General features: G+C 39.9%; 6 protein-coding genes, 1 long non-coding RNA gene and 2 pseudogenes across 10 annotated transcripts; 5 read left to right on the forward strand and 4 right to left on the reverse strand.

Annotated features, from left to right (window-relative positions):
- Nucleotides 1-645: 645 nt before the first annotated feature.
- Nucleotides 646-43,152, reverse strand: LOC146664994 (mucin-5B-like; annotated as a pseudogene).
- Nucleotides 21,434-22,753, reverse strand: LOC146664995 (general transcription factor II-I repeat domain-containing protein 2A-like; annotated as a pseudogene).
- An 8,522-nt stretch (nucleotides 43,153-51,674) lies between the features above and the next one.
- LOC146664996 (uncharacterized) lies at nucleotides 51,675-70,092 on the reverse strand. The gene is made up of 43 exons (XM_085412599.1): nucleotides 70,017-70,092; nucleotides 69,620-69,875; nucleotides 69,024-69,138; nucleotides 68,561-68,651; nucleotides 68,340-68,473; nucleotides 68,024-68,240; nucleotides 67,668-67,793; nucleotides 67,458-67,572; nucleotides 67,216-67,366; nucleotides 66,980-67,093; nucleotides 66,830-66,899; nucleotides 66,573-66,710; nucleotides 65,972-66,136; nucleotides 65,463-65,557; nucleotides 65,253-65,379; nucleotides 64,890-65,145; nucleotides 64,702-64,754; nucleotides 64,504-64,607; nucleotides 64,219-64,370; nucleotides 63,944-64,082; nucleotides 63,379-63,489; nucleotides 63,083-63,262; nucleotides 62,591-62,830; nucleotides 62,346-62,502; nucleotides 61,338-61,466; nucleotides 56,208-61,237; nucleotides 55,856-56,030; nucleotides 55,528-55,775; nucleotides 55,232-55,415; nucleotides 54,934-55,144; nucleotides 54,658-54,833; nucleotides 54,467-54,536; nucleotides 54,205-54,305; nucleotides 54,087-54,118; nucleotides 53,802-53,982; nucleotides 53,610-53,714; nucleotides 53,381-53,421; nucleotides 53,168-53,290; nucleotides 52,942-53,040; nucleotides 52,684-52,812; nucleotides 52,546-52,585; nucleotides 51,983-52,106; nucleotides 51,675-51,882 (listed from the first exon to the last, which is right to left on the reverse strand). Exons 1-43 carry the CDS (start codon nucleotides 70,090-70,092, stop codon nucleotides 51,675-51,677), a joined length of 10,788 nt encoding a protein of 3,595 aa, XP_085268725.1.
- An 8,312-nt stretch (nucleotides 70,093-78,404) lies between these two features.
- Nucleotides 78,405-86,595, forward strand: saal1 (serum amyloid A-like 1). Its single transcript, XM_085412411.1, has 13 exons — nucleotides 78,405-78,536; nucleotides 80,469-80,668; nucleotides 80,815-80,916; nucleotides 81,539-81,622; nucleotides 81,738-81,817; nucleotides 82,105-82,164; nucleotides 82,245-82,360; nucleotides 82,527-82,692; nucleotides 82,857-82,939; nucleotides 83,054-83,239; nucleotides 85,202-85,359; nucleotides 85,468-85,560; nucleotides 86,227-86,595. The coding sequence occupies exons 1-13, from the start codon at nucleotides 78,533-78,535 to the stop codon at nucleotides 86,302-86,304; spliced, it is 1,410 nt and encodes a 469-aa protein (XP_085268537.1). The 5' UTR covers nucleotides 78,405-78,532; the 3' UTR covers nucleotides 86,305-86,595.
- Nucleotides 83,250-85,191, forward strand: LOC146664998 (uncharacterized). The gene is made up of 3 exons (XR_014912550.1): nucleotides 83,250-84,109; nucleotides 84,160-84,227; nucleotides 84,305-85,191. It is a non-coding gene; the product is annotated as an uncharacterized LOC146664998 (long non-coding RNA).
- A 6,753-nt stretch (nucleotides 86,596-93,348) lies between the features above and the next one.
- Nucleotides 93,349-98,264, forward strand: tph1a (tryptophan hydroxylase 1 (tryptophan 5-monooxygenase) a). Its single transcript, XM_085412410.1, has 11 exons — nucleotides 93,349-93,947; nucleotides 95,721-95,855; nucleotides 95,956-96,139; nucleotides 96,226-96,326; nucleotides 96,419-96,486; nucleotides 96,568-96,764; nucleotides 96,868-97,003; nucleotides 97,088-97,214; nucleotides 97,325-97,420; nucleotides 97,642-97,775; nucleotides 97,925-98,264. Exons 1-11 carry the CDS (start codon nucleotides 93,858-93,860, stop codon nucleotides 98,097-98,099), a joined length of 1,443 nt encoding a protein of 480 aa, XP_085268536.1. The 5' UTR covers nucleotides 93,349-93,857; the 3' UTR covers nucleotides 98,100-98,264.
- A 3,167-nt stretch (nucleotides 98,265-101,431) lies between these two features.
- Nucleotides 101,432-112,173, forward strand: sergef (secretion regulating guanine nucleotide exchange factor). The gene is made up of 11 exons (XM_085412417.1): nucleotides 101,432-101,564; nucleotides 101,841-101,979; nucleotides 102,301-102,453; nucleotides 104,747-104,841; nucleotides 105,013-105,073; nucleotides 105,522-105,635; nucleotides 105,728-105,790; nucleotides 106,022-106,180; nucleotides 106,269-106,435; nucleotides 108,609-108,645; nucleotides 111,040-112,173. The coding sequence occupies exons 1-11, from the start codon at nucleotides 101,523-101,525 to the stop codon at nucleotides 111,225-111,227; spliced, it is 1,218 nt and encodes a 405-aa protein (XP_085268543.1). The 5' UTR covers nucleotides 101,432-101,522; the 3' UTR covers nucleotides 111,228-112,173.
- Nucleotides 112,171-124,533, reverse strand: kcnc1b (potassium voltage-gated channel, Shaw-related subfamily, member 1b). 4 transcript variants are annotated; one of them, XM_085412402.1, is made up of 5 exons: nucleotides 124,056-124,531; nucleotides 122,652-123,961; nucleotides 118,562-119,477; nucleotides 117,742-117,918; nucleotides 114,342-116,625 (listed from the first exon to the last, which is right to left on the reverse strand). In XM_085412402.1, the coding sequence occupies exons 2-5, from the start codon at nucleotides 123,213-123,215 to the stop codon at nucleotides 116,486-116,488; spliced, it is 1,797 nt and encodes a 598-aa protein (XP_085268528.1). In that variant the 5' UTR covers nucleotides 123,216-123,961; nucleotides 124,056-124,531; the 3' UTR covers nucleotides 114,342-116,485. The 4 variants fall into 4 exon arrangements, with proteins under 4 accessions (XP_085268529.1, XP_085268528.1, XP_085268526.1 ...); XM_085412400.1 differs by having other exon boundaries at nucleotides 122,652-123,964; XM_085412403.1 differs by lacking the exon at nucleotides 114,342-116,625 and adding an exon at nucleotides 112,171-113,822 and having other exon boundaries at nucleotides 122,652-124,533.
- A 456-nt stretch (nucleotides 124,534-124,989) lies between these two features.
- Nucleotides 124,990-135,394, forward strand: LOC146665002 (CD81 antigen-like). The gene is made up of 8 exons (XM_085412428.1): nucleotides 124,990-125,178; nucleotides 126,823-126,937; nucleotides 131,828-131,925; nucleotides 132,027-132,101; nucleotides 132,242-132,355; nucleotides 132,482-132,583; nucleotides 134,512-134,595; nucleotides 134,712-135,394. Exons 1-8 carry the CDS (start codon nucleotides 125,113-125,115, stop codon nucleotides 134,775-134,777), a joined length of 720 nt encoding a protein of 239 aa, XP_085268554.1. The 5' UTR covers nucleotides 124,990-125,112; the 3' UTR covers nucleotides 134,778-135,394.
- The last annotated feature ends 7,654 nt before the right edge of the window (nucleotides 135,395-143,048 follow it).

Consider the following 143,048-nt stretch of genomic DNA (forward strand, 5'->3'; position numbering starts at 1 on the left):
TATATACACACACACACACACAATACACAATACACATGCAAACGACTGTGTAACAAGATTAAGAGAATACTTGAATAACCTTAACTTTTTGATGCGGTTTATCCTGTATGTGTGTATATATATATATATATATATATATATATATATATATATATATATATATATATATATATACACACACACACACAATACACAATACACATGCAAACGACTGTGTAACAAAATTAAGAGAATACTTGAATAACCTTAACTTTTTGATACCGTAAATATTTGAATATTGAATTTTTTTTTTTGGTTTGCTTTTTGTAATACAAAGCAATATACTTCTCCATGTTGAAAATATTACAGGGTAATTTGTTCTCTTTGCAGTAGCATATTTAAAGGAAACCATGCAAAACTGGGAGATAGATAAATAAAGGACTGTTTTATCATTAAACTTGGCAAAAACAATTCCAATTTCTGTCATACATGGTTAAGTGGCATATACAAGACACTGAAAACAATGACACATGAACTGAGTTGCATCCTTTTTATTGAATCAATGTTCATAAATGCTCTCCTTATATTGGCATTTATTTTGTAGACATTTAATGATTGCTTTAATAATATGGGAGGAAACGTGTTCCTCATACACAGACTGGCTTATCACAGCAGTGTGAAGCTTCGCTTCCTGCGAATATGTTGTCCAGCAGCTGCGGTGCATTCTGTGTTGGTACAACCACACTCCTCCACATACATGTATGTGTAGGGGACCGTGTCTCCATTTGGGCAGACCAGGTCTACAGTGCGATTGCTGAAGCATGTCTCCTTACAGCAGGAACAAGAATGCTGCATGACTGCTGCTTCTTTAGAGTACCTGAATACAGAAGAGGATGGGTTTAATCAATACTGAAACTATATAATAGTATTTTTTAAAACGTTTCAGAGGAAATTATTTTTAAGATTATCCTTACATGGTATAAGTGTTGCAGGATCCTTCGCAATATGGCATATCTACCTCCTGGGCAGACGTACAGTTGTTGTGTGTAATATTGGTTTTCATGGACATGAACTTGCATGCCTTCTCCTTCTCTGCGCCTTTTCAAAAAAGATGCACAGTTAGCCTATTTTAATTTAAGTATCTTAACCTAAAACAAACTCAAATGTTATACTCACAAATTTTACAACAGCCGTTTGCTGCAGTTTGAATTGTCCCCTAAGAAGGAAAATATACAACAACGACTAAATACAAGAAAATATACAGCAACAAAAGTTGTTCAACTTCTGTTCACACAGATGAATGCAAACAAGATGAATAATGAGAAAATGGATACTTACAGGCTGACAGCTGCTCTCATTGAATACTGGGCAGACTGTGTGTGAAGTGCTTGTTGTTAAAATCTCACCATTCTTAACACAGGTATACTCATCACACCTATTCTCAGTTGGTGACCAGGTTTCTCCTTGCTGAAGATAATTGAGAGAGATATATATGTACACACACATATTTATTTAAACATAAATAAACATAAGCATGTGGCCTTGCAGCCAACTTACAGACAAGAGTTGCTTGGATCCGTTAATATTGACAACACAGTGTGTCTGCACACACTTCCCGCAGCACTCATCTGAATCAGTTTTTACATATTTATATCCCTGAAAGACAAAGAGAGGGGGCACATTTTGGTTGCCAAGTGCAATATAACAAAGCTACATCTACACTACACTGATATTGTTTAAACTGGGTGTTTCTTACCATGTCACACGTTTTGTTACATTCCTGATCCTTACAGCTTATTACAGTAGAATTTTGTTCAGCCTCACAGGTACACTCCTGACATACAGACCCAGGAACTGAAGAACCAGGCTAGCAGATAAACAGAAAATAGCCGTACAGAATTATGTGCAGTAGAAATCCTTAAAGGTAAAAAAGGTGGCCAATCATTTGCTTCTTATTTACCTGGTATTCAGTCTCATTCCGAACACAAACCTTTTTAGGTTCTAGGAAAAAGTAAAAAATGACTAAAGATAAGTGAAAGTGCTAATTTTGTCATTAGGTTATGCATCAATTTAAACTGCAGTCTTTAGTTTACCGCATCTAAGTTCTGGACAGCATTTTCCCTTAGGAATACTGACAACTGGCTTTTTTCCAATTGAACAGGTCACATCTATGTCTGGGCAACCGCCAGGTTTACACTCTGTGGAGATGATAAAACATTTATTCAGAGTCAAGAATTAACATGAGCTAACAGTCATCTAAACACATTAAACACACGATTGCCTTGATGCTACAAGTCTTACGGCAAACAGGGGTAGAACAGCAGGGATCTGATGGATCAGTTTGGTTGATGAGGACAAATCCATCATCAGAGCATTCTGTTATGTTTGGTTTTGGGCACTCCTTAGGCTTGCAAGTCACAGTCTTTGTGGATTCTTCACAGGTGCACTTCTGGCATTTGAGCTCAAATCTTTCATTGAACTGAAAGTCATATAGAAAGTAATATATAATACTGTGGTTTCATTTGATATGTCACATTTGTCTCTTGCAGCTAAGTAAAGGTTAGGATTTTAACTGAACATGAAATTAAGACTTTGCTCACCTCACGAGAATTACCCTCAGGATCAAGACATCCTGTTGAAACAAAATTATTTAATCTTAATTGTAATTAATTCCAAACATAATCATTCATTCACTGCTTGCAGTAAAGCGATTTCTTATATTACAAGTCACTTAGAATTTCCTCCACACGTATACATCCACACATATAGATCACAAGCATCACAATGTGTATTCACTGAAATGATTCAACTCGGGCAATTATACCAAACTTACCACATGTTTTCACACATATGTTGGACTGTCTGCTGAAAAGTTTCATTCCATCAGGACAAAAACAGCCCTCAGCAGTAAAGTTCATGGTAGGTTCGTAAGAACTAAAATATTCAGACAGTGAGAAAAAGCATTAGCCCTTTTGACTATAATGGATTTTCAAGGCAAATAACACAAACTGTTTCCCATTGCTGGGAGGACCAAAACAAAAAACAAAAAAAAAAACACATGGCAGGGCTCCAGTTTGATCTATTAGTTGCACCAGAAAAAATGTGACCAACAATCAGGCATTTCTAAATCTGGTAAATCTTAACACTAGAATTTCACCAGCTTAAAAAAAATAGAATAAATAACTCATACTGTGACCCCTCCCAGTTGTACCGGAACTGAACATGTGCAAGTGGCATCTGCATGTTTGATATTTATGTGTTTCAACATCCCAAGTTTATTTCTTACATTTGTTCTTGTTGGTCATTAGCTGATATTTTACATTTCTGTGTAATGTCTTTAAAGTTGTCCGATCCTTCATGATAGTTAACAGGTCTGACAGCAGTTTAGGATAGCCTATCGGGTGTTTTTCTCTCTGCATTTGTTTTTCACTGCAAGTGTAAAGTATTTACTAAAATATTTATACACTAAATTGCAACACTGTTTGTGAAACCTCACTGTCACAGCAACTATGGAATTTGTACACCTTTGAAAATCTATAAATACAATATAGAGGCATGAGCAGTTTTACTGGTTGATTTGAGCCCCACATAATAAAGATTCTTCTTTTTGTTTATTGTCCTTCAGTCATGTTAACCATCTCTAGACCCAACAGTCTTAGCTAATTATAGGCCAATCTCCAACCTTTCTTTCATATCAAAAAACCTTGAGAGAGTAGTTGTCAAACAGCTAACAGATCATTTGCAGAGGAATGGCTTATTTGAAGAGTTTCAGTCAGGTTTCAGAGCTCATCACAGCACAGAAACAGCTTTAGTGAAGGTTACAAATGATCTTCTTATGGCCTCTGACAGTGGACTCATCTCTGTGCTTGTCCTGCTAGCTTAGTGCAGCGTTTGATACTGTTGACCATAATATCCTATTAGAGCGATTAGAACATGCTGTAGGTATTACAGGTACTGCGCTGCAGTGGTTTGTATCATATCTATCTAATAGATTCCAATTTGTACATTTAAATGGAGAGTCCTCTTCACACACTAAGGTCAATTATGGTGTTCCACAGGGCTCAGTGCTAGGACCAATTCGGTTAACATTATACATGCTTCCCTTAGGCAGTAACATTAGAAAACACAGCATACATTTTCACTGCTATGCAGATGACACCCAACTCTGTCCATGAAGCCAGATAACACACACCAATTAGTTAAACTGCAGGAATGTCTTAAAGACATAAAGACCTGGATGGCCGCTAACTTTCTGCTTCTTAATTCGGATAAAACTGAGGTTATTTTACTCGGAGCTGAAAATCTTAGAAATATGGTATCTAACCAGATTCTTACTCTGGGCGGCATTACCTTGGTCTCCAGTAACGCTGTGAGGAACCTTGGAGTCATTTTTGACCAGGACATGTCCTTCAACGCACATATTAAACAGATATGTAAGACTGCTTTCTTCCATTTGCGCAAAATCTCTAAAGTTAGAAATAACCCGTCTCAGATTGACGCTGAAAAACTAGTTCAAGCATTTATTACTTCCAGGCTGGACTACTGCAAAAAGTAGAATGGGAGGGAGAGCCTTCAGTATTCAGTCCCCTCTTCTGTGGAACCAGCTTCCAGTTTGGATTCAGGAGACAGACACTATCTCTACTTTCAAGATTAGGCTTAAAAGTTTCCTTTTTGCTAAAGCATATAGTTAGGGCTGGACCAGGTGACCCTGAATCCTCCCTTAGTTGTGCTGCAATAGACGTAGGCTGCCGGGGATTCCCATGATGCATTGAGTTTTTTCTTTCCAGTCACCTTTCTCACTCAGTATGTGTTAATAGACCTCTCTGCGTTGAACTATATCTGTTATTAACCTCTGTCTCTCTTCCACAGCATGTCTATTATCCTGTCTTCCTTCTCTCACCCCAACCGGTCGCAGCAGATGGCCGCCCCTCCCTGAGCCTGGTTATGCTGGAGGTTTCTTCCTGTTAAAAGGGAGTTTTTCCTTCCCACTGTCGCCAAAGTGCTTGCTCATAGGGGGTCATATGATTGTTGGGTTTTTCTCTGTACCTATGAAGCGCCTTGAGGCAACTTTTGTTGTGATTTGGCGCTATATAAATAAAATTGAACTGAATTGAATTGAATGTTGTAATACAAATATGTTTACATCTGCATCTTACATTCATGTAACCTCACTGTGTGTAGCATAACATTATTTGAAATGGCATCACAGTGTTTATTATCCTCTGATTAAGAGCAGCGTTGCTCAAAATGTGACATACCTTTTTGCTTCCTTTTGCTAGCTTCTGCCCATTTTTGTGTGGATCTGCCTGTAGTTTCTTAGTTAGTTTAGGTAATATAAAAAGGCAAAAAAAAAAGGTCTGACGACTCAGTGAATAATAAATGTCATGTTGAAGACCATGACACAAGAAAAAAAAGGAATCAGTGATAGCAGTAACCTAAAAGCGTTGCATCATTCAAACACATTAGTGTGTCAATCCCACTATGAGAAGACTAAATTCAACCTGGAAAGCTGTTCCCAATCTAATGTACCCTGTATTTTTAAACTAAGGGGTCTTTAACAAATGTATAAAATGCATAAATAAATACATATATTTAGTGGCAGAGTGTTGTTTCTGCTTAACTGCAAGAGGAGACGTGAAGCAGAGTGATTTAGGGAGCAGTGTCAGGTCGGATTTGACTGGCACAAATTTACTAATCATGCCAGTCTTTGTAGTTGACTTATGAGGAAATAACTTGTTAGGTGGCTGCTAGGAAGCACGATGATATACGATGATGACATATCATGCATAATTAATGCCTTCATTTAATATCTATAAATTAAATTTTACTTTTTGTCCCTTCCACAATTTCCTACTTACTGTGTCAAATGTTTAACTGCTCCTCAACCTCCTTTAATAATGACAATACTTGTAATAAGTGTAGCTAGACAGGCCCCTGAAAGTAGTTTAACCACTATTAGCTTTCCCCCAACAGATTGTCCAGAGCAGTTGAGAAAACAGGACAACCCATTTACGTTTCAAATCGTTTTACCTCACTTGGAAACAAACCTTTTGACAAACAGAAGACAGAGATACCTTGAAACCATAGTCTATTGTCTTCCAGGGGCCAAACTGAAGAAACGCTGAAACTACGGATAAACACTGATTTTGTAAAATGATAATTCATGGCAACATTCATGTTTACATTTACAATTATGGATCATATAGCAGTGGGAATATATTTCATTATTGCAGATGTATTTCTGAAGGAGTTGTAAAGCATATAGCATATAATTCCTCCACTTCTTCAGTGCCATGTGCCAACCCAGTGCAAAGCAGCTACCTAAATTCCTCTCACAGAGGCCCATTATCTTGTTAGTGATGTTATGTCTTCACTGTATATGATAGCTTTGGGAGAATTTCGTTCTCCACGAGCTTCACCTACACCCCCCCGCCGCTACTGCTCGCCTGCTCACTTCAACGGAGGACGTGCCGTCCGAACCGCCGGACGAGGGATTACCCGGCCTGTCGGAGCCGTCTCCAAGAAAGAAGCGACGTTTGCGCCGTCGGCGTGGCACCCCACAGCCGGATGTCGAGACATGTAAACAATCGGCTGTGGTGAGTGAAAGGGACACTTTTTCTGCTGCGTCAGACTCTGTGACTGTGTTTTCTGGAGCTATTGTTTGTGTGTCTTCTGAAGATAACAATAATTTTTCTGTCTCACCCATGGCCACTGCTTCAAAGACTGTTTCTCTTGAGCCTACGCTCTGTGTTAATGACTGTTTCCATTCTGTTTCCAAGCCTGGTATTATGAATTTAGACAATGAAAATGTTTGGGACCCTTTTTCACCTGCACTGATTCATTCAGGGGAAGTTGTAAACCTCACCAAAACAGTTTTTCCTGATCATGTTCTCCCATCCACACTTTCACCACAGTTTAACGTTGGGTCTGCAATTCAGTTAACGGTTCAATCAGCAGCTGCGCTGCCCTCCGTTCAGTCAGCAGCCGCGCTGCCCTCCGTTCAGTCAGCCACTCCACCACTCATTATGACTCCACTACAATCGTCTCCGCTACCTGTAGGTCAGTCTGTAGCCGCTTCGCTGCCTATTGCTCTGTCGCCACCAGTTCAGCTGCCCGCTCATTTACTCAGCCACCATCCTCACTGTCTCATTCAAAGCAGGGAACACACTTCACCACAATATCTGCTGGTTCTCTTAAGCTGGCCATGTCAGAGACAGTTGCTCCCTCTAGGGCCTCCCCAGAGACTGGGTGTCAGTCACCAGCTAACTCTGGACCCCTAGAGGTCAAGACGCCAGCGCCAGCAGCCTCACCGGAGAACTCACCAGAACAGTCTCAGCTCTCAGCACCCCCTGAGAGTTCAAGTGAGTTCACCCGTCTGCCTCCGTCCTCTGCTGAGTGTATTGGGGAACACTTTCAGCCCTCTGAGGACTGCATCCCACTGTTGCTGCCTGAGTCTAGCCACTGTGCTGCTCAGTCCCAGCCAGTGTCCACACTGGCGGAGGTCTCCGTACCTGCTGCTTCAGTGTCTGTTTCCACCGGAGGGCCAGAGGAGCCCGTCCAGTCTCAAGCCATGTTAGCTGGGGTTTCGGGAGAACCCAGCCAGCCTCAAGTGTCGTCAGCTGGGGGTTCGGGAGAACCCAGCCAGCCTCAAGTGTCGTCTGCTGGAGGGCCCGAGTCGCTCGTCCAGCCTCAAGTGTCGTCTGCTGGAGGGCCCGAGTCACCCGTCCAGCCTCAAGTGTCGTCTGCTGGTGGGTCCGAGTCACCCGTCAAGCCTCAAGTGTCGTCTGCTGGTGGGTCCGAGTCGCCCGTCCAGCTTCAAGCCAAGTCAGCTGGTGGGTCCGAGGAGCCCGTCCAGCACCACGCCTCATTTGCTGGGGGTCCTGGAGTACCCAGCAAGCACATCCTCACGTCTGCTGACGGTCCGGGGAAGTTTGTTCAGCCACCACCTGCTGAATCATCCCCTGTGACTTCTACACCGTTGCCTGCATCCACATCACCTCCTGCAGCATCACTGCCTGCAGGTGTCCGGCTGCCTTCAGGTTCCGCAGCCGTCCCGCTGCCGTCAGGTTCCGCAGCCGTCCCGCTGCCGTCAGGTCCAGCTTCGCCTTCGTCTTCGTCTGGTCCAGCTCCGCCTCCGCCTGATCCAGCTTCAGCTCCGCCTTCGTCTGGTCCAGCTTCAGCTCCGCCTTCGTCTGGTCCTGCCTCGTCTGGTCCTGCCTCGTCTGGTCCTGCCTCGTCTGGTCCTGCGGTTGCAACACCGCCGTCAGAGCCCGCTTGGCCTATTCTGCCTCACCTCTGGCGATTTTTTTTCCAGGCCTCTAAGTTGGCTTCATGGCCATTGTGGACGGCCTCCGGAAAGAGTTCGTCGCCGCCGCTGGCATCGCAGCCGACCTCCAGACCTGCTCAGTGGCCACCACTGCCTTCCAAGTGGTCGGCCTCCAGAACTGTTTGCCCGTCGCCGCCGTTGCCATGTGCACGGTCGGCCCCCTGAACTTTTCATGGACTCTTGTTGAGCTCTGATTTGGTTTTGTTTTTGATCTGTTTTCCTGTGTTCTTGGACTGTTTTCTTGTGTGTTTGGACTCTTGTGCTCCTTGTTTTTTGTTTCGGACCCTCCTTCCTGGACCCCCTCCGCCCGCCTTGGTCTGGTGCTCTTTTTTTTTTGTTTTGGGCTGTCGGGACACAGCCCTTGGAGGGTCGGTACTGTCACGGTTCTGGGTCAGTTTGACCCAGTATTTTGAGTTGTCATGTTTTTGCAGGTTTAGTTTAGTTCCATGTGTCATTTTCTGTCTGTCTCTCTATGTCGAGTCTGCGTCTTAGTGTGATGGTTTCTTGTTCCTGTTTTATTGTGAAGGTCTGCTTCTCATGTGAGTGTGTTCAGTTTTACCTCTGTCTCGTCTTGTTGATTATTCCCAGCTGTGTCCACCACCTGTGTGTAATTCCCCTGTGTTTCTCTGTGTATTTAAGTCGTGTCCTCTGTCATTGTAGTTGCTGGTCCGTCTGTGTATTCACCATGTTTCATCCGTGTGTTCCCTGCTGTCTACCATCGTCTGCCTCTGCTCGCCCTCCATGTTCATGTTCTGGTTTCTGCACTGTAGTTCAGTTGTTTTCCAGTATAGTTTCATTTGTCTTCGTTTGCCATTTTTCCTTTGCCATTTATTCAATAAACCACCTTCACACCTTCACGACTGCCTGCGCTTGGATCCTCCTTCATTTCTTCCACACGGCTCTTCTCACTCGCCGTGACACATACATCCATCTCTGCATCATCTATCGTATTGCAAATAACCCTCTGTTGCGGCTTACCTCTTGAGCCACAACCACCCTCAAGTACTTGATGTAATCCCTGGTTGCTCCAATCTCTATGCCAAATTATCCTTAATCAAAATACTTAACTGAAGTTGCCTATGGTGTGTTTATCAGAGTGTGTGTGAATGTTAGAAAAGAAAACACTTAGATGCAGAAAAGGAATGTGTGTTTGAATGAGTCATATTTACTTGAGTACTGAGTGCAAGTGTTTTTGATTATTTTATCTGAGCTGAGGACTAAATCTGTTTAAAAAGTCAGAATTCTGATAGGAACTCTGAGTAAGGCCCAAGTTGATGATGGGTTTTAATCTGTAACACTGTAAGGAAACTTGGAGTCACTTTGACCAGGAAATGTGTAGAACTACTTTATTGTCCTCGAACCATTCTTTAGATTTGCTGCAGCAGGAATAGTCTGCTTGTTGGCTTTGCATTATACCACAAGTGTCTCTTGCTTACTGAACTGTTTTCACTCTCTCTGTGTTTATATACCACTCTGCATTTAATCATAGTTTTTATTAATCTCTGACTCTCGTCCACAGCACATCTTTTGTCCTGTCTCCCTCTCTTCACCCCCTAGCTGAATGAGGCAAATGTTGTTTTGCCATAAGCCAGCAAAACTACAGAGGGTCTTCTCTGTATAATATTAGGGTCGTTACCTTAAAATTTAAAGTGCCTTGAGGCAAATATTTTTTTTAGATTTTGTGCTATGTAAATTGAATTGACTATGACCCTACGAGCCATTGGAAACTAATACAAATGCTTACATAAACTTTATAAGAATTATTTTAGAGCTGTGCATTTTCCAAAGTCTTAGATGTTTTATTTATTTTTAAAGCATTTCCTCTAATAAAAACATTCAGGAGTCACTCTGAAATTTGTTTCAGTTTTCAAGATTAAGGATATTTTTCTAATTTGTTGCTTGACACTTTACACACATGCCTTTTCCATTACAACTTACTTGTCTTCACAGGTTGGCTGATCTGCAGGACCACAAGGCTGATAAACTTGGTGTGATGGGCAGTGACTGGCTGTTTGTGAAATATAAAAACAAATCTTTTTTAAATATACATCCTGTTAAACCAATTTGTTAAATAACATGTACTGTAGACTGTTTTATCTCCTAAATACTATAGGATAACAAAAAAATTCCTCAAACAAGCCAATGAAATTACAATTAAATATCGCAAGCTTTCTTACCACACCACTTTTCTGTTTTAGTGTGGTTCCTCCAGTAAACACAAACTCCAGCACGAGCACAGGCTGCTGCATAAGTTTGCAAACTTGTGCACAGCACTTCTGTTTTGTTAACATTGCTGCTATCAAAAATGCAACCCTTGTAGAAATTATATGGCGATATAATAGGATGGCACTTTGCAAAGAGACTGTAAAAAAGAAAAGAAAAATATTGTGTTTTAAATGCAAACGGAATGGAGATAATCTGGCAGAATAGATTGGATAATGTCTACCTGCTATTAAGCAGCTCACAAACGCCTGTTTTGTATAGAGGTGGTGGTTCTTGTGCACTTGTAGATTTTGTAGGCGGTACAGTGCAATTGCCTTGGCCAATATCTTTTGCAGTCCAGTTGTCAGCCATCGCTGCAAAACTTTCAGCAAGCTGACCTCCAGGCAATATGCAGTCATCACTCGGGTTATTGTTACATGTTCCTGACAGTAATTATAATACAATTAATATAGAGGTTTACCTCAAACCAAGGGCTACTCGAGAGAGAGAGAGTTCTTACCACAATGACCCTTGGTATTATTGCCGAAGTTTTTATATGGAAGATTAACACTGAAGCCAGTTCCTCCAAATGTAATGACCACTTCTAGTGAAGGGATCTCCAAAACCAAGTCAAATCCTGAATTCATGACTGTAACACCATTTTGTGAATAGGGCAGCTTCAGACGTACTCCATTTTTCAGTGCCTATATCAGAAACCAGTGCCATGAAAAAAAAGGTTGAATACTCAAAATTAACAATGAGTGCTTCTATTTGTTGTTCTCTTATCTTTGAATGACTTTAGGCAAATATGAATACTGTATACAAATACTGTATAACTGCCGGTGCAAGAAAGATCAAAGCAACAATAGAGAATCACTGGTCCTTGCTTTACCTCCAAATTTGATCTTCCAGTAAGGTTATGATTTGTCAAATTGAAAATTTGCGATCCATTTAAAATAATTATAGATCGAAGACGGGAAACATCTTCAGTGGAATCAAACACATTATCAATGTAAATCCTTAAGTGATGCCTTGGATTAATTTCTTGCATTAAAACATAAGTGCAGTTTCCTTGATAATTGTAATAGAAGCCATCAAATGTAATGTAATGATGATTGCCCCATCCTTTGCATTCACCTGGAAAAAGAGGGCAAAAAATTAAAATATGAAATTGATTAAAAAAACAAAACAAACATATGTCATTAAAAAAACAAAAAAACAAAACAAAAGCACTAACCAAATTTACAAAAAAAGACTCACAATCACAAGCGTAATGTTGACAGCACTGGAACTTGTCATATAGAAGAACTGGTTTCTTTCCATTGCTGCAAGTTATGTTTTCAATGGGTGAACAGTGATGAGGAAGTATTTGAAATGTGTTGTTGTCAAGGGATATGGCCTTAGTGCAGTTGCAAAAAGGATGAAACTCTTGTCCCTGGTACAAATTGGGGGGGGGGGGGGGGGGGGGGGTATGTTGAGAAAACACGATTGCAAAACCAGAGAAAGTACATGGCTGTAAAATTATAAAATAAGGTTCAATCATACCTTTGTAACATGAGTGGTAGAATGCATGGTGGATTTTGGTGTTCCAGTTATAATCCTAGTATGATTTGTTGGAGAAGTTGAAATTGTAGTTGGTGTTTCAGTTGTGTTTGTAGAATGAATTGGTGTTGTTGATGTAGGAGTAGTAGTTGGTGTTTCAGTTGTAGTTATAGAATAGGGTGGTGTTGTTGTAGTAAAACCTGTTGTTGTAGTAGGTGTTCCAGGTGTAGTTGTAGAATGAGTCGGTGTTGTTGTAGTAGAACCTGTTGTTGTAGTCTGAGTTGTAGTTGTAGAATGAGTTGGTGTTGTAGTCGGTGTTCCACTTGTAGTTGTAGAATGAGTTGGTGTTGTAGTCGGTGTTCCAGTTGTGGTTGTAGAATGAGTTGGTGTTGTAGTCGGTGTTCCAGTTGTGGTTGTAGAATGAGTTGGTGTTGTTGTAGTCGGGGTTATAGTTGTAGAATGAGTTGGTGTTGTAGTCGGTGTTCCACTTGTAGTTGTAGAATGATTTGGTGTTGTAGTCTGTGTTCCAGTTATGGTTGTAGAATGAGTTGGTGTTATTGTAGTCGTTGTTGTAGTTGTAGAATGAGTTGGTGTTGTAGTCGGTGTTCCACTTGTAGTTGTAGAATGAGTTGGTGTTGTAGTCGGTGTTCCAGTTGTGGTTGTAGAATGAGTTGGTGTTGTAGTTGGTGTTCCAGTTGTGGTTGTAGAATGAGTTGGTGTTGTAGTCGGTGTTCCAGTTGTGGTTGTAGAATGAGTTGGTGTTGTAGTTGGTGTTCCAGTTGTGGTTGTAGAATGAGTTGGTGTTGTTGTAGTAAAACCTGTTGTTGTAGTCGGTGTTCCACTTGTAGTTATAGAATGAGTTGGTGTTGTAGTCGGTATTCCAGTTGTGGTTGTAGAATGAGTTGGTGTTGTAGTCGGTGTTCCAGTTGTGGCTGTAGAATGAGTTGGTGTTGTTGTAGTAAAACCTGTTGTTGTAGCTGTTGTTGTAGTTGTAGAATGAGTTGGTGTTGTAGTCGGTGTTCCACTTGTAGTTGTAGAATGTGTTGGTGTTGTAGTCGGTGTTCCACTTGTAGTTGTAGAATGAGTTGGTGTTGTAGTTGGTGTTCCAGTTGTGGTTGTAGAATGAGTTGGTGTTGTTGTAGTAAAACCTGTTGTTGTAGTCGTTGTTGTAGTTGTAGAATGAGTTGGTGTTGTAGTCGGTGTTCCAGTTGTGGTTGTAGAATGAGTTGGTGTTGTAGTTGGTGTTCCAGTTGTGGTTGTAGAATGAGTTGGTGTTGTTGTAGTAAAACCTGTTGTTGTAGTCCAGCTTGTAGTTGTAGAATGAGTTGGTGTAGTAGTCGGTGTTCCAGTTGTGGTTGTAGAATGAGTTGGTGTTGTAGTCGGTGTTCCACTTGTAGTTGTAGAATGAGTTGGTGTTGTAGTTGGTGTTCCAGTTGTGGTTGTAGAATGAGTTGGTGTTGTAGTTGGTGTTCCAGTTGTGGTTGTAGAATGAGTTGGTGTTGTTGTAGTAAAACCTGTTGTTGTAGTCGGTGTTCCACTTGTAGTTGTAGAATGAGTTGGTGTTGTAGTAAAACCTGTTGTTGTAGTCCAGCTTGTAGTTGTAGAATGAGTTGGTGTAGTAGTCGGTGTTCCAGTTGTGGTTGTAGAATGAGTTGGTGTTGTAGTCGGTGTTCCAGTTGTGGTTGTAGAATGAGTTGGTGTTGTTGTAGTAAAACCTGTTGTTGTAGTTGTAGAATGAGTTGGTGTTGTAGTCGGTGTTCCACTTGTAGTTGTAGAATGAGTTGGTGTTGTTGTAGTAAAACCTGTTGTTGTAGTCCAGCTTGTAGTTGTAGAATGAGTTGGTGTTGTAGTTGGTGTTCCAGTTGTTGTTGTAGAATGAGTTGGTGTTGTTGTAGTCGTTGTTGTAGTTGTAGAATGAGTTGGTGTTGTAGTCGGTCTTCCACTTGTAGTTGTAGAATGAGTTGGTGTTGTAGTCAGTGTTCCAGTTGTAGTTGTAGAATGAGTTGGTGTTGTTGTAGTAAAACCTGTTGTTGTAGTCGTTGTTGTAGTTGTAGAATGAGTTGGTGTTGTAGTCGGTGTTCCAGTTGTTGTTGTAGAATGAGTTGGTGTTGTAGTCGGTGTTCCAGTTGTGGTTGTAGAATGAGTTGGTGTTGTAGTCGGTGTTCCAGTTGTGGTTGTAGAATGAGTTGGTGTTGTTGTAGTCCAGCTTGTAGTTGTAGAATGAGTTGGTGTTGTTGTAGTAAAACCTGTTCTTGTAGTCCAGCTTGTAGTTGTAGAATGAGTTGGTGTTGTAGTCGGTGTTCCACTTGTTCTTGTAGAATGAGTTGTTGTTGTTGTAGTCGTTGTTGTAGTTGTAGAATGAGTTGGTGTTGTAGTCGGTGTTCCAGTTGTGGTTGTAGAATGAGTTGGTGTTGTAGTCGGTGTTCCAGTTGTGGTTGTAGAATGAGTTGGTGTTGTAGTCGGTGTTCCAGTTGTGGTTGTAGAATGAGTTGGTGTTGTTGTAGTATAACCTGTTGTTGTAGCTGTTGTTGTAGTTATAGAATGAGTTGGTGTTGTAGTCGGTGTTCCACTTGTAGTTGTAGAATGAGTTGGTGTTGTAGTCGGTGTTCCAGTTGTAGTTGTAGAATGAGTTGGTGTTGTTGTAGTAAAACCTGTTGTTGTAGTCGTTGTTGTAGTTGTAGAATGAGTTGGTGTTGTAGTCGGTGTTCCACTTGTAGTTGTAGAATGAGTTGGTGTTGTAGTCGGTGTTCCAGTTGTAGTTGTAGAATGAGTTGGTGTTGTTGTAGTAAAACCTGTTGTTGTAGTCGTTGTTGTAGTTGTAGAATGAGTTGGTGTTGTAGTCGGTGTTCCACTTGTAGTTGTAGAATGAGTTGGTGTTGTAGTCGGTGTTCTACTTGTAGTTGTAGAATGAGTTGGTGTTGTTGTAGTAAAACCTGTTGTTGTAGTCCAGCTTTTAGTTGTAGAATGAGTTGGTGTTGTAGTCGGTGTTCCACTTGTTCTTGTAGAATGAGTTGTTGTTGTTGTAGTCGTTGTTGTAGTTGTAGAATGAGTTGGTGTTGTAGTCGGTGTTCCAGTTGTGGTTGTAGAATGAGTTGGTGTTGTAGTTGGTGTTCCAGTTGTGGTTGTAGAATGAGTTGGTGTTGTTGTAGTAAAACCTGTTGTTGTAGTCGTTGTTGTAGTTGTAGAATGAGTTGGTGTTGTAGTCGGTGTTCCACTTGTAGTTGTAGAATGAGTTGGTGTTGTAGTCGGTGTTCCACTTGTAGTTGTAGAATGAGTTGGTGTTGTTGTAGTAAAACCTGTTGTTGTAGTCCAGCTTGTAGTTGTAGATTGAGTTGGTGTTGTAGTCGGTGTTCCAGTTGTTGTTGTAGAATGAGTTGGTGTTGTTGTAGTCATTGTTGTAGTTGTAGAATGAGTTGGTGTTGTAGTCGGTGTTCCACTTGTAGTTGTAGAATGAGTTGGTGTTGTAGTCGGTGTTCCACTTGTAGTTGTAGAATGAGTTGGTGTTGTAGTCGGTGTTCCAGTTGTGGTTGTAGAATGAGTTGGTGTTGTTGTAGTAAAACCTGTTGTTGTAATCGTTGTTGTAGTTGTAGAATGAGTTGGTGTTGTAGTCGGTGTTCCACTTGTAGTTGTAGAATGAGTTGGTGTTGTAGTCGGTGTTCCGCTTGTAGTTGTAGAATGAGTTGGTGTTGTAGTCGGTGTTCCAGTTGTGGTTGTAGAATGAGTTGGTGTTGTTGTAGTAAAAGCTGTTGTTGTAGTTGTTGTTGTAGTTGTAGAATGAGTTGGTGTTGTAGTCGGTGTTCCACTTGTAGTTGTAGAATGAGTTGGTGTTGTAGTCGGTGTTCCACTTGTAGTTGTAGAATGAGTTGGTGTTGTTGTAGTATAACCTGTTGTTGTAGTCCAGCTTGTAGTTGTAGAATGAGTTGGTGTTGTAGTCGGTGTTCCAGTTGTGGTTGTAGAATGAGTTGGTGTTGTAGTTGGTGTTCCAGTTGTGGTTGTAGAATGAGTTGGTGTTGTTGTAGTAAAACCTGTTGTTGTAGTCGTTGTTGTAGTTGTAGAATGAGTTGGTGTTGTAGTCGGTGTTCCACTTGTAGTTGTAGAATGAGTTGGTGTTGTTGTAGTAAAACCTGTTGTTGTAGTCCAGCTTGTAGTTGTAGATTGAGTTGGTGTTGTAGTCGGTGTTCCAGTTGTTGTTGTAGAATGAGTTGGTGTTGTTGTAGTCATTGTTGTAGTTGTAGAATGAGTTGGTGTTGTAGTCGGTGTTCCACTTGTAGTTGTAGAATGAGTTGGTGTTGTAGTCGGTGTTCCAGTTGTGGTTGTAGAATGAGTTGGTGTTGTAGTCGGTGTTCCACTTGTAGTTGTAGAATGAGTTGGTGTTGTTGTAGTAAAACCTGTTGTTGTAGTCCAGCTTGTAGTTGTAGATTGAGTTGGTGTTGTAGTCGGTGTTCCAGTTGTTGTTGTAGAATGAGTTGGTGTTGTTGTAGTCATTGTTGTAGTTGTAGAATGAGTTGGTGTTGTAGTCGGTGTTCCACTTGTAGTTGTAGAATGAGTTGGTGTTGTAGTCGGTGTTCCAGTTGTGGTTGTAGAATGAGTTGGTGTTGTAGTTGGTGTTCCAGTTGTGGTTGTAGAATGAGTTGGTGTTGTTGTAGTAAAACCTGTTGTTGTAGTCGTTGTTGTAGTTGTAGAATGAGTTGGTGTTGTAGTCGGTGTTCCACTTGTAGTTGTAGAATGAGTTGGTGTTGTAGTCGGTGTTCCAGTTGTGGTTGTAGAATGAGTTGGTGTTGTAGTCGGTGTTCCAGTTGTGGTTGTAGAATGAGTTGGTGTTGTTGTAGTATAACCTGTTGTTGTAGCTGTTGTTGTAGTTATAGAATGAGTTGGTGTTGTAGTCGGTGTTCCACTTGTAGTTGTAGAATGAGTTGGTGTTGTAGTCGGTGTTCCACTTGTAGTTGTAGAATGAGTTGGTGTTGTTGTAGTAAAACCTGTTGTTGTAGTCCAGCTTTTAGTTGTAGAATGAGTTGGTGTTGTTGTAGTCATTGTTGTAGTTGTAGAATGAGTTGGTGTTGTAGTCGGTGTTCCACTTGTAGTTGTAGAATGAGTTGGTGTTGTAGTCGGTGTTCCACTTGTAGTTGTAGAATGAGTTGGTGTTGTAGTCGGTGTTCCAGTTGTGGTTGTAGAATGAGTTGGTGTTGTTGTAGTAAAACCTGTTGTTGTAATCGTTGTTGTAGTTGTAGAATGAGTTGGTGTTGTAGTCGGTGTTCCACTTGTAGTTGTAGAATGAGTTGGTGTTGTAGTCGGTGTTCCGCTTGTAGTTGTAGAATGAGTTGGTGTTGTAGTCGGTGTTCCAGTTGTGGTTGTAGAATGAGTTGGTGTTGTAGTCGGTGTTCCAGTTGTGGTTGTAGAATGAGTTGGTGTTGTTGTAGTTAAACCTGTTGTTGTAGTTGTTGTTGTAGTTGTAGAATGAGTTGGTGTTGTAGACGGTGTTCCACTTGTAGTTGTAGAATGAGTTGGTGTTGTAGTCGGTGTTCCAGTTGTGGTTGTAGAATGAGTTGGTGTTGTTGTAGTAAAAGCTGTTGTTGTAGTTGTTGTTGTAGTTGTAGAATGAGTTGGTGTTGTAGTCGGTGTTCCACTTGTAGTTGTAGAATGAGTTGGTGTTGTAGTCGGTGTTCCACTTGTAGTTGTAGAATGAGTTGGTGTTGTTGTAGTATAACCTGTTGTTGTAGTCCAGCTTGTAGTTGTAGAATGAGTTGGTGTTGTAGTCGGTGTTCCAGTTGTGGTTGTAGAATGAGTTGGTGTTGTAGTTGGTGTTCCCGTTGTGGTTGTAGAATGAGTTGGTGTTGTTGTAGTAAAACCTGTTGTTGTAGTCGTTGTTGTAGTTGTAGAATGAGTTGGTGTTGTAGTCGGTGTTCCACTTGTAGTTGTAGAATGAGTTGGTGTTGTTGTAGTAAAACCTGTTGTTGTAGTCCAGCTTGTAGTTGTAGATTGAGTTGGTGTTGTAGTCGGTGTTCCAGTTGTTGTTGTAGAATGAGTTGGTGTTGTTGTAGTCATTGTTGTAGTTGTAGAATGAGTTGGTGTTGTAGTCGGTGTTCCACTTGTAGTTGTAGAATGAGTTGGTGTTGTAGTCGGTGTTCCAGTTGTGGTTGTAGAATGAGTTGGTGTTGTAGTCGGTGTTCCACTTGTAGTTGTAGAATGAGTTGGTGTTGTTGTAGTAAAACCTGTTGTTGTAGTCCAGCTTGTAGTTGTAGATTGAGTTGGTGTTGTAGTCGGTGTTCCAGTTGTTGTTGTAGAATGAGTTGGTGTTGTTGTAGTCGTTGTTGTAGTTGTAGAATGAGTTGGTGTTGTAGTCGGTGTTCCAGTTGTGGTTGTAGAATGAGTTGGTGTTGTAGTTGGTGTTCCAGTTGCGGTTGTAGAATGAGTTGGTGTTGTTGTAGTAAAACCTGTTGTTGTAGTTGTAGAATGAGTTGGTGTTGTAGTCAGTGTTCCACTTGTAGTTGTAGAATGAGTTGGTGTTGTAGTCGGTGTTCCACTTGTAGTTGTAGAATGAGTTGGTGTTGTTGTAGTTAAACCTGTTGTTGTAGTCCAGCTTGTAGTTGTAGAATGAGTTGGTGTTGTAGTCGGTGTTCCACTTGTTGTTGTAGAATGAGTTGGTGTTGTAGTCGGTGTTCCACTTGTAGTTGTAGAATGAGTTGGTGTTGTTGTAGTAAAACCTGTTGTTGTAGTCCAGCTTGTAGTTGTAGAATGAGTTGGTGTTGTAGTCGGTATTCTAGTTGTAGTTGTTGAGGTTGTTTCACAATGAGTTACACATCTTTGTATGTCCTCATTAAAATACGGCGTGTCTTCTCCACACTCAGGGTAACAACCTGCATTAATGAAAAACAAAAACATTGTGAAGTTACAGCAATTTCATATACTGATTTCGTTTCCTTGTTTTAATTAAAAAGTTCTTGAAATGTAGGACAGTGGTCCAACTAGTGTCACGGTTTCTTAAATAAATGAGTGAAGTGGGGATTGTCTACCTTTTATGTCTTCAGTTCTCACCTTTAACACATTGGAATATATACATATATGCTTACCTTCAAGTTGGTGTATATGAAGGGAGTTCATATCATTAGGACAAATTCCTTCTGGATTGTCACAGGTCTTGAGGCAGTGATTGGAGTTGTTATGAGTGTTGATGGGACACATTTTATAGTGCCATGTGCATTCACCTGGTTTATTGTAGTAATCACAAAATACAGCTAGAAAGAAAAAAAACCAACAGAAATGTGTGTAAATGAAAAATCAAGCTTAAGCCTATTTACTAGATGCTAGTTTTCAATAAATCAAATTAAAATAGAAGACCTGATGTACATTTTTAAAAAATGTTAATTAAGTATGAATCTTATGACCTTATCACCTCTTAAAAATTGTCAGTGTCATATTTTACAAAAAACCACATACACACAGACACACGCCTTTGGAACTTCAGGTCAGAGGTTCCACTCCTGACCAGGGTATATGAATCTGGTAAGGGTCCCTAGCCCTTCCTGTCGTATTCAGGTCGAATCTGACCAATTTAGAAATTTAAAAACTCATAAATATTGTGTTTTATATCTGATTGTCTCAAGGTCTTATAACATCCTCCGCGCTATGCACTTGAACATTTAAAAGTGATGAGGACCTGTTTTGTTGAATTTTGAGTGTTTTAGTCAACTATGTTACATCTATGGTGTTCCATAGAAAATGAATGGCACAGTATGTACCACCGGCAGATAGAGGAACTGGCTGACATCCAGAAATCCTTCCAGTAACAGGACAAAGCTGGACTGAAAAACATGGGAACAAACTCTAAGTATAAGATCCAGAGAGGGAGGGGTCAACCGCACCAGGCAAGACTCCAGGTGCAGGCTGTGTAAAGATGTCGCTGACACAATCTGGCACTTAACAGGAGGATGCTAGCAGGCAGGGGATACATAGAATGTTATAACCAAGTGGCTGGCATAGTATACAGGAACATCTGTGCAGAGTATGGAAGTCCCAAGTTTAAAATGCAGATACAGACAGAAACTGGTGATGGTTAACCAACCCAATGTTGTAATGTGCTAGTGGTTAATCGGAGCACTCAGTGCAGTGATCAGCAAGCTAGGCAAATGGCTCCAGCAGATCCCAGGAACAACATCTGAGATGTCTGTCCAGAAGAGCGCAGTGCTAGGAACAGCTAATATATATACACAGGACCCTAGAGCACCACCTGCAAGACTTTGGGTGCAATGTGTGTTAGGCAGGGCTCAACTCAATGGATGGCTTGGGCACTGGAACCAGTCTCCTGGAGAGGGGCTGGACTCAGTCTGGTGTTGCCCTGAGTGTTAGAGGCGGAGGTGGCTTGCTGAAAGTACGTTGGGGTTTCTCCCGGTGGACGAGAGGGTTTGTTTCCTGTGCCTTCAGGTCGGAGAATGGGTCCTGACTGTTGTCTGTGCTTTTGACTGACGGTTCAGAGTACCCAGTCTTCTTGGAGTCTCTGGGCAGGGTGCTTGAGGGTGCTCCACCTTGGGACTTTGTTGTCCTACTGTGAGACTTCAGTGCTCATGTGGGCAATGCAAGTGAGACCTGGAGGGGCTTGATTGGGAGGAACGACCTCCTGGATCTGATCCCGAGCGGTGTTTTGTTGTTGGACTTCTGTGGAAATCACAATTTGTCCATAACACACATGTTCGAACATAAGAGTGTCCATAAGTGCACGCGGCACCAGGACACCCTAGGCCAGGGGTGGGCAAACTTTTTGATTCGTGGGCCACATTGAGTTCTAACATTTGACAAAGGGGCCGGAACCGGAGCAGATAGATGGCATGCTTTGAAAACATCACCTCATTGGGGGAAAAATACACATCTTGGGATATGGAGAAAACATGTGCTTTAATTTCCAATGAAAATGAAGAAAAGCATTACAATAAAATCTCTGACTTCGAAATGAGTCTTTAAAGACTGAAAATCAAATAAATGAACATTTTATTTTAAAGCACTGAAAGTTCTGTTATCCTTCAGGATATCACATCACTCTCCTCCTGACTCTTTTTTTTTTTCCCCCCAAAAACGGTAGGAGATGCAGATGTACTTGTCCTGTTCCTTTTATTCAATTTGTTTACCCGGTGCCAAAAGTCAACAACGACCAGTGCAAGAACAAAACAGTTGCAGCAAGTCAGTCTGTGAAGCGTTATATTTGATCTGCGCTCACTGTTCATTTTAACAACGTGCGTATCACGGAGACACACACATTTTAATGGGAGCAGTGTTGTTGGTCTCCTTTTTTAGCCAGCGCATCAAAGTCTGGAGTTAGTTTTGTTGTGGCGATTCTCAGGATGGATCTGAGGTGTAGGTCTGTTAACTTGGATCTGTGGCTGGCTTTGTTGATGTTCATGACGCTGAATGTAAAGCCAACATCATCTGCGCTTTTCGCCTTAGATTTGGAAACGCGGCATCATTGAGTGAAGCATAGAAGTCATTTAGTTTCAGAGAGCTGAACTTCTCTTTTAAGGCAGGGTCGATGAGTTCGAGCTGAAGCTCCTCTGGAGCTGTTTCGGGGTCTTGTAACAGAGGAAAGGCCAGTGACTTGTCAATTTTATCGAAATCCAAAAACCGACGGCAGAATTCTCCGTGCAGTGCATCCAGTGACTCACTGTATTTCTTTACTTTTGCTCCGGCCTCTTTCAGCATGGCTAGTGTAGGAAAATGAGTGAATGACTTGTTCAAAATCTGCCTGGAGAATAAAGCCAGCTTGGATTTGAAGGCTTTCACGTTTGTGTGCATGTCATGCACAAACTGCTCCTTCCCCTGCAGTTTCACGTTGAGCTCATTCAAGTGTGAAAATACGTCCGTAGCAAACGCAAAGTCACACATCCAGCTCTTGTTGCTCAGCTCAGGAAATTCCTCAGTCTTCCCCTGCTGCTCCAAAAACCACGCCAATCTCCTCTTTGAGCTCCCACATTCGTTGAAACACTTTGCCCAAACTCAACCAGCGGACACGGGAGTGATAAAGCAGGTCCTGGTGATCCGCATCAGTTTCCTCCAGGAATGCAATGAACTGACGGTGCTGAAGTCCCCCTGCGCGTATGAAGTTGACAAGTTTCACCACAGGATTCACAACATGATTCAGCTGTAACACCGATTTACATAGAGATTCCTGGTGGAGGATGCAGTGGAGGAAAATGACATCCTGGTCAGGGTTTTCATCTTTGACTTTATTCTGGATTCTCCTCAGCAGGCCAACGTTTTTTCCCGTTAAATTCGGAGATCCATCTGTGGTGACGTTAACAAGCTTACTCCAGGGAAGCTTCATATTTTCGATGGCTGCAGACACCCGTTCAAACAAGTCCTCTCCCCGTGTTTGTCCTTTCAGAGACTCCATTGTCAAAAACTCCTCCGTTATTTCAAAGGTTTCGTTGATTCCTCGGATAAAAATAAGGAGCTGAGTAGTGTCTTTGACATCGTTGCTTTCATCCAGTGCTAAAGAATAAAAAGTGAATGACTTTTTGTTTAATATGCTGGTGATATCTTCATCTATTAGTTTGGCAAGTCACTGTCCACCGTGATAAACTGATTTTCTCAAATTTGTCTTTGGTCTCCGGGCACAAAATACCTCCTGTCTCTACCATACATTCTTTTAAAAACTCGCCCTCTGACAGTGGTTTGCTGGCCTTTGCTATTTTGAATGAAAGCATAAAACTGGCCTTGGTACTTGACTCTTGAATGGCAGTTTGACGGTGAAAAAAACTTTGCTGAGCCTTCAAATTAGCTGCCAACTTCTCAGCAGCAGCTTCCCGTTCTTTTGTTGAGAGCTTGCTAGCATAATTAGCGTGCTTTGTGGCAAAGTGACGGCTAATATTATACTCTTTAAAAACCGCCACAGTTTCTTGGCATATCAAGCAAACAGCAGATGATCGATATTCAGTGAAAAAATATTTAGCTGTCCACTCCTTTTTGAACACTCGACATTCTCTGTCCACTTTCATTTTCTTGGGTCCGCTCATCTTCATAGAGGGGCGGTGGGTCACAGGGTAAAGTGCAAACGTGGAGTAATAGGCCTACGCTTCACCTCAAAAAAGGCAATATATCTAGAGTGCGCCATCTAGTGAGGAAACATCAGAATTGCAGGGGAAATAAAACATTAACAAGGTTAATTTATTAATTTTTTTTCAAGTTTGGCGGGCCGGATCAAAATGTTTAACGGGCCGCATGTGGCCCCCGGGCCGTAGTTTGCCCATGCCTGCCCTAGGCCGTAGGTCGATGATCAACTTTGTAATTGTATCACCAGGCCTGTGGCCATATGTTCTGGACACTCAGGTAAAGAGAGGGGCTGAGCTGTCAACTGATCACCACCTGGTGGTGAGTTGGATCAGGTGGTCGGGGAGGATGCTGGACAAAACTGGTGCACCTAAACAGATATAGTAAGGGTGTGCTGGGAACACCTGGCAGAGGCCCCGGACCACAAGATCTTCAACGCACACCTCCGGCAGAGCTTCGACAGCATTGCGAGGGAGACTGGGGACATTGAGTGTAAATGGACCGTGTTCAGCACCTCCATTGCCAAAGCCACTGGACCGAGCTGCAGCTACAAGGTGGTTGGTGCCTGCTGTGGTGATAACTTCCGAACCAAATGGTGAACACCAGAGGTGAAGGGAGCCACCAGACTGAAGTCCTATTGGGCTTGGTTAACCTTGTGGGACTTTGGAGGCAGCTGATAGGTACCATCAGGCTAAGTGGATGTGGCTCAGGCAGTGGATGAAGCAAAAACTCAGGTGTGTTGGAAGATTTTGGAGAGGCCATGGAAAAAGACTTTTGGACTGCTTCGAAGAGGTTCCACATCAAAAGTGGCCAGTTGAGGTAGTTTGGACATCTGATAAGGATGCCTCCTTGGTGAGGTGTTCTGGACATGCCTCACTGGGAGGAGGATCCAGGACAGACCAAGGACACGCTGGGGAGATGTTATCTCTCTGCTGGCCTGGGAACACCTTGATGTCCCTCCTGACAAGCTGGAAGAGGTGGCTGGGGAGAGGGAGGCCTGTGCTTCTGTGCTTAGGCTGCTGCGCCTGTGACACGGCCTCAGATAAGTGGAAGATGATGGATGGATGGCTGGCTGGCTGGCTGGCTGGATGGTTTGTGTGTGTGTTTTCCCATAGTCTATTGCAGGGGTGCCCAATCCCAGTCCTCGAGAGCAACTGTCCTGCAGCTTTTAGATGCATCCTTGTTCCGACACAGCTGAATCAAATGAATGGCTTGTTATCAGACCTTTTCCAAACTTGATGGCATGCTGAAGAGGTAATCAAACATTTGATTCAGCTGTGTTGGAGTAGGGATGCATCTAAAAGCTGCAGGACAGTAGCTCTCGAGGACTGTGATCTTGTGTTATATAAATAAATTGAATTGAATTGGAACTGAGAATGAGACAGTATATCAAGTAATTAACAAGTGTGAAAATAATCAAGATAATTTAACAAACAGGAAGTCAAGGCAAGACACCAGCAAAAACTATTAAAATAACAGAAAAATAATAAAAGACACCTACTAAGCACAGAGACAAGAAAACTCATGCTCAACATAGATAAGGACACGGGGGAGGCAGGAATAATACATTTAGCCACAAATCAAAAATACAATAATTATAAAACTGAAATGTGTCACAAGAATAATTAACCCAAAGCAAGAATCTCAGATTTTAAGTTTAAGATTAAAAAATAGACAAAAAGCAAAACTTTGTACTCTAAAGCAGCAATACAGTCTAAATAGGAACATTCAGCAGGTAGTGCTGTCAGCGTTAATCTTGTTAAAATGATGTTAAAGCCATGACCGCATTAACGCTGCAAGCAATGTTCCCTCTAAGCTGTGCGCGTGCGCAATTGCGCACTGCTGGCACGGTCTCTGCGCACCAAAAATCTGCGTTGCGCACAAAAACAATCAAACCTGAAATGAAATGAAAATTAAAACTTTAACAATTCTGTTTTACAATTTTAGTCGGTAAGCGACTGGCTGCTCCCGAATGGGATTAGAACGATGCCACTTTATCCCAAAGCGGCGTGGCTGACCAGGAGTGAAGCCACGTTAATGACAACGTGTACAACCATTGGAGAATTGAGCAGGACAGACGGAATAATTGACTGAAAAAGTGTGGACTATACCACAGGCCACGTAAAACTAGAGTTATGATAAAAAAAATATGCAATGCTTTCTTTTTTTCCTGAATACTATCGTTGTCTATATTTACTGTGGGAAGAAATGGTGCAAACTGTGTTTTATAAGGAAAACGCTCAAAAACACTCTCCGCCTGTGAGGAAAAACAACACCCCCCCCCCCCCCCCCCCCCGTCCCCCGCCCTTTCCCATGTCGACCAATCAAAACATGGCATTTAGTTGTTAAGAAACGGGAGGAAGTTTTAGGAGTGACGGTGGTGTTTTGAGATGTGAGAGATTTGCGAAGTTTAGCGCAAATCTTGTGTAGTTAGTGTGTAATGTAGTCAGTAGTTTTGTTGTGTGTCAGAACAATGAGGCATCTACTGAATGTTACAGGTGTTATAGGAGTGATACATCTTCTTTTGTCAGGCCTGCAGGTATCAGGCTGTTGTTCTCCTTTATCTCATAGTGGACAGAAATTATTTTTTGTAGTGGCACAAATAATTTTTGTGGCATCAGATTTGATGCGGAACAGCTGATTGTTCTGTAAATAGTTTGAAATGTTTATTTAAAAAAACGCCTTGGCTGCATTTTTAGGTAAAACTCAGTAACATTTTTGAATAAGTAACTATGTAATTAATTGCCCAACATTGGTCATCATATACTGTATTTTGCAGACAGAGTTACAGGACTCTCTCCCAGACCACAGACTCATACTCATAATACAAGTCAGAGCTTTATTTAAGAAAATAGAAGAAGAAAGTTTTTACTTCCAATAGTGTTAACGTGCTACACAGGTCATGAACAAGATTTTTTTTTAATTTTCATTGTAAGTGGGCTAAAGCAGTTAAATAAAAGTAGTCTAACATAAATGTAAATGCTGTGATTTGATAATTTTAATAAACCATGTAACGTGGATGGATTAGATGCTGGCGTGACCACAGTCCACACATCTACTGTTTCTCACAGTGGTCCAAGGGATCACTCAGGGAACTAACTTAACGAGCTAACTGAGCTAACACGGTGACGCTGTGCAGCCCCATGCATGTTAGCATTAACGGAGTACTTGCCGTGTTAATGCAGTTATGGCGTTAATGTCAATTTAACAACATTAACGCTGACAGCACTATCAGCAATATTAAACAAGAAGCCAAACCTGAAGAACATACCTATGGCATGACGACAACAGTGCCTTTGTTCTATTTTTTTTCCTTTTATATCTAACGTATAACCGATGACTTAACATTTTTTTAAATTTAAATTTACACATGTAAAGAGCTCAGCTCAGTTCTACTGTATATTAGAACCTGCTTGATTCCCAGTAATAAAACAAGTAGTAAATACTTGTTTTTTTTTATATACAATTTTTATTCGTTTATCAAGAATAGCATAAAACAACACAACCAAACAGAGAAGAAGAAAGAAAAAAAAAACACCACCCCAAAAAATCCCACATCCACACAGACACAAAAAAACATATTTTCACTCAATTACCCACAGATATAGAAAGAGAAAAAGATAAACTCCAAAAATGAATTGTCCTTTACACTTGCTTCCTATTTAACTGAGAACATCTTAATCGCAACCACCCCCCCTCAACAGTTGGGACAAATCATTTGGCAAATAAGAAGGCAAAGGGGACCAAACATTGAGAAAGAGACCCTCATTTCCTCCTAAAATAGCAGCAGTTCTTTCGTGAGGAATAACTTTAAATAATTCTCTGTACCACAACGTCACAGAGGGAGGTTTATCCTTAACCCAATTAATGAGAATACATTTCCTAGCTACCAGCAATAGTTTGTGACATAATTTGCGCTGCAAGTGATTCAATGTTAATTCTTTTGAGGGTAGGCCAAGAAGAAAGTACCCGGGGTCCCTTTGAATCAGGTTGTTAAAAATATTACTTAGTTCTTGAGATATGAAGCTCCAAAATCTTTTGATTAATTTACATTCCCAAAAGTAATGAAAAAAAGTGCCAGTTTCTTTTTGACATTTACTACAAAGATGGGAAATATGAGGTGCAATCTTATGCAAGACATTAGGAGCTATATAAAGGCGATGTATGATTTTGTATTGGGTTCTGTCTTTTCGCTTAATAAGAAATGTCTCAATATCATCATATATAACTATTTCTGAAGACTGTGGAATTCTAGAATGAACGAAGTTACGAACCTGGAGAAAGCCAAAAAAGTGGTCTCTAGGAATATTAAAATTTGACTGCAATTGCTCAAAGTTCATCAGTGTGTTGTTTTGATACAAATCGCCAATTACCCTTAATCCCTTTTTGTGCCACTTATCGAACATGCTACAAGACATTCCTGGAACAAAATCTTTGTTTCTCAGTAAAGGAGTCAAGAATGAAGTGCAATCTTCTCTACCCAACCTTTTACGCATTTCCCCCCAGACCCTTATTGTATTATAAATGATTGGGTTATTCTTAATCCCCATTTTTAATATTGTTTTTTTTGTCACAGACAGCTAAGCTCCAAAGGGAATAAGGTAAAGTGGACCAAGAGTCTAGGTGAGAGTGAGAATTTAGATAAGCATGTAGCCACTCCCATAAGATACAGCTATGACATGCCCAATTATAAAAAATTTAATTTGGTAAGCCTAAGCCTCCCCTATCTATAGGCAATTGTAGAGTTCCAATCCTTAATTTAGGTTTCTTGCCACACCAGATAAATTTTGAAAAGGCTTTTTCTATATCACAAGAAACTTTCTGAGTGATCAATAAAGGTAGCATTTGTAGGGGATATAATAAATACTCATTTTGATTAAGTTCACACGCCCCATAAGAGAAAGCGGCAGTTTTTGCCATCTATCTAAATCTTTTTTAATTTTTATTATAACGGGTGATAAGTTCAGTTTCCATAAATCTTTAAGAACTGGTGGAATGTTTAGCCCAAGGTATGTAAAGCCGCTGGGGGACCATTGAAAGGGATTAGAGATATCTGGCAAAGAGTTAATCTGATCACCCAGCGGCATAACTTCTGATTTCCCAAAATTAATTCTGTAACCAGAGAATGAGCTGAACTCATGTATGGTAGACATAATAGCTGGTATTGATTGTTCTGGTTTTGATAAGAACAGAAGAATATCGTCAGCGTACAATGCTATCTTATGATTTGTTCCACCCACTGTTATACCATGCACATCTTGGTGCTGGCGAATAGCCTCAGCTAGAGGTTCAAGTGCTAATGCAAAGAGGAGAGGGGACAGGGGACAGCCTTGCCTCGTACCTCTTTGCAATGGAAACGCTGATGATTGTACACCATTAGTTATGACACAAGCTTCTGGAAATTTGTAGATAGTTTTAATCCATGCAATAAAACCCTCAACTAAGCCAAATCTCTCTAATACATTAAATAGATATGTCCACTCGATTCTGTCAAATGCCTTTTTGGCATCTAAAGATATAACATAGGCTTTATGATTTGTCTGATTCGAGTATTGTATAATATTTAATAGTCGTCTAATATTTGTAGATGAGAAACGATTTTGGATAAAGCCTGTTTGATCAGGGTTTATGAGCAGTGGGAGAATGCCCTCAAGCCTCCTTACTAATAGCTTGGAGAGTAATTTAGCATCGACATTGATGAGACTGATTGGTCTGTATGATTCACACCTATCTGGAGATTTATTTTTCTTTAGAATTAACAAAATATTAGCCTGTCTGAGTGTTGGGGGCAATTGGTCATTCTTAAAAACATATCAGTCAATGGTCCTACAAGAAGGTGACTTAGTTTTTTATAAAACTCTGGGCAGAAACCATCAGGCCCTGGTGCTTTTCCTCCTTTAAGGGAGTTAATAGCAAGGCACACTTCCTCCTCTGTCACAGGGTTATTTAACTCTTTTCTGTGACTTTCTGATAACGATACAACAGGCACCTTCTCTAGAAATTCCCGCATCTTCCCATCTGTATTACTACACTCTGATGAGTATAAGTGTATATAAAACTGCTTCATAATTCGATTAATATCCATTGTTTTATAATGCTTAACATGTTTATTATCAAACAGTGATTGTATAACGTTTGTATCTGTCCTGCCTTTTGCTATTTTTGCTAAGAGACGGCCAGGTTTATTCCCAGATTCATATAATTTATGCTTAGCAAAGAAAATTGCTGCCTTTGCTCTTTTAGTCAGTAATTGATTTAAAGCTGAGCGGGCTGCTTCTAACTTCTTAAGTATAGTTTTGGACCTGGAGATTTTAAACTGCACTTCTAGTTTTTGTATTATGTGCTCTAAATCGAGTTGTTCTTTTGACGCCTTTTTCTGCGCTATAGTGTATGAGATAATACTACCCCTAAGATAGGCTTTAGCAGTTTCCCACAATAAAGATGGGCTTACATCTTCCGTTTTATTAGTGGTCATAAAAACATTCCACTCTTTAGTGATATATTCAATAAATAAGGGGTTACTCAATAAATGAGGATTCATCCTCCATCGGCGGGAATTTGGCTCAAAATAAGGTGGGTGAATATTTATACTTACTACTGAATGATCAGATAATGGACAAGACCTTATTGAACACTCTTCCATCCTATCCAACACCGTCTTGGATTACAGGAGCAACTCTATTCTTGAGAAGCTCTGATGGGGGCAAGAAAAAAAAGTAAAGTCCCTATCTGTGGGTACTCGCCAGGAATCAAAAATTTCTAGATCAGAACAGAACTCTTTCAATCTAATGCTTCTTAGCGACAATTCACTCCCTGGTGGAGATTTATCAACCCTAGGATCAGGAACACAATTAAAATCACCTCCCAACACCAAATATGGGGAAGCTATGGCTGAAACATGGGTTAAGAGATTGGGAAAAAAAGAGACATCTTCTGAATTTGGACCATAAACACATCCTATAGAAACAGATTCTCTAAATAAGAAACTAGATATAAGAATGTAGCGTCCTTCCTTATCTTTTATGACTTTTTCTATGGTTAGTGGCAACTTGCTATGGATAAGGATGGCTACTCCTCTGCTTTTTGTGTTATATGATGAGTAAAAAACTTGGCCAACCCAATTTCTTTTTAGTTTTGAGTGTTCCAAATCATTTAAATGAGTTTCTGAAAGTACGGCAATTTGTGTTTTTTCCTTTTTCAAGAATGAAAGAAGTTTTTGTCTTTTAACAACATTATTCAGCCCTTTAACATTTAAAGAAATTATTTTAAGGTCAGTCATATCAGCTCAATCTCTTTTGTTATAGTTTCTTTTCCCCCTCTATTATAACATGATGTGTGGGAAACCATTTCTCGGAGTGCGCTACTGCAATTAAGCAAACGGATGTTTCCATAGAAGGAAATGCGGGTAATTTTAGATACATTATATAGACAAAAACATGAAAAAAATAAAATAAAAATAAATAAACAACAGAAACAATAACCACGCATATTAATGATAAAAAAAAGGAAAAAAAACAACCCCTAAAATCCCCCTTTCCTCCCCCCACAAAAACGATCCTACGATCCATCAAAAAAGAAAACTTGGTCTCGTGAAACCGAGCAAAAGTCACTGACAGAGAGGCAAAAAGGAAAAGAAAAAGACACAAAACTTCCTCTCCAAACTCCCGCATGCCACCGAGAGAACCAGCCAACCTCATTTATATTTCTGAGTTAAACATGTTTTACTTTATAAAGTTTGTAAGAAAAAACAAATAAGAAGGGACGGGACAGTTAAATCATTCCTTAATAAGTGTACAACTTCCAGTTCCAATATACCTTAACATGGACTGGGTATCCTTAAATTAAGAGTATGTCTAATATTTAAGTGCCGTAATAGAACTAATCATATTCAATCAATTGCTGTCGGTGTTCAATTTAACTCAAATTGTTCAAAAAAGCAAGAGCATCTTCAGATTTACGGAAGGAGTAATTGTTCCCTCCGTGAGAAAAGTTAAGTGTAGCAGGATAGCGCATATAAAAGCGCATATTTTTCTGGATAAGTTTTTGGCACACTCCGTTAAACGCACGTCGCATCTCTTTTACTCCTGTTGCCAAATCTTGTCGAATATGAATGATCTGTCCATCATAAGTCAGGGGGCCATTATCTTTAGCTGCAGTGAGGATCCTAATCTTGTCTACCGGATTATGCACCTTAATAATCATTGCACGAGGGTGATTAGGTCTTGATAATCCAATGGACCGATGGGCTCTGTCGATTTTGATTTTCCCCTGTGTAGTTTGAATATTCAACAATTTGAATACTCAACAAAAATACTTGTTAATTAAAATTTAATCAAGTATATAAAAAGCTGAAATGTCATTTTATTTTGTGAGTGAAGAATAACTACTTACGACAGATCTCTGGAGTTCTCCATGCAACACAAACACCGGCCTCAGCACAAGCCTGAGCATAAGCTGCAACCGCTGTGCAGAAACATTCACAGTCTCCTCCTTTGTCACAGGTACACGCATCTTTCACACAGTTTTCATAAAATGGAAGGTGGTCTACCTATTTAATCACGAAAAATGTATTAAAAATATGTGACAATATGTATGATAAAATTAGCCATAGAACTCATTTGGACAAATTACAAACATATTACCTTATAGTGGCATTCGTTAAATGTCTCTTTTATGATATGACACATAATTTTTGCCCAGTTTTCTCTGGGTGCTGATGTACAAGCTTCAAGATCAGCTGTCTGATCTGGGAAATTGCTGTACAGTTTCCAGCTGTTTGCAAACTCTAGTGGTTTGCTCACTACCAGCTGACCCTGGGTAGTGAAGTCATTCTTCGCATTACCATCAAAATTTCCACACAGGCCACACACCTCCCCCTGGAGAAACAAGAGAAGTTCATTGCTTTTTTTTTATAACACATGACATGTGTTCCATAAAGTACGGTGGCCCCTAGAGACAAAGCATGTACAAACTCCAAAACACTTGCAAACTCCAAAACACATGCAAACTCCAAAACACTTGCAAACTCCAAAACACTTGCAAACTCCAAAACACATGCAAACTCCAAAACACTTGCAAACTCCAAAACACTTGCAAACTCCAAAACACTTGCAAAATCCAAAACACATGCAAACTCCAAAACACAACAGAAGTGCTCCAGGACGCTAGGGGCAGTGTTGAGCTTTTGTTACCTAGTAACTACACAAGCCAGGAAGTACCAATGACCGGATTTGGGCTGTATCCCAATTCAGGGTCTGCAGCCTTAAAGGCCGCATTTTAAGGCAGATTACGTCACAGCGACACGACGAAGGCTGTCCCAATTCAAAGGCTGCTCGAAATGCGGCCCTCAAATGCGTCCCTGAATTTTAAGGATGGGTCGGTGTCCCCTTCATGGCCCAACATATCCCAGATTTCATAGAGCGGCGGTTGTGTGGATAATTTTGCCGAAAAAAAACGACGGAAGCGGAGCCGCCGAAGAGTAAACTTTCAGAAGTAAGTACTGAATATTATGTCACTTATTTATGCACAAATGTTTTTATAATGAAGAACATTAAAACATTACTGTTGGCCACATGTCGGGAAAGTTATGTGACATTAGCGATGGTTTTAAAGCCTTTACTTCAAAATATACGCCGTTCAATAGTTGACTTTAATCTTACAGAGAATGTGATGATTTTATGGATAATTAAAGTCAGTCATATATCCACAAACACGACAAGCTGAAAGTCAGTGATACTGCTCGGTTTGCAGTCCTGAATATCACAGCACAAGCAGGATTCACTGCACTGTTAATGTTAGCTATGTTATATTGCTGCCTCTGTTTGGTGGTGTCGAGCCAAACGGACTTTAACGTGTGTTTGAACGAGCTGACGGTTCACTCGTTAAGCTGAAAGAAAGATGCTTTAATCACAGGAGTCACACATGTGTTCACTGTACCATCTGGGAACTCTCCTTGTTTCGTAATAACACAAACACTAAATCCTCCTTCTTTTGTGCTGTTTTGTAGCAGTGTATACACCTGAGACTGTCACCTGTCTGTCTGTCCTGCACTCTCTCTCTTTTTCTTTCTCTCTGATTGTGTAATAAAAGTATGAACATTAATTTATAAGTTACACTTGTGTTTGAATCCTGCAGCTTATCACACATTTGATTTCCATGTGTGACAACTGCAAGTGTCCAGAGTGAGGACAGACTGAGGGACCCACTTGCAGTAACAAGTTTAATATTCAGAAACCTAAAGTATGTATCAGCAGCAGAATGGACCTAAAAATAAATGTTTGTTCCAGTTCTATGAAGCTTTGAGTATTTTGGATTAGTAGTACTGCTGTGTTTGTTGCATCATATTACTGTAATTGTTTATATGCTTTATATATTTTGAGGTAAGTTGATCTATAGTGTTACATCATATTCTATAAGGATGTTATGTGTTTGTATACTTTCTGCCCAGTTTGACCCATTTAGCAGAAGTCAGCCTGTTTAAGGCTCTGATATCTATTCTGTATGACTTAAAGCAGTTATGACATGGTCTGATTTTCTCACCCAATAAAGGAATGATTCATATATCAGTCTACTCTTCATTTTATCAGAAACAGTTATCACAGCTTGTACATTTTCTTTTTATAAATATATGTAAGCAATGAGCCAAATTTAGTAATGCCAACATACTGAAGGAACAACATCCATCCATCCATCTTCATCCGCTTTATCCGGGGCCGGGTCGCGGGGGCAGCAGCCTAAGCAAAGAGGCCCAGACCTCCCTCTCCCCAGCCACCTCCTCCAGCTTATCCGGGGGAATACCAAGGCGTTCCCAGGCCAGCCGAGAGATATAATCTCTCCAGCGTGTCCTGGGTCTGCCCCGGGGCCTCCTCCCGGTGGGACATGCCTGGAACACCTCACCCAGGAGGCGCCCAGGGGGCATCCTTGTCAGATGCCCGAACCACCTCAGCTGGCTCCTTTCGATGTGGAGCAGCAGCTGCTCTACTCTGAGCCCCTCCCGGATGGCCGAACTTCTCACCCTATCTCTAAGGGAGAGGCCAGCCACCCTTCGGAGGAAGCTCATTTCTGCCGCTTGTATCCGCGATCTCGTTCTTTCGGTCACTACCCACAGCTCGTGGCCATAGGTGAGGGTAGGGACGTAGATCGACCGGTAAATTGAGAGCTTCGCTTTTACACTCAGCTCCCTCTTCACCACAACGGACCGGTGCAGCGTCCGCATTACTGCAGCTGCAGCCCCAATCCGTCTGTCGATCTCCAGCTCCCTTCTCCCATCACTCGAGAACAAGACCCCGAGATACTTGAACTCCTCCACTTGGGGCAGGAACTCATCCCCGACCCGGAGTGGGCACTCCACCCTTTTCCAGCTGAGAACCATGGCCTCAGATTTGGAGGTGCTGATCCTCATTCCCGCTGCTTCACACTCGGCTGCGAACCGTTCCAGTGCGAGCTGGAGGCCCTCACCCGATGAAGGAACAACATTTGTCTCTTATATATGATACACCTATATATACACTGTCAAAGATACTTGTCTTTGAGTGAAGATTTAAGGTGATAAGACATATAAATAACTGCAACTTGAATCTGTACTGAGGCTCAGTATTTGACACAGAGTTCATGTTCACTGCTGTAATAGCTAATAATGATTAATATAATAACTATAATATTGGCCATATTATATTTACATTACCAAAGTGATATGACTTTAGTCTCATGAACAACATTAGCTAATTGTTATTTACTAACTAATCTTAAATGACTGTTCAGTACGGAAATGAAGCCCAAAAACCATGTTTTACTCTCCTGTGGTCTCAGCCTCAGATACTTCTCAAATCACACAAAGCTCTTGTAGAAACAAACAAACAAATGAACAAAATATGTTCTCCTTCATTTCTGTCGAACAAAGTTGTATGACACGTTTCCAGCGGTTAGTATCATGGTTGCTAGGCAACCTGGGAAGCAACAGAGACTAGACCGTCCCATACAGACAAACTTGCTGTTTATTTTGCAAATCGAGCTCAACACTGCCCCTAGCGTCCTGGAGTTTGCAAGTGTTTTGGAGTTTGCAAGTGTTTTGGAGTTTGCAAGTGTTTTGGAGTTTGCAAGTGTTTTGGAGTTTGCATGTGTTTTGGAGTTTGCATGTGTTTTGGAGTTTGCAAGTGTTTTGGAGTTTGTACATGTTTTGGAGTTTGCATGTGTTTTGGAGTTTGCAAGTGTTTTGGAGTTTGTACATGTTTTGGAGTTTGCAAGTGTTTTGGAGTTTGCAAGTGTTTTGGAGTTTGCAAGTGTTTTGGAGTTTGCATGTGCTTTGGAGTTTGCAAGTGTTTTGGAGTTTGTACGTGCTTTGTCTCTAGGGGCCACCGTAATAAAGTATGTGTTCTGACTTTCACATAAAAAACAAGATGTGTATTTAAAGATAAAGGTTTATTTGACTCTTTCAGGAAGGGCCTGACAAAACGGGAAAAGGGATTTCATTCTCACAAATATGCACTTGTAAATTGTGGCTGGGGTGTGGTCTTTGGCCTGCTGCAGCGGAGAAAGCAGACACACAGTCAATTTATGTACCTGTGCACCTATTCTCCTTGCCTCCGCGCAGCCCCAAGAGCTCACTGTGACGCTTTCTCCGCTGCAGCAGGCCAAAGAACTCCTGCTGCCATAGAAATGTTTTCAAATATTACATTACATACATAGAATAATTCATTTTTAAACTGTCACTTACAGAGTACTGTGGTTCCAGTCGGATTTTAACTGTTGCTTTATGATCCGATATAACTGTTAGACCAATGTCAAATTCAACGACCAGATAGAAACCAAGCTTCCTTTTGGTGTACTGAATCTCAGTACCATTTGGAGAAATGACGTCCCCTTCATTTTCAGAATCAAAATCAGAATAAGAATACTTTCTTAATCCCTAAATAAAATATGTGGTTACAGTTGCTCCAAGAAAGTAAGTGCAGCAACAGACTAAACTATATTAAATAATTCATTATATTACAAAGTAACAAAATATAAGAAATAGCTCCAACATATAAAAATAGCAATTATAAACATCCAGAAATCAAACAGATTCAATATATAGGGTTGACACTGTTTAACTTTAACTGTTTAACTGTTTGCTGTTTTCACTGTAAAAATGTGCAAAAGGGTGTATTTTTTGCATTTTGTTTTTTTTTACTGTGCAATTTGAGTTGTACAGGTAGATAGTCACAGGTAGGAATGATTTACCTTTTAAAAGTGTGATTTCCTTTTCCTATAATGGAAAGTAAAGGGAGATTTCTTTCAATGTAATGTAAGATTGCAGTTAAAAATATTTTCCTCTACTTGCCGGTAGCTACATGGCCTTACCCCCAGGTGGATCCTGATCTTTCTGAAGCATATGGGGTTTGGAAGTTCACAAATCTCACTTTCTATGATAACAGTGAAGTTGTTCTCCTGTGTTTTATTACCACATGTGTTCTTAAAAGAGACAAGCATTAGCATGTTTATTTTATACAAACAGAGACTGCTGATCAAATCAAAATTCAGGTTGTCCTGTACTATTCAAAATCAAGTGTTAAATCTCTTTAAATATTGTAAAGTTAATTGCTTATTTGACAGCTGATGTTACTAAAAAAATATATTACTTATGCAAATGCACCTTGTGAACAAATAGAACAAATATGATAAGACTCTGTTACCACTAAAGAACTCTGAGTAATCACAATAAAATGAGCATACAATTATTTTTGATAAAAAGGCATGTATTACCTTGACTACAGTGTAAGACATCTGTCCATGAAAGCCATATGAGTTCTCATCAAATGTAATATAGTGACCACTTCCATAAATAATACATGTTCCTGGACATTTCTTGTCTGTGCAATCCCATTTTCCACTTTTGCAGGTGCTAAATGTTTCAGAAAGGATTGAAATTAAATATATTTTTGTAATAAGACTAAAACTAATATAATATATTATCAGTTTCAGTGATGCTATGTCAATCAATCAATCAATCAATCAATCAATCAATCAATCAATCAATCAATCATACCAGGTGTTGCATTTCTTAGAGATTTTTTCTCCACTGGAATAAAGTTTCTTTCCATGCTGACATGGGCATTGGTTTTCTTTTACACAGGAACCTTTACCATCATCGACGAGGCCTCTGGGACAGAGACAGCCAGATTTACACTCAGTGGCATCCTGGAAGGATAGAAAGAAAAATACAAAAAATAGAAAAATAGATGATTGGTAAAACCAACATGACATTGATAACACAAAGGCAGACTTTGTATCTACATTTTGAAAAAGTTAGTAGACCTAAAATGTAGGTCTTGATCAGCAAAAACAGCTTACGCATTCATTGTCCGGATTTGAACAGGTTCGAGCACACTGCACTCCAACATCTCTTTTGTCTGCAGTGGAGCAGTTGAAGTATTCTTTTGGAGAAGTGCATGCTGTAACAGAAGCAGGAACTACTTTAATATTCTGTAAATTAACTACAAATCAGTTTTATAGTAGAAAAAGAATATCATTAATAACTGACTTGAAGAGCCAGCTGCCAAAGGATCACAATGAAGAACTCCATCAGTGCATACGCTAGAAAAACACAATGCAACACAAAAGGACTTTAAATTATAGTTTGTACCAATATTGCTTGCATTACATTGCTTGCATTATAGTCATGGTTAATCATTAGTTTAATTTGTAGTCCTTAAATAACTCACCAGTAGTCATTGTTGATGTTAATGGTCTTTCCTGGTTCAATGGTTTCATCATTATGATAACAGGGACACTTTGCTTTGGGGACACAGATGTCATTGTCATCTAGGTAGTGATTTTCAGCACAGGAACAGCCGCCCACAGGCAAGAAGTCAGAGGTGCAGCTCTGCATCTTTGAGCTCAGCGATCTGCAAGTCAGCTGACATCTCTGATGTATGTAAGAGAAGGTCTGAGATGCTGGGCAGTTCTTGGTGTATTTTTCTGTTTTATAGAAAATATGATAGTCATTACATCATAGTTTTGGACTAACTAATGAAAGAGAAAATGTCCATAAAACGTCATTACTGAGCTGTTTCACTTACTGCACACATCCTTTCTCCAGCCTATCAAGAACACTCCCTTTGATGCACAAGCTCTTGCAAAGGAGGAGAAGACAGCACACAGGCAGTCCTCGCTCTTCTCACAGTTACAGCTAGCATAAATACATCGCTGCAGAACACAGTGAATATTTTTATGGTATTACAGTCCTATTGAATTTAGTTAAAGACAAACAGAGAGGTTTTTTTGTACCTTGTAGTAAGTCTCAGCATCCACCACGGAATGGCACTGTGCAAAGGTACTATTTGGCTGTCGTAGCAAGGGGCACCAGTTCTTGGCAAACTTTTCTACAAGTAGATTATCAGTTTTGAAGATTTTTGAATTTATTGTATTTCTTGTGTGATTAGATACATATATCACAGAAAATCTGTCTTGAGCAGTAAAAAAATCAAAGGAATAATGCTTGATGATAATAGTTAACAACTTACCATTTTCCGTCCTAAGAGAACAAGGGTCATCAAGTCGTCCATGTCCATCTTTGCATGAATAGTCAGTTTTCCAAGAATTACTAAAAGTTCCTTCTTCTCCCTCCACCATCCCCTGACGAGTCCTCATGTCATCAGACTGCATCATGTTGTAATTCCCACATAAACCTAAAGATTGCAGGAAGTCGAGTACGTACAAAGGCTCTAAAAATATTGCCTCGAACAGTTTTGAGCATATTGAAAGTATTTGTAATTCTTCTTTTTTATTTTTAACCAAAATTTTTAATTACACTATGATGGCTGATGATGGTGAGAAAAAAATACAACACAGAAATAATCACAATTACTGTTACCTTCAAGACCAGTGGTATATTGATATTTTAATATATACATATTAACTGATAGTTGTACTTCTGATTATGGTTAATGGCTAATATAAAACCCACCACGCGTCTTTTCTCTGTAGCTCTGCTCCAGACTGACATAGACTTGCATCAGAGGCACATGCTGGATCTGAATTTGTAAACCAAAACTTGTCTGGAGCATGATGTGAAAGGATGAAGCATGGAATATACTGATATCTCCTGTGAGTCAACAGAAAAATAAAAATCAGAAGATCATATTTGGGATAAAATGATCAACTACAATCTTAGTTTCTGATATACCTGAGTTATAAGGCAAAGTGACCTTCTGTCCATTCTTCTGCACTCTGCCTTCAGAGGTGAAAATTATGGCCTGAATAAAAAAAAAAATGCTATTAGAGTGTGGCTCAGTGTAAATTATTATAATTACTGTAGTTTACACTCACGTTGTTTTTGTCTCTGTTCAAATGAATTTTCAAGGTCTTGAGACAAGAGTCGTATTGTTGACGTGAACATTGTGTCAAATGGACCAGAATGGTAAAATTTGGACTCACATAATCCTGAAATACACATAGAGCATTTTGAGTACAGCCTATATAAAATGCCACCTTAATATCAGAAGATTGCATATCTTTAACAGTTGGAGGCGTTGACTCATTCACCTTGCTGTTCACTTTAGCCAGAGTGTAGTCACAGTCTCCATGGAAGGTGAAGTCTTTACCATCAAAGGTGGTTATGTATGAACCCTGTTCAACTGAACATGTAGCATGCATTTGAAGGCTCTCACAAGACCATTTACCTGCAATGCATGTACTGAAAACACAAAGACTTTAAGGAAAAAGCACACACTAATGAATTGAAAATAATACTTTTTGAAAAACATGAAATGTGAAACATACCAATTTTCTCCCCGCTCCTGGTAAACCTCATTGGACTTGTAGACTTTGTCATGTTTGCATGGACACTCAGAAAGAGGAATACAACTTCCCGTGGAAATATCATCAAGCACAGTTTCTAATAAAGACGTGACATGATTTTAGACCGTATATATTACTGGTACTTAAACATTTAGGCATGATGAGTACAAAGAAACAGCACCAACCAGGAGGACAGAAGCAGCCGTCTATATTGTGATCTTCACAAACTATACTCGTGTCTGGGAATCTGCAGGTATTGATGCAAGGAGACCCATACTCATCATATACCATCGTGGGTGGACAATGTTTAGCTGCGAAGATTAGAATATATAGACAAACAGATGGGAATTACAAGAGGGACCTGTTTGTATCATGTCAGAAACGGATGGACTATATAATAACACTCAGACCAGATTTTTATTTCGCTAATCTTATCTAATCTTTTCTTCTTCTTTCTTTCATATTTATGTTCTTTCTGTTAAAAATAGAAGAAAAATAGATATGTAGGCAGATATCTTTAACAAATTATTGAAGTTAATGCACATTATACTGTACAGTGATTGCTGAATGTCAATAAAAACGAAATTAAAAAAAGAATACGTAGAATACATGGATGAGATTTATTACTATTTATTGTACCACTGAATTAATAATATTTTTTCTTCTTAATTCACTTTACATGTAAGTAATTAATTTTAAGAAAAAGTGTCCGAACATCAAACCACATGAACAACACTGGCCAACATTACCAACAATCTTTTCAGAATCTCAGACTATGAACTGCAAGATATTTGTAGTGCATCTGACACTAATAAAGAGTGGAGTATGTCAGTGTTACTAAGGGAATGCCAGATTTCTTTTAGATTATTACCAGCTAGATTTCAGTTTCCTGATGAGTTCAATCACTCTTCTGTGCATAAAATACTCAGTATTGTTACAGACACATTTCAGTCTACGTATGCGTCCTACATTGCCATTGTTAAATTTGGTAGTAAGAAAACCAATTGCTCTCAAAATGCAAGTTTAATAATTTAATTTTGCAGGGAAATGTAACTCTTTATGTCCAAGAGTCAACCTCATGAGAAAGAAATAAAAATGACAACATAAAACCTTACCACACAACTTCGGAGTCCTCCAGTTGGGAGGTTGTCCTCCAGCATGAGAGCACTGTCGAGAGAACTCAGAGAGTGTGCTGCAGACACAGGAGCCATTTAAATTGCTACAGTGACACATATCCTTCACACAAGCCTGAATGTAAGGCTCAGGGTGAATCAGAGGAATGCAGGAGCTCCAGGATTCATTTTTAAAGAGGTCTTTGCAGAAGATTTCCTTAAAGGGACAAAAAAGAGGCATTGTTAATATGTGTAAAAGGATTTATGCAAATACACATCACCACATATCTATTTTTAAAGCTAGCTGGATAACAAAAACTCACAAACTCCTTGCATGAATCCATCATATTCTCAGTCTTCCCTGATGTCTGTACCGCTTCAGTGAGGTCCTCACAATTAATTGGACTAGCGGTTTTCCATCCATTGCCAAACGTAATGGGGCTGATTTGTTGACCTGTATCTGATGACATTAATCGTTACATTCTAACTCTTGCATACTACCGATGAAACACATTAATATGAAATGAGTATACACCTCTATCGCGGAGGTCTGAATTGCCATTGAAATCTCCACAAAGTCCACAAATGCGATTAGCATATTCATCATCAATTTCCACCTGAAAAATGCAGAAATAGGTTTATTTATTGTTGTTCATTAAACAGTGAGATGATTGAACCACTGATTAATCAAAGGAAAAACCTTATTGTTACTTCTTGGTAAATGGTAAATGGCCTGTATTTGTATAGCGCTTTACTTAGTCCCTAAGGACCCCAAAACGCTTTACGCGTTCAGTCATCCACCCATTCACACACACATACTTCTTCTTAAAAAAACCCCAAAACAAGACCCTCCCCCCAACACACACGCACACATGCTAGCACGCACATAGGCGCGCACACACAAACAAAGTTACATTTGATACTGTCATAATGTCACCTACAGCTGGAATCTTATACTGAAAGTGATGAGATAGTGTACACCAAAGAGCATTTTATCTTACAGTCTACACAATACTTGTGGCGTTTACTCTTGCTTCACCCACATCCACTGCTTTCTTAGTACTTACAGTTGTGTTTGTACTCATTTCTCCATTCAAATATTCTGCTTATTCAGCCCTTCAGTATGCTTTTATCCCCTTTGTAGTTATTGTAAATCTACTTCCAGCACAATACAATGTAGACTTTGTGTTTCTCAAAGATCTTTTAAAAGTTACTCTGTAACCAATGCCTGGCATTTCTCAAGTGTAAAGCAATTCCGATCGACTTAAGACTTTTTGCAACAACCATCAGAAATATGGTTGTGACCTGGAAAAAAACTGTCTTGAGTTACTCTAAGTTTCAGCAGTGTTCATAAACAAATGATGTCTAAGTTATTACCATGACTGCATCATCATTGTACCACATGACAGTGATGCCAACTTGGGAGTAAAGCTTTAAGTAAAACTCAGTTTTTTCCAACCGTACCCCGGCCTGGAAGTATGGAAGTTGAATACTTGGGAGAAAAACAAAAACAATATGACACAAAGTATAGTACAGTTGTTTTCATTTCAAATTTTGAGGACCAAAAGAAATGTTGTTTGACTTGGCATTGTTTTGTTTTGTTTTGCTTTTTACCTCTGCTCATCCAGAGTGACCAAATCCTTGCTGATGTTGTATAAATAACTATTAATTTTCACAACCACAAAACGTATTGTAGCGTTTCCAGGATTCTCCTTCCTCTTTATGTCCATTGAGAACGTCTGGGAATTCTGAGACTCATCGCACGTTTTGACCAGCTTGTACTCACACATACCGGGAAACTGGTACACATCACCATCAAACGTCTTGAAGTGCTCACGGCCCCATGTGCTACATGTTCTCTTGTAAACTGGGGAGCCAAAAAAAAAAGAAAGAAGACATTTACCAAAATTTATTTCCATGCCCATAAATAAACACAACAGAAAATTACAGTTACTGGTCTATCTTATTACAGACACTTTTCCAGTGTCCTGACCTTTGCATAAAGCTATAACAATTAACCGTTAATGAACATTAAAAGATTCCTGTACATTATGCACATTACACGAATATCTGTACAAGCAGTTGTACCCTTATGAATCTGATCTTACCCAACTCGGCTTGGATATCAATAACAATGGAAACAGAACAAGCAAGGAAACACAACCACACAACTTTCCACTTCATTGTCGCCGCTGTGGGCTCGCAGTTAAAAAGGAAGCTGACAGTGAGACAGTGGCCAGTGGCCCTTTATATAGAGATTGCTTATTTGTTTTGCTCCAACCCTCTATGAGCACTTAAATAGTTTTTTTCCTGATGGGGAAAACATGGTTAGACTCATTTGCTATTGTCCGTATCTCTGAGCAAACATGCAGTGGTATGAGGCCTTTCCAGAGAATTTGGCTGCTTTCATGTATGATAATATATCTGTTTACACTGTGTCCATCATCTTTATGCTTTCTTTCCAACAGTAATTGCTTTTCAAATGTAATAAAATGTGAAATGAGGTCTATAGACTATACACATAACTATGGAAACTCACAGTAATGCACGTAAGCCAAAACTCTTGATGTTACAATCTTGGGATTATTTTAAAAATAATACTACATAATTATTACTTTAAAATAGTCACAGATTATAATAATAGCAAAAAACTATCAACAATACATAGGTCACAACTGAAATACTTGAAAAAATAACATTTGCGAAGACAATGACCATTAACTGCTTGACACGGTGTGTTCTTTTGGACAATTAGGCATGTGGTGGCAATTCTGTGACGTTTATTTTTTAAACAATATATTGCAGTCTTTGTTTGTAGTCTTTTATAATCCTATCCCCCATGAAGGAATACTCTCTACTTTTCTGAAGTATTTGGCTTCTCATTTTTAAGGTGATGAAGGTGAATTATACTAGCTTTATACTATCTAGGAGTTAGACAAGATTAGCTTTTACCTTTTTAAATTCGACTGGCTAAATCAAGAAAGAGCAGCAACACAATTCAACTTGTACACAAAGTAAAGTCTACTGGAGCTCACAATGCAAATTATTATGTGACATCTAAGCAGTTGTTTCCTTCAAGCTGCAACTCTACATCCCATCTTGGGCTTCCCCTACTTCCTACTTTAACATTTATATATTTATATTAAGAGGACTGATTCATGACCACCAATCAGAGCAGACATTCTGATGTGATTTGGGTCATTATAGAATATCCATGGAAGGCATAAACCAAGACAAATGTCGTCTTGATGCATTCTTAATCTGGACGCTACGTCCAGATGAACAGAATCAACTTTTGGAAACAAGACAATGTCTAGCCCAAATCTGGATCCAAACACCCTTTCTGGTATTTTATACTAAAACTGCCTAAATTTCTGGAAGTGCTCTAAAGAAAGGCACTATTTCTATTGGATTGACTCTAAATTTGTCTAGATGTGGCACATCAATTTAAAGAATTAATATTTTACAGCCAGAATATAGGCTTACATGGCTAAACTTATTTGTATTAAAAAGAAGTTGTACTTCATCACCTGACACATTTTGCATTAAACAATAATAATAACACTCAGTAACAGTAACAGTAAAGTGCCAGTAACAGTTACTGGAAAGGTCACAATTACTTTTTGACACTGGTGATTAAAGAATTACATTTCTTTCATAAATACAATTATAAATTAAAATGTGAATTTTGTGTTTATTCAGGTTGCAATTGCTTTAGGTTAGGTTTTTGTAAGGTTTTATAGTTGTGTCCAACGAGTCTGAGCACTGTAACATTATATACATTGAAAAGTATTACTATTTATTTACATTCAATAACAGCTGATAATTCTATAACCATTAGTTAATCAGTGTGTTTACTGGACTATCAGCTATATCAAAGTAAACACTGGATGTATTCACAGTCATTACCATACAATACATTACTATTACAATAAACACTAATAAATACAGCAATATTATAAAGGTTTAGCACTATCGGACAATTTATTTTAGTTTTCATAGTGTTTCTCCTATTTAGAAGCAATGTATTCATCTTATAACATGCAGTGTATTTAGAGCATAAGTGACTCAAATGTTGTGCTCAGGTATCTGCCTTAGGGAGGAAATCTGTGTGTGCACTATGCTTGGTCACTACACGTGGAATACTTTGAAGACAACTTGCAACTGGACCCATTGGATAGAAGCCATTAGAGCTCATTGGTATATCAACATGAATAGGGTTCTTCAAAGAGGAATGTTCTGACAAGTGAGATGCTGAAGTCTTGTGATTCAGAGCGACCTAGCTAAAATCAGAAAACAGAAAACTGGAGAGTAATGTTTTTTGGAGATGAAGACCTACCAGAATGAAAACAGGAGTGGAAATCGAGGCATAGTATGTCTCCCTCTGTAAATTAAGCATCACAACCTATTATCTATTCAACATAATTGCCCATAGGTGCGAATGATTGTCTGTCCTCTGTATTAGCCCTCACTGGATACCTGTCCAGAGTGTACCCCACCTCTCACCCTATGGTAGCTAGGATCGGCTAAAGTACCCCCACAACCCTGAATTGAAGAAGTGGAAGAGGATGAATGGATGATTAGCATGTGTGGCCACCCCTAATTGTACATGTTTTATGCTATGGTATATACATGCATATTCACACTGTTTTTTTAGTGAGATTCATTGTGAATCATCAACACCGGTGTGGCCTGTGATGATGCATTAAATGTCTATGGGGGGAAAAACTGCAACAATTTAGCAAGAATTTAAACTGTGATTTCAAAGTGTTTGCATTTCCTCTCATCACCATCAAGTTTAATTACACATTGGCAGCCTAACACTAAATACACGTTCTAACTTGTGTAAGCACACACCATCGCTAGAAAGTACAGGACTGGGACTAAATGAATAAACAAGTCTTCATCTATACAATACTGGTTAAAAGTTTTAGAAGTTATTAAGTTAAGTTATTTATTTCAGTTAAATTATTTGAATCAGTTCACTGCAAAAGTAGTTTGAATCAAATGAATAGCTTGAAATGGTACAAAGGTAATTGGTAAACTGCCAGAGATTAAAAAAAGGTGGGTTATCCAAAACTGAAAAATAATGAACATTGCAGAATTGTACAAAAGGCCTTTTTCAGGAAACACAAAATGGGTTCCCTGAAAAAAATTCTTTTTTAGAGCTGTTCTGCATCAATAGAGGTTGATCAAGCCTTGAAAGCTGGTGTTACTAATTTCTACAAGTGTTTCAACTTTTCTGCATTACTTACAACCCCCTGTGTCTTTATGAAATCAGTGTTGGAACCCACTGTGGTACCATCCCCTCGTCAGCATCGGTTCAACAGTATTGTACTGCAGAAAGTAGTGTGTTGGTCCAAAAAAGGGTGAGAAAAAGGCAATAAACAATGGAAGAGAGACAGATCACCATAACACTTAAAAATGTAGGTCTTTCCTATGGAGGAAATACAAAGAAAGTCATGGTGTCCGTGAGTACAATTTCCTGCACCATCAAAATGCAGTCAGAAACTGGGGCAAACTCTGACAGAAAGAGGTCTGGCAGACCCAAAGCCACAACTGAGTCAAAGGACAAGTTTCTGAGCATTAACAGCTTCCGTGATTGGCAGCTCACAGGACAACAGCTTCAAGCACAGCTTAATAGTGGTCGAAGTAAGCAAGTCTCAGATTTGACAGGACAAGTTGCAGTAAGATAGCCATTGCTAATATATCAGAATAAGACAAAGAAGCTATGGGCCATGAAACACCACCATTGTACAACTGAAGACTAAAAGAAAGTATTATGGACTGATGAATCAAAATCTGAAATCTTCGGTTCATCACGCAGGATCCTTGTACGCCGTCGAGTAAGCAAAAGGATGGTTCCACAGTGTGTGGCATCAACTGTCAAACCTGGAGGAGGAAGTATGATGGTCTGGGGCTGTTTTGCTGGATCCAGGGCTGGTGACTGGTACAGAGTGAGAGGCACCCTGAACCAAAACGGCTACCAAAGCATTCTACAGTGTCATGCAATACCCTCTGCGATGCATCTAGTTGGTCAGGGGTTCAACCTGCAGCAAGATAATGACCCAAAAACATAAGTCTGAACTATGCGAGAACTACCTCAGGAAAAAAAGAACATAATGGTATGCTTGAAAACATGGAGTGGCCAGCACTGTCTCCAGATTTAAACCCCATCAAGCTGGTTTGGGATGAACTGGACAAAATAGTGAAAGCAAAGCAACCGACAAGTGCAACACATTTATGGGAAAACTTTCTGAAGAATATTTGACTTCTATTGTAGAAAGAATGCCACGGGTGTGTTCACCTTGTATATCTGCCAAAGGTGGCTACTTTGATGAGTCAAAAGTTTAAAAAATAACAATAAGGTCTGACACTGTCAGAGTAAGATTTAAGAAAGGCAGGACAAGACAGGAAGATTTTGTTTGTTTTTTCAAAGATAACTGCACTGTAGGTGACATTTGATAAACTGGACAGAAATTTCCCTTAAGTCCTATTTATTTTTTTAATCAAATATTGGAACTGTATATTATATACTGCAGAGTTTTGTTTTTGTGAAACTTCCTGCAAAACAAACTGTAGTATAATAATAATTGTGTAATAAAAAGGTTGGGGTGCACATGGTTAGTATTAGGCTGCATTAAGGGTAGCATTCATGTATTTAAGAGGATGATGCTGATAACATTTACTTGCCAAATTTGACATTTTATACTAGCTTTATAACATGTAGGCATGAGACATCTGCTCATGTCATGTTGAATTCAGTTGGCCAAATCCACAAAGAGCAGCGTCACAGGTCAGCTGACCACAATTTGTACACATTTTAATATATAGTGGAGTTCACAATACATATTAATATGCAACTTATTTCGAAGGGATATTTTTCAATCACATACACCTGCTATATTCTCCTTTAACCCCTACATGTGACCTTTTCATTTTCGGATTAAGAATATTTATTCATGACCCTAAACTAAACACCAATAATACGAGGTGTAATTTCTTTTTAATTGACACTAAGATTATCTGGATTTAGGTAAGTCAGTTTAAATAATAAATATTATATCAAGATCATAGACTCACATTCAGAATAAGTCCTACATGATATATGTTATTATACCTGATATCTTTTAGATTAAGAATAATCATAATAAATAATGACAATCTCTTGCCCATGTACTTTTTTTTTAAAGGTCAGATACAATGAACTGCTTGTTTTACCAGAGCAAATGTTAATTGTGTCAACAAAACCTTTCCCAAAAAACATGTCAAAGTAGACAATGTTTGGTTTTCGTATGTTATAGCAGCACATGCACTGTTGTCTTTGCATGGTTTAATGATAACAGAAACTCTTGGTCTGACTCAAAGCAAATAGATCAGCTGGCTTTAACTCAGAAAATTTAGTCAAGCAGAAACTTCCACACGGAAGTGCCAGAAACGCAGATCCTGGAAAGGCTGTTTGACATTGACTCCAAAGTGGAGAAACTAAATCCCACAGACTCCTATGGTGAAATGCCCACATTAACAATTAAAATGCACGTCTACAGCTTTTGAACAGTAACAACTATACGATGGGTGAATTCATTGATTTGGAAACTGTTCAAGCTTAAAGTTAGAGGCAAGGCTGCTTTGATTGCCAGGTGTAGCTGTAGCCAGTCTTGCGCACCAGGCCCCATCTCTACTAATTTCTTTCACTGAACTGGACCAGAGATGCTACAATGTGAAGATGTGGTACTGTTAGAAATCTGGGTTTAAATACTTGGGAGATTTGTGTAACAGCAAAGATGGTGAAAGGCCAAATAAAAAATAAATAAATAAATAAATAAATAAATAATAATAATAATAATAATAATAATAATAATTTTAAAAGTTTCTTTTACTGGTTTTCATTAGATTTGACCAGTGACAGTTTAAATTAAAGCCAAATAACTTCCAAATAAGTAATAAATATATGTGCCTAAAATTATACAGTGATGAGAGACCGATAAAAAGAGATGGTTACATTTTCACATTGGTGATTTAAGAATTACATTTCTTTAAATCACAAAATCATTTAAAACTTGCATTATGCATTTAGCAAGGTTGCCTTTTGCTTTAGAGGTTAGGTTTTCTTTAAAGTACTGTAGTCAAAAACAGACGCAGTAAAACATTTAAGTGCTAACACATCCCAACAGATTATCTGTTATTGATTTATTATTATTTAACATCGAGTATGAAACTCTACTGGGGGAACATTTAGGCATACATTTTACAGTATCTCGCACAGAGTTTTATCACATTACTGCTAAGTCTCTAATTTTAAACTTGTGCTGCAATCTGACACACTACCGTCTTAGTGACAGTTGAAAGCGCCAGACAGGTTTTAGAGGATGATAAAAGGTGTTGGAACTTAAATAGTAATATATCTTTGTGGATTAAGTGTGCAGCTGTCCTAGTGACCAAAACTGCTTCAGTGTAATCATTTGTCCTCCCTGAATAAACACAGTGCGTGCTGCGTCTGAGAACTTAATCTTGCTTCCTTCTTCTTACTGCCAGCTCATATTTGTCCTTGGAGGAGCTCTCACCTGAGTATTTGTTTGACAACATTCAAATTACCTTGGCATTTTCAGTTTGTACTCCAGAACCCCAGATGAAGTACTGAGTAAACAGACTTTAGCAAATACAATTCATGCTTAGTGTGGTTGGATGAGAAACAGGTTACATGAGCATCGAAAGCAGCTAGAGCCTCCAAAAATCCCCAAAACATTTACTTAACTGAGTTCTCCATTTAAACACAGGTTTGTGTGTGTGTGTGTGTGTGTGTGTGTGTGTGTGTGTGTGTGTGTGTGTGTGTGTGTGTGTGTGTGTGTGTGTGTGTGTGTGTGTGTGTGAACACTATTTATTAACATATTTCAGCACTTAGTTGTGTGTTTATTTTAGCTTTTCATTTAGTTATTTATACTGCATTGTGTTTAGTAGCATACTGCATATACTGAGACTGAAACTAGTTATCATTACAAATAGCTGAATGACAATAAAGCTGAGTCTAAAAATTGGCTAACATCACTGTAGTTTCCACCCAGAGTACAAAGACATGTGATTGACTGGTGATGCTAAACTGACTGTAGTTGTGAGCGTGTGAGTGTGTAGTTGTCTATTTCTGTGTTTTAGACTGGTTATGGACTGGTGTACCCCTGGCTTTTACCCAGTTTTGGCTGGGAATGGTTTCCAGCCTGGTTGAACAAGCAGCAAAGAAAATGGACTGATGGAAGGAAAAAGAAATCTTATAGCATCTGACAGTTATTTGTGCCGTGTTCTTGTATACCCAGCAGAGGGTGTTCATTATGTAGAAGTTGCTAAATGGACTGGCCTACTCTGCTGGCTCCTAATATATATGTGAAAAAAGAAAGCTGTAAAGTCTTTGCAATTGCTTCAGCTTATTCTAAAACCCCAAACAACCCTGAAGCTCCCAAACAGACACTAAACATAGGATGAACTATTCCGGACTTCAGTTTTTCTTAAGCATTCATCATCCTTATTTACACAATTTGCTTATGGATTATTAAGGTATTCTGGTTGTTTTAGTAACCTATTCAAAAGTTATGCTAATTTGCATTGCAGAGGTGTGTTGCTATATTTGATTGATTTACAAATTAAAGCACAAATCTTAAAGTGCTTCTTCACTTATTTTTTTATGTTTACTACCTATTAAATCATTGTAACTAGTCTACAGTTTATTCACTCATCTGCATGCAGTGAAGCCATTAAATATAAGAAGCTGAAAATATTGTCTTTTTTCAGATAAAAATTGTATATAAATCTAGAATAATTTCATAATAATAATTTCAAATTGATCTGATGTGATCAATAAAGGACTGAAGTGATAGAATGTTTGTATCCAAGATTTTTTAAATACATTTAATTAAATTCTGAAAACAAAAAGCATTCGTGTTTCCAACTACATAAGTGGACTGGCTGTGGTAAAATAGCAAAGTTAGCCATGTCTTTGGTATGTTGTCAAAGCAGAATTCAAAGTAATAGAAACTCTGGCTCTCACATAATTCTAGCGTCTTTTTTCATGCTTTGAAATAAACACCAACTGTATCACTGAAGCTTAACAATCTGTAACTCAATCACATCTACAGTATGTGGCCAACAATCTTCACTCACATCCAAGTCGATGAGCAACATTATTGCTGAATTCTTTTCTGTTTCATTCTTATACTTACTAATGTTGTAACAGCTTGTTTCACCCCTACCACGTTTCAAATACTCCACGCGTTTAGTGATTTTGTATCTATATCTACAGTCCATAAGCACATCTCCACTCTTTCCTATTTTTACTTATTACTGCTTCACCAAGAACAGTCAAAATGCAGACTCTCCTGGTCTTTTTATTTCAAAATTTCACCCTGCCAACTTTATTGTATATTTAAAAAAAACAGCTCGCTAAACTTTAATGTTTTTGTGGAGAATAAGACAGTACATTTAGGGTTTGTGTGATGTAAATGTAAACACAAAATAAATGTTTAGATTTTGTTTTACTAGAAAGAAAGAAGATGGAGGAGATGCGACATGAACTGAGTTGCAAGTTCTTTTTTTATTTTGATCAGCAGATAAATACTCAAACTACAATACCAATTACTTTGTAAGATATATAATGATTTTTAAGAAAATATGGGAAGAAACATTTAAATGTCACATCTGTGAAGAGACGGACTGTTTCATCACAGCAGTGTGAAGCTTCTCTTCCTGCGAACATGATGTCGAGCTGTGGTGCAGTCCGTCTTGGTACACCCGCACTGTTCCACATACATGTATGTGTAGGGGACCGTGTCTCCATTCAGGCAGACCAGGTCAACAGTGCGATTGCTGAAGTTTATCTCCTTACAGCATGAGCAGGAATGCTCCATAGCTGCTGCTGCTTCAGAGTACCTAAAGATAGCAGGGGACAGGATTATTAATATAGTCAAAGTGTAAAATAACACTTTTTGTAACTTTCCAGGGAACCATATAACATTAAGGTTATCCTTACATGGTGTAAGTGTTGCAGGATCCTTCACAATATGGCATATCTACCTCCTGGGAGGACTGACAACCGCTGAATGTAATATGGGTTTTCATGGACATTAACTTGCATCCCTTCTCCTTCTCCACACCTTTTACAAAAAAAGATGTTGAGTTAGTTTCTTTTATTTCTATTTAATGTAAATCCATCCATCCATACTGTTCCGCTTATCCAGATGTCATAGGCTGAAAGGCAGGTACATCCTGGACAGGTCGACACTCTGTCGACGCCATCATAGGGCTAACACCGACAAACAGCAATTCACAGTTAAATTCACACCTATGTGGAATTTAGAATCAACAGTTAACCTAACTCCACTAAGTGCATGTCTTTGGACTATTGGAGGAAGACACAGTACCCGGAGAGAACCCATGCAGACATTAGGGGAACATGCAAACTACACACAGAAAGACCCTGGCTAGCTGCTGGATTCAAAACAAGTCCCTTCCTGCTGTGAGGCAACAATGTTAACCACCACGCCACTGTGCTGCCTCTGATTAAAATATTATATATCAAAATGTTATACTCACAAATTTTGCAACAGCCATTTGCTGCAGTTTGAATTGTTTCCTAACAAGGAAAATATACAACATTAACACAATTTGTTTCATTTCATTTCAGACAGATACAGTCAATCAATCAAGATTATTTTTTAAAAGCATACTTACAGGTTGACAGTTGCTCTCTTGGAAGGGTGGGCAGACAGTCTGTGAATGACTTGCTGTTAAAGTCTCACCATTCTTAACACAGGTGTAATGTTCACACTTATTCTCCGATGGTGACCAGGTTTCTCCTTGCTAGAAAGCAGTGAAATAGATGTATACACAAATCCACACAAACTTAGTAGTATTTATTTAAACACACAAATAAGCACTTATTGGGGGTTGGCTTAGATGAATTAACGCATGAAGTTACAACCAGCTTACAGTCAAAAGGTGTTTGGTTCCATTAATGTTGACAACACAGTGTTTCTGTACACACTTCCCGCAGCATTCATCTGAATCACTTTCCACATATCCATATCCCTGTGAGACACCGAGAGCGACGTTAGCTTGTGAAGCCCAATCTAGCAAGTGACACACTAAAGCAACCAAAGGAAAACAAACTGGGATGTATGGTGTAAGTGAAGATGACGGCTTTATTGTCTCTTACCAGTTCACAGTGTTCTTTGCATTGTTGAAACACACAAATTATTTTTAATAGACCAGATTTGGGGTCAATCTGATTGGCACAGGTACAATCCTGACATGCAATCACAGGAACTGAAGAACCAGGCTGACAAATAAAGAGAAAAGGTCATACATAATTATTCCATCATTAAAGGTAAAAAGGTGAGAAATGACAAGTCATCTGCTTCTTATTTACCTGATATTCAGTTTCTCTGTGTACACAAACTCTTTTAGGTTCTAGGAAAGAGTTGGACAAAGACGAGGTGAATTGCATGAAAGTACACACACACACACACACAGATAGATAGATAGATAGATAGATAGATAGATAGATAGATAGATAGATAGATAGATAGATAGATAGATAGATAGATAGATAGATAGATAGATAGATAGATAGATTCAGACTGTTTGAATGAGATTACCACATGTATGTTCTGCACAGCATTTTCCGTTAGGGACACTGACAACTGGCTTATATCCAATTGGACAATTCATATTGGTGACTGGGCAGGTGTTAGGTTGACATTCTGCAGAGATGGTGGCACAGTGAGATACTGCCAAAATCAAATAACATTCTGGAAAAATTTAAAGTGCTTTGATACTATATGTCTTACGACAAACATAGGTAGAACAGCAGGGGTCTGATGGACTGGTCTGGTTGACAAGGACAAACCCAGGAGCAGAGCAGTCTGTAGTGGCTGACGGTGGAGGGCACACCTTAGGCTTGCAAGTCACAGTCTTCGTAGATTCTTCACAGATGCAGTCCTGGCATTTGTACTCAAATCTTTCATTGAACTGAAAGAATAAACCACAACTTATATTATTTTCTCCTGTAAGGAAACAATAAAGAAAAGAATTTCTGAAAAAAAAGAAAAAAAAAAGAGGAAGAAGAAGATCACCTCACGAGGAATGCCCTCAGGATCAAGACATCCTGTTGGAAAATAAAAAAGTCACTAAAACTATATCATATACTTAGGTCAGTAGTAGTAAACTGAAAATATTACAAAAAGTAATTACCACATTTTTCAACACATATTCCAGACTCCTGGTTGAAGAGTTTCATTCCATCAGGACAAAAGCAGCCCTCAGTAGTGTAGTTCATAGTTGGTCCACTTGGACTGTAAAATAAGTTACGTTGGAACAGCAGTTAAATTCATTCAGTTAAGTTGATAGACAGTGTCACTTTTACTTATTGCCACTGTAACCATTTATATTTTGCCACATTTTGTTATTATCATAGTGCCTAGAAATGTTTTTGCATAGTTTTGCAGAAACTTACTCGTCTTGACAGGTTGGCTGTTCTGCAGGACCACAAGGCTTGTAAACTTTGCCTAATGGGCATTCACCAGCTGATGATGAAGAAAAGAACTTCATTGTTTTGTGCTTTGATTTTTATATACATGCTGGCAAAGTGTCACTTGTGATTCCAACCATTTCAAAACATTTACAAAATGATGAGGGGTTGCTTACTGCACAGTGTGGTGTGGTTCCTCCAGTAAATGCAAACTCCAGCCTGAGCACAGGCTGCAGCATAAGTCTGTAAACTTGTGCACTCCACTGTTGGATTTGAAACGTGACAGCTATCAAAAACACAACCTCTGTAGAAATTTTCTGGAGAGACAAATGGATGGCACTCTGCAAAGAGACTGTTTTAACAAAAGACACAAAAATTAATGTATTTTGTTTTAAGTGCAAACTGTTAATAGTACAGGAATAAACTTTTGGGACAGATCAGATCATGCTTACCTAGTTTTAAGTAGGTCACACATGGAGTCTGGTTTGCATGGAGCTAAGGTAGGTGGTGGTTCAGGTGCACTGGTAGGTAGTGCGGGTGGTGTTGGGCAGTTGGGCTGGTAAAGGTCTTCAACAGGCCAATAGTCAGCCATCACTGCACAGCTTTCCACCAGCTTACCTCCAGGCAACATGCAGTCATCAGCCTGATTATTGTTGCATGTTCCTGACAATAGTAATTAAACAGTTAATATTGCAGTACAACCTCAAAGTAAGGGTTAAGAAATATGGCCATTTTAGTGAACATTCTCACCACAATGTCCCTGTGTGTTTTTGCCAAAGTACTGGAATGGAAGGGTTACACTGAAGCCAGTTATTCCAAATGTAACAACCACTTTTAGACGAGGAATCTCTAAAATCAGGTTAATACCTGAATTCATGATCTTAACACCTTGTTGAGAATAAGGTAGGTTCAAACTTTCTCCATTTTTCAGTGCCTACAAAAGAATAATTGCACCATATGTAAAAATATACTATGAAATAATCTATCTTGGTTATTTTGCAGAAAAATACAATAAAATATTGGCAATCATATATGCATAAAGTTACCTCCAACTGTGCAGCTCCAATAAGATTATGATTAATGAGTGTGATGACTTGTGATACATATGATACTGTTATCGATCGTGGACAAGAAACATCTTCAGTTGGATCACAAAAGACATTGTCAATATAAATCTCCAGGTTATGTATCGGTAAGATCTCTTTCATCAAAACATAAGTACAGTTTCCTTGATAACTGTAGTAAAGTCCATCAAATGTGATGTAATGTGGATCTCCCCACCCTTCACATACACCTTAAAAGAAAGAAAAAAAATTTAATGGAGGGGAAAAAACATGAATGGAACAAATGTTTTTTACTCACAAAATAACTTACAGTCGCAAGTATAATATTGACAGCAGTAGTACTCGTCATATACCAGAACTGGTTTCTTTCCATTCGTGCAAGTTATGTTTTGAAGAGGTGGACATTCATATGGAATAATTTCTATTGTGTTGTTCTCTATGCATCTGGCCATGGTGCAGTTGCACAAATAGAAGGTCTCATTTTGCTTGAAGAAAATAGCACAAATAAAAATAGTAAAGGTACTTTAAGATGTTTTTTTGCCAAATACCTATGAGTTCATTAAGGTATAACCTATAAGTTAATTACTGGAAAAGTGAAAACAGTCAAAATCTCATTAAATACAAAGTTATTGAAATTTTTTTTTATGTGTAATGGGTCTTACTGAGACACCCCAATCAGGGCAGTCTGGTGGAGGAGTTGTAGTAGGAGGTGTGGCTGTAGATGTTGTAGTAGGAGGTGTAGCTGTGGTAGTTGGAGGTGTTGGTGTAGTTGTAGTAGGAGGAGTGGTTGTTGTTGTAGGAGGTGTAGTCGTAGTTGTAGTAGTAGGAGGTGTTGGTGTAGTTGTTGTCGGAGGAGTGGTTGTTGTTGTAGGAGGTGTAGTCGTAGTTGTTGTAGTAGGAGGTGTTGGTGTAGTTGTAGTAGTAGGAGTGGTTGTAGTTGTAGGAGGTGTAGTTGTAGTAGGAGGAGTAGTTGTAGTTGTAGGAGGTGTAGTTGTAGTTGTCGTAGTAGGAGGTGTTGTTGTAGTTGTTGTCGGAGGTGAGGTTGTAGTTGTCGTAGTAGGAGGTGTACTTGTGGTAGTTGGAGGCGTTGGTGTAGTTGTAGTAGGAGGAGTGGTTGTTGTTGTAGGAGGTGTAGTCGTAGTTGTTGTAGTAGGGGGTGTTGGTGTAGTTGCAGTAGTAGGAGTCGTTGTTGTAGTTGTAGTAGGAGGAGTGGTTGTTGTTGTAGGAGGTGTAGTCGTAGTTGTTGTAGTAGGAGGTGTTGGTGTAGTTGTAGTGGTAGGAGTGGTTGTAGTTGTAGGAGGTGTAGTTGTAGTAGGAGGAGTAGTTGTAGTTGTAGGAGGTGTAGTTGTGGTAGTTGGAGGCGTTGGTGTAGTTGTAGTAGGAGGAGTGGTTGTTGTTGTAGGAGGTGTAGTCGTAGTTGTTGTAGTAGGGGGTGTTGGTGTAGTTGTAGTAGTAGGAGTCGTTGTTGTTGTTGTAGGAGGTGTAGTCGTAGTTGTTGTAGTAGGAGGTGTTGGTGTAGTTGTAGTAGTAGGAGTGGTTGTAGTTGTAGGAGGTGTAGTTGTAGTAGGAGGAGTAGTTGTAGTTGTAGGAGGTGTGGTTGTGGTTGTTGTAGGAGGAGTGGTTGTTGTTGTAGAAGGAGTAGTTGTAGTTGTAGGAGGTGTAGTCGTAGTTGTTGTAGTAGGAGGTGTAGTTGTGGTAGTTGGAGGCGTTGGTGTAGTTGTAGTAGGAGGAGTGGTTGTAGTAGTAGGAGGTGTAGTTGTTGTAGTGGGAGGTGTAGTTGTGGTAGTCGGAGGTGTGGTTGTAGTTGTTGTAGGAGGAGTGGTTGTAGTTGTAGGAGGTGTAGTTGTCGTAGTAGGAGAAGTAGTTGTAGTTGTAGGAGGTGTGGTTGTAGTTGTAGTTGTAGGAGGTGTGGTTGTAGTTGTTGTAGTAGGAGGTGTAGTTGTGGTTGTTGTAGTAGGAGGTGTAGTTGTACTTGTTGTAGTAGGAGGTGTAGTTGTGGTAGTTGGAGGCGTTGGTGTAGTTGTAGTAGGAGGAGTGGTTGTTGTTGTAGGAGGTGTAGTCGTAGTTGTTGTAGTAGGAGGTGTTGGTGTAGTTGTAGTGGTAGGAGTGGTTGTAGTTGTAGGAGGTGTAGTTGTAGTAGGAGGAGTGGTTGTTGTTGTAGGAGGTGTAGTCGTAGTTGTTGTAGTAGGAGAAGTAGTTGTGGTTGTTGTAGGAGGAGTGGTTGTTGTTGTAGGAGGTGTTGGTGTAGTAGTTGTAGTAGGAGGTGTAGTTGTGGTAGTTGTAGTAGGAGGTGTTGGTGTAGTTGTTGTAGGAGGAGTGGTTGTTGTTGTAGGAGGTGTAGTCGTAGTTGTTGTAGTCGGAGGTGTTGGTGTAGTTGTAGTAGGAGGAGTAGTTGTAGTTGTAGTAGTAGGAGTGGTTGTAGTTGTAGGAGGTGTAGTTGTAGTAGGAGGAGTAGTTGTAGTTGTAGGAGGTGTGGTTGTGGTTGTTGTAGGAGGAGTGGTTGTTGTTGTAGAAGGAGTAGTTGTAGTTGTAGGAGGTGTAGTCGTAGTTGTTGTAGTAGGAGGTGTAGTTGTGGTAGTTGGAGGCGTTGGTGTAGTTGTAGTAGGAGGAGTGGTTGTAGTAGTAGGAGGTGTAGTTGTTGTAGTGGGAGGTGTAGTTGTGGTAGTCGGAGGTGTGGTTGTAGTTGTAGTAGGAGGAGTGGTTGTTGTAGGAGGTGTAGTCGTAGTTGTAGTAGGAGGTGTAGTCGTAGTTGTTGTAGTAGGAGGTGTAGTTGTGGTTGTCGGAGGTGTAGTTGTAGTTGTAGTGGGAGGTGTAGTTGTGGTAGTCGGAGGTGTTGATGTAGTCGTGGTACTAGGGGATGTGGTTGTTGAACATATCTTACAACAATATACCCTTATCTCATAGTCATAGCACTTTCTTGGAGGTCTGGTCTGATCCTCTACTCTACATATTAAACCAGTGTCCTGATCACAACTAACAACTTGGCCAGTTTCAGTCACAAAGTCATCAAAGGTTTTGTCCGGGTATAGTACCGCTCTACACTCAATGTCTTGAATATCTTCACATATTTGAAGACCGCTATCTGTGATGTTTTTGTATGTTTCCCAATCACTTTTGTCCGTTGGATCATCCACATCATACCAGTCTGACCACGCACATGTGGTACTTGGAATGCAAGTAGTCGATGAGATTGTGGTTGTACTTGTGGTAGTCGGAGGTGTAGGTGTAGTTGTAGTAGGAGGAGTAGTTGTAGTAGGTGTAGTCGTAGTTGTTGTAGTAGGAGGTGTACTTGTGGTAGTTGAAGGTGTGGCTGTAGTTGTACTTGTGGTTGTCGGAGGTGTAGTCGTAGTTGTTGTAGTAGGAGTGGTTGTTGTAGTTGTAGGAGGAGTAGTTGTAGTTGTAGGAGGAGTGGTTGTTGTTGTAGGAGGTGTAGTCGTAGTTGTTGTAGTAGGGGGTGTTGGTGTAGTTGTGGTAGTCGGAGGTGTTGGTGTAGTTGTTGTAGGCGGAGTGGTTGTTGTTGTAGGAGGAGTAGTTGTAGGAGGTGTAGTCGTAGTTGTTGTAGTAGGAGGTGTTGGTGTAGTTGTTGTAGGCGGAGTGGTTGTTGTTGTAGGAGGAGTAGTTGTAGTTGTAGGAGGTGTAGTCGTAGTTGTTGTAGTAGGAGGTGTTGGTGTAGTTGTGGTAGTCGGAGGAGTGGTTGTTGTTGTAGGAGGAGTAGTTGTAGAAGGTGTAGTTGTACTTGTGGTAGTCGGAGGTGTAGGTGTAGTTGTAGTAGGAGGAGTAGTTGTAGTAGGTGTAGTCGTAGTTGTTGTAGTAGGAGGTGTACTTGTGGTAGTTGAAGGTGTGGCTGTAGTTGTACTTGTGGTTGTCGGAGGTGTAGTCGTAGTTGTTGTAGGAGGAGTAGTTGTAGTTGTAGGAGGAGTAGTTGTAGTTGTAGGAGGAGTGGTTGTTGTTGTAGGAGGTGTTGGTGTAGTTGTGGTAGTCGGAGGAGTGGTTGTTGTTGTAGGAGGAGTAGTTGTAGTTGTTGTAGGAGGAGTGGTTGTAGTAGTGGTAGTGGGAGGTGTGGTTGTAGTGGAAGGTGTAGTTGTGGTAGTGGGAGGTGTGGTTGTAGTTGTTGTAGGAGGAGTGGTTGTAGTAGTAGGAGGTGTAGTTGTGGTTGTCGGAGGTGTGGTTGTAGTTGTAGTGGGAGGAGTGGTTGTAGTAGAAGGAGGTGTAGTTGTGGTTGTCGGAGGTGTGGTTGTAGTTGTAGTGGGAGGAGTGGTTGTAGTAGTAGGAGATGTAGTTGTGGTTGTAGTTGTTGTAGGAGGAGTGGTTGTAGTTGTAGGAGGTGTAGTTGTGGTTGTCGGAGGTGTGGTTGTAGTTGTAGGAGGTGTAGTTGTGGTTGTTGTAGGAGGAGTGGTTGTAGTAGTGGTAGTCGGAGGTGTGGTTGTAGTAGTAGAAGGTGTAGTTGTGGTAGTCGGAGGTGTGGTTGTAGTTGTTGTAGTAGGGGTGGTTGTAGTAGTAGGAGGTGTAGTTGTGGTTGTCGGAGGTGTGGTTGTAGTTGTTGTAGGAGGAGTGGTTGTAGTAGTAGGAGGTGTAGTTGTGGTAGTCGGAGGTGTTGATGTAGTCGTGGTACTAGGAGATGTGGTTGTTGAACATATCTTACAACAATATACCCTTATCTCATAGTCATAGCACTTTCTTGGAGGTCTGGTCTGATCCTCTACTCTACATATTAAACCAGTGTCCTGATCACAACTAACAACTTGGCCAGTTTCAGTCACAAAGTCATCAAAGGTTTTGTCCGGGTATAGTACCGCTCTACACTCAATGTCTTGAATATCTTCACATATTTGAAGACCGCTATCTGTGATGTTTTTGTATGTTTCCCAATCACTTTTGTCCGTTGGATCATCCACATCATACCAGTCTGACCACGCACATGTGGTACTTGGAATGCAAGTAGTCGATGAGATTGTGGTTGTACTTGTGGTTGTCGGGGGTGTAGGTGTAGTTGTAGTAGGAGGAGTAGTTGTAGTAGGTGTAGTCGTAGTTGTTGTAGTAGGAGGTGTGGCTGTAGTTGTACTTGTGGTTGTCGGAGGTGTAAGTGTAGTTGTAGTAGGAGGAGTAGTTGTAGTAGGTGTAGTCGTAGTTGTTGTAGTAGGATGTGTTGGTGTAGTTGTTGTAGGAGGAGTGGTTGTTGTTGTAGGAGGTGTAGTCGTAGTTGTTGTAGTAGGAGGTGTTGGTGTAGTTGTAGTAGTAGGAGTGGTTGTAGTTGTAGGAGGTGTAGTTGTGGTAGTTGGAGGTGTGGGTGTAGTTGTAGTAGGAGGAGTGGTTGTTGTTGTAGGAGGTGTAGTCGTAGTTGTTGTAGTAGGGGGTGTTGGTGTTGTTGTAGTAGTAGGAGTGGTTGTTGTTGTAGGAGGTGTAGTCGTAGTTGTTGTAGTAAAAGGTGTTGGTGTAGTTGTTGTAGGAGGAGTGGTTGTTGTTGTAGGAGGTGTAGTCGTAGTTGTTGTAGTAGGAGGTGTTGGTGTAGTTGTAGTAGTAGGAGTGGTTGTAGTTGTAGGAGGTGTAGTTGTAGTAGGTGTAGTCGTAGTTGTTGTAGTAGGTGTAGTTGTGGTAGTTGGAGGTATTGTCGTAGTTGGCTCACATACATCCACACATGTTTTGTTTTTCTCATCAAATATGGGCTTATCTTCTGGGCATACAGGGTAACAGCCTGTATAAAAGGATATCACATAATAACCTTAATTAATATTTCTGAATGGCACATTTATCTGATTCAAGGTAATACAAACTGACACGACTGAACCTCCTACCTTCCAGGGTGGGTATCGGATTCAAACATACACCTTCTGGATTCAAACAGGTCTTGTAGCATGGAGAGTGGCAAGGGTTATAGTGCCACGTGCATATAAATGGGTCGTTGTAGTAATCACAATAGACAGCTAGGAGAAAAAGATACAAATTATGCCATTTACTTAGATGATTAAAATGTTGACTAAAATATATGAAATTTCAATTTATAATGTGAATGCAGTTCAAACTCCACTCTCACATTAAAATTTAATAAGGTTATTGAAAATATTTTGGAATTTCTGTCTGATTGCACTAAAATAAAAAGATTGCAATGAGATTATTTATTTGATTTTGGAAATAAGTAACCCTGACTATAATATACACTGAGTTTAAATTGAAGTGAATGTGTTACATATGCAAGTGTTATAAACTAAAGCAAATATTGTCTGCAGTATATTTGATGTTAGATTACATAAGTAATAAGTCTTTACTTATTACAGATGCAAAATTTGTTTCCTTTCACTTTTCCACATATTATTTTTGTTGTGATTATCGTTAATCACATTTGACCTACACTCAGTATTTAAGAATGATCCCACTACAATTGCATATCCTTTTCAATAGAGCCCAACATGTTATATTACAGGATTTTTTTAAGCTAACACAAACCAAACACCGACTCTGGAACAATCACTTTGCACATCCATTTTCTTTTGCATTTAACACTTAGAAATGTGTTGTCCGGAGAGGTTTAATTAATTGTCTGACTATTGTAAAAATGAGAAAATTCCGTTTCAGATGCTTTATAAGCTTGCAAAAGCACGTGTCCACTTTGGTCCCTATTGGTTATTGAGTGTAGCTTGATACAGAAAAGATCAAGTTTATTAATTAATAATAATAAAGTAAAAAATACGAAAAATGATGGGGTATGTTTACTGAGCAGATTGATATATAGATCTCTGTAGTTGCAAACACCAGGCTCACAAGAATTTAAAGCCTCAAAAAACAAAAAACAAACTGTTACTCACGACAGATCTCTGGAGTTCTCCATGCAATGCAAACATCATGCTCATTGCAAGCCTGAGCGTAAGCTGCAACTGCTGTGCAGAAACATTCACAGTCTCCTCCAGTGTCGCAGGCACATGAGTCTTTTACGCAGTTTTCATAAAATGGAAAAGGGCTAACCTGAACAGTGGTGCAAATTTGATGATGATTTTTTTAGAGCATTGTTTTAGATTTGCGTGAATGTGAACAAGTTACAAATTCTCATTACCTTTTTGTGGCATTCTTTAAATGTTTCTCCAATTATGATGCTACACATCAATTTTGCCCACTGATGTCGACCGGGTGTTACTGCGCACGGATCAATGTTCACCTCCGCATCTGGACAAGAGCTAGACACTTTCCAGCTGTTTGCAAACTCAAGTGGATTGCTCACCACCAGCTGACCCTGAGTGGTGTAGTCATTCTGTCCATCACCATCGAAATTACCACACAGGCCACACACCTCTCCCTGTGCAAATAAACAAAAGAGTCAATCGAGCAATGTGAGATCTTAATAAATATAATTTAGTGATTTACATTTATCATAATTTCATTAATATATTAGGCTCCTAGGAATTTTCTTTCTTTTTTAGAAATGATTCTGTTAATTTTTTCAATATGAGGTATTGAAAACCACAAGTATGTGGTCAGACAAAAAAGGGTACAATAAAATAGTAAAACTTTAATGCAAGAATTTAATGTAACAGTTACTGTGACTCACGTTGTGCTTTGGTTCAAGCAGGATCCGAACAGCTGTTTTGCGATCCCACATCACTGCCATCCCAATCTCAGATTCTACAACCACATACAAGCCAACATTCCTTATCTTGTACTTGATCTCAGGTCCATGTCCCAGATCATCCTCTTCAACTCTTCCCCTTGATAGTTTAATTTCATTTCTCTGTAATGAAGGAAAGGAAATTTCTGTTGGTTCAATTGCAATGCTGAAAATATATTTACTTAGATTTACTATTGATGGCATAAGAAAGCTTTGATATTGTTTATAAGTGATCTTACCCCCAGTTGAATTCTGACTTTTTTAGAGCAGGTGGTGCCCGTAGAGCCACAAGGTACATTTTCAGTGATAACTCCAAAGCTGTTGTGCACCGTTTTATTGCCACAGTTGTTCTGTTAAAAAAAAAAAGGGAAAAAAAGGTTAAACTTTGTGTTTTTTGGGGGCTAAAGTAGACGATAACAGGAACAAGATTATGCACTTACATGTTATATATTGACTAACTGCCTTTGAATCTTTATGTAATGACTTTTGGAGACACAGTGTAGGTAATTCTTAACTGTGTCTCAAATCTTTGCACTTAGAAAAAATGATATTATTTACAATATAAGGCATTTGCTCCTTGCAATTTCACCTATGAGTTCTAAGTAAGTAATTGTATTTGGTAAACAAAATATACAGTGTGAATGGCATGTAACTGTTTTTTTTACAAAGGAAATTAGAGTTGCATAACTGACTTTACTCCTAGTTGTTCAGAGTTTATTTTTATGAGAAACTTTAGATGAGGACATGACAAGGTCAATTTAGGTGACAGCTGTGCTTTGGATGATTCTGGCATACATTATTTACCTTTACAGCAATATAGCCACACTGTCCTTGAAATGCATATGTTTTCTGATCAAATGTGGTGTAGTGACCACTTCCATAAATAATGCAAGTTCCTGGACATTTTTTCTCAGAGCATGTCCATTTTCCACTTTGGCAGGTACTAAATGTATCAAAAAAAAAAGTAAATACAGTACAATTTGAATACTGTGAGAAAAACATGTCATATATATCACATACTGTTTATTACTCTACAAGTATTAATTAGAAAATAACTAAAAAATAAAATAAGATCCTACCAGGTGTTGCACTGATTAGGTATTTGTGTCCCGGAGACATAGAGATGGCCATCATGTTTGCATGGACAGTCACTTTCTTTCACACAGAAACCTTTACCATCATCAAGGAGGCCACTGGGACACCGACAACCAGATTCACACTCTGTGGCATCCTGGGAGGATAGAAAGACCACATTGATAAAAAATAAATAAATAAATAAATAAATAAATAAATAAATAAATAAATAAATAATATTTATCAGATATTGTTTTTTCAGACTTGGAGGTGCATCAAAAACAACTCACACAATCATCATTGTCCAGATTTAAACAAGTTCGAGCACACTGCACTCCAACAACTCCTGCGCTTGCAGTGGAGCAGTTGAAGTATTCTTTTGGAGAAGGACAAGCTGTAGAAACTGTAGGAAAAAAAGTACAAATTCCTTTAATATACTATATATTGTCTTAAAAAAACTCTCTCATTGAAGAAGAAAAAAAACTGACTTGACATGCGGGTTCTCCCAGAATGGCAATGAAGAACTCCGTTGGTGCATATGCTAGAAAAAGTCACCAGAATTATAAAGATACAACACAAAAAGCCAAGTCTGTGTAAATCCATCATACTACATGTATTACGGTCCTGTTTAATCCTTAGTTTAGGATGTTTCATTTGAAATCCTGAAGTGACTCACCAGCGCTCGTTGTTGGTGCTGATGGACTTGCCTGACTTTACGTAGACTTCATTATGGTAACAGGGACACTTTGCCACTGGGACACAGATGCCATTGTCATCTAGGTAGTGACCCTCAGCGCAGGAACAGCCATCCACAGGCAAGAAATCAGAGGTGCAGCTCTGCTGCTTTAAGCTCAATGAGCTGCAAGTCAGCTGGCATCTCTGATTTTTGTAAGAGAAGGTCTGAGATGCTGGGCAGTTCTTGGTGTATTTTTCTGTTTTACAGAAAATATGCTAATGATTACCTCATAGTTCTGGACTAACTAATAAAAAAGAACACGCTCATCAAACTTCATTACTGAGCTGTTTCAGATACACTTACCGCACACATTCTCTCTCCAGTCTGTCAAGAACACTCCCTTTGATGCACAAGCTCTTGTGTAGGAGGAGAATACAGCACACAGGCAGTCCTCGCTCTTCTCACAGTTACAGCTAGCATAAGTACATCGCTGTAGAAAACAGTGAACACATTTTTATTGTATTACAGTCCCACTGTATTTAGTTAAAGAAACACAGATAGATTGTGTTGTACCTTGTAGTAAATCTCAGGATCCACTACAGAATGGCACTCTGCAAAGGTGCTATTTGGCTGTCGTAGCAAGGCGCACCAGTGATTGGCATACTTTTCTATAAGTAGATGAGTAAAAATGTCATTTCTTGCTTATATTTCTTGCTTGTTTATATATGCTGCAATTAGTGCCTGGAAAGTAAGTTTCAAGAAAATGATAGCAATTAAAGAAATAAACTTCCTTCCATCCATCCATCCATTCTCTTCCACTTATCCTTGTCAGGGTCGCGGGGTGGGTGGGAGGTAGGGTACACCCTGGACACACCGTGGACACGTTGCCAGTGTGTCACAGGGCTAACACATAGAGGATAGACAACCATTCACACTCACATCCACACCTATGACCAATTTATAGTTACTAATTAATCCAAACCCACTAAACAAATAGGTGGAGTTCAGAAAAAACATAAACGTGGACAATAAAATAAGGAATAAGAAATAAACTTGATGGACAAAAACACTTTCCAGTTTACCATTTTCCACGCTGAAAGAACAAGGGTCATCGAGTCTGTCTTCTCTGTCTTGGCATATATGGCTAGCCTTCCAGGAGTTACTGAAAGCTGCTGCACTTCCCTCCACAATGCCCTGACGAGTGTTCATGTCATCAGACAGGACCATGTTGTAGTTCCCACATAAACCTAAAAATTACAGATTCTTAATGAAGAAATTATCATGAAATGCAAATAAGAATGCTAAAGAAAAAAAGTATATGAAAATAAATTATTTTCAATGACTTGCTAGTTGGGTGGTATTCAGAGTGGGACAATCCTGAGATCATCCCTGGTCACATACAACACAATTTCTCTATTATGTTCTTTGGCTACCTTACAAAAGGTTGTAATAAGGTTGCTGGCAGTGTTTAATTAAAAAAACAACAACATATGAATCACTGAAGTCAACATAATCTGCTGTTGTTTCATTTGTTTAAGCTGCAAATGGCAAAGTTTGTTTCGAAATGCACAGATATAACCATCTTCAACAGACAGCATTCTTTAAGTCTTGCAATAAATAGTTACTTAATAAATGCATACTAGCCCTCGTGATATAATGCTTTAAGACTAATGTAAAACTTACCACGTGTCTTTTCTCTGTAGCTCTGCTCCAGGCTGACATAGACTTGCATGAGAGGCACATGTTGGATCTGAATTTGCAAACCAAAACTGGTCTGGAGGATGATGTGAAAGGACGAAGCGTGGAATATACTGATATCCCCTGTGAATGAAGAGATACACAAAAATCAGTGGTATCAGTGGCTCAGTGGCTAAGTTCTTACATCTCAGCATAAATGAAAGTAACATCTTAAATCGAAAGTTCCTTATTTTCCGACCAACCTGAGAAGTACGGCAAACTGATACTCTGCATATTCTGCTTTACTGCGCCATCAGCAGTGAATGTTAACACCTGAATAAAAACAGAATCGATCATTAAAATGTTGCAGCTGTCAGTATCTATTTAAAGCACGAGCCCGGTATTAAACTCACATTGTGTCTGTCATTGTTCAGCAGGATTTTGATGGTCTTCAGACAGGTGTCATACTCTTGGTGTGCACATGGTACCAGTTTGACCAGAATGGTAAACGCAGGGCTTGCATCATCCTGAAATACACATAATGTAAGCAAAAGAAAAAAAATGTAGCCTAATCCAATATATTTTTACTTACATGTGCCCAACACAGTATTGTCTAAAATTTGACTGTACTGTACTAAGGCTCATTTACCTTTCTTTCCACCTTTGCCAGGGTGTAGTAACAGTCTCCATGGAAGGTGAAGTCTTTCCCATCAAAGGTGGTTACATGTGAACCTTCTTCAACCGCACACGTAGAAGGTGTTGAAAGACTTTCACAAGCCCATCTACCTTCAAAACACGTGCTGAAAAAAAAAAAAACCCAAATTCATTAAGAAAACAAAATATGCAGACACATTGTTAAAAATTACATTCTGATTGCATTATGAACATTACCATTCCTCTCGCTCCTGTCTGTAAACTTCACCAGATTCATAGATTTTTCCATGCTTGCACTGGCATTCAGACTGAGCAATACACCCCCTCATGGAAATGTCATCGAACACGGTTCCTGAAATGGAAGGTTGGCATTTGAAGGTAACATCCCATGAAAAGAGAAGCTTTAACAGGTGTGTAGAAAGAAACTTATTTGACAAGCGCGCTAACCAGGAGGACAGAAGCAGCCGTCCATTTTGTGGTCCTCACAGAATGAGCTTGTGTCTTGATGCGTGCAGGTATCCACACAAGGGGATCCACTCTCTTCATAAACCATGTTGAATGGGCACTGTTTGGCTGTGAAGGAAGTGGGAATTTACGCAAAGTGTCTAAACATCAACTTGTTGAAGTTTTTCACTTGAGTGTAAAAACAGCAGATTTTTTTGTGCACTTATTTTACTTCTGACATTTGCCAAATTTCACCATATACTTGGCTCAGGTGATTTCAGTGTTTTGGTACTCTCTCTACCGCTTAATATATAAAATACAAAAAGAAAAAGAAAAAGAAAGAAAAAACAAAACTTTACCACAGAACTCAGAAGTCCTCCAGTTGGGAGGCTCCCCTCCTGCATGGGAACACTGTCGAGAGAACTCAGAGAGTGTGCTGCAGACACAAAAGTCATCTGAATGGTTGGTGCAGCCACACATGTCCTGCACACAGGCCTGAATGTAAGGCTCGGGGTCAATCAGTTTGGTACAGGAGCTCCAGGTTTCTGCATGCAGCATCTCTTCACAGGTGTTTTGCTAAACGACAGTAAACACATGCACAATTATTTAATGCAAACAAAAAAAAACATCAGATCTCTTTCGTTAAACCTGGCTAAAGTAGGTAACAAAACTCACAAACTCTTTGCATGACTCTGGCACATTCATAGCTTCCTGTGAGACATCTTCCTCTTCATATGGGTCCTCACAATCATCATTTGGACGATGGACTTTATGTATGTTGCCAAACTCAATGGGGCTGATTTTCCGACCTTTTGCATACAATTACATTAGTAGGGACACGCAATAGCCAGCATATTGAAGATTTAAAAAATTAATGAATGATGAACAGCTTTTACCATCAAGGAGGAACTCGTTGTAAACTGGAACACCGTTAAAATCTCCACAAAGTCCACAAGTGCGGTTAGTGTAATCATTATCAATTTCCACCTTAAATATGGAGTAAAGGGTTAGAAAAAGTTTTAGAAACCAGACATGACATGTTTAAGATATTAATACAGTATATATATATAATATATAATATATATAATAATAACAAAATAAAATGAAACGAATGCATCAAAGTTGCCACATTTAAGGACTTTACATGTATGCAAGGACAATAGTAACCACTGTAACTATTGTTGTAGTGAACCAGGTAATCGGCAATTCAACTCGAGGACAATGTATTTATTTAAATGCCACACAGACCAAAATATAAAAGTATGGCTAAGTATTTCTGGAGGTTGGGCTGTTAGTCATTAATAAAAGAAATGTGTTTAAAATAATGTCCTATTGGATCTGTCTATTTTAAGGATTTACCATGACTGCATCATCAAGGTTCCACATGACAATGATGCCAACTTTGGACTGGAGCTTGATGTAGACTGCATTTCTTTCCACTTGTACTCCGGCCTCGTAGTGTGGCAGTTTGACACTGAGAAGAAAGATAATATCTTTTTGACAATTATAATTCATTTATATCTATAATTAACATTATATAAGAAGCATCTCTGTAATGAATAAAGTCTTTTGCATTAGTAAATCACTCTGTGAACTTCAGCTGTGCTTTTTATGAGTGTATACAAGTGCTGAGGGGAAGTGTGCGTAATGATGAACATGGTCAATCAATCAATCAATCAATCAAAGATTAATAAGCATGTGGATATTTCTTCCTACTCCATTTCAGACTTGATGATGATTTAGTGGTTAATTCATGTCATTAGGATTGTGTGTATGTATTGTTTATATATATATATATATATATATATATATATATATATATATATATATATATATATATATATATATATATATATATATATATATATATATATATATATATATATATCTGAGATAAAAGATTATCATTGTCATCATAATTCTATCAGAGTTGCTTTTTTTTTTTTTAAACTTACGGCAGGTCGTTTACAGTGACCACATCCTTGCTGAGGTGAAATGCAAAATCGATGATGGTGACCACCACATAACTGACTGTCGGGTTTCCATTGTTTTCATTCCTCTTCATGTGCACAGAGAACTCTGGGAAGGTGTCATGGCAGTCGGAGACCAGGTTGTATTCACACATGCCAGGAAACTGGTACACATCACCATCGAACGTCTTGAAGTGCTCCCTGCCCCATGTGCTACAGATGCTGCTCACATGGTTGCGGACTGGAGAAACATTCACGTAAATAAAAGATGAATATTGGTGGAAGTATTATAAATGTTGTGTTCATATATGCATCAATGAAGAAGATACATTTATTTAAATAATTGAGGTTTAAAAGCAGACCAAAATTATTTGAGTCTTACCCAATCTGGCTTGGATCTCAGTGACATGGGCTATAGTCAAAGCAAGGAAGCACAACCCCACCGAACTCCCCCTCATTGTTGCCACTGTGGACTTGATGTTCCCTGAGTGGGTAATGTAGAGAGTGGTTCTTGACTACCTTTTATATTGAGATCAGACTTTTTTTTTCTCACAGCTTCTTCCTGTGTAAGACGTGAAGATTTATTGCTAGTCGTGGCAAACATGTGCTGGATGGCTGTCCAACACCCTTCACAAATCCCATATAACTTATTATTACATCCTTCCTCTTGATTGAACAAGTATGTTTGCACTTGAATATATCTTCATTTCAAGACAACAGAGGCAGCAATAAAATGCTCCTCTGTTCTAAATCTATTGTTTCATAAGGATCCAATAATTATAATTTATTAAAAACAGAAATGAAAAGGGGAAAATGAGACACTGGGATGTCAAATTTCTTACAAACCTGCCAAGGAAGTAAAGATCTCATGAGTGACTATGACCATGCAGGTATCACCTAACATAATATGAAATCTACGTGACATGCTTTAAGCAAAGCTTATGCCAACTTGTCTACCATCTGCTTTACATTTGATAAGATCATTGACAAACATCCTGCAATACTCGGGAGCTTGCTCATGTATTCATGTTCTACTCAAAAGCCATTAAGCAGCAGAGTTTGATTCCTTCAGCTTTATCTCTAGCAGCTCATTCTTGGGAATGTTGCAAATTCACAAACAGAAAGGAACTTTAAACCGAGGAAAGAAAAGTCTCAATTTGATCGGGGGTGTTTTACACATTACATACACAATTGACCAATGTATGTCTTTAACTAATTTTCATCAGTTTACTCATATATCCCTGTAGGGCTGCATTCTCAGCCCCCTACTGTATGCCCTATATATTTATGACTGAACACCAACCCAACCAATGTCATCGTTAAGTAGACCAATGTCACCACCGCTATTGGGCTCATCTCTGATGAGACAGCGTACAGGGCAGAGGTTGAGAATTGATAACCTGAAACTGAACTTCCCTCATACAAAAGAACTCAGATATTAGTACTTTAAGTTTGGGACCCATCAGAAGGCCCATCAGCGGCCACACTTCCTCTGCATCCAGAGGAAGAACAAACTCAACCTGAAGCTGCTACTGGCCTACTACCGCCCCTCAGTGGAGAGCGGGTTCTCCTACTGCCTGGATGTTTTCTATTCAGGGACCACGAAAAATCATTCACTGTACTTTTCCACCACTGAAGGGCATCGCCAGATCGTTCTGTCTCAGGAAAATCAGACCTATCACAGGTGACCCCTTGCACCCTGCCTGCTTGACCCGCTGTCCTCTGGTCGGCGCCTCAGGTCAATCAGGTCCCACACCTCCAAACGCATAAACTTCTTCCCCTGAGCCAGTGTCATGGTCCTGGGTCGTGTGACCCAGTGCTTTGAGTTTCCATGTATTTTGATATTGATTGTGTATGTTTAGTTCTTTTGGTAGTAGCTTCCAGGTTACTTAGTTTACTTCTTTGTTTATTAGATCCCTTTATGTCATCACCCCTGTGTTAAGTATTCCCTGCTGGTTTGTGTCATGTCTATGTCTCTCCATATTTCCTGTTTTATGTTGAAATGTCTTGTGTTTCTTTGTACAATGTGTTTAGTTTTACTCTCCCCTGTGATGTCATTATGTTTCTTTCTAGTCAGCTGTTTCCTCATGTGTCTCCACTTTCTCTGATCACCTCATGTGTGTATTTAGTCTTTATGTTGTCAATCAATCTTTGTCAGGATGTCTATTTTCCTCCATGCTCGTCACAGCATTCATAATGTCAGAGCTTTCATATTGTCTCATAGCTTCACAGTTCTGTCATAGTTATCTTGTTTTAATTTTCCTAGTTTAGATTACAAGGTTAGTTGTCATTCCTCTTTCGCCCTTGCTTTTATTTTTTACCCCTGTCATCAGCCCTAATAAAGTCTCGCCTTTTGTTTGAATTCAACTCCGTTCTCCTGTATCTGCATTTTGGGTCCATAAGATACCGGCTGCTGACTTTTGGACTGTCAACAAACACTATCCCCCCACACCCCATCCCTGTCCACCCACCCACCAATCTAAGCCATGATCTGAGGAACCCTTATCACTCAGGCCACTCACACATGGACTATACTCAGACCAAGTCCAATGCACTACTTTCAAGCAATTTGCAACCTATCCTCTATTATGCGTTTTCCTCTTATTTGTTTATAATCCTCTTGTTTGATATTTATTCTTGCTGCAATACTATTTATAGCTTTAGTCCATGTACAGATGGTGTGGAACACCCACAATTTTATTGTGCATGTGCAATAACAATAAAAATCTATTTTGTTTTATTTTGTTCTATATGTCTAAACATTACAATGTTTGAAATTCCCCTCCGCGAATCGCTACCTTGTCATGGTGGAGTGGTTTGTGTGTCCCAGGGATCCCAGGGGCTATGTTGTCCGGGGGCTTTTGCCCCCTGGTAGGGTCTCCCATGGCAAACTGGTTCTGGGTGAGGGACCAGACAAAGGGCGATTCAGAAGACCCTTATGAGAATATCACAGAGGGAACAGATTTTTCGTAATATTTGAAATATATAAATTCAACCAAAACAATAAATGCTACCATAAAATCAAGGCATTGTCATTTGACAATAAAATATATTTTAAAACATATCATAAAATTATATTACTTACGCAAAGTTAATATTTGGTAGTGCAGTAAGAGTGCGTAAGGCGCTGTCTAAATTGCTACTGGCTCATGAATTGCACAGGATGTGCAAATAAACTCACAGGTCTAGATCCTTGGTGACTATCATTGCCGACCTGCAGCGTCATGTTTACATGCATTAGGTCTGGTGGCATGTTAGGCTTCAAATTTTTTAACTCTCACACATAGTTTGGACAGTAGTTTTGATTTTTACTTTTAGAACATATTGAACGACTTTCATCACCTTCTACAAAATTCTACCAAACACCTGTATTTTGGTCACAGCTTACTAAATATTTGTATAGGATAAATCATCAACACCTTAGTGAGAGGAAAACTAAACATCAAATGCAGCTTTAAAGGTGCTTCTTCAAAACAGATTTTAAGAAATGTACATTTCAAACTGCTTTAAATGTACAAATATGGCTCCATGTTGAGTCAATGTGAAAGTCAGAGTTCAGATTTTTGCATTTTTGTGTCACAAGTACTATATAAGATAGATAAGTTAAACCTTAATTAGTCCCACACATGAGACATTTTTTGGTTACGGCAGAAAGTGGACAGTACAAGTTAAGAGAATTAAACGTTAATAGAATTGAGTAAGATAAAATAGAATAAGATAAAATTGAATAATATACTATACGAAAATAGAATAAAATACTTTGCTATATCAGGGATATTGCATCTATCTATCTATAGATACAGATATAGATATATTAATTAGGGTTTTTTTTTTTTGCTTTTTTTCCCTTTTTGCCTCTCCTTTCTGGTACAGTAGCAATCAAAATTACCCCCTCCCTGGACCCAGCTTCCCTGCTGATGCCAGTGGGCACCCCCGTTTTCCATAATCAACCAAGAGCAGGGGCCCTAGGCCCATCCAGACTGGGTCCCAGCAGCAGCACTGCCAAGACCCACAGAGCACGGGGCAGCCCACCTGACCACACCACACCAGCAAAACTACACCCACCCCAACATGTGGTGGCTCAGGTGGTAGAGCAGATCAGCTACTGATCGGAAGGTTGGTGGTTCGAACCTTGGCTTTCCCAGTCTGCATGTCAAATATCCTTTGGCAAGATACTAACCCCAAGTTGCCCTCCAATGTGTTCATCAGAGTGTGAATGTAGTTTAGCTTGCACTTGAGTTTAGAAGTGCTTCGAATGGGTGGGTGTGAATGGGTGAATGAGGCATGTTGTGTAGTACTCCGGGAGAGTAGAAAAGCACTATATAAAAATCAGTCCATTTACCAACAATCAGTCAACTCCTAGAATGTTGTCTAGGAAATAGCAGCTCAATGTGGTGGGTTTGTTCCATACAGTACATTCAACATATGACAGGTCTTAGAGAAAGCAGATCTGTCAGTGATAAACCAAGTTTGATCCTGTCAAATCAAAGTGCCCCCAAATTTATTAAGACGTGAAGACAAGATGATTTTTTTTAATTAATAGACTAATTGGTGGGGTCTCTGTCCTTCTTAGGAAGAAGACAAACATGGGCATCATACACACAATCAGAAAAGAGCACCATGCAATGGAGCAGTTCACCATCCTGAGTAAAATTGGAGCAATTATATCAACATGGGCTTTACAAATGTCACAGTTCTGTGTCTGTGGGCTCCATGTTTTTCTGTTTGCATCAGTTATCTTTGATTTCATGATGCGTCTTTCCTAGTCTCTTGGTTTTTGATTTCTCTCTCTAGTATTCCCAGCTTAGCATTTCTTGTGTTCTAGTTCTGAGGTTGTGATTCTGTGCTCCTTCTATTTAGTGAACAGTCATCCCTACCGCTTTGTTCCCTTTGTTCTCTGTCAGCTGTATCCCTTAGTCAAGTCTGTGTCTGTTATGTGTTCTGTTTTACTTTGAAAGTCATTATTGAAATAAAATTTAATTTAATTTAATTCTTTCAAATAGATGCAAGTAAAACACATCAAAAAAATAAATAAAATCAAAGATTCAGCGCCACTAATTCCTGTTGCTCATAAATATATTTTCACCTGTTTAAAAATGTGAACACTGGCATCCTTGAAAGAGTGACCTTTGTTCTTTAGATGCAGATGGACAGCCGAGTCTTGTCCCGTGGAGGTGGCCATAGAATGGCCACCTCCACGACGTAATCATGATCAACTGAGTCCAAGGATGCAAGCTAAAATGAAAGCATTTGGCAGTCTCACTGGAAAGACACCATGGTCTAGGAAGCCTTTCACCTGTATCTGCCCAACTGCTTGCCATTCAGCATTACAAAAGGCTGGCCTCAGCCTTGGAACTCGTTCAGTTTCACCTTCACACTGTTCCAAAAATCGCTCCCAAAATGCAGTGTAAACCTCCCTTGACACTCCAGCATCATCAAAAGCATTTTCATTTACAAAGTTCATCTTTAAAGTCACATTCGTTATGTTACTGTCCATAAATACAGCCAAAAGATCATCAACAACCTTTGTCCTGTGAATTGACACACGGGGCTCTGTGGACTTCCTGAAGTCGATGGGGAAAGATGGTTGCTTTAATCAAAAGGCAAACCTTGTGCGATGAAATTCAGTACATGGTCCTGGGTACAAGACAAAACATGCACATTCCATAAGAAATAATAATCTTCCAGGTGTGTCAGAGTAGTACGGAAAAAAATGGGGGAAAAAAAAAATAAGATGAACTTTTGCGAGATCTCTCAAAAGATCCCGCTACTTTTTGAAAACTAGAAACTCGATTTCATTAATAGCATCTTTGTGTTTTCTTGTTGTTTCTGTTCCATGAGTAGGTTTCCTCCCGGAGCTCCAAAAGCATGCATGGTAAATAAATGGTAATTGTAAATTGGTCTTGGAATCTTTCCAAATGTACACTGGGACAGAGTCCAGCCCTGCATAATGCTGAATTCAACACTTGCTGTCATGGCAGGGTGTGTTTTACTACAGGACCCAGAAGAGGTACTGCGGTTTTCTGCAAAAAAAACCCCAAAAAAAACAAACGAGCCATTATTCTCATATACTCAACACAATGACAAGAACACACCAGACTCTTTCAAAATAAATCGGAAACATGGAGACATAGACATGACAAAGCAAGCTTGACAGACCTAAAACACATGACGGACTAGACAAGAAACCAAAACACATAAACCAAGGAAACAGATGAGAAATAATGAAAAACCTAAACTCAAATAAACCCTAAAACATGAACTTATAACCAAAAACCTAACATAAGAGACTCAAAAATACAAAATAAAACTCAAAACAGGTACAGAGACCCAGCCTGTGACACTTGGTTAAAAAATGGCTGGATGGACGCCCATTAGGCCTTCAAACACAACTCCCTCTCTGAGAGCTTAATCTTTAACTTTCCCTGTTTATAACATATTCATCTAATAATAAGAATGCTAATAAAAAAAGAATTTGAGATTAATTTAATAAATTGTGCTGTAGTTCAGTGAAATGAGCTGTTAACAATGCAGTATAACATACAGGCTAGAGCTTACTTAGAACGAGCCCCAGACAGAGTTATTGCTTCCTTGGTCTTGCATGTTATATTTGAATGATCATATATTTGAATGATCATATTATAACTTTTAAATGTATTTCAAGTCTTCTGTTGTACTTTATTTCAATCCAACATGGAAAAGAAAAAAATAAAGTGAATAAAACAAAAATAAAAAAATCATCTGTGCAAAGCAAATTGTGGGACAGTGATCGTATCTTGATATCCAGAATTGCGAATGAAATTATAATATGTTCAACCACACAGCTCCAGTGAAGATTTTTTGTTTTCGCAATATTTAAAATATCTAAATCCAACTAAAATCCTACAAAACAATAAATGCTACCATAAAATCAAGACATTCTCATTTGACAATAAAATAGATTTTAAAACATATCATAAAATTATATTACTTACTTAAAGTTAATATTTGGTAGTGCAGTAAGAGTGTGTAAGGCACTATCTAAATTGCTTGTGGCTCATGAATTGCACAGGATGTGCAAATAAAATGACTGGTCTACATCCTTGGTGACCACCATTGCCGACGTGTTGTATCACGTTTGCATGATACTGTATGAGGTCTGGTGGCCTCTTAAGCTGCGAATTTTTCAACTCTCACACACAGTCTGGACAGTAGGTTTGTGTTTGCTTTTAGAACACATTCGGCTACGTTTAACACCTTCTACCAAATTCTACCAAACATCTGGCTTTTGGGCCCAGCTTACCAAATAATTGTATGGGATAAAAGATCAGTAACTTGGTGAGAGAAAAACTAAAGATGGGCAGCTTCAGAGATGCCCAAAGAATGATTATGATGATTTATGTTCACTATTAAATTTCTACTGTCCAAAAATCACAGATGTCCTGTGATGTATTTTGTTTCTTCTTAACAACAAATTTCAAGAAATGTGCATTTTTACAAACTGCTTTAAATTTACAAATTTGCCTACATGCAAAAGTCAAAGAGTTTTTGAGCATTGTGCGTCACAAGTACAAGTATAAGCAGTTGTATAGTCATCAATTACTGAAGCTGGTGCAGTCATTCCTCTGGTGAGCAGGGATGTAACCAAGCTATCTGTGATTAGATGTATCTACAGATAAACACATGTTTAATCAAATGTTATTTTGCACGCAAAGCTCTTCTTAGTGCAAACAGGGCTTTGAACCACTCCCAAGTGAGGACAGCTGCATGATGAGAAGTCTTTTGCTATTCCTGTCTATGAGTATACATTGTGTTGATTCAGGGAGGACAGTACATGCATCAAATTACTCCAAGACAATTTTGATTAGAGGTGGGTCCCTGATTACATAATACTATTTAACATTAGATACTTGTTTCAACACTGCTTAAACCAATAAAATAAAGTCCTTAAGCAACTTAAGCATGCTCTTAAGATATGAATCAAATTTTGTAATATATTTGAGATTATAAAGATAAATTTATAGATTAAAACATTTTTTAATCTATAAATTATACATTTGTATTGCTTATATAGTTTGGTGTACTATGGAAAAAAATAAAAAATATAGTATTAAAAACATTTTTTTTAAGTTTCCATTGCAATGCATGTGGAGCATCATGATATTCTGAACCTTTCTTTGAGGAAACTTTCTCTGACTGGACTTAAATTTTAATAGAATTTCCCTGGTTTATGTATTCTAATATTATTTGGAGATTTTACATCAAATCAGCATTAAATTAATAAGCAGCCTTGGTTAATACAACAGAAACTTGTTTTATGTTTTCAGCAAGTAAATTGATATTCCAATAACCTAGATACTACTGTGTACAGTGAGTTCAAGCCCTCATGTTTGCAGAAACATTCTGATAAATGATCAGAATTTTAATATTTCTGACTGTCTGGGTCAAAATTGAATCGAATGAAATCAGTGAGATCAGTGAAATCAGTGAAACCCAGCCCTTTATGTAACTTCATGGACAGAGAAGCTGTTTAGCGGAAGGTGCCTTACAGAAGGAGAAAGAGACATGCTACAAGCCTCTCTGTGCGTTTTGTTTGTTTGTTTTTTGCTGTAAGTGCAACAGTTTTCAGAATCAACTTATAATTTTTAAAATATGACACTATCTTGCAGATTCAATCCACTACCAGCTTCGCTTCTCTCACATGTGGACACGTAGTACCGTCTGCGCACTGCAGATGGCGTTATTTATTTGCGGGTGGCAGGAAGCTTGGTCCTGGTTTCACGCATGCGCAGATACCCACTAGTACTAAATGGAGGCTGTTTGAAACAACCGAGCGGCTTGCTGTGGTGGAAAAGTTAAAAGCATCCGATGATATTGCCTTTAATTGCCTGCTAATAACGGTAGTCAAGAGCGGTCAGTATGGGTGAGTTAAAAAGTGTGCGTCTGCCTGCGAAAGTTAGATAGAAATCCACCATTAATAACTAATTATAGCTGTTAGCTTAACCAATGAACGTGAAATGGACAACATTTAGTATTTATAAGCACCACCTTTACCTTTTACTGGGTGTGCCTTTGTTGTTTCTTGATATTTAGCGTTTCAGTATTTAGCATGACACTGAAATGATACAACAAGATTTACTGTAATCTGTTTAAGCTTTGTGTGGTGAACTATAAACTGTATTCAAACCCTGCCACGGTACATTTAACGTTACGTTAACGACAAAGTGCCAGGAGGGCTGGCTGCCTTTTCCTTGTCCGGATAAATGCCTGTAAAATTAAGGTATGCCGTCATTCTAATGCTCCGAGCATGTCAAGCGCAGTGGCTGTCACGTATATGGCACACTTTAAAATGCGATTCATTGCAAACGTCTAATGTAAAAGGCAAACGTAAACTAAAGCACGACTATAACGAAAAGGAAAGGTAAAGTAAACAAGTGAAATAAAAACCTAACAAACTTAAAAGAGTAAATAAGAAAAACCTTGACTGTGGACTTTGGGGGGGGGAATCTATGAGGCTTGACAACAGTCAAGCAGGCTATAACAGAGAAATCCCAGCCACTTTGGGGTTTTAGGTGTGGTTTGGGAGCTGAATATGAGGACATATGTGGAGATAATCGATCTCTAATCTATCATGCAGCTGATCCTTAAAGGGCTCTCAAAAATTATTAAAATATATTGGTTACCAAATTCTTGAGCCATCCTGGCCATATTTTGCTTCCAAGGAGAAAGGGTTTAGTCCAGTCTTTGTACCTGACTATTTTCTGAGAAATATTTTTCCTTGTTTGTTTCTTTGTTTGTTAAGCCACTTAACACGTGACCTATCAATCACCCAAACAACAACAAAAAAAAAAAAGATAACTGACTCAAAATCCAGCAATGGCCTGAAACAGACCTGAGAGATGCGGCTATTACAACTTACATCTATAAATATATTGTTTCATGCATTGTTCAAAACACTAGACTTAAGGAGCACGACGCCCAGCCGAAAACACTTCAAACAAGTTGAGTTGTTGCTTTCACATTATGAGTGTTGGGCCGAAGTTTTGGAGGAAATCTGCAATGTAGCATGCTGCACTGCAACGACAAGCCGAACAACGCATCTCTGTATGAGCTTAATGGCACACTTGATCCGAGACTGGACACTCTGTAGTCAATATTTGCAGACAAGCTAGTTTTCTAACAATCATACAGGAGCAGTAATGATAGCTGAGGAAGCTCTTGCGTGACTGGGGTCAGCTAATGTGTGTCACAACGGGATAATGCCATGTAAGGCCCATATTTAATTCATTTTTAATTATTTAATTTAAATGTAAAAATATAAATAGTAGTTTCGATGTGGTGATAATATAAACTATTCTCTCATTTTTACGGAAAATGCACTATATTGTTATATCCATTGCTAATGATTTGTAACAGGATTTTTAACATTTTGTTTGTGTCACACAGTCTTATTGACAATCAAAAATGACTGGAATTGGATTAACGTGTGTACAGGGAATTATAGTATTTTATATAAGAGGTAATACAAGCAGGGATAATTATTTGTACGTTTTTTGTAGTTGGTAAATGCAAGGAAGTAGCTATTAAAACTCCAAGCTTTTTAACTACAGTTGTACATATGTGGATAGAGGTTCAAGTGCTTTTGTTAGGGTATTAACAGAAGTAAGGGGTAAAATGACTTAGATTTTGCTGCCACTTATTGATGTTAAATTTTTCAATCTGAAGAGATCTGAATAATCACTGAGCCTTTACATCAAGTGCTACGGAGAAGTTTGTAGAAATCAGAAACACCAAAATATTGGCTGATAATCTCCTTCATCATTTCTGTAATGCGTTCCTTGGTTTATTTCCTCAGATGGTGGTGCTGACGGTGCTGGGCAAGTGGAGAAAGAGAGCTCATCCCCTCCAGCTGAAACACAGTCTCCTATCATGGACCGTAACCCATCACCACCCCCAGACGCAGCAGATGGAGCGGAGGACGAAGATGTGGATGCCATTGGAGACACTGTTTACAGCAAGCACTGGCTTTTTAGCACCCTGACTCATCTCATCCATGTAGGCTGGCTGCTGATGTAAACTGAAGTGATAAATATTGCACGTTTCATTCAGCACTTAAGTCATGCATCGGTTTGCTGGTTTGGTAGGTGAAAGTGTGCAGTGTTACAGCAGCATTTGCTAATGTCTGTAAAATTGTCTTGCAGATGGTCACAGAGCATTCAGAAGAGCGCTGTGAAGGTCCAATGCAGCTATCTGATGATGAGGAGGAAGACTTGTGCAGAGTGTGGGATATGGCAATGGATAAGGTAGACTTTCTCTTCTGTGTTCCAAAGACCACACACTGTTTGTTTTCCTTGTTAAAGGAGAATAGTTTCATTTGAACAAGTGGCATCGAGGTAAGTATACTGCCCAGAACAGAGAAATCAATTACTCGTTAAAGAAAAATTGAAAAATAACAATAGAATTTGCATTTCTGCAGGTAAACTTTCCAAATACCAAATGATGTTAAAGCTTAAAATATTGCTCTGTCACACATGATGCATACAGCTTGTGTCCTGTTTAATGGCGATCGTGGCTCAAGAGTTGGCAGTTCGCCTTGTAATCGGAAGGTTGCCGGTTCGAGCCCCGGCTCCAACAGTCTCGGTCGTTGTGTCCTTGGGCAAGACAATTCACCTGTTGCCTATTTTTTTACTGCAAGTAGTTTTGTCAACAAACTCAAGTTGGTTTTATCACACCTTGTTTTGGTATGAGTTATTACAACAGAGTTTATAATAGCTATCTTTTTTGCATTTAAATAATTTAATTACAAAGCAGTGCAAATAAAGCTGGTTTCTACCTGCCTGGCTTTCACATGGTCTGCAGTTAAAAGTGATTAATTAAATGTTTATATATTTACTAACTGACTATTTATTTACCACCTGTTTGTAGGATGTGGCTGGTTTTCTGCAGGAATTTAAAGCTGCAGATATTCTTCTAGGAGTGATTTCCAAATCACGTTGTCCACGACTTACAGTGAGTGAAATCCTTTTTTTACGCATACTTTCTCTACCAGAATAAATCCTGTACAATTAATTTATTTTCTACCGGTAATACATTTCTGATACAGTGCTTTCTTTTTTTCCTCTAGGAAATTAGTGTGGGAATCCTTGGGAATATTTCGTGTTTTCCTGAAACTTGTATGACTTTGAGCCAAAATGAGGACTTGGGGTGGGTAAAAAAAAAAGTTCTTTGATAGATGTTGTGCATCAGGGGTGGGGAACTCCAGGCCTCAAGGGCCAGTGTCCTTCAAGTTTTAGGTGTGTCTTTTATCCAACACAGCAGATTCAAATGTTTAAATTGTCTCCTCAACAAGTTCTCCAGATGTCTGGTAATGACCTAATGGTTTGTTGACCCAGGGTGATATCCAAAACCTGCAGGACACTGGCCCTTGAGGCCCAGAGCTCCCCACCCCTGTTGTACATAAATGGGTTTCAATCTACTCTTTGTGTCCACAGGTCTGTGGTGCTGCTGCTTCTGGGAGATACCGATCCTCCAACACTGCTGGAAACAAGCAGGTGAGATTTGCATTTTATGTAGACGTGTGAAATAGAGAAACGGAACGAGAAATATTCATATTTCCTCATGATGTTTGCAGATTGCTGCTGACCTGTCTTTCTCAGAAAGATGTCTGTTCACTGTGGCTTCAGCGAATACGACAGCACACATCTGTGCGCTCCAATCTCTGTTTCATCATGTGCAGCTCCACCAATAGTATTTATTTTTATTCTGTTTAATTCCAGTTTTAGTCCATTTCTCCAGTAATAACCTGGTTACTTGTATTGTTTGACACTGCAAGTCCCTGTGACGCTTATAATTATTGTTGACATGAGTGTGTTGTAAACTTACCATTATAAGTATATACTGAATGTGTTTACAGCGGATCTGCTTGAGAAGGTGGGAGAACTAGTTGACAAATTGTTTGACCTTGATGAAGAGTTAATGAAGAGTTGGATCACAGCTCAGCCTGATGAGGAGCAGGGGGATGATGGTGAAAGCCATCTGGAGATGACCTCATGTCTTCTTGAAGCAGCCAAGCAGCTCAGGTGGGAATCTGAATCTGTTTTATGAAGTATTTGTATTACTGTTTTTGATGACGCATATCATTTAACCAGGCTCTTACTGCAGAGTTAAACTAAATACAATGTACTTGTGAAATTAAAGGTGAGGTTGATTGTCAAGAATCCACAGTATTAAATTGTTTTCACAGATCAGAGAGTCCGAATGGCCTAGAGGTTTACCTTCATATCCTCCAGTTACTTACAACTATAGATGAGGGGATTCAGGTTTTTGGTGAGACATTTCAGTACTAAAAGGTCTTTATTGAAATCTTGTTCTTAAACCATTATCAGATAACAATAGAGAAGCGGTTGCCTTTTAAAATTAGACTTTGTGTATTTCTTCTAGCTGCTTCTGATGGACCGGGGAAATCTGTGTGGGAGTTTGTCTGTGACGTCGTGTGTGAGGACCTCTGCCAACCAAATGATCTTCCAGTTGTACTGCATGAACAGAAAAGCATTCTGGTCCAAGCACTTGCTGTGCTGCAGGCTCTTTATAAATGTCACGATGAGTGGTGCAGCAAAAGTGACACAAGTAAGTTTTCATAAAGCTACACTGATGTTTAGCTGCACAGAGAATGTTGCCGATAATAATAAGTCCTCTTGATAGCCATACAGGAAGTGAAGAAAGCAGATTTTGTGGTCACCCCATTGTTTGAATAATTAGTTTAAACGAATGTTGCTGTATATCACGGTATGATTTTCAGTGCCATCCTAAAATTAGACTTGTCTGTCTGTTAAGCTGTTGTCATATTGAAGCCTAAAACACCACCAGAGGTCACCAGTGTTCACAAACATTCAGCTGAGCTCATTAAGCTGTGAGCAGGGGTCCGTTCTTCGTACCTCGCTTACTACATCCAAGATCAAATCATCGCGCCAACTTTGAGCTCGCTATTCCGGTTCTCCAAACACACCTGTTGTTGATGATTAGTATAGCTGGATGAAGTAATGTGAGATCACTGGGTGGCTTAACAGGGGCTACGCATCGATAGTAGAAACATTGATCGGCAACCCTTTGATTGGTCGGCGAAAATGTCGAAGGAGCGCGCTCAGTATTTTTCGGCAGCAGAGCAAGAACTCTTGAGTGAGGGATTTCAGGAGTTTCAGAGTTTAATCAAAACGCAAGGGAACACTGCAAAGGCTGCAAAAGCAAGGAGAGAGGGCTGGCAGAAAGTTGCTGACAAATTAAACTCGTAAGTAATTTAATAATAATACTAATGGAGTGGGTTTATATAGCGCTTTTCAAGGCACCCAAAGCGCTTTACAATGCCACTATTCATTCACTCTCACATTCACACACTGGTGGAGGCAGCTACAGTTGTAGCCACAGCTGCCCTGGGGCAGACTGACAGAAGCCAGGCTGCCATATCGCGCCATCGGCCCCTCTGGCCAACACCAGCAGGCGGTAGGGTAAATGTATTATATTATATTACATTATATCCTCTTTCACATTAGAGCCACAACAGGACCCACTAGAACATGGGAACAAGTAAAAGTGAAATATAAGAATATTCTACAGAATGGTAATATTTATCGCTTATATTGCTTTTAGTCTCTTGGAAAGAGACCCTGGAATACTCTGTTTGTTTGTTTATCACAGCAACCAAGAAAAGGGCAGAGCAAAAAAAGACAGGTGGTGGTCCTGCACCCCCTCGTCAACAAGTTGGTTAAGTAAATAATACCCTCACGGGAAAATCGATATCTCTCTATGAGCACACTGTCGCGCTGAGCTAAAGGATCCTGTCTATCCCGCAATATACGCTGAATTCTGAAAACTCTCCTTATCAATCTTGCACCTTCCGCAATGGGTGGCTCGCGTATACGGACAGGACATGGCTGCGACAGGCTTCCCAAATCCACCTTCGCTTTTATAGCCGTGGTCTCTCATCTTGATTACACGAAGTAATTTACTATTACTACTCTGAAATATGAATTACATCTGTAATAATCACATACATGTAATAGAATGTTAATAGTACATTTCCCTTTTTTTAGGAAATGACCTGTATGTATCTGTATGAAATCAATAAAAGAATCAAGTACTGCATTATCTTTAGTTACATTGATAATATTTATTTATGGTAAAACAGTGGTAAAATGTCACTGTTGCTTTCGTATAAATGAAGCGGACATACCTGAGTGGCTGCGATCTAATCCTGTTTACATAAAGTAAGCCTGCTCCCGAGCAGGTTTACGCTTACGGATCTGTTGCTATGACAGCAAGTCCCGGATTAGCTTCGGAGAACCGAACGATCCAAGATCACACGAAATCGTCAACAATCAAATCCAGCTAACTTACTTAGCGAGGTATGAAGAACGGACCCCAGAACTGCAAACAGTAAACAAAGATTAAACTGTGTGGAAGTGTTTGGGCTTTAGTCTCTTTGAAAAGGATGACCCATCTGTGCAGTTTCAGTTTTTTGGGTGATGAATGAATATACGGTAAACATTATTTTGTTTTTTTTAATTTGCTGCGTTTTTGGTTGAATACCTCTAGGTTTGCCTCTCATTGGGAGCATCTTGCGGGTATGCCAGTACCAAAATGAGTGCAAAGACGGCAGTGCAAACAAAGAAGATGAAAAAGATGAGCACCTCGAGACTGTTGCAGAGATCACAGCAGAGTTTTTGGCTGACCTCTTCATTCACATTCAAAAGGTAATATTTAGGGATTTATTTTGCTCACTTTTGTGGGCCAGATCATTTTAATCAGCAGCCAGTAAAAACCAAGGTTTAAATATGGATTTTTTTTACCCCCCATTTTAGGACACAGTTGCAGATTTGGTGAAGAAAGTTTACCTCACAGAGAAAACCTGCCTCGCAGCTGCTGCCACTTTACTTCCCAAGTTTAAGAATTCAGTAAGTGCTCCTTCTAAATGGTTAATTTACAATGAGACACGTACATGTGAATAGATACCGTTCAAAGGGGTTTAGGCCGTTTTAAGTTAACTGAGGTTTCATTTGCACAAACACAACAAACTGTTGTTTTGTCAGAAATAACGGGACAACTTGTCAAATATTTTAACACAGACTTATTGCTTTTACTTGAGAAGGATGAACTCATGTTACAGAGTTACAGTCAGATTTTTAAGACCTGGAGTCCTTGTAGGTATGTTACAGTGAGTCACAGTTCATCATGAAATCCTAAAACCTTCTGATTAAAATTCAAATTTATATTATTTTGAAAAGATTTATTGAGAAAAAAGATTTATTCATAGCAAAATGAACAATGACATTCTTCACTGGGTATAAAAAGCAAATGCTCAGAATTTCTAATACTTTAATACCTTTGGTGGGTTTTCAAGATACAATACTACTATACTATTTAAAAAAACATCACATAATACTTGTCCAGATGTAAACTGTAGGCAGAAATTGTTGACCTGTAATGCTATTAATACAGCAAAAGACTTATTTTAGAGCTCGTGTCAGATCAGGATGTGTGATGGACTGCTGCCATACTCCCACAGCTCCTGTGGAAAATAAACATTATGTTTCCACCCTGCCCTTCCTCCTCTTGTGCAGTTTCAGCACCTGCAGACCGTGTTGTCAGAGGCTGATCCCCAGTTGGCAGATGTGATAAGGACACAGTGTCCCGTCTGAAGCACCCTGCAGATCAGTGTTCAGCACTCATTCAGACTCTCACCTCTGCTTTTTATAGCAGCCAGTATTTCCTCTCCAAAGATCCTGCCTCAAAACGAGCTATTTGCATTTCCACTGGAAGGACAACATCACGAATGACAAACTGTCATGTATTTGAATATTGTAAGCTACTTTTAAGTTAAGTCTGGAAAATTAAAGTTTGGGTTTGTTTGTTTTTTTAAGCCTTTTTTAAGAATACTATTTTTGTATTTAATTACAGACAGTGTTTAATTAAAAGTAATTTGTCTTTAAGCCTTTTTTAGTGTTTTTTCATGTAGAAATTGCAAAAAAACAGCTGAATAATCTGCAATGAGGAATTCAAGTCATTATTAATACTACGTTCTGATTCCAGACTAGGAATAAAGTATTTTTCTTAACATTCAGCTTCAGTCAACACAATTTAGAGCTTTTAAGACAGCCAACTGGCACTAAAATTTAATAATGTCAAACCACAATTTTAAGTGTTTTTTTTATATAAGGTAGTAGTTATATATTTGGTTATAAGTAAATGAACTCACTTTGGTTATTTAAATGCTTCTGACTGTTTCTTTTTTCTTTCCTTGTGTCTGTCAGGAACATACACAGGAGAAAATATCTTCTCACAGGCTGAGAAAAGAAATTTCTAACCAAACATTAACAAACCTGTATGCTTACTTCTAAAATACTTCAAAATGCACTGTTAAATATTCTAAATGTATGTATATTTGATTAATTCTAGATTTTTATATAATTAAATTTAAAAAATATAAATATTTATTTAAGATAAAACTGAGATAAGTATATGGGCTCACCTTTTTAAGCATATGAGTAATGATGCTAATGCTGATGACAACATCAAGTGTTTACCAGAGGGTGACAGTCACTCTTGTAAGGACAATAAAATTAGATGAAAGGCTTGAGCCTGGCAACAATGAACTCATTTGGTTTCCAAATACCCCATTTCGCCCACTCATTGAGAAGAGCAGGAGAACCTGCGCATTTCCAGCAAAGCTCAGGAAGGCTCTGTGAATATAGCAGCTTTTTAATTAAAGCTTGGATTGATGTGAACGCTCTTTCTAATGGAAATCCCGAGTGTACGTGAGACAGATCGCCCTATGTGGGGGGAGAAAACACAGAACAAAACACGTGTTTGAGCGTCAGCTACACCCATGATCCACGTAGGTTGAGGTAACCAGTGTCTTGATCTAGACGTCATGACCTGTTTGTGCTGTAAATGGCTAGAGTGTAATCACGCTTGGCCTGTCAAGCTTGCTTGTAGCCAGTGACTTGCACTGTGCTCGCTACTCTGTCTCGGAGCCTCGCTTCCAGGCGTGTCATGTCACTGAGATCAGGGTGAAGCCCAGATGTTTCCTGCTGCCCTGCCAAACCTTATTGTCGGTCTGCCATTCTTCATGTAGAGTTGATATGATCCGACTCTGTGAACACAACACAGCAGGCTGTTCGCTGCGTGGATGGCGTATTATACACATCACTGGCACTGAGGCATGTCAGATCTGTCTGAGCCTGATGTTGGATGTCAGTGATTTCTTTGTTTTTTGCCCACAAATGTGTTGGTCTTTTAAATGACATAACATTTTCCCTCACACTGAATTTTGGATTAACCTTAAGGTCACGTCCTGTGAAAGGGCTTTTATAAAGCACTGACATAAAACACTGACATGGAAATGTTCTCTTTGAGAGACTGAGGAGTTAATAAAAGTCTCTTCTACACCAAGAAACAGTCATTAAACATTAAATTGAGGGACCGCATCAATGAAATTAGAAGACTATTTAAGATTAAAAGGAATTTGTCAAAATCAGCAGACGTTTAATTTTTATGATTTTGTGACTTGATCTTTCAATGTGCTTTAAGTGCATTTTCTAAAGCCAGGGTTATCATAATTGAGCTGTCACAAGTGTGCAGAATGGCCCCAACACTGTTCTAGCGGTTGTTGCTGGGGGTGGATGAGCGATAATGAAGGGATGAAGAATGCGTGTGCAGCGTCACGTCCCCATCCTTTGATTCCAAGGCCCGTCCTATTCAGATCCGCCTGGTTAAGGCGTGTTAATAAAGACGCGTGATGCAGTGGGTGCAATCAAAGCCCCCTTCAGTTCATTTCCTGAGTTCCCTGGCTTTCTATCTCTTGTCAACAGATTGACAATGAAAATGTTCCCCTCACGTTATCCCTGGATATCAAAGCCTCTGACCTTTGCTGCTCGCAAAAAAGTGATGTGGCTACGACGATATTTGCGTTTGCCTTAACCGCCTTTTGTGCTTCTTTAATAAAGTTATCAAGGAAGGATATTGTAATGATAAAATACACAGCGTGGGCGCTACTTAGCAGCTCAATCTCTTTTATAGAGAGGTGGAAAGGTTTTGAATCACCAAATAAATGAATTCAAATATAATGATATAATAATTATAAATTAAGAATGAATTAATCTGTGTTTCATATTTGTTAGACATCAGCCTATGAGAGTTATATTTGCTTGCCTTGATCTGGACGTCATCATTAGAGTGTAAAAGGCTTATATGAAGGCAAATGATTTCATAAAATAAATTAGTATCACATAAGTAAATTAATTAATATATTTTTGTTTTTTCAAGAAGTGCTGTGTTAAAAAACATCCTTTATATTTTTCCTTGAATTATGTTTTAAGCTGCTTGTATTGGTGAATCTGTTACATTTAGGGATGCAATACTGCCATTGCCATCACTTTAACTAATTGTGTTTTTTACATGATCTGATATGACACCAGAATAAACAGAACATGCGGAACATGTTCAGTGATGCTCTATCATTTTTTTGCATCACGTCCAACGCGTCTGTTTTGAATGCAGCAGGTGTTTATGGGTGCAGCTCTAGCCGGTTCTTGTGTACACTGACGCCTGTCACCAAGTGGCATATGTTGCTGTTTGTTCTGCATTGAAAGAAATGGAGCTAATTAAAGAGAAGCAGCCCTGTCACAGGAAGTGTACGCAAGCTGACCATTCATTGCTCTGATTAGTTAGTTGTTGAAACAGAGCTCAGGATTAGGTGAAAGACTGGAATTCTATTGATGAAGTGCTATTAGAAGACCTTGGATATTTGGAAATTCAAACACTGGTCTTATAATCAGCTGCTGGGAAGAGAGCACAGATATCCCATCCCACTGGTAACGTTCATCTTCCTACAATATGAAAAGAAACATTCGCTCAAATTATTTAATTTATACCCACTCGTGTATCTGAGCTTTCCTATGAAATGCAAGTCCTCACTATTGATATACCATTAAAAGAAATTTGGTGTGGCTGAGTTTGTTCAATAAAACACATTAAACGAATTCCAATAATGTCTTTATTAATAACTTTTATTATTTAGGAAGAATAATCAGTACTTTACTTGAACTGAAGCCTGTCAAATTACAAAATTGTATATCAAATAAAATACAAATTACTCGATTCATTAATAAATAAAGTTACTATAAAATCACACAATTAACTAATCAAATTACTGTGATATTAAATAAAGCCTTAATTGTAAGGGTAAATTGCCTTTCTTTTTTTCTAACTCTACAAAATCTGTACGTGTCCAGTGTGAATGGTTACATATGTATTTATAATTACATCGTATATAACAGCGGTCCCTAACCCCCGGGCCTCGGACCGGTACCGGTCCGTGAGTCGTTTGGTACCGGGCCGCGAGAGTTGAGGCTCATGTGTGAAATGTATGATTTTCAGGGTTTTTATCGGTTTTCGGTGTTATTTTGTTATCGTTTTGATCGTTAACTCGGTTTTCCTGGGTCTTTTCACGTGTGTTATGAATAAATCTTCTTTTTTCCAGTACCGGTACTAGTTTTTGTTGTATTTATCCACGACACATTAAAGGCCGGTCCGTGAAAATATTGTCGGGCATAAACCAGTCCGTGGCGCAAAAAAGGTTGGAGACCGCTGGTATATAACACAGCACAGCATAGCAGGCAGTTGTAGTTAATCTTTATATCAGTATATAAATGCTAGCACATAATAGCACACCAAAATAGTTACATTCAGTCTGTATTTAAGCTCCTCGTTAGATCTTGATTAATCATGATCTTTTATGATAAATAAGTGTTTCTTATCTCCAAAAGTTGATTCTGTTCATCTGGACGTAGCGTTATGAGTGACAAAACGTTTCTCCCACAAAACGTTTCTCCCACAAAACGCTACGTCCAGATGAACAGAATCAACTTTTGGAGATTTACTTTCCTGGATGATTGAGAATGCATCAAGAAGTGTTTCTTATCTTTCTTATTGCATCCCAAACAAACAGGCATGTTTGATCATGTTTTTTTCCAGCATTTACTTCTTTATTGTGTAGTTTTTGCTGTGCTGCGTATGTGTAGCTGTTGTTGGTGTATACTGATCATGTGAGTGCAAATGTAAACCTTGTATTTCTAAACTAGGGAAGGACTCAGTGCATCAAAAGGTGGCATCTGCCCTGCTGAAGTATCATTAAGCAAAACCTCCTGCACTGTGACCCCTGACCTCTCCTTGGAGAGTGCACCATGAATGCTCATTGTTATTGTAGTGAGTTAGTGTTGTTCTTTTTCCAAACACTCTGTGAGATATAGTAAGTTCTAATACACATAATGCGCGTGTTAGCCATAGCCATGGGTGAGATTAGCCAGAGAGATCTCTTGCAGCTTGATGCTCAGACACTGTGAATAAATCCCTCTGATTAAAGGGAACAGAACTGGGACAGACTGGCTACCATGCAGCTTTAACGCGCTCAGTCACGTCTGTCACAAACCACAGGAATAAGAGTGTGTACAGTGACTTATGTGCTGCGTTTTCCTTTGAAACTTAAAAAACAACTGTGCTTGCACAATGAGCCTAGCAGGCCTATTAGAGAATCCCATGGCTGGTTTCTTCTAAAGTAGGTTATGTTTCTGTAATCGGATGTGTTAATGTGTTGAGTAGTCTCATTATCTTACTCTAGAAGAGCATGAAAAGCCTCATCAAAAGCTGGAAGAAATCTGTTTTGAGTCTAAGAGTATTTGAGTTCAAGAAAAAAAAGAGTATAAGTAGATGTATTTCTGTAACTATACCAAAAATTGCACATTTAACTTGAAACTTTAGAAGGTTTGTGTGATGAGTGTGTTCACAAAAGAGGTTTTGCATAATTTTCATGATATAATTTCCAATAATATAATTATTATACTTCAGCTGGACAACAGGGTTTCAGATTGATGTTTATTATTAGCTATATTGTTGCACTGTAGCATTTCATCTTAATTATCAAGAGACTACTGTTCACATAAGAGAGGTGAGTCATCAGGAGAACGAACTAGAATGAGCCATCTTATTCATGCTGCACTCTCTGACCCTTGTTGGCTTAAAGCATCTCAGTGCATCTTGAGTCAATTCCCCTCTGAGTGGTGAAGCAGAAACGGCACGAGCCACTAGTCATTGTTAATAAGAGTTTAGATTTTTGTTTAAACGTGATTTAAAAGAAAATTATATTCCCAACATAAGACAGGAGGGGACAGATAAACCGATGCTTTTTAAACTGGATCCAACATGAACTCTAATAGCCTCTGACACTCATTAAACAAAGGGGAGCTGGTCCTGGAGCTGTCAAGATGCAAGGACATCAAAGACATAGACAGGGCCTGTGCAGCATAAAAGTCAGATCTGTGGAAATTATATTATGAGGGAATTTGGATGTGCTCGGTGCTCTGTGTGCAACACCGTCTTACTTGATTCTTGAAAGGTACCGTTCGTTAGAGAGCCCTGAACGATACTGACACACTGTTCATTAGGCTGCTTTCCTCTCCTCGTGCTCAAGAGGCAAGACACAATACTTTGCAGAGGAAAAAAATGTTCCATCTATTAATATTTCTCTAGTGGCCACAATACCTGCCAGAGCACTCTTTATTGCTTTACACAGCAGCAGTCTTCTTAATAACCTTCAACATATTGTGGTGTAAATAAAGAGCCTCTGGATTACAAAGACTTTTATCAGAGGTCTAAATTGCATCATATGGAGATTGATTTATTCTTAAAAAATGATCTGCGCTGATTCCTTCATATTTTATGACATGTTGAATCAGTTTAGTTTTTTTCTAGCAGTGCACCAAAATGACAAACACAGACATATACAAATATATATATAGTGTATTTTTTTAGGTTTTGTTTTTTCTTCCTATTGCTAATAAATACTATTATTATGTTCTTAAAATTAGGATTGAGGAAATTGGGAAATTTAACTTCTAACTTATTACAAATCCTTAGGTTTAAAAAGCTGGGTATCTGAACTTAAACGGTTAACTGACATTTTTATTTCATCTCCCTAAATAAACAACAGAGTTCCTGTTTCAGTGCTTCTTACCATAATGTAACTTAATAAAATTCTGATTTGTTTATGTTCAGCCTGTGTTTTGTTACCCAGGGTGTGCATATTGTGTTTGCACAGTGAAGCAGAAATGTTCACCTTCTACATGGAAGCAATAAGGAGCTTAAGCTAACAGTAAGGTAAACATGTTTACGCGTTCTTTGCTACAAACTTTATGGCCACATCACATCAGTGCGAGTCTTAAGAGGCTGTCAGGTGAACACTTCTAGCTCTATCTTACACAACATCTGAGGAGGAAGTTCCCTTCATTGCCCGCTTGGGTTGTGTAAAGCATCTGTCCGTGTCACGAGTGACACAGCCCAGGACCACCTGAGACAAACAGCATGTGCATTAGCCACATGTATCATCACATTAGATCAGCGAGCAGCTAAAAGAGCTTGCTAAGAGCCAGAGACATGTCACCCGTCCTATGTGTAAGGTGACTAAAGCTTAAGAGTAAACAGTGGTGTTATCTGTTTAAAGTAATGAGGTCTCTCACGTCCAGCGCCGCTTCACCTTGATTCTGTCTGTAGAGGCCTCTGAAGCTCTCTCTGCTTTCTGTCTTGATCTCATTTAAAAAGGTGCATTGTGTTAAAGAATGGAAAGCATGCAGATTATGGCTGTTATGTGCAAGAACTTAGAGGAGCTTATGGTGCGGGATTTCGAAGTGGGGGGGAGCATGTTTGGATCACTGGATGGAAGGCTGGTGGGCTACTTAAATCTTAAACCTCAATCTTTTCTTTGTCTCAGGGTGTCAGCAAGCAATAAGAATGACCTCTGTGTACCAATCTAACATGAGTTCACATTTAACATATTTAGTAATAGCTAAACAATTCAAACATTAAAAGAGAGAGAGAGAGAGCAAAGCTTCCTAATAGGCGTGAAACGTGATTGGTATTCTCCTGGTAAAATCTGATTTCGTGACTGATCGGGCCTTTAGGTGAATTAAAAAGACACCCCTTTCCCCCTAATGATGTGGGCGGTGCTGCTGCTCCTTTTCCATTTGCTGCTTTGGGTGAGCTTATTGCCCCCTCCCTATTTCTCAGTGCGGTTAAATAGCACGGCGCGCCACTCCACTGGGTAGACACCCCACTTTGCAAAGAGGAAAGCCAACTAAATAAAAAGGCCTGAAAGGGGAAAAACAAAAAACAAAAAAAACAAGAACAGCAGCACTTTAACATGTACTCAAACAAAATCGAAGGACCACGTAGAGGAAGATCTTTTGACTCTATGAACCTCGGCTTTGAAGAAAAACTGCTGAACAATGAGGTAAGAACTTCACAGAAAGAGAAGAAGGAGGAAGGTTTTATTATTCTATCTTAAAGAAACCCCTTTATCTTCGATCAAATCAATAGAAACAAACAAGATGAAGAACTTTTGCTTTGTTTTGTTTTTAAGTGACTTTTTTGGACAGTGGTGGGGAGATCTGTGCGGGTCATCTTATCGAATAAGCTTTCACTTTGTCGTCAGCGCAGATTAATTTAAGCCGTTTTGTTATACCGTAATTTACGTCAAAGAGTTAAGAGGGTTAAAGAAAGAGAGACCTCTGAATTTGGTATGATAAAAGACACTTCAGTGCTCATGCTGAGCACCATTCGCAGACAGAGGAGATAAAAGATAAACCGATCAACCTGCAGTATGTGATGTCTCCAAGCACATGCAAGGGGAAAATAGAAAACGCTGACAGGTACTCCAGGACAATATCGCAGCTGCTTTAGACATGGAGATAAAACGAAAAACACACATGTTTAAACTGGAGTAAAAGAAATCAACGACGTTTAAGGCAGATTTTACAGCGGAACACGTTACTAAATCCTATTAAAGTAAAAGCTGGACAAATTATACCCCCATGCATGCAAATGTGATCACACCTGTTTTAAAAAAAATCTAACATTTTTTATGTTTCTCGTTTATACCCCTGGATTTAAAAAAAAAATCGTATTTATTTCACAACTATAAAAAGTAAAGTATTTGATGAGGGGAAGCGATGTTCTCCCACTTAACGGCCTAAAAAACGTGCGCGCTGTAGTGATTAAGCGCTTCCCTAACGTGTGGCGAGATTTCAGAGTGGAGGGGAGCTAATAATAGGCTTCCCCGCTCTCCAAATGAGATTGCTGTAAGGCGATTCTTTGAGACAGAGACAAGTTCATCTTCGTTAAACCGAGACGCAAAACGTTGACCTCGGGCAGCGTCCTGATCCAGACTCCATGCACTAATGCTTTCAGGGATACTACCGGCAAGGGCTCACCGAAAACTGGTGTGCCGCGCGGTCTACACCATGTACGAAGGGCGAAATGTGGTAGGAAATAATTTAACTGAATTTAATTGTCTCACGTGAGGGGCGTGATCCTTTTAATCCAGTCTAAACGTTGGACTTTGGCATTATGTACCTATTGTTTGATGACAAATTCGAAAGTTTTTGGGGGGGGAGCGCGGGTTAATTTTTTTAAAAAATACCTCAATAAGCAGTATACAGGTAGAGTAAAGGAGAAGACTTTGGAGTCAATCAAAACAGATTAGTTATTCTGTGCTGTTGGCATCTTAACAGCCTCGCTGCTAAAATCTGAGGCAGGATTAAAATAATTTTCCCCTGGCGTGTGCAGCGCGCACAGGCACGCGTCAACGTGAGAGCGCTATCCGAGGTGCTGAACTGGACAAAGAAGTTGGTCAGCCTTAATCTGAGCCCTGCCTGTGCGCATGCACTGCACTTCCATTACTCATTTTTTACACCAGCGATGTCAAGAAAAAGCCAATGATTCCCTTTAGAGTAACAAATATACCTGCCAGTGTATGTTTTAAAGACTGACTGACTGTCTGCAACTCTTTATATTTATAGGATTATTATTGTTGTTATTTAGGATGGTTTTATAGTCTTAAGTAATTAGAAGCTCTGCATCAAGTCTGTGGATAAGTGCAATATGTAGACTTAATTATTATTTTAAAGACAGTTTAGATTGGCTAGCAAAAGTTCATTTGCTCCACTGTTTTTTTTCTCCCTATTATACACAACTGAATCTCTCTGTCTTTGTTGATCATTTTCAGATAAACAAGTCAACCTTCACCAAAATTGAAGAAAACAACGAAAAGAAGAATTCATCAGAGAAAGGGAGAGCGACAATCATCTTTTCCTTGAAGAATGAAGTTGGGGGACTTGTAAAGGCACTCAAACTCTTCCAGGTACATCCCCCAAACCCTGCTCCTTTTTACAGAATGACTTGATTGCGACACATTGTTAGCTTTGAAATGAATAAAGAATTCTTTTGTTTTATTCTCGCAGGAAAACCACGTGAACCTTGTACACATTGAGTCCAGGAAATCCAAAAGACGCAACTCTGAGTTTGAAATTTTTGTGGACTGTGACAGCAACCACGAGCAACTGAATGAAATCATCCAGCTGCTGCGGAAGCATGTGAATGTGGTGGATATGGAGCCTCCAGATAACTCCTGTCTACGCGAGGAAGGTGAGAAAGTAGTGAGTGAATACACTCCAGATGCTGAATTAAAGGTACAACATTAAATTTGAGCACCTTTTTTCTTCTGTTCTCAGATATGTATGAAGTACCCTGGTTCCCAAAGAAGATTTCAGACTTGGATAAGTGTGCTAACCGAGTCCTGATGTATGGATCTGAACTGGATGCTGACCATCCGGTACATTATCAACCCGCTGCCTCACTTCAGCAAACAAAACCAAACTCTCTTAAAATGAAGCATTCTTATATTTTTACATTTCTCTTTATCAGGGTTTCAAGGACAATGTCTATCGGAAAAGGCGAAAGTATTTTGCAGATCTTGCCATGGCCTACAAACAGTAAGTTTTGATCTATTTAAATGTCTATTGTATTTTTAAAAAAATCATGATTCTTATGGAGTTTTTTCTGTCTTTTTCCAGTGGAGATCCCATTCCTCGTATTGAGTTCACACAGGAGGAAGTGAAGACTTGGGGTGTTGTGTACAGGGAGCTCAACAAGCTGTACCCTACCCACGCCTGCCGGGAATACTTGAAAAACTTGCCACTGCTGTCCAAATATTGTGAATGTCGGGAGGACAACATCCCTCAGCTGGAAGATGTGTCACGCTTCCTCAGGGGTAAATTATCAATTTTGATTAAAATATTCCTTTGATTTAAATCATTTTGTTCACTTTTAGCGGTGCAATCACTCAATGCAATATATTTTCACTATCTTTCTAGAACGTACTGGATTTACCATCAGGCCTGTGGCAGGTTACCTGTCCCCCCGTGACTTTCTTGCTGGTTTGGCATTCCGCGTTTTCCACTGCACCCAGTATGTGCGGCACAGCTCCGACCCCTTGTACACCCCTGAACCGTGAGTACTAGCCAACACTATATCTAAATATGTAATCTAAATGTTAATTTTGGTTTTAATATTTGGTTTTCTTTTATTATTAAGGGACACATGCCATGAGCTGCTGGGCCACGTCCCGCTGCTGGCAGAGCCCAGCTTTGCTCAGTTTTCTCAGGAGATTGGTCTCGCTTCACTTGGAGCCTCCGATGATTCAGTTCAAAAACTGGCCACTGTAAGAGTCACTGCTGCAATCTTCTTTTCAAACAATATTTATGAAGATATTTCTTTTTTAAAATCCAACAAGGTCGTCCTAATTGCTTGTGTTCTTCTTCTGGGTTGCAGTGCTATTTCTTCACTGTGGAGTTTGGTCTATGCAAACAAGAGGGGCAGCTGCGAGCTTATGGAGCTGGACTTCTGTCATCTATCAGTGAGCTCAAGGTAAAGACATCCAAACAGGATGGTAGGATGGTACAGTGGGCACCTTTACCCAAAGAGCTTTAAAAACACAGACAGAATAGTCTTTTTACGTTACAAACTTGATCATATTCCACCTTAGGACACACAATAAATAATCTTTTTTTGTTGAGAAAATATAGATGCACATTTATTAAATGATCAACTTGTGTTTTCAACATCTCCACTGTGTCTCTCTCTGACAGCATGCGCTCTCTGGTAATGCAAGGATAATGCCTTTCGACCCCAAAATTACATCAAAGCAGGAATGCATCATCACAACGTTTCAGGATGTCTACTTTGTGTCAGACAGCTTTGAGGAGGCCAAAGTCAAAATGAGGTGAGCTTAATTGTAAAGACTGTGTTGTAAAGACTACAACACTCAGCATTTAACGTATACATTATAATATATAGGTAGACCCAGCAAGAATAGCTGTAAGCTTTTTAAGCTAAACTGCTGATAGCATATTATTTAATATTGTGTTTCAGGGAGTTTGCCAAGACCATCAAGCGTCCCTTCACGGTTCGATACAACCCCTACACCCAGAGTGTGGACGTGCTAAAAGACACTCCCAGCATCAACAGTGTGGTGGAGGAGCTGCGACACGAGCTTGACATCGTCGGTGACGCACTCAGCCGGCTGAACAAACACCTGGGTGTCTGACTGCGCACAGTTCACATGGAGTTACACTGACAGTCTGTCATCCCCGGCACTGCTGTAGAGACGTTGCTTGTGTGTTGTCCTTTGCCAGTAACATGAATGTGCGTCGTTTTTTTTTTGCAAAAATGTTCTGTCGTCTCCACTGCATGGTTTATATAGCTTACACAATTTACAGGTGCACTAGGTATGTTTAGACGCTAACTTTAAGATATTTGACAAACCCAAAGAGCTGCTTAATCTGAGGTACTATTTGGCTTCTATATTCCAAACAGTTTATGTGCTTTGATGGTACTTCAGTTCACTTTTGAAACACTTCCAGCTGTTACAGACACCTCCAATTGTTATTTCTGCTTTTGTATATGATTGTGTGAGTTTTCTTTTCTTTTTTTTGTAAATCATTTCATTCTTCTTCTTCATGTTTAATACTCCTCTCTTCAGTGAAATGTTTAAAATGTACCTTCTTTGTATTTGTCTTTTGGTGTGTGTGTGTGTAATATTCCTTTTTTGTGTGCTGTTGAGGGAAATTATGAAAGTGACACCTTTAACTAGCTGTTCTTATAAGAATGCTCTTGTGATTGATTATGATCGATTTGACCCATGTCAGCGATTACTTTACAGTGATGATTTTTAATACTTCCTCTTGAATTGAATTCAGTTGTAGAACTCCAGAAATCAAGACATTATTTTTCTACTGTAAAGAAATATAGAAATTAGAACTAGGTTATGAATCAAACAAGAAAAAAAATGAAAAAAAAGTCATTTGTGTGTTTATAGCATGCCAAAACAGTTGTTTAATTGTTGATTTATTACTTTTATTAGTTTTTGTGGATGTAACTTTGTTATTGAACCCTGAGGATGCTGCTGCTGTTGATGATAGACATGCAAGATGATGGCAGCGAAGACTCTGAAAGTGATTATAACAATTATTTTGAGGCTGGAGTTTGCAAAATCTCAATAAAGTGTTGCAGAAAAAAATATGCCTTTGATTTGAGAGCCAGGACGCTTATTACCTAATGAAAAAGTCCAACTGGGAACAGAACTTTCCAAGATAGGTAGCAGAAAAATCAATAATGACTCTTAAACGCATTTCGTGGACACGTAAATGGCGTCATACAATTTCATTTTTATTATGTTGTTATTATTATATTTATATTATTTATTTATACTTTGAGGATCTGATGAATGAAGAAAATGAGAAAGAGAGTTAGTGAATCTGGAAGTACAAAGGATTATTAAGGAGAAAGAGGATGAAGACTGGAAAGGTGCTAGGTCCAGATGATAAACGTGGAGATAAAGCACATGCCAGGGTGCAAATAGTGGAACCGCACCAGAGAAATATGTGAGGGTGGCGCAGGACATCTATGAGGACAGCAAGACAGTGGTGGGGGTGGGATAACATCAGAGACTAGCCCTTGTTGTTTTCAGTGGTTGGTGGGCAGACTGACAGAGGTCAGGCAGGAGTCTCTGTGGACAATGATGTTTGCAGACAGCAGTATGATTTGTAGTGAGAGTAGAGCAGGTGGAAGACAGCCTGGAGAGATAGAGGTATGCTCTGGGGAGAAGAGGAATTAAAGTCACTAGAAGGAAGACAGAATAAATATGTGTGAACAGTGAAGATGACAGGAGGAGAGGCAGCAAAGGACAGAGCAGACAGACAGAGCAGAAAACTTACTTTACTGCCCAGCTTAAGAAATTGGTCTGATTTAACACATCAAAACTATAGTTTCAAGAAATGACACACATAATGGTAGCTTATATTTAAAGGTGAATAAAATTAAAACTTAGGCAGCAGCATAATAGTGCTGCCCAGATTATTCTAAATTTGTCACCTGAAGAATTTGATCATTTAGCATTGAAGTTGTTTTTTTGTGAAGCTGTAGTCTCTTCTGCAGTGGCGTTACAATCGATACTGAAATATCGATTCCTCCGATACCAGACATTTATGATCTAGAATTGATTCTCATATTAAAATATCAACATTTTAGTGATTTGAGGTAAATTTGTAGTTTATGATTAACAAGAACACATTGGAGCGTAACTGTATTATTGGGATCCTAGGAACTACTTCCACTAGTTCCACCTGTCGTGGTGATATGTGAAATACGGCTGTATAAATGCATCAGGGCTTATGTGCATCAGGCTTTACAGATCAACGCCAGTAAAACCAAGGAACTGGTGGTAGACTTCCGCAGGCACAAGCATTCTCCACTGCAACCACTGAACATCCAAGGTATGGACATTGAGGCTGTGGACAGCTACAGGTACCTTGGTGTTCATCTGAACAATAGACTGGACTGGACTCATAACTCAGACGCCCTCTACAGGAAAGGGCAGAGCAGGCTGTACCTGCTGTGGAGACTCAGGTCGTTTGGAGTGGAGGGCCCACTCCTGAAGAAATTCTATGACTCTGTTGTGGCTTCTGCTATCTTTTATGGCGTGGTCTGCTGGGGCGGCAGCATCTCTGCTGGGGACAGGAAGAGACTGAACAGGGTGATCCGAAGGGCCAGCTCTGTTCTAGGATGCCCTCTGGACCCAGTGGAGGTGGTGAGTGACAGGAGAACGGCGGCTAAGCTGTCATCCCTGATGGACAACATCTCCCACCCCATGCAGCAGACTGTGACAGCACTGAGCAGCTCCTTCAGTGGGAGACTGCGGCACCCACGGTGTGGGACGGAGAGATTTCGCAGGTCTTTCCTCCCCACTGCTGTCAGACTCCATAATAAAGACTTTAACTGATCAAGCACACACATCCATACATATGCAATAATACTAAGTGCAATAATCCTTTCTGTCATCGTTGTATTTTTACTCAGTTGTATATAGTATTTGTATTTGTATTCTATTTTTATCTTATTGTATATTTATTTTATTTTATTCTACTGTATATAGTATTTTATTTTATTCTATTCTGTACAGTTGTGTACTGTATTTATTCTTATTGTATTCTAATTTTTGCCTCACAACTTTTGCACTGTCCACTTCCTGCTGTGACAAAACAAATTTCCCACGTGTGGGACTAATAAAGGTTATCTTATCTTATCTTATCTTATCTTATCTTATCTTATCTTATCTTATGTGTGTTTACTCTCTCAATCAGTGATAATGGGTGATAGTAAGGCAAGTCACGTGTGGAGCTATTTCAGCTCCACAAACAGCCGAAACGTGGTTTGGCAAAACCACAAACCTTGTCGAACACAAACAAGTTAATCATAACACAGAATATGATGATGAGTTTATGTTGAGGTGAATACAAAAATCCACCCATTATTTTACCAGATATTATGTATCTGTATGTTAGATATTGTTAGATATTACATTTCTACAAAGTCATAACTTAGTTTGTAACTTTTGCCACTCATATATCCGTTTTAAGCGCCTTCGCGACAGTGTCGCAAAGCATACTTGAGTGTTTAGCCCAGATACTCCATGGAAACACACGCACGGTTGGAGTTTTGTTTACATTCTTGGGTAAGTTTGTTATATTGAACAGTACACTGTAAAAGTCGCGTATATCTGGTTGTGTAATTCCTTTATTTAAATGCAAGGAACAAAGTGACTCTTCAATTGGAAACGCAGAAGACGTAGCACTTTTGCTAACGTTAGCTTAACTAGCGTCCAAACTTACTGTCTTTACAGGTGAGGCGACAAAAAACAGATGTTAACATCTGGTTCACGGTCACCTGAGCACTGATAGTAGTTTTCGGTCTGTCATATACTTTTATTAAGCTGTGCTGTTATTGTCAGGGAGCCAACAGTTACGGGCAACTGAGCCAGGGACATGTAGAGGACCAGGCTTTGCCCCGGCTCTCTAACATTGCTGCCCTACAAAACAGGCCAGTCCGGGCTGTCAGCGGCGGTGGGGGACACTCCGTAGTTATTACCGGTACGTATCCTTTCGTCCTATATTAAACACAAACTTCAGCCCACCAGCGAATGATGTTTGTAGTCTGTTGTGGTATTGTGAGCAAGACCTTCATAAGTCATGTGGCGCCTCCTTCTGGCCAGTGAAATTAATTGTTTGTTTTTATGTTGATAATCTGTTAATGCAAAAATTATGAATGATCTAACAGCAAACGGTAGAAGCAAACTTCCACTCAGTTCAGTCTCGTTTGTTTAAGTAAATGTCTAGAGTGAGTGTACAGGTGTAACTGTCCCAAAAATAACACATCTAAGTAAAATCTTTGATTGTTTCCATGCTGGACAGAGAGTGGCCAGGTGTTTGTGTGTGGACAGAATAACAGAGGCCAGCTGGGACTTGGCCACAGTGGAGACATCGCAACTCTTCAGCACTGCCCCATCCTGAATCAGAGAGTCACAGACATCGCCTGTGGTTGGGATTTTACCCTTCTTCTCACTGGTGAGCAGTCAGCACCGTTTCCTACCAGGAATTTATCCTCATTTCTAGTTGTACTTGGTTTAAGGGTGATATTGCTAGCCAAACCACAGGTGTTTCTTTGGGGCAGGGATAATAGATCTTTTATGGCAATGTTAGTTTTTATTCTAATATAACATTTTATTATATTTGAATAATACAATAGATGAATTGTATATAAAACAAAATAATATAGCTGTGTTATATTAGAAATTTCATTATATTAGATCTAATTTTTCTGAAAGTGCAGATAGAGTGGCTTGCAAAAGTATTCGGCCCCCTTGAACTTCTCCACATATTGTCACATTACAGCCACAAACATGAATCAATTTTATTGGAATTCCACGTGAGACCAATACAAAGTGGTGTACACTTAAGTGGAACAAAAATCATACATGATTCCAAACATTTTTTACAAATAAATAACTGAAAAGTGGGGTGTGCGTTATTATTCAGCCCCGTTTGGTCTGAGTGCTGTTAGTTGCCCATAGACATTGCCTGATGAGTGCTAATGACTAAATAGAGTGCACCTGTGTGTAATCTAATGTCAGTACAAATACAGCTGCTCTGTGACGGCCTCAGAGGTTGTCTAAGAGAATATTGGGAGCAACAACACCATGAAGTCCAAAGGACACACCCCACTTTGCAGTTTTTTTTACAAATAAATAACTGCAAAGTGGGGTGTGTGTAATTATTCAGTCCATACTTTGTAGAACCACCTTTTGCTGCAATAACAGCTGCCAGTCTTTTAGGGTATGTCTCTACCAGCTTTGCACATCTACAGACTGAAATCTTTGCCCATTCTTCTTTGAAAAACAGCTCCAGCTCAGTCAGATTAGATGGACAGCAGTTTTCAGATCTTGCCACAGATTCTCGATTGGTTTTAGATCTGGACTTTGACTGGGCCATTCTAACACATGGATATGTTTTGTTTTAAACCATGCCATTGTTGCCCTGGCTTTGTTTAGGGTAGTTGTCCTGCTGGAAGGTGAACCTTCGCCTCAGTCTCAAGTCTTTTGCAGACTCCAAGAGGTTTTCTTCCAAGATTACCCTGTATTTGGCTTCATCCATCTTCCCATCAACTATGACCAGCTTCCCTGTCCCTGCTGAAGATAAGCACCCCCAGAGCATGATGCTGCCACCACCATATTTGACAGTGGGGATGGCGTTCAGAGTGATGTGCAGTGTTAGTTTTCCACCACACATAGCGTTTTGCATTTTGGTCTCATCTGACCAGAGCACCTTCTTCCACATGTTCGCTGTGTCCCCCACATGGCTTGTGGCAAACTGCAAACGGGACTTCTTATGGTTTTCTGTTAACAATGGCTTTCTTCTTGCCACTCTTCCATAAAGGCCAACTTTGTGCAGTGCACGACTAATAGTTGTCCTGTGGACAGATTCCCCCACCTGAGCTGTAGATCTCTGCAGCTCGTCCAGAGTCACCATGGGCCTCTTGGCTGCATTTCTGATCAGCGCTCTTCTTGTTCAGCCTGTGAGTTTAGGTGGACGACCTTGTCTTGGTAGGTTTACAGTTGTGCCATACTCCTTCCATTTCTGAATGATCGCTTGAACAGTGCTCCGTGGGATGTTCAAGGCTTGGGAAATCTTTTTGTAGCCTAAGCCTGCTTTAAATTTCTCAATAACTTTATCCCTGACCTGTCTGGTGTGTTCTTTGGACTTCATGGTGTTGTTGCTCCCAATATTCTCTTAGACAACCTCTGAGGCCGTCACAGAGCAGCTGTATTTGTACTGACATTAGATTACACACAGGTGCACTCTGTTTAGTCATTAGCACTCATCAGGCAATGTCTATGGGTAACTGACTGCACTCAGACCAAAGGGGGCTGAATAATAACGCAAATCCCACTTTTCAGTTATTTATTTGTAAAAAGAAATGTTTGGAATCATGTATGATTTCCGTTCCACTTCTCACATGTACACCACTTTGTATTGGTCTTTCAGGTGGAATTCCAATAAAATTGATTCATGTTTGTGGCTGTAATGTGACAAAATGTGGGAAAGTTCAAGGGGGCCGAATACTTTTGCAAGCCACTGTATATTATCCTTAGACCATTATGATACATGTGTTTCTAGAAAAAGGGTGGAAAAAAAACTAACTCACATTCATTGCTATATTGTCAAAAAAAAAACCCTACATATTTAACAGAATGGGAATAACGGAGGACACCTTAACTACTTTCCACTCATCCAAAAGCGTAATTTTTCAGTGTGTCTTAGTTAAAGGCATATTTCTTTTCTTGTTATGGCACACTCTCAGACGGTGGGCAACTATTAGCATGTGGTTCCAATGCATTTGGGCAACTGGGTGTTGGAGAGACTGTGACACACTCAGCAGTTCTACTGGTTGTTGAGGTGAGAACACGTTGGGGGTGCAGTTTTTATAAAGTAAAGTTTTTAATTTATTTTTTTAAAATATCCATTCAATACATCTTGAGTGATCTACATTAGTATAAATGATCTTTACTTACCTGTCATCTTAATCACTTTCATTAAGGCAGATGTCATTGTGCTGTTTGTTGACAGAATCTGAAGGAGCCACTAGTTAGTGTAGCAGCAGGACTCCGACACTCACTTGCTGTTACTGGTAAGGTAGCATTGTGAACGGCCCTCGTTTTTTTTAACATCTGCCAAAGTGGTTACATGATTGGTTTTTTGCCTGTCTTTTTGTTTCTTTGTCTTTATGTTTCTTAGCTGTATTTATAATATATATATATATATATATATATATATATATATATATATATATATATATATATATATATATATATATATATATATATATACACACACACACACACAAACAGCCAAACCACGTTTCGGCTGTTTGTGGAGCTGAAATAGCCTTTTATCAAATTTAAACTTTGGCTTGATGTTCTCAAGAAAATACCATAAACCAGTCTGCAACCAGATATCTTTCATCTCATAGGACTTAGTGCATGCAGGGAATTTTCAGTCTTGGTGGAGGTATGCACTCTGACTGCTCCTGTTTTTCATGTGAAGCTATAAATCCTGTAATTCTGTTTGACTTTCAGGCTCAGGCTGTGTTTATCAGTGGGGAACTGGTCTTTTCAGTTATGCTAAGAGAGCATTCAGTCCACATGCTGTCCCATCTCACTTTAACTCTAAGGTGCCCTGTCTGGTACCAGGTAACGTAAGTTGTACTGAACATAAATAATTAATAATTTATTCTATTATTGGTGATTTGTAGATGTGACAGATATTTATGACCTTGTTGCAGGTCTGGATCAAAGAATATCACACCGGGTAACTGCAGGGTCAGCACACTGTGTGTGCCTTACAGGTAGGATGGTAGTGAGTTGCTTCAATATGTTCTGCAATAATAAGCTATGTATTTTGCACTGCTCATTCATAGGGACAATTTACACACATAAGCACACTTCTTTATCATACATCAAGTCTGCCCTCTCTGATGTCCTGTAATTAGTTCACCAGAGCATCTCAATTGCTGTTCTGCTTTTTTGCTGCTGCTTGTGCTGAATGAAGAGTAATGCTGTCGCTGTCATGTGTGCAGGAGATGGCGATTTGTTTCTGTGGGGAAGCAACAAGCATGGTCAGCTGACCACCACAGAGCCCTTCCTGTCTTCTCCCACTCTTCTGAAGCAATCTCTGCTGGATGGAGAAAAAGTGATAAATGTGTGGAGCGGCTGGACTCATAATGTTGCTCAGACAGGTACTCGGGTCTGTGATGTTCAGTAGTTTTTACAGGATTTAGAGGACAGTTGCCCAAACTGAAAAAGCAATCCCATTATCTGTTTCAGAGAGCGGGAGAGTGTTCACATGGGGAAGGGGAAATTATGGACAGCTGGGCCGTCAAATATCAGCCAGTGAGGACACAGAGCAGCAGCCAGCTGGCCCTGCGGCACAAGGTGGCACCCAGGAGGTTGGACTCCCTGCAGAGGTTGAAAACCTTTGTGGAGCAACACAGGTAGGAGTGTTTAGCACTTCGCCAGATGGCAGAACCTATAGCTGTGCTGCAATCAGTAACAATTAAATGTTTTCTTGACTTGTGTTTGGATTGTTGGTCTTGAGGATAGTGCTTTGTTGAAAATGCCAGTAGACGTCCAGCAGGAGGCAGCAGACAGTTACAGTTAAAGTAGCTGTTGATTGTTTAGTATAAGGCGAAGCATGTTTCCCCTGAACAGAAGGTTCTTAATGATTTGGATAATTATCTCTTATGTACAAAGCATACTCGCACTGTCATTATAGTTCAGCAGGGGGAAAAAAACGACTTGTGTTTATCAGTGAAGGCAGTTTTCTCTACTCCCGTAAGGACAATTACATGTGAATGGGATTGTAGCAACTAACCTGTAGTCTAAATAGTGACAATATGGTCATTGCCAATGAAGCAAATGTCAGGGACAAACAAGGACAAGCGCTCCTTTCATCTTTCCACTGCGCACAGATCATTGCAACAACACACAAGGTGTCAAAGCTTTGTCACCTTGTGTGTTGAGCGTGAAGTAAGATGAATTGGCTGAGTGGGATATGAATCACTCAGGCCACACTACTTTGTTAAAGCACTGTACATATACACTGACTGGCCACTTTTTAGGTACATCTACCAACAGCCAATCACATGACACCAACTGATGTATGAAGACGTGGTCAGGACGATGTGCTAAGGTTCAAACTGAACATCTGAATGTGAAAGAAAGGTCATGTAAGTGACTTTGAATGTGACATGGCTGTTAGTGCCAGGAGGGAGCCATGTGAGCATTACTGATGGACAAATTTCAACCCGTCAGTGGTTCATGATCAGTGGGTCAGTTTCAGTTAATCACTTGTTTTCTTTGTCAAATAAAGTGCTACATGCAAAATTCTATATTTTGCTACAAAAATGGGAATTCTGTACACTTATTTATTGGTTAAAGTGCAAACATACATGTAAATACAGTGAATAAGGAAAAAACTGCGTTTGCACCTTTCTAACGAAGCTTAAAGTTGATATTTGTTATGGCTGCCTTTATTCTTTAACACTGCCTGAACTCTCTTAGGGAAGCTTTGTTGTAATTTCTGCAAGTAGTCTTCAGGAACAGTTCTCCAGGACCTTTGAAGGACCTTCAGACTAACTGTCATTCTGTTCTGTTCCCACACTGCTTCAATAATGTTGAGGTCTGGGCAGAGGGGAGGCCAATCCATGACCGATGGTGTCCCTGTACATGAGCTCAGTTAATCACATGCCCATCTCTTGCATGTTTTTCTATCCATCTATGCTTTTATTGTTTTCAGGATCGTTGTCATTGTGAAAACTAAAGCTGTTGCTAATTAGATGCGTTCCAGATAGTTCTGCATGACAAATCAAAATTTGACAGTACTTTCCATCAATTTTGACAAGAGCCACTGGCTAATGTGCACACCCAAGCCATGACACAACCTCCACTTTTCTTTTCTTTTTTTTACAGATGGCTGCAAACACTCACTGTTGTACCTCTATCCTGACCTCCTCCATGCAAATTGACAGTTATTTGAACTTTGAAAGACCTTCAAAAAACCTGGAGAACTATTGCTCAAGACTGCTTGCAAGACAGATTGCAAGAAAGTCTGGCTCTTTGGAAACAAAATATAAAGAAATGAGGGGTGGCTCAAGACAGTACTTTAATTGCATTTAACAGCCATGCAGTGGACTGTGTCTCATATGCAGGATTCAATTAGCATTTAAGCATGTCCACTCAATTCTTGTCATACTTGTGAAGGGGGAAGCAGGAGAAAAGGCCATTAAAATCTAAAAGGTTTCGGTCAGCAAAGGGCAAGACTGTATAAGCATCCTCAAATGGCTGCATTAACTCCTCCAGCAAGCCCAGCAGTGGCTTTTAAGAGTTATGAATCAGTTGGGTCTCTGCTATAGTTTCAATTTATATTATGCGCTAAAGGGAATCGTATGCTGGAGTACCAAACGTATGTAAAGATGTGAAAAAAAATCATTATTAAATTATCAAATTTTAAAATTAAATCTAAGTGGCTTTATCTTGTCATTTTATTTAATTTGTAAGGGAGAATGCGATTAATTCAATTGTCAGTATCATATGTCATTGAATATTAGAGTCTTAAAATTGCACATTTGCTTTTCAACATGTATTTAAAAGTTATTTTCTCCACAGATTTGCTGTGGATCAGAACATAACCTTGCTACTGTAGGTGAGTGTGTTCTCTCAAAAATGTCCTTGCAGTTTCTTCACTTTTCTCCTAACTTATTATTCACATAATGCACAAGTGCACTCAACATTTCCATAGGAAACAAAAGCCTTTTATGAAAAATTAAAAGCAAAGTTTGAACTTACTGGGTTCTTTAAATTCTCATGGCTGAAATGAGAGACATCCTCAATGGCCTGAGGTGACTCTGGCTGTGTTTGCGTGAAGTAATGTAGAAGACACATCGGTGAGGCTAAACTATTTCAAGCTGCCCTCACCCCTACTAAAAAGTTAGTAAGGGAGCTGTCTAATGCATTACAGTGTTAACAATTAATCCTTGTAAAGCTGCAGAGCATTTCTGAGGTCAGCTCATTGCTCAGTGGCTATTGCATGAGGATGTAATTACAGTGTGGATAGATGGATATCATTGACAGAAGCAATTACCCGAACAGGCCTGTAAAGGGGATGAATTAACCAGATGCCCATTTACAGGCAAGTTTTTCCAGTCATATGTTTGTAGAACGATCTCCCTTTGTCTGCTTAACCGCTGAACAGACTCCGCACACTCACATGCATCCCTCAAAGAGAACTGAACAAAGATAGACATGTCTGACTGCTTGTTTGCGATCGCTCATTAGATTAAATGTGCTTTTATTCTTGCCAGGCCTGCCAAAAGTCTCCTGCTTTTCTATAGTAACCAGCTAGGCATGTAAAAGGGTTTTTGGAAGTAAAATCTATCACATTAATTTTTGAACACTGACCCAGTTTTTTTTACATGAGCACGAATATAAATATCACAGATTATCACTGAAATACAGGCGCATGCTTCCATAAGAGAGGAAACTGTGAACATCGGTGGTGTTTCTGCAAGCATCCATGCCATTCACTGGTGTTAATCTCACTAATTGATAGCGATAATGAATGTGCGATTCTAATTTGAATATGTGGAAATTGTCCATCATCCATAGTTCGCAAGAAGCACTTTGAAAAAGTTGAGTTATGGGCCGTGAAGGCAGAACTAGCAAATAGAGGTCTCATCTGAACCTCCAGCATCTCAATCTTCTGCCACGCTCACCTCTCTTCCTCCTCCTGTCTGACGTGTGGTGGCAGGAGCAATGAAATAGCAAAACAGGATTGGAAGCGCAGACCTGAGTGCTGCTATTTCGGGTGCTGAAGTAGGTCAGGCGGAAAGGAACGGAGAGCATTGCATGCTGCTTATGATATCTGTTGCCTGCTCATCCTTTGCTCATTAGAACCTGAGCAAGTTCTCCTGGTGTGTGAAAATCATCAGCGGTGGTCAGAGGTAGGGAGATGGGTCAAAGACTCTGTGGCCACAGCTCATCCAATCTGAGGAAAGATTTTTGGTTCATGTGAACATTTTTCCACTTAATGGGATTGTAGAAGCACGAACACCTTAAATTAGAGCTGTATCTGTAGAATGATGCAAGTCACACTAAAAAAAAAGGCAACCTCCGCAGACTGTGTCACTGTGGCGTTGTTATTTGGGTGTGAAATTTTAAATTGACAAATTTCAAAAACAAATAACAGCATTTGTTTGCATGCACAAATGGCCTTTTGGTTTGAGATTCCTTATTTTTTTTTATTATCCTTTTGTCGTGCAGAATATTATGCAGACACTTTGTTGCCATGGAAACACTGATGTGCTATACTCCAGTCAGTGAGCCCATGAATTAAGCACAGCACCAAAATAAAGATTTTTTTCTTCCCAATGAACCAAATGTTTCAACACATTTAGTCCAATAATACTTTCTGAACACTAAATCAAAGAAAAGGTGTCAGTCCAGTCGTAAATACATGCACTGTCTTTAAGACGGGCACTACATGCATGTTTGTAACGCATAAGCGGTTTCTGGCAAACTGTCACATTGGCATGAGCTGCTTGGCATGGCATCGAGGTCTGTGAACTGGTGAAAACATATGCGTCTTTCTGGCAAGCGCTGCGGCTTTTCGGGGACGAGCTGAAAACGCAGACAAAGACAAAGACAACCTCGCGATGAAACAAATGAAAAGATGACACGAAAGGCACACGACTGCAGTACGGGGAGAGCTTGAAGATGTGTTACCCTTGAGAAAGCAAGCTCGCTTCTGTTGTCATGGCAATGGAGCCTGTTAGGTAACTGTGTTGCCATGGCACGTGTCTCCTCGGTGATGCAGACCTGACCACACCCACCGATAGGCTCTCCAGCTGTGAAGAGCAGCGAGGCTTTGTTATTGACCAAGTGTCAGGGTGGGGAACAGGAGCTGTGTGTGTTTTCTTTTGCACCCTGTTTTTTTGTAATCCAGGATGCTGATTTTAGCCTACATTGTACACACTGTACTACAGCTCCCTCATTCTTTCTCCTGTCAGTTACACTGACCCATGATCCTTCTCCCTTTCAGGGGGAAGTCTCTTCTCGTGGGGCTGGAATGAACATGGAATGTGCGGAGACGGCTCGCAGGCCAACGTCTTTCATCCACAGCTCGTTCCTGGTCTAAGACCTGTTCTCATTGGCTGCGGAGCCGGACACTCCATGGCAGTTTGCGCTGCAACGACCGGCACAGAAAAAAATTCTGCACCACTCGAGTAACGCTGGAGCAGGGACATTTATTCTGCATGACAATCAGAGGCTATAAAAAGCGAATGCTTTGGGGAGTTAACACATTTGTGTTTTAGTGGTTTATCGGTGCCCTGTGAAACCCACGTGCGATCATTTTAAGTGCCCTTGACTCAACACTAACTTTCACATGTTAAAAGGCTACCTGAGCTACTTGAAGCGGTCACACTTTAATCTGCAGTTTGTCATAAATATCCTTGTATGGTTCTGTGATTTATGTTTCATGTGGCCATAATTTGTCTATTGTCTATGATGGACACGATGGGGTCAATGGCTTTGCAGGGTATGGCCACGCCTGTAGCTGCAACTCCACCTGACGTGTTTGCCTTCCTCAATGAAGCTGTTACAGGTCATATGAGGGATGGGCTAGACTAGTGTTACAGCTCCATCTTCTCATGTCAGGGGTTTTATTGCTGTGATCTTGAATGTCAGGAGGCAGTCAATCTCAGCAATCCATGGTGAAAAATTCTCTGTCATGTGATGTACCACTCGCACATACACACAACAGCATTTTATTTTCCATTTTTCTACTGGTCTATCAATTATTTATGCCTTTGCCCATCTGTGTCATATTCTTTGATTTTCTGTTTGTCTGATTTGCACCACTTTCATACTTCATTAATCTTGGAAGAAACTCATCCACTGGACATGACCCAACCTACATATTTATAAGGAGTAGACCTCCGCAGTGCAGCACCTGGATACCAACTGCAGTTGTTAAGGCAGTGCCTTTGAGAAAGGCAGCGAAGGTACTCAGAAAAGCTGATGCCGACTTTTCCGTGACTTTCTTTTATATGAAAATTTTTACTTTAAATGTTCATATAAGTTAAATGTGGAAACATTAAAAAATGTTAAAGTGCTTTTACCAGGATTATGTTCGGGATGGGAAAATAAATGGACACTCGCTGAAAAGTGATAATTTCTGTGGTTCTTTTTTATTTATCACTATTGTACAAGTCTGAACTGTATTGGTCAAAAAAGACACAAAAATCCCTAAACAACAAACCAATCAGAACGACCACTGAACACCTTATTGAGATAACTAACCACAAAATGCACGGTGTTCAAAACACACACTCTGAAATCGCACCAAATGCCACAAATTAGTTGCCTCTAAGTTGTGTAATTGATTCTGTTTCATGATAATAGCTTTCTTTCTTGCTTTCTGTCTTACATGTATTATAACTTGACCAGCACACAGTCCCCCCAGCTCTATTGACATATTCAGATCTGCTGTACCAGACTGCACTCAGATCTCAGCAAGTGGTTGGCAGTGTGTTTGCAGTTGTTTGGTAAAAAGTTGGTCCCTTCTCACTAACTTTGTCTACACAAACAGTGGATCAGGACTCTGTATCTTTAACTAGGTTATGCTCGTTGCTTGCCTTTAGAAGCTGATCAGCACTGGGGTCGATGCTGCGTACACGTGCTTTCAAGTACTGAGCTGATGCTTGTTTTCAATGTGCTGGTGACTGATGGTTAATTTAAAAGAAAATGCATATTGTTTCATCGTCGTGTTGGTTAAGCTGTAATCCTGAATGGTAAGAAGAATTTACATAACAGAGGCACTTGTCCAGTATGATGAGGATAATGGTTTGGTATTAGTTAGTATTACATACCAATGTAGCAATTTGGATGTGTCCAAAAAAAATGATGAAGAGGTATAATCCAATTATACGTGATTGTCAATTAAACAATTATTTAAATGCCTGTGCTTTGATACGAGAATGCATGTTATATAGGAGCCGTCTTTGATAATCAAAGTACAACTGCATACCATCATTCAGTAAATAAAAATCTGTCATTTCGTTCCTACCTACCCTGCAAAACCAAGATTTGCATCACAAACTATTATTATTGTAACAGCACAACTTGCCATTTTAATGCCTCTTTAATACAAGGTAAGAGTGGTGTGTTTTTTAGTTTTTTTAAAGTTTTTTTTTAAAGCATGACATTATTATTACTATATTGTTGTGGACATTATCTTTGATGCATGAAAACATATCGAAGGAATGTTAAAGATTCACTGGTGCAAAACAGTGCAAAAGTCTACAAAGGTGTGACGATGACAGTGCAAAGTTAATGACTTGTTTTCAACGGTTTAGTCTGGCTGACGTGACGCGTGACAGGTTTTTGCTGAAGGGGGTTTGCGGTTTAAAATCGGAGCAACATTTCTTTTTGTTCACTTTTGGACAGAAGAAGCACACAAATATTTGATGATCACTCAAAAAACATTGGTACACACAACTTCAGCACACAAAAAGCATATTTACAGCACTGGCACACACCAAAAATAGGCACACAAATTACAGCACATTAACCAGTCACAGATACTGAGCTACATAAGGCTTGACAACAAAACGTCCTCTGTGCTACATCTATGCTGAGTTTTGTGATGTACAGGTTGTCACTGTCACACCCATTTAAAAATACTAATACACACAACAATGCTACAGCACTATCAGGTGGGTGATGGGCCGTTATGGGTCATACACATAGTGGTTGGTACACCATGGTTCATAACACAAACTGACTCTGTTGGTTGTCTGCTCCGGTGCTGTCGTTGGGTTTCTATAAACATATAAAAAAACAACAATAACAAAAATAAATTATTACACAAATTATGTATAATGGTGGAAATGATGGCGATGATGGCTACCTCTGCAGGTGCAGGGAGAGGTGAAATGACACTGGCTTGGAGAGTAAAGAAAATGTGCTCCGTTAGTTCTTCATGGTAAACATGGGTTTACCATGTTTTGGGTTTTTGTTCCCCATGCTTAGCGGAAGGCGTCAGACACCAATGTACTGTCTGTGTGCAGAGGTTAGACTCTGAGTCGGTTAATAAACATGCCCAATCATGCTGCGTTTGACAGGTTTATGTACAGTAGTTCAGTCATTGTCATGCGTTTTTTTATACTTTGCGTCATGCTCTCACAGTCACCTCTTTTTTTTCTTCTCTTTTTTTTTAAAGCTCTCTTTGACCTGGACAGGGTCAAACAGCAGTTGGTAACACTAGCCGGACGCTAGTAGGAAAGGAAAGATGTATGTAGATGCATGTGCTGTTGAATAAAAACGGAGTCTAAACACTCATTGTGTATAAAATTTATTTCATGCAAGGACTTATATTTACATATTTTTATTTGAATACTTTTCTTTTGCATAAATGTAAAATACATGCATTTACCTTTCCCCAAGTAAACCCACAGCCCATGCTATGTCTCACTGTACTTTTTTTTTCCTTCCCACCCCTCCACTTGAATTGCATGAGCATATAATTCACCTGCATCTCTTCACATCAAATCTTAACAAGTTGTTGTTGTTGTTTTTTTGTTTTTTAAATATATAACATCACTTAAATACCACAAGAGACATGACTCAAAAAATGTAAAACTCTGCTCATTCAGAATAAAAACAGAAACTAGTTGCTATAATTTGCCTATCTTCTTCTAGAAATGAACATTTCTGATTGGTCAACAAAACAAAAAATAAAGAGGAAAAGAAAAGAAGAAGAAATTTGTTAAAGTGCCCTGAAAAATTTGTGCATAATTATTGGGACAGTATCAATACATGTAACCGTAACAGTATTGATGTTTTAAATCAATAGACATACATACTGCACGAGTCATCGTGACATCTCCAACTGATCCTAACTCAATATATTTTTGCTCTGTGGAGTTGCCTTGTCCCCTTTACTTATATTTTGTGCTTTATTATACAAAAGACGTGGGGACTAATAAGTGATTTTTTAAGGTTTTCTTTTTTAGTGCTTCTTTTTTTTCTTTTTTTTTTGCTTGGTGCTATGTATCCCTACTAAAGGTTCAGTCCTAGTATGTGTTCAGTGGTGTAACAACAATATCCAAGAGGGCTATTTTTTTTAAAACTGTGATTAAGGGAACGAGGGTTTTGCAAAAGGTACAAGGTTCACCTACAAGGTTATAAATAAAGCTTTTGTTACACTGTTATGAGCATGGAATAAAGTGTAATGATGCTACACTGGGAGCACTTATGTTAATATCATGTCAATTTATTACTCGTTTTTACTTTGCCTCTCCAAGTATGAAGGCACCGTTGTTTCGTAATTCATGAGTCCTGCCTTAATTTAGCAGCACAGCGGTATAGACGTGGTGGCAGTCTACTGATACCCTTTAAAAACTTGTGACTACCAGTAAATATATTTGTATAAAAACTATTTATGCTCATAACAGCATTAGTTGGCTTTATGACAGATTGTTCAAGTTAAATCACGCTATTTTTTTTTTTCTGTTGGAGGCCCCAGTCAAATAAATACAAGAAAATAAATATATGAATTTGGGGAAAGGCAAAGAATGGTGGCTACATAAAAACCTCTGCTATGACTGAGTCTCTTGTAAAGCTGTTTCAAAATGCATAAAAATGACAAAGCTTATGAAGCTTTTGAAAGAAAACCTTTTTTTTTTCTCCTTACAGGTAATTGCAATACAGTTAGCTTCTTGTTGAACATAATTTCTCATGCAGTTCATGCAAATGAACAGTTTTAGTTCTGTTGACATTAGATGTATTCATCACTGGCATCATAGGAATTGTCATCATCTCCATATTGCATCGGACATCATGAACTGTATGTTCATTTTTTCTTTTCTAATGGCCACTCGGGTAACATTATCTGGACTGCACTTTCAGAATGACGTCTCTACTTTGCAACGTACAAAGCACTTAAGAGAAGTTCCCTTAACAGCTTTTGGATATGTTTTAAAAGCCTTGTATAATTAATGTCCAGCATATTATTGGCAGGGGTTACATCTTATGAAAATTTATTTCACAAAAAAAGTTGTTGAAAAACAAAAAACCAAAACCAAAAAAGCAAATGAGATAAGTTATTGGCAGAAGAGAATGAGAGATCAAAAGCAACAGAGCAACAGGCAATGATGTAAACACAAGGAAAAGAGTGTGGTTAGCCTGTGATAAGAAGTAGAACGGTGCTTTGTCTGCAACTGAGGTGACCCATGCAGAGTGGCATGTGCCAATGTTTTCTAGTCTATGATATGATGACACACCCAAGGAGAACACTTGGGAAGCTTAAGTATAAGCACAGTTAAGATACAATTTTCCAGAAAAATAAACATAAAATAATAATAATTTTAAAAGAAAAAGAAACAAAAGCAGGTGTGAAGGCAAGTGTGAAAGCAAAATCTGACAGGAAATATAAGAAGTGTGGACTGGCCTTCCAATGGCATTGTATCTGCTACTCAACCATGCTACATAATGGATGGGATGGGAGAATGTGAGTGCTGCATTAGACAGGGTGGGCTGCAGGGCAGGGCGGACACTGAGGACACTCCAGAGGCATCCCCGCTCATGCCAGACATGCTGTTAAGGCTCCAAGGCTTTTCATAACCTTCAGTTGAAAAACAGAGAACGTTCTGAGTACACTGCAGCACTGAATCCACGACAAAGTGTTTTGGTGTTCCTCACTGGTTATACTACACCTGTTGCTTTCTTGTTTTTGACTCCAAAGAAACAGGTCAACACAGACGTGAGACACATTATTATTCTCCATGCATTGAGTGCATTAGGAGTACAACAGCATGCACCGGGTGGTACTGGAATGGTTTGGAGTATAACACTTAAAAAGTCAAGAAAGCTAGGCACCTCAGGCAGGGAATGTTTCGTCAGCTACAGGTAGAATATCACACTGTATGCCGTTTTCTGCACACAGCTGGAGACTTACAGGACGTTCTTAGAGGAATGTTTTGATTTATCATTAATAGAAAATTTAAAAGCAAAACAAAAACAAAGGGGCGATCCCCATTATTAAAGTATAGAAATCTGTAAATTTCAATTTTGTCTTGTCTTCTTAATAATAACATCTGATATTAGCTGTCATCCATCTGTGTTATGCTCCTTCACCATACTGATAGCACCCATCAGCAAGACACTTCATGCACCGTTATGATCAAGAGCAATGTTCTCAAAAGTCAGGATTCCGCATGGTATTTATCATTAAAACACATATACATACATGGTACACGCGTAACACGTAAATACTTTCTTAGGCAGATAAGACAACACATTCTAGATCATATAAATCTCGAAAATAGTTTTCTTACTTGTAAATAAATAGGGGTATTACATTATGCACGTATCAAAAAATATAGTATGTAGATGTGGACAATTACTCTGGACATTTGTGGTGATTGTGCTTGATCTTAACATGTTTTAGTGAATCGGAATATATACAAATCCCAGCAGGATGACTGAGGAGAAGCAGCTGCTGTGAACGTGTATGATAGCTGTAATAAAGAGGTTTGTTGTTGTGTGCATGTGTGTGTGTAACTGTGCCTGTGTCTCTGTGAGTGTGTGTGTGTATGTGTGTGTGTGAGAGAGAGAGCCTGTGTAAAAACTGAGGTGTAACTCTCAGCAAAGAGGCAAAAAAGGGGGCTTGTCCTGCCTATATGGTCTACAGGGTGTCAGTGTCTCAGGGGGGCCTGTGATTGGCTGTTACTGTACGTACCCCTCCTCACTCTGCCCCCTGTGTGGTTGGGGCGTTCAGTAGTAGTGGTGACCAGGAAGCAGGGTCGCTCTCTCTCGCTGGGGCTGAAGATTTCCTCCGGAGATATGGCCTGGTCTATATGAGGGCAATCTTCATTGGCCAGAGCTGCGTTAGCTGCCTCACCGTTCAGTTTAGAATCTTAAAAGAAACCAAAAATTAAAACGAACAAACAAACAATCAGATTTTTCTGTACAGGCTGTTTATTTAATTCAAGCACTACATATTTGAATATGTAGTTTGTTTTTATGTTCTGCTACCTTAATTCACACTGGGATAAACTCGTTCAATAATGCTGTCTGCATAACTGCTGTTTACCTTCCACTCCTTTGCGGAAGCTCTGTTTGAAGCTTTGTTATTGAAGCTTGGAGATTTATGAGCGCAAACTGAATCAAAGGTCAACATATCTTCGCTGTAACGACACCAAGGGTGGGGTGGGGGACATCAAACTACTTACACTTTTCTTAATCTTACAAATACATGCATCCGGTTAGTTTTAAGAGAGAGGAGGAGTGAATCACTGCATTAAGGAGTGCAAAATCAATAGCAAGATTACTCACAGTCTGCTGAATCTCTCTATTCGCCTATCCAGTCAAATATGCTTTTCATTACATATTTTATTGATTTGTTATGAGCGGAGAACTCGTTTTGTTTAATCTCGTGCCTGAATCATAAGCTGATTGAAGTGTGGGAACAGACGAACAGTGAAACAGCACAATAGAAATAGGATGAATAGAAATGAGACAACTCATTTATCAGAAAGTATGTCACGCTTGTTTCTTACCTTGAAACTTTATCTCGAAAACATCGTCATTGGCAATGGGGCTCTGATGCTGGGAGCTGATGCTTGTTTTGCAGAAGTTAGGAGAGCCTGGTTGGGGTGCCCGAGGGATATGCCTGTTTTTTTTCTTTGGTAGTTTCTGTTTTGCCATCGCCAGCGAGTAATACATTCCAAAGTTGTTGACAATCACGGGGACGGGCATGGCGATGGTCAGCACACCTGCCAAGGCGCACAGAGCTCCAACCAGCATACCGGAGGTCGTCTGAGGGTACATGTCTCCATAGCCGAGGGTCGTCATGGTCACTACAGCCCACCAGAATCCAATCGGGATGTTCTTGAAGTGCGTGTGCTCGCTGGCTCTTGGGTCGTTGGGATTAGCTCCAATCCGTTCAGCGTAGTAGATCATAGTGGCGAAGATGAGGACACCGAGAGCGAGGAAGATGATGAGGAGCAGGAACTCATTGGTGCTGGCTCTCAGCGTGTGGCCCAGCACCCTCAGCCCAACAAAGTGACGGGTCAGCTTGAAGATACGCAGGATCCGCACAAAGCGGACCACTCTCAGGAAACCCAGCACATCCTTAGCTGCTTTGGAGGAGAGGCCGCTTAGGCCCACCTCCAGGTAGAAGGGAAGGATGGCCACAAAGTCGATGATGTTCAGCGCATTTCGAATGAAGTCAAATTTGTTTGGGCAGAAAGTTATTCGCATTAGAAATTCAAACGTGAACCACACCACACAGACACCTTCGATGTAGGTGAGATAGATGGCGGTCTCAGTCTCCTGGTAGGTGTTCATCACTGTCTCATTGTCCACCACGTCCCATTCTGTGCGGTTGATGATGGGATTGAAGGCTTCGTGGGTCTCCAAACAGAAGGTGGTGATGGACACCAGAATAAAGAACAGCGAAGCCAGAGCCACCCACTGAGCAGGAAATATTTAGGGGGCAGAAAAAGAAAGGAAAGAAGGAAGAGGAGAAGGACAGAAAGGAGAATGAGCACACTAATACATGCAGTGTAATCAAGCTTGACGGCCTAGCAGCCATTCTTAGTAAGACACAATGCAATTTAATCTTCTATCGCAGACAGTGGCATCTAGTTTGACAGTGGCAATAACACCCCAGCTGCACTCCTCTCTGATGTGTGTCTTGAATCTGAAGCGCCGCTGCAACAGGGACAATTAATGCAAGCTTGCTGTTCTTCCTTCTCATCCATCTGCTGTATATCAAGGTTGTGGCATTTTCAAGGGTATGGTACATATATAATTATTAAGCGCCTGTAGCAGCAGTAGCAGCAGACAGGACACTAGTGTCAACCCACTGGACTAAATTTAGCTGGGGTTCTTCCCTTTAGCTCCATCACCACAGCAGGTCTTCCCTTACACAAGGTCATACTGTCCACATCATAAAGCTCTTGGGAATGACGGTGAGCTGAGAGGCTCACTGAGCTGAGGACAGACTTTTATGTGAAGCCATAATTTCCCTTAATGGGAAAAAAAAAGTACTTCACCCCCTAGTATTGATTAGCTGATCAAATTTCTTTACATTTAGGTTCTGTTATTCTTCCATACTACATGGGTGTAACAGATACAGTGCTGTCCCCTGGGTATTGATCCCAGCCCTGTCCTCATGCACTACTGGTTTACAGCATGTGTTATTGTTCATGCTCTTTACTGTAGGGGGGAAAAACAACAACAGTAAACAGTAATCTAAGTTCAATCAGAGGAAAAAAGATGGACAGAGAAGTGCACAGGAAGAGCAAATATCTGCTTAATGATCCTATGAATTGCAAATGTTGGATCAATAGCAATCGACTCATGCATAAAACCTTCCTTAAATGAGGCCCTGCTGTACCTTTCAAACTAATGCACAGTCTTGTTAAGTAGCAGGGAGGAATAATGAATGACTAAGTTGGAAAAGGGCCGGTCTGGGCATGAAGTCCTCTGAGAGAGGGGAATGATCTGTACTTGTCAGTCGGTCTCATTCAAAGTGGGCCACTAAGACAGGCGATGCAGCACAATATAATAAGAAGAAGAAGATGGAAAACAGGCCTTCATCATCATGTCTCATCAGTGGCAATTCATTGCCCCGTGCTGAGGAAATCACTGCTCCTTATGAATGCCTGCCTTCCTTCCATCTTAGCATGATGGTCCAGAGGGAAGCTGTGTTGACTGCAGAAGCACCAACTCCTGTCAGCAGAGCTGTCCTCTTTGTTCAGAGAGACAACATCCCAGTTCACAATGTGGATCTACACGCTGTTATGTAACACAAATTTGGCGTAAAATGTTTAGCATTTACGCATTCAAAAGGAACGTGGAGCACTTAGCATTCGCAGGCAATCGAATAGTGAGGCGACTTTAATAAACACGCAGTGGTCGAGATAATAACGTTCAGCTTTTGCAGATATGATGTAAGAGGAGTTTTTTGCCAAGTTTCAAGGCGTTAATAAGTGGTGGTGTTTTTATCAAATTGCATAATGTTGTTGTTTTTGTCCACCCCCTCTCCACTATGTGCTGCACGAAAAAAGAAACAAGTACTCCTTAGACAGTAATAGAGCACAGTACCACCACGCTGCAAAACAATGACTTCAACCAACTGCACACGTTGGAGTCATAATCGACACCTGCTGGCTTGCTGTGTTTTAGGCGACTGTAATCTAAATGTCATTGTGATTTGAATTTTTGGGAGTTGCACTAACCATATTTTTTTTCTCTACTTTGACACAGAAAATTAAAAACAATTATGAAAACAATCCTTATTTGAGGCAAGTCACCACTGCTGCCACTACCATACAAACTCCAGTGCGATAAAGCCTCATAATTTGAGCTGCTTTGCCCCTGATTCCTCCTAACAAGCAGGCTCGCTCAACCCTCTGAACATCCCACCCTTCGAACTGTTAAACAAACGCTGTGTCTCATCAGACTGCCTCCTAAATTATGTGTCTGTGTGACAGTTAGGAACAGTGTGGCCTGGAGGAAGGGCAACAAGTGACGATTGTTTGCTCCTTATTGGCTAATTCTCACTGTTGCCAGAAAACCATGGGTCTACTGTGCTGTGCAGTGGCAAGGGTTTTTCCACTGATGTATCTACTGTGAATAGAGTCAGTAATTAACTCTGAGGCTCACTTCTAATTAATCTTTCTGCCTGTCTTTGTGGAGTCGATCCCTGCTCTGCTTTTGTCATGCTTGTTGTTAAATGTAGGACACAGCTGAGCTTCTGCTGGGGGAATCTTTCCTGTGTGAAGAAAATCAAATTTGGAAGTGTGTATGTGACGGGTGGGGGGTGGCACTGATTCCATAATGCTTTCTGGAAGAGTGAGAACAAGTCAATGCAGTTTACTCTGTCTGGATTGGTGCCTGATAACTAATTACTACAGCTACAACAGCAGCTGTTAAAGCAGCATGCAGCACAGCAGTTGTTTTAGGGGCTCATGGTCCAAAAAAAATTACAAATATATTAAAAAAAAAAGTGTAAAGTTGTCCTTGTCACCAATGGCAAGTATTACACCCTGATGGAAAAGTGCCCATGACAAACACTAAAAATGTCACCCCTAACAGCAACCTAATTTTGTCTGGAGGTCTGCCACAGAAAGAAAATGTGGTGATGCCAAAGATCTGGTTTCCTAATGTGCAGCTGACCTATTTAACCAAAAAAGCCAGCCTGCCCTGGGATCCCCGTGTTGTGGAAATATCTATCTAAAGACCTGTGAGATTCAAAATGAGTTTCTTCATCTTCTCCAGCAAGATAAGAGGAGGACAGAAGTGATGATTTTCATGCAAATGGTTCTTCTACATGAAGTTGGTTCATTTCCCCCCTCTCCTCCTCTTTCTCCCACATGCACTCTCATCGACCTGCTGTGGGGACCCTCAGAAGAGCAATTTCAAGGTCATCAAAAGCCCTTTCTACAAAAGCCCACCACCAAACGCCTTTGTTTCACCATCAAGGAGCAGAAGAGGACCAATTAACAAGTGTATTACTTTTAATGCATCATGACAACAACACCAGAACATTTTTAGCATTTTTGCATAACATACATAATATATACTTTAATTTAATTTAAGAAAAACAATGACACAAGGACATTTTTAAAAGTGACTCACCCTTGCATATTTAGAGGAGTAAGGGTCCTCAAACAGAGCCCAAACCCGTTTCTGCCACCGACTCCACAGGCTCCCATTCCTGGTATCAGGAGAGTCTCCCTGAGCCAGCCTTCTCGTCATTTCATCCACATCATCCTCAGCATGCTCCTGGTCTGGCTCCTGATCATCATTCCCCAGGTCTAACAGGCCCCCCCCGCTGAAACTATCAAGGGCCTCTTCTGCCTCCCGGTGCTGGCGATAGGTCATCCAGCAGCATGGCTCCACGTCTGTTTCATCAATCCCCCAGAAGGCCAGTTCCTCCTCATAGAGCGGCCCGCAGACATCGGCAGGGCAGTGCAGTTTACCTGTCCTGTAGTAATTAAGGATATGTGCAAAAACGCCAGGGTGGCGGTCGAAGAAAAATTCCTCGATCTTGGCATCATAGTCAAAGTGGTTGGGCGCATCAGGCTCGGCCAGCCAGGACAAGCGAGTGCCAGGTAGAGTGCGCAGGGTGCTGCGGTATGTCTGATGTCTGATCCCTCCCACGTTTATCACAATGCGATCCTTGTCGTCGCTCAGGCCCATCGCGTCCCCTAGGCATTTCTCCAATAAGTTCCCTTCATCGCAAAGGTAAGTCTAGGCGCACAGTGCAGACCATGCACAGGAGTGATCAGGGTGACGGAAACAATTACATAAGGAAAGCAGCTCACAAAGCAACCAGTCCTTTTCTCAGCAGCTGTGAAAGAAATCGGGGCAGTCTGACACGCATCCCCCTCTAAACCCTGAATTTTCTGCAAGCATCCATTCATTCATTCATTCAGCTGGAGGATCAAAAACGCTCAGGGCTGCCAAGCTCGCTGGAAGGTAGAGAAACCGAATCCAAAACCCAATGTAGCCAATGGCATCACATTAAGAATGGACGTCACATCATCGATAAATCCAAGATGTCGAAAGAGATATATAAAGAGAGGGAAAACGCCGACAGAATAAATCCAGCTCTTTAAACTCACTAGTATGCGACAGTTGATAGATCAGCCCTGAGGAAGGTTTATGACTTTCACAGCAAGGTGACTGCGGTGATGATGATGGTAGTGGTGCTGGGTGGAAAGCTCCTGGTGGAGCTGCTCAGTCCTTCTGTTGCTGCCTACAGACTCACCTCCTTCACACTCCCGCTCCCTTCCTGAATTTAACGACACGCCGCCACTAAGCAGCAGGTCTTTGTCTCAGCGCTGAGATGCTTCCTCGCTCACAGACTTCACTGCCGTTCATGCATCGCTGAGAAGAACACATCCATCGCTCTTTTTGATGGGAGGACCACCCCGTTCCCTGCACTGCTGATAAAGAAAATCAAAGATGAGAGGGCGACAAACCTCCCCCAAGAAGAAGAAAAAAAGAAAAAACGCCCAAACGGCCAGTTATTCTCACCGAGCACAGCTCTTCTCTCAGCACAGATGGAGCATGCCCAGTGGAGAGCCCTGCGTTTATTAAAAACACGCTGTCAAATCCCCCAATTACTGTAAGGATGCTCAAATAATCATCCTTGCTCAGTTTTACTTGTCCTCCTCCTCCTCCTGCTCGCTGAACGTCGTCGCCCAGAGGGTAAATGCAGGGTTAGCGCCTCTAACAGTCCGGATGCTGCCAGGGAAGGTCTTCATCATCTTCACGCACAGCTGGCTGGAGAAGGTGTGACCCTGAAGCCATGAACGCGCACATCTGCTCGTAGCATAAAAACACTATTAGAAGACGGTAAAGCTTCGTGGTTTGCAGACAAGTTCAGACAAGAGCTGAGAGCTCAGATATGAACACAAAGACCGGAGAAGATTCAAGATTTGCGCAAGTCTGCGTGCTGCACAGCGCGCCTAAATAATTAGTCGATGAGGATCGTGTTTAATTCGCCAGCAGAGGGCGCGACTGCTCAAAGCAAGGAAATTTTATGGTCCGAATCATTTCAAACATTAAAAAACATAATAATTAAAGTTGGCAGAATTGCTCCATAATCTAACTAAAAAAGTAAGTAACAAAACAAAAACAAACAATGAGATATTTCTAAAAATGCCAGTTTTATAGCTTTATAGTGTTTTTAAAGCTGTTTTGAATATGTGATTTAGTTGATTTAAGTTGCTTTAAAAAATTGTCCTTTCGTTCGTTCGTTCGTTCTTTCTTAAATCTGGAATACTCCCTAGTGTGTTCACATTTTATGAAATCATTGGTTTTTTACTTGCTCACTCGGGTAGATGGGCAACTTGTTATTCACTCGGCCACCTCCTGTCCAGTTCACTTGGTGGGCAGTCCTCCCGTCTCGGTTTTCACTCTTGATTATAAAGGAGGAGTTTGCTGTATGAGTCCTTCCAGCCCAGCTGGCCGAACAAACTGAGCCCCCCCTCCCCCCGGCAGTGACTGTGTGATCCTGGGAAGTAGACTCCTCTCACTCTCACAACTTGTTTGATTTGGGCGTAAGGACGAGCTGACAAGACCTGGAAACATGGCTGTTACGGGCTGCACGAAATGCATTAAATATATGTTATTCTTCTTTAATTTTATTTTCTGGGTGAGTCGACCATATTTTTGTTCTCCGACGTTAGTTCTAAATTTATTTGAGTAACGTAGACTTCCTCTGCTTCTTCTTCTTTTGTTTCTCTCGTTTTCTGTTTAACTGATTTAACAGCTGCAATTTTACACATCTGTGAAGACCATAGCTTAAAATAATTTCAAAAAGATAAGCACAGAGGAGTTTCCCTCCTGAACTGCTCTACAAATTAAGCTGCTCCCTCTTAGTGAGAAGGGCAGCATCCATCCATCCACACAGGCACAGCGCACAAACTCTTGGCAGGAGCTAAAAATGCTCTCCCAACCTTCATCAACTTCTTTTCAGCCTGACTGAGCAAACGGGGAAAAGTGAGTGAAAGAGCCGGGAGGTAAAAGCCCTCCAGGCTGGCTGGTGTCTCTTCCCCCCCCTCCCAGTCTTTTTTACCGGGATTGTACTCTCTGCCTGTCACTCATCATCTGTACTTCAGGTCCACCGTTGATTTAACCAGTGCTCACCTTAACTGTGAACTCCAGACAAAAAAAAGAAAAAAAGATTTCAGTTTAAAAAAAGACTGAAAGACATTTAGGTGACGGGAATAGGTGTTTCCCTCCGACTGTTTCCTTTTCCTAGAGTAATTCCCAAATTCCTTAATTCCTAAACATCGTGCTCAGACTGCACTGTGTGAAATTTCACATCATTTTAGTAAATTCATTCTGTAAACTGAGCTCTTCTCAAGGCAGTCCCTTTTTTCCTTGCTTCAGTAATATGGGACAAGCCACAGTAGTTAAACAGCCTAATCTGGGTACATCAGTACATCACTGCAAACTATAGATATCCATTTTAAGTGCAGAATTGACCATTTGCATGGGGTGTTTTTAGATTTCCATTTGGTTTGCCTGTTTAGAGTGTGTTTTTGTTTTTAGGACGAACAGAATGCCCATATCCTGGACATGCTGCACTTGATTGAGTGTTTCCTCTGCTGGCCTCACTGCTGTGCCTGTCATTGTAAAAGCGCTAAGCCCCTTCTTCCTCATTTTGCTATTTTCACGCTGAGGATTCCGTTTCCTGTTTGCTGAGAACAATGGATTTCAGCCATGGCCAAAAAACACAAAAAAGAAACGAAAAGAAAAGTGCAGATATAAACACGGGCATGTGAACAATAACAGGAGCTACGTGCACTTTAGCTGTTCTATGATGACACTTGTCAATATATTTTTGCTTCATCAGATACATAATTTAGAAGAGAGATCAGGGAGTTGAAGTTGAGTCGATTTTAAACAATGCTGCGTGGACATGTCTGTGTCGTGGGTCACTGAGGTGTCAGGATGTCCTTTCTTTTCTTAAATGACAGGGGGACAGGTCACACACACACGCACACACACAGATATTAGCAGAAAGGCTTTGGTGTGGATTTGATCTCCCGAAAGTCAGCTTTCATGTTGTCTTAGATGTCACGGTGCTGTCACATGTAAAACATGCTGATGGGTCTTTTCTAAAAAGTCTTTAAAATTTAAAAACTACAGGATGATTTTAATATTCATGCTTCCTTTTCACTTTCATTTCAGACACTTAGGTGGGTCTGATCCTCATAAAGGATTCATCAAAGTGACCAAAAAATATGAAACAAAACAATTAAAAACCTTTTTTTGTTTCTTTCTGGGACAGCTGGCCGGAGGTGTGATCTTAGGAGTGGCTCTGTGGCTACGCCACGACAGTCAGACCAGCAACCTCCTCATTCTTCAGTTTGATGATCAGCAGGCACCGGGCACCTTCTATATCAGTGAGTATACACCAATAATTTGAATAATAGTGAACTGGTCCTCAGGACTGTGTGTAGTGAGGCAAGGAGGGCTGCTAGAGGAGAGGTGTGGACAACCAGGAGAAAATGTGGAAAAAAAAAAGAAAAGTATGTGTAATTATGTTTTTAAAGGGGAAGAAATTAAAAAAAAAGTGAACTTTATTGTTAAGGAGTATTTAAAAAATTGGGCAGGTGTTGGGGATTAATTCTTTTTGGGTGGGACCAGAAAACATTTGCGAGCCACCAACTGTCCTGAAATACACCCCTCCCTAACACACACAGAGCTCATGGAAATCATAGTTTTGAGTTGGTCTTCAAAACTTTTACCACAAGTAGATTATTCTTAGACCAGTTTTGAGGTGGCTTTAACACCACAGGGAGATTGTGCCCAGATTTAATGTTGGGAAAGCTGTTAATATTTTATGTTTCAAAGCTAAATATTCACAGAGTGAAGTGGCCTCATTTTGGCATCTACGGATTCTTACATTATAGCTCATACCACCCTCTCATTCAGAGTCAGGTTTCTATTTTAAGGATACTTTACTTCATATAAGGAAACTGCTCTGCCCTCGTTTTTCATCCTTATCATGATGGAAAGTTTACATTTAACAAAGTGATCAAATTTAACTTACGTGCTTCATGGTGAGCTGTGAGTGACATCCAGATATTTTGGAAATAGTAGGCGTGACACGACCTCTAAGAAGACCAGGAAACAGGACTTGCGTACATCCGCAGCATGAATTAAAAGCGGCAGGGCCAGGAGCTACACCTCAGTCCACATGCTGTAAGGCACATGCAGGAGAACATCTCTGATTCAGTTTATGGAAAAAGTCCCAGCCTTGATGTTCTTTCAAGAGAGAGGCCAGATGCTTCAGACAGATGTTTAAACACATGCTGGCTTTGAGAAAGTGGTCTAAGAGCGCAGCTGAAGCGATCATGAGCCTTCTGTTGTTCACACTTTAAAGTATTTTATCCTCAGGAAAATTCAGGAGTTCTGCACTACTGAACCGCAGCTCCATCTCTGTAACTGCACATGTTTTGCATTTTTTAACCTTTGTGTTGTGTCATGCCCACGACATGAACTAAGGTTATGGGTTGCAAGCACGTCTCCTTCACTGCCCTCAGAAGTCCTAAGGTTGGCCATGAAACCTACAATACATGATACAATTTAAAAATGTCAGTAGTCCGTGATCTTGGTTTGTTGTGGTGGTGAACTCTAGTGAGCCCATTAATTTACATTTGGGCCCCTGCTGCGCTCCCATACTTACTCCTCAGTAAGTATACGGAGCAAAGGCGGGCCGTGCTTTTTATAGAGGCGAGACACACTCGTGATTTTAAAGGCAGGGCGGCAAGTGGGGCCCACCCAGGCAAGATCAAGAGACTGCTTCTTCTTTTTTCCTCCCCTGTCCCTTAGACATACGCCCTTACATAATTCAAAAAAACCTTGTACATCTGCACATTATCCCTCAAATTAGAGTTTGGAATGGATGTTTTTAGCATGCTGGCACACCAAAGTGGTATTTATGTAAGACTGAAAATACACACCATCCTGCCTCTTCACCAGAGCTTGAACCCATTACTTGTGGCAGCTGACAGTAGTCTGGTCTGGGTAGTGTTACAACTCCTCGTACTGTACATTTCTACAAAACATGCTTAATGAGGCTCTTAGAGGCAGATAAAAATTAATTCCCCCTCTCATGTCTGTATGTAAATATGAGATTACAGCCAGGACTGGAAAACAAGGGATAAAAGCTTATAAGGCAAGCCAAGAGCTGACTAAACCCAGAAGGTTTACACAATGTTGTGAACTCTAAAAGTGCCAGTTGTCTTTATACATGCCCCCATGTTCGGCTTCATGATAAATCACCATATTTGACAGTACAATCACAATGAGAGAGGAGCCAACCAATTAGACCACTATTTTCAGTGGCAGGAAGTAGATACATTTCCTTGTATTTTTAACTGCACTATTCTCACCTCTGTAGCCCAGTGAGTCAAACCCCCAAACTGCCCCTGATATATCAGCATGTGTGTAAAGCTCTTTGGGTGGTCCACTTTTTTATTTTAAATTGGATCTGTTATGTTCATTTGCAACTCCCCCTTTTCTTGGAATTTTTCGAGTAGCTTGCGTGATTTCAATGTTCATAATAATCCTTATTTATCTTACACTTAGGTCCTGATGCAGGCTTTCGGTTCAACCTCTGATTCAAACAAGCCGCTTCGGTCAGAAAAATGGAAAAAGTCCTTGTGTGTCTCTTTTGTCTGCCCTTTTTGTTTTAAAGTCTTTGAAATAACAAGAGAAAAGCCAAATAGATCTTTTTTTTAAACAACTAACCCTCCTCACATAATTTCTCCACTGACATGCTGTATAACAGGCTTCGTCTCCGTTGTCTTGCTCCTGACTTTTCCCTTTTTAAATACTGGATGAGACGAGCAAGTGGGGCTTTTAGCTGGCGCCCACCCCACCACCACCACTTGGGGAGATTACACTCTGAGACAAGAAATAAATGAACTACCCCGGGGGTTTAAAATCGCCTGTCTCCCTTAAAGTCTCAATAGCCTTCAAGCTTCAAAAGGTGTTGTCATAGTAATGGAAGGCAGTGGAAATAATGCCTGCTTTTCCGCGTTGCCGGGTTACTGGCCCTGGTAGCCGTTTCACAGCGCGACAAAAGAGAACGAAAAAGGAGGGGTAGTGAGTCGACACACAGAGAGCGCAGATCTAAGGATGGGAGATAGTTCTGCGTGATAAATGAGGTACAGTGTGAGGTATTGGAGACCTGCAGATGCAACAGAGTCAGAGTCACTTACTGTCTGTCCCCTTTTTAGACTGCTCTGTCAGGCCACATTAGAGGATCGGTGTGCTTTGTTTTTTTATGCACACAAGAATAGAAAAGCCAGAAACAGACTGTTCCCGAACCATTTCCCACTAAAAGCACCGCTAGAAGACCCCCTTCACATCTTATGTAAAAGTAGCGGTACACTGCACGCTGCTAGTTTAGTCCAGCAGCTCTAACTTTAGCAGCTGCCCTCTGAAGTTTGTAAATGTAGGATAGAAAGGGCTGTGACTGATTTTCATATTCCTAGTTTGAATTTTTTCCCTTTATATGGAGTCTTTTATGCTTTGTGAATTACATAGTTGAAGATATCGTTTCACTCCCCTCTAACATGGTTCAGGAGTCTAGTCTTTGGACATCATCTCGTAATATGAGATCTTCTGTACTCTTGGGGATTTAAAAGGTGAGATTACTTTGGGTACTTTGGGAAGTACTGGTCTAATATTAGGTGGTGCGGTGGTTAGTTCTGCCACCTTACAGCAAGAAAGTCATGGGAGTGAATCTAGGCTGGAACTTTTCTGCATGTGTCTTCCCACAGTCCAAACACATGCCTGTCTCTGTGTTAACACTGCAACATACTGGCAACCTGCCCAGGGCCTAACCCCACCGCTCACCCTGTGAGAGCTGGGATAGGCTCCCTGAATAAAATAAGTGAAAGAAAATGAATGAATGGTTTAGTATCATGAGAATTTCTTGCTTATTGTGCCTATCATGTTGTGTTATCCAATATCATGTTCTGAAATCTAAACCTGAGCTACAGAAGAAATAAGAAAACTGTAAAATAGCAGAAAATCTCTAAAAGGATTCTTAAAGTTATAGCTCGTTGGATGGATATCATGAGATTATTATCAAACAAATTGCAGTTTGTCAGGAATGTTATATCTTCTAGATTTTTATTCATGCTGATAATTTGTTTTCATTAAGATTTTTTGTGTGTGTTTGAGCGGTGTCCACCCGCACCCTTCTCGTGATGCCTCTGGAGAAAACTGATTGCAGTTATTCTTTTTTTGTATGTGTGTTTCTTTTGCGTGGGCAAATTTCCTGGTGTAACACAAATATGCTGCCATTTAATAGGAGATCTCCACAAAAGTGGTAGAAAGCGAGTACGCACAGTGCTTACAGCACAGCTTTCATGCTGGGTGTAGTTGAATGCAACGCCTGCTAGGAGACAATTCCACATGACTGATGCTGCATATGAAATTTTTTCCTACAACGCAAATGCTGAATCTATAAAACACAGTCAATTTCCTTTAGAGACTCTAACAGTAAATAAAGCAATTACACTTGGCTTCATGTGAGGCAACCGACGTCAAATTACTGGTTTCATGTTATCACCAATAAGTAAAGCAACTCATGTATACACGAGAAGAGATTAGAGGGCACAGTAATTCTGAAGGAGACTTTATTGCATTTCAAGTAAATTTACTTTTTATATAATCCTACACCGATAATGCAAAACAGATTTTTAGCACCCACACAGTGTTTTTTCCTTTAAGCTGCAGAAAACACAAACTGGGCCTCTGCTGTAACTGGAGCTTTATTACCATCCATTGACTTTCTGCTAGTGTGGAGTGCCTCCATTATGGCTATGTGCCATTTACATTTAAAATATATATTTTTTAAACATAATGCCAGTTTAAATTGCAAATAAAAAAAATGTGTGTACATTTGTGGGTGGGTGTCAGTGAGTGTCTGTCCTTCTGTTTCCTGGGGAAGTATAATGGTCCAGGTCAGAGGTCAGTACAGAGGGGGGTTGAGGGTGTCTCAAGGGAATTTCCTCCCCTAAGGGAAGCACGCAGTCATCTCTGCCTCTCTTAGTCAGGATCTGGAATCTTACCTTCAGGATGTCAACAGTTTCATTCTACAGAGTCATCAGGAAGTCAAAACCCAAACAATGAGCAGTGGACTAGCGAGCAGTGGGAACTTGCAGGTCTAACACTGCTGCCCTCTAGTGGTGCTGATGATGCGCTGTCGCTATGATAAATCAAATGTCTTTAAGCCGTTGATGGACAGTTTCCTACTCACTGTGCGTTTACAGGTGTGTACATACTGATAGCTGTGGGAGCTGTTATGATGCTTGTGGGCTTCCTTGGATGTTATGGTGCCATTCAGGAATCTCAGTGCCTTCTGGGCACAGTGAGTATACCGTTTTATCCACAAGTGACACTTTTTTTTCCAAATAAAGTATTTTAATCTTTGGAGTCACTGAAGTTAAAATAAATATCTTTGATTTGTAGTTCTTCTTCTTTTTGGTGATCCTATTTGCCTGTGAAGTGGCTGCAGCAATCTGGGGTTTCATGAACAGGGACACTGTAAGCACACACACACACAGTCACGGTTCACAGCATGTTTGATGTCTGCGTTGATGTTCCTTCTCTGCACCTCTAGTGAATCGTCTCTGTTTGTTGCTGTGTCTGTTAAACACCCCATCCCCACTCCTGATTATTCACAGATCTCCAAAGAACTGATCAATTTCTACGACTCTGCGTACATCAAGGCTATGGATGTGTCTGGGTCTGCCAGTAAAGACAGCGCCATCAAGGTGTTGGATGTCTTCCACAAAACGGTACGAAATGATGGGGGAAAAAATCATCACATTCTTTTTTTTTTTGGCCCTGCTGCTTTGTTTTTGAAATGACAGGGTACAGAAATATTGTTGACTTCATGTTCCTGTGTTTTCTTTCTTGTTCAGCTCGACTGCTGCGGTAAAGGAGACGACACGGCTCTCTTTTTACAACTTGCCACCACCTTATGTCCTACAAAGTCTCCAGAGGATTTTCAGTTGAGATCTCAGGTATGCACAAATCTTTTGTTGTCTTCCCACTCCTTTTCAATATGTAACTAAAAACAGGTGAAACAATATTGAAATGTATTAGCTTTATTTTGTAAAGCATTTTTTTTCTTTTCTTTGCTTAATGAACTTTGTATATTGTTTCCATGATCGAAATAAATTAACACACAAACAAGTATTAGTAGTAATAATACTACTAACAACATTAATACTAATGTAAGCTTGTTTATTATATTTTTGTAATATTAAAAAAAAATCACTGTAAAGTATTACTAAGGAACTGGGTTGCTACATGTCCCAAATGTAATATGTTCAAGTACATTTAAAATACATTTAGTCCCGTGAAGGCCACAGCAAATGAATCACATGTGTGCTCACATCATTCAGTAATTCCTTACTCATCATGGACTGTCACTCTGGAGAGACCACTCCCTTTAGGATTTGTCTTAATTTGCAGTGATATCTCCCTAAGGGACAGCTGGACTGAAACCAAGCAAGTGTTGCAGAGCTGATTAGCTCTCATTACTATGTAGGATTCACGTTTTTTTTCCTGTAGTTTTGTAGATTTGTAGGTATTTTGTTGGTTTTTCAGTGACTGCAGTGCGGTCACGTTAGACAGAAAATGTTAATGTTAAGAAATTTCAGGTATAACAAGTTTGCAATATTCTTAAGACACCTCTCAGGCTCAAGGAACAAATCAGTGTTATTGCTACACATAACAGACAACTTAGCAAAGAATCAATATTGAATTGCCTCTTTAGCCACTGTTGCTGTCAGTCTATCATAAAAACACAAAGTTGTTCCCATTTCTTTCGTTAAATTTACAAAAAACACAGTTTGACAGGCATAAAGTTGCACTTTTGCACCAACATGGTGACTTAAAAAAAATGTTTGTTAAAAACTTAGCATATTTCAGCACTGTGTGCTGTGTGTGTCCTTAAAGATTTGAGGAGAGTGAACAATTGGAGAACAAAAGAAGTGACAGGCCTAGAAAAAGCTGTTTATATATAGCAGATAAACAGTATCTGAGCCACGACCTTAAGAAACAGGAAAAAACATTCAGCAAAGACTAGATGCATCTGGCTCTTCAGTTGACCCATGCACTGTTCCCTGAATCGTCATCAGAGATGGTCTGAGTGGAAGGATAGCTGTCAAGAGGCCATTCTTAGCCAATTCTTCCTGTTTTGCCTAAGGAAGTGAAAGAGCGAGCAAAGGCTGAGGTATGCCAAAATACACACAAACTGGACTGGAAATCAGTGGCAACAGGTCAAATGAAGTGATGAATGAAAACATTTGAAACTTTGGGTTAAAATCAGCGTCAGTGAGTGTCTACAACCAATCGATAAAACACAGTGGAGGCATCATTTCAGTTAGTTGTGTTGGAAATCTTGAATTGCTGAAATTCCAAACACAGAAAAGTAGAATCAGACTTTAATATCGTATGAAAAACGTCTGATTGGCAAGGGCTTCATTTTTCAGCATGGCAATGATCCCATACACAGTGCCGGTGCAGTGAAAGCATACACAGATGCACGAATAGAAAAACACAGTAAAATAAGGCTAAAATGTCAGATTTTTATTCTTTGACAATTACTTGTCATCGTGATTTTAAAAAGAGTTTGGAGATTCTGACATGACACATGCAAGGATACACCTCATCATATTTAGTAAATGACCAAACTTGGTGATACCATTAACAATGACTTGTATCCTCTTATAACTGTTAATATGAACATTGCTATCAGAAATCATTTAATTCACCATTCAGAAAACTGATCAGAACAAGCGGATATTCTCCACCTTGTTTTGACTGCAGGCTCTGCTCTCAGTTATTAGTGAGCCGTAACAGTATGTGTGCAGAGTGAAGAGCATTCTCATTCATTACTGTGGCGTGGTCAGCATTCCTTATTTTCCCTCTTTCTCCCTGTCAGAGCTGTCATTATAAACTGATCGAGCTCTTCTCTGAGAAGCTCTACGTCATCGGTCTGGCCGCCTTGGTCGTTGCTGTCATCATGGTGGGTATTAGATTGAAAATGCATTTGTCTAAATCTCTGCTTTCATCAGCTGTGATAACATTGCAGGTACTGGAATACTCCCTTTGAATTAAACTGCTTTCATCTTTCACATTTAGATCTTTGAGATGATCTTCACCATGGTGCTCTGCTGCGGGATCCGCAATAGCCCCGGAGTATACTAGCAGTGCAACAGGCAGCAAGAGCCGCACCATCCTGTAATGGAATCATTTTGTTGTGTGTTTCTGTGCATCGGCTCCACTTCTTCATGCTTAAGTCACAAGATGGATATTTCTGCATTTGTTTTATTTTCTAGAGAATTGAAAGCTGTTTTTAAGATCTGTCTTCACTAACTATTTAGACAGTATCGTAGTTTCTAGCAGTGAGATTTTCCTTATTTATCATGGAAAATGTCTTCATTATAAATCTTTTATACATGCAATTTGTTGTGAAATATTTATCTGTCAGTCATTAATTCTGTTTTTACAGATGTATAAATTGTACATATACTTCTCATATGTTCATGACAGGAGTTAGTGTATTCCCTGATTGATTGTTGCATCTTGCTTCAGTGTGATAGTAATTTAAGTGGCAGGCTTTCAATAGTTGAAGGAAATATTCTGTTTTGCTCAAATAGCAAAAGAAGAATCGACGAGCATGTTTTCAGTCCGCTGTGTGTTTCTTCCTACTTGAACTTGCTAAACACCTTTCTTTAAAAAAAAAATAGGATAAAACATCAATATCTTCGCTCATAACCGGTTTTAATAACTGTAATAAATTATGCTAACTCTCTTGTACCATTGATTCGTCTTCATCTTTGTCTTTTTTTCTTTTCTTTTTTTGTTTTTGACTACTCCCTTTAGGTGTTGTCACAGAGGATTAACTTTCTTATTCACATATTTGACTTGGCAAAGATTTATGGCTTACCTGACGCGATCCTCCTCACTTACCCAGGCTCGGGCTGGCAGTGGGAGTGCACTGGCTTTTGGCCCTCAGGGGCTTGCTTTCTTGCATCGTTGCTTGTGATCTATAGGTTGAAGTGCTTTCTTATGTCTTAGGGATTTTCTCACATTGCTTCCCATTAGTTAAATTAAAAACAAAAATAACAACATTTAACAAAAGAGAAACACATCTGTCGTTTCTGTCTTTTGTTCTATTTCCCTCCCGTCACGCCCAACCGGTCATGGCAGATAGCTGCCACTCCGTGTGACTGGTTGTGCTAATCTCAGTGATAGCACGCACTTCCAAAATAGTTTGTATGAGCAAGTCTCATAAAAGATGTAGTATTTAAGTCACTTTAGCCTCTGGAAGCCACTTGGCAACCCAGCTCCTCCTTACTATATTGTGTCTGAATCCTTGTCGAGCTCTCCCTGACTAAGGATTTGCTAATGCTTGTGGAATAAGGAGCAAGGTCCCAGAGCAGAGCCACACTTCCAAATTTAAATCACAGCAGGTCAAAAACCATCTTCTTTTAACTAAAGTTAATCTTATTACTCTCATTTGGTAATATCTCAGTTCTTATTTCCTACCCAGCAGCCACTACATTCATCACTGCTGCATCACTGTTGGCTTCCTGTTGAATTTAGAGTACATTTTAAGATCCTGGTCTTGACATTCAGAGGCTTGCATGGACTGGCACCACCCTACATCTCCGATCTGCTACAGCCCTATGTCCCTAGCAAGTCCCTGAGGTCATCTGATCAGGGCTCACTTGCTATAAAACAGACTAAGATGAGAACTAAGGTTGACAGAGCTTTTGCCGCTGTGGCCCTGAGACTCTGGAACTCTCTCCCTCATAAATTAAGAACCGTGGACTCGGTAGTTGTTTTTAAAAGACAACTCAAAACTCACCTTTTTAAAACTGTTTTTGGTTAATTTTTGCCTGTTTTATATTGTCTGTTTTACCTTTTTATTATTTGTTATCTTATGTGCAGCACTTTCTGAGTTCGTCTCGAAAGATGCTATATAAATAAAAATTTATTATTATTTTTATTATTGATAATTATCCAGGAGGAAAAATATGCAACTCGGACATTTTTTAAAAAGTTTCCATCTTTGAGCCATGTCCAGGTTGTCCATGTGAATCCACATCTTCATAAAAACATCCAGTTTCTACACTGTGAGCTTTTCAGTATAGAACATGCCGTGCGTGAGCTCTCTGTTCAACATTAAGGACTCCGCTCTGTTGAACCATCTCGCTCTTTAAGTTTCTTCTTGATTGCCGCCTTGTTTCAAACCTGCTCACAGGCCTGCCGTTTTTGATGCGAGTCACCACCGGGTGGCACTGTTAGCTTCTTGCTCACTCAGCACCCCCCCACCACCATCCTCAGCAGCAGCAGCAGAGTCACTTCAGTTAAAAAGTGAACTGACTTGTCTTTCTGGCCCTTTGGCAGACACACCCGGTACACATGTTTGCTCTGGCTGCTTTCTCATCAGAGAACGAAGCATTTGTGCTCATCTCACGTGTTTTTAAACCTACATTTTGCTGGTTGACAATCTCTGGCATGTTGTTCTTTGATTTTTGTTATCATATCATCGTGTGTTGTTATGTGCAAGCCCACACATTTGGCCTGACTTTGGTCTGTTGCTTGAGGGCGTGTACTTTGGTTCCAAGTTGAAAGAAAAACCAATGCAATAATATTTAGATAACAGCGCGTTACAGTCAGAGTGGAGGATACAATATGTGGAAGCTGCATTTCCTGTTAAAAAAAATCAAAAATCAAACTTTGATCTCATTAATGATCTTGTGACTGATTGAAAACTGCTTCCTGACGCTTGCACCCAAAATTTCATGGAAAGGCAGAGGAGTGGAAGCTGTGACAGAAGCACAGCAATGCCCATGGGTTTGCTCTGGGATGTTCAGTTACCACACATGGGTGTAATCAGCGGCCATTATTCACATTTTGGCTGGATGTTTGAATCAGCACTGAGGTTTGGCAAGCAAATTAGATTAACTTTCACCTGGAGAAAAATCATCCACGCCTACAACCTTCACACCTCCTTCTTGCGTCACTCAGGTTTAAATGCTTCAGCAGACCCTGGGCTCTCTTTAAATGGACAGTTTGAGTGTGTGTGTGTGTGTGTGTGTGTGTGTGTGTGTGTGTGTGTGTGTGTGTGTGTGTGTCTTAAAGGACGTTGAAAGTTTTTACTTTTTAGTGAGGTGACCAATTATTGTCAAGGTACGGCTGAGAGGCATGATATGAACTAGAACGCTGGACTCAGGAGACGGAACATAAACTTAAAAAAGGACTTTTAATGTTGAACTCTTGAACAAAAATACAAAGTGCAGTTAAACAGGAGCAAGTACTCTGAAAACTAGGAATATCTGGGGGGGAAACAGAACAAGGAAACACCCAACCATGCAGGTTGATGCAACGAAGAACAAGGGAAGACTCAGACAATGTATGCACACGCATGCCAGCTAATGAGGAGATAGGAAATAGGTGGGAGGACAGTTGAAGCTAATCATGAAAATTAGATGGACACAAATGAAAGGGGAGTAACTTCCCACAAGAACAACTTCACACAGGAAGCACAGAAAGACAAAAAAACCCCACAAAAGTGGATAAACTAAATACTACTTAACTGTCATGGTCCTGGGTCGTGCGACCCAGTGTTTTGTGTTTTAGCCTATTTTGATGTTTATTCTTTGTTTAGGGTCACTAAGGCAGTCCAGCCATTTGTACATATTACCCGTGTATTAAGTCTCCCTTGCCCTTCGTGTGTTTATGTCTGCGTGTCTTATATTGTCAAGTCCATGCTGTCAGTTATGTCATCTCCCCTGTACTACGTCTCCCCGGTTCATGTGTCTTGTTTAATCTCCATGTTTCCTGTTTTACTTTGAAAGTCTGTATTCACGGTCAGTGTATTCAGTTTCACTCCTTCTGTCCTGTCGTTAAGTTCATGTGTGTCAGCTGTGTTCCCATGTGTGTCTCCACTTCCCCTGATCACCTCATGTGTGTATTTAAGCCTTCTGTTTTTTGCATGTCATTGTCAGGTCGTCTGTTTGCATCCCCATAGTGTTTCGTCATAGTTTACTCAGTGTTCATAGTTTGTCATCGCATTTTCACTGAGTTTCTTAGTCCTTTAGTTTTCTGAGTGTTCACAGTTTTCTTAGTTTTCATAGCTTCATGCTTTTTCGTGTGCCAACATCCAAATAAAGGATCGTCTTCTGTTCAGCCAGCAACTCCGCCTTTCAGCATCTGCTTTTGGGTCCTGTTTCCATTCACATCGGCGCACCCCGCCGTAACATTAACCAAGGTACACAAAGACAATTGGAAGATAAAGGTAAAATATAAACAAGACAACCCGTTATACAAAAGGAGCAAACACAACACAAATGATCCTTCAAACTAAAATGTATCATAATTCATCACAGAAACTCAAAAACCTGGGCATTTGTGACAGATCTCACAGATAAAGCTAACACTTTATAATACGGCCTGCAACCAAGGGTGTAATCCAACTTTAATTGAAAGGCAATTTTAGTGTGTTTTATTTGAAATAGATACACTAGAATAAGGGAGTAAACAAGTCAATTTTCCATAGGAAAAAATAAATAATTATACTGTAAGTAAATTTAAGTACAGCCTAATTTCCTGGTAATTTTGCAGAAAAACAATCAAACCTTTCCCCTTCATACATCAGAAGTACACTGCATGTTTTGGGACATAAGACATATTATGGAGTGTGTTAGCATGGAGTGTGTTAGCATGCCTTTTTATGTCTTTAATTTTTCACAGCATTCTTTTAATGTTGTTATGTTAATAATAAGCAATGGTCGGGGCGACCATGGCTCAGGGGGTTGGGAAGCGTATCTGTAACCGGAACGTCGCCGGTTCGATCCCCAGGCTCTCTGTCCTGGTTGTTGTGTCCTTGGGCAAGACACTTTACCTACTGGTGTTGGCCAGAGGGGCCGATGGTGCGATATGGCAGCCTCGCTTCTGTCAGTCTGCCCCAGGGCAGCTGTAGCTACAACTGTAGCTTGCCTCCACCAGTGTGTGAATGAATAGTGGCATTGTAAAGCGCTTTGGGTGCCTTGAAAAGCGCTATATAAATCCAATCCATTATCATCATTATTAATAATACATTTTATTTAAGAAAGCGCCTTTCAAAACACTCAAAGACACTGTACACAAACACGTTACAACATTTAGCAAATAAATAAAATATTTCAAAGTAGCAGGATGGAAAAATGTATGTAGAACAGGCTAATGTGAATAGATGAGTTTTGAGTCTGGACTTAAAAAGAGGGAGGGAAGTGATGTTTCTTATCTCAGGAGGAAGGGAGTTCCAAAGACAAGGGGCAGAGCAACAGAAAGCCCTGCGCCCCATGGTGGCTAGCCGGGGGACAGGGATGGGAAGAGAAAGAGAGGAGGAGGATCTGAGACACCGAGAAGGAATGGTGACTTGAACCAGGTCAGAGAGGTATGAAGGCGAGAGATGATGGATAGCCTTGAAGGTGTACAAAAGTATATTGAAATTGATGCGGTATTTAAGCAGTGAAGCTGCTGCAGGGCAGGGGTGATGTGATGCATAGAGGGGGTTCTGGTGATAATACGAGTGGCAGAGTTCTGGACACGTTGAAGCTTATGGATAGATTTTTGACTAAGACCAAAAAGAAGAGGGTTGCAGTAATCGATCCGGGAAGTGACCACACTATAATTATTTCTTTGTTTCCTGTAAAAATCAGACTTGTTACTTTTGTTTGTTTCTGGATAATAGATTATAATAGATTATTTTCTCTCTCTCTTTAGTTTGATCCTCAGCAGGTCAGCTGCAGATGAAACTGAAATCAGGTGCTTAACCGAGCCAGTTGAGAATATTGCTGCAATGGGGCGATCGTGGCTCAAGAGTTGGAAGTTCGCCTTGTAATCGGAAGGTTGCCGGTTTGAGCCAGTCTCGTTTGTTATGTCCTTGAGCAAGACACTTCACCCGTTGCCTACTGGTGGTGGTCAGAGGGCCCGGTGGCACCAGTGTTTGGCAGCCTCGCCTCTGTCAGTGCGCCCCAGGCTGGCTGTGGCTATAATGTAGCTTGCCATCAGCAGTGTGTGAATGTGTGGATGACTGGATGTGTAAAGCGCTTTGGGGTCCTTAGGGACTAGTTTTTTTAGGTTCGTGTGGTAAATCCTCTCAGGTTGTGATCCTGAAGTCTTCCCATGCGGACATCCTGGATCCGAAAGAGAATTATCGATCACAGTCAATCGTGTCATCAGTCAGTTTTCCTTTATCTAATATGTACATGTCAGTTTTCAGGTGGCATGGTGGGGTGATTGTTGCACTGTCAACTCACAGCAAGAAGGTTCTGGGTTAAAATTTACATCCTCCAGTTTTCTCCCACAGTCCAAAGACTTGGGGTTGGGTTAACACGTGATTCTAAATTGAGCAAAGATGTTAATGGTTATCTGTCTATCAATGTTAGTCGTGCTATAGATGAGTGACCTGTCCAGTGTGTGCCCTGGGACAGCTGTGATATTTTTTCCACTGAAGCTTTGGGTGTTTAAAAGACTATGTCTCACCTACAGGTATCACCTATCTCACCTGTGAATAGTGATGTAAACCGACTCAAATTAAAATTGAGACATCAGTCTAGTGTCAGTTTATTCATTTCACATTAAATATGCACAGACCCTGGCAGAATTGAACTGCAGTAGCAGAGCTGTCCAAACACTTGAGGTCAAAACTTTATAATGAAGAAATAATAGATTATAATAGATTATTTTCATGGTCAATCAATAAACTGACTTTTCTTGAGTTTACAATCTTTACAAATAAAATTCACAAATGAAATAAAATTTGACCTGTAGTTTGCTCCGACCTGAAAAATACCAACAAAAGAGACGACCACAGCAGAAATGATGCAGCCATGACAACCGATATGTGCATCTTCATGTCTGAATGTCTGGTTTCTATTTTTTTTTTTTTCTATGCTTTCCTAATGTCTGGGTGTCTTCATTCTTCTAGTCATAGGTTTCAGAGATTACCACAAACAAACAGATGGTTTCTAATACATGAGGCAGCACGCAGAGCAAGGGTGTCTTGCTCTTACCATCAGCTTCTCTGACGCACACATGCACACACGCACACACGCAGACATGCACTGCCCTGAGTCAGTACCCTCTATGTAGACTTCTGTCACTCAGCACCTCTGGTTTGTGCTGAGAATTCAGTGTAACAGTTGCTCCAATGCTTTAATTACTGACTGACTCATCAATGAATTGTTGCGACATCCTAAAATAAATTCTAAAAAAATTCCACTAACATCGAGCCGTAAAGCAACATAAACAGAGATATTTAAAAGCAATTCACATTACAAAACCTGCTCTGTGTTCTCAGGGAGCCTCGGAAGCAGAGGCAAAAGTTCAGTTTTAAAAAAAAGTCTTTCGTTTTCATTTGCCGCTCTTCCTCGGAATCACTGACAACTGTCGATTTTTTTCACGCCCCACAATGTCTTACTCCCATTTGACTCACCTCTTTGTTTTCTGTACCTCTGCATTTGGTGGAATTAGAATTTTCTGGGCGGTGACAGTAGATATAACTTATACTTTCTAATTGCCCCCAGATCAGGTCAGAACAGGTAAACGTTTGCAGAGAGAGAACCTCCACACTCAACTCCACTTCAGTGGTAATGGTAAGTCAGAACTTATGAACAGACTTTTATACTCAGTGCATTATGTTTCCTGCTGTTTGGACCATGAAGTAATATTCTTTTGAATTTCATTAGCTGTGGAACTGAAAGATTTGCAGCATCACTCGGAGCTTCATTTATCTCCTACATGTGAAGCGGCCAACCGTTTCTGCTTATAAATGTGCTTTGACAATAGAGGGGAAGTCAGAGAGAACGGGTTTGCAGAGTGTGTGAGGAAATATGTAAAAGGTGATTTTTCAGTTACTAATCTGAGGAAGGAGGTCATGTTTCCATAGATCACCTGCTGCATGTGTTTCAGTGTAAATGCACTGAGATTGATTTGCTTTTGGATAAATGAAATCTTTAACGTTATTAGCAAGATGAAATTGCATAATCACGGGAAAATCAGTGAAAAATAAGCTTTAGATAGATGAAGTGTAATATTCCTCTTTTTCTTATATGTCCAAATGCATTCACACAATAGGAGGAAGCAGACAAAGCAATAAGAGTTGTAATGTCTTTGTACAGTCAGATAGAAACCATTACTGTGTTTATCCTGTGTTTTTCTTTTCCCCTAATCTTATCACATTTAGGTAGGTAGATGGTGCCGACATGGAGATAACGCGTCTTACTATCACGCTCTATATCACTTTTGTTTTGGATACAGTGACTCATAGTTGCTAAGAGCTGGAATAAAGCAAACTAGATAAAACTGGGGTGTGGCTCAGCTTAATAACAGAGTGTGACTGTGCCACACCTTGTAACAGTCCTGCATTCATACATGACGTCATTTGCGAGACTCAGCTTAATATCGTGCCAATTTGTGAAA

The sequence above is a fragment of the Rhamphochromis longiceps genome, linkage group LG7 (genome assembly GCF_057381845.1).
Source record: "Rhamphochromis longiceps isolate RC_006_pf linkage group LG7, R_longiceps_female_GT1.1, whole genome shotgun sequence".
Taxonomy (NCBI): domain Eukaryota; kingdom Metazoa; phylum Chordata; class Actinopteri; order Cichliformes; family Cichlidae; genus Rhamphochromis; species Rhamphochromis longiceps.

Coding starts and splice junctions, on each gene's coding strand:
- tph1a (XM_085412410.1), top strand. CDS start 93,858: ATGTACTCAAACAAAATCGAAGGACCACGTAGAGGAAGATCTTTTGAC. Junction 96,487..96,567: donor CTTGCCATGGCCTACAAACA/GTAAGTTTTGAT, acceptor GTCTTTTTCCAG/TGGAGATCCCATTCCTCGTA. Junction 97,776..97,924: donor GAGGCCAAAGTCAAAATGAG/GTGAGCTTAATT, acceptor ATTGTGTTTCAG/GGAGTTTGCCAAGACCATCA.
- kcnc1b (XM_085412402.1), bottom strand. CDS start 123,215: ATGGGCCTGAGCGACGACAAGGATCGCATTGTGATAAACGTGGGAGGG. Junction 117,919..118,561: donor TTTCGAGATAAAGTTTCAAG/GTAAGAAACAAG, acceptor GTTTCTTTTAAG/ATTCTAAACTGAACGGTGAG. Junction 116,626..117,741: donor AGGGGGCAGAGTGAGGAGGG/GTACGTACAGTA, acceptor TTTCAACTGAAG/GTTATGAAAAGCCTTGGAGC.
- LOC146665002 (XM_085412428.1), top strand. CDS start 125,113: ATGGCTGTTACGGGCTGCACGAAATGCATTAAATATATGTTATTCTTC. Junction 131,926..132,026: donor CTCAGTGCCTTCTGGGCACA/GTGAGTATACCG, acceptor TTTGATTTGTAG/TTCTTCTTCTTTTTGGTGAT. Junction 132,356..132,481: donor TGGATGTCTTCCACAAAACG/GTACGAAATGAT, acceptor TTTCTTGTTCAG/CTCGACTGCTGCGGTAAAGG.
- saal1 (XM_085412411.1), top strand. Junction 82,940..83,053: donor TGAGGGGATTCAGGTTTTTG/GTGAGACATTTC, acceptor TATTTCTTCTAG/CTGCTTCTGATGGACCGGGG. Junction 83,240..85,201: donor GTGCAGCAAAAGTGACACAA/GTAAGTTTTCAT, acceptor GAATACCTCTAG/GTTTGCCTCTCATTGGGAGC.
- sergef (XM_085412417.1), top strand. CDS start 101,523: ATGGAAACACACGCACGGTTGGAGTTTTGTTTACATTCTTGG. Junction 105,074..105,521: donor ACACTCACTTGCTGTTACTG/GTAAGGTAGCAT, acceptor TTTGACTTTCAG/GCTCAGGCTGTGTTTATCAG. Junction 106,436..108,608: donor ACCTTTGTGGAGCAACACAG/GTAGGAGTGTTT, acceptor TTTTCTCCACAG/ATTTGCTGTGGATCAGAACA.
- LOC146664996 (XM_085412599.1), bottom strand. CDS start 70,092: ATGAGGGGGAGTTCGGTGGGGTTGTGCTTCCTTGCTTTGACTATAGCC. Junction 68,652..69,023: donor ACCTTGATGATGCAGTCATG/GTAAATCCTTAA, acceptor TCCATATTTAAG/GTGGAAATTGATAATGATTA. Junction 64,608..64,701: donor TGGGAGAACCCGCATGTCAA/GTCAGTTTTTTT, acceptor CAGTTTCTACAG/CTTGTCCTTCTCCAAAAGAA.